Source organism: Euprymna scolopes, chromosome 19 (genome assembly GCF_053919585.1).
Source record: "Euprymna scolopes isolate OS-2025 chromosome 19, ASM5391958v1, whole genome shotgun sequence".
NCBI classification, from domain to species: domain Eukaryota; kingdom Metazoa; phylum Mollusca; class Cephalopoda; order Sepiida; family Sepiolidae; genus Euprymna; species Euprymna scolopes.
In genome coordinates, this window is record NC_136500.1 from 59,487,587 (window position 1) to 59,610,388 (window position 122,802).

The 122,802-nt window shown below is 32.8% G+C and overlaps 18 protein-coding genes and 7 pseudogenes across 23 annotated transcripts; 13 read left to right on the top strand and 12 right to left on the bottom strand.

Annotated features, from left to right (window-relative positions):
• Nucleotides 1-25,761: 25,761 nt before the first annotated feature.
• On the top strand, nt 25,762-26,312 carry LOC145240142 (histone H2B, gonadal pseudogene; annotated as a pseudogene).
• A 3,542-nt stretch (nt 26,313-29,854) lies between these two features.
• On the bottom strand, nt 29,855-30,740 carry LOC145240143 (histone H2A-like). The gene has a single exon (XM_080103748.1). It carries the CDS (start codon nt 30,266-30,268, stop codon nt 29,891-29,893), a length of 378 nt encoding a protein of 125 aa, XP_079959874.1. The 5' UTR covers nt 30,269-30,740; the 3' UTR covers nt 29,855-29,890.
• On the top strand, nt 30,506-30,967 carry LOC145240144 (histone H2B, gonadal pseudogene; annotated as a pseudogene). Its single transcript, XR_013862490.1, has one exon. The product of XR_013862490.1 is annotated as a histone H2B, gonadal pseudogene (transcript).
• Nucleotides 30,968-36,142: 5,175 nt separating this feature from the next.
• On the bottom strand, nt 36,143-36,454 carry LOC145240225 (histone H4). The gene has a single exon (XM_080103807.1). The coding sequence runs from the start codon at nt 36,452-36,454 to the stop codon at nt 36,143-36,145; it is 312 nt and encodes a 103-aa protein (XP_079959933.1).
• Nucleotides 36,455-36,649: 195 nt separating this feature from the next.
• LOC145240145 (histone H3) lies at nt 36,650-37,226 on the top strand. Its single transcript, XM_080103749.1, has one exon. The coding sequence runs from the start codon at nt 36,763-36,765 to the stop codon at nt 37,171-37,173; it is 411 nt and encodes a 136-aa protein (XP_079959875.1). The 5' UTR covers nt 36,650-36,762; the 3' UTR covers nt 37,174-37,226.
• Nucleotides 37,227-44,792: 7,566 nt separating this feature from the next.
• On the bottom strand, nt 44,793-46,283 carry LOC145240147 (histone H2A-like). The gene has a single exon (XM_080103750.1). The coding sequence runs from the start codon at nt 45,809-45,811 to the stop codon at nt 45,434-45,436; it is 378 nt and encodes a 125-aa protein (XP_079959876.1). The 5' UTR covers nt 45,812-46,283; the 3' UTR covers nt 44,793-45,433.
• On the top strand, nt 46,049-46,510 carry LOC145240148 (histone H2B, gonadal pseudogene; annotated as a pseudogene). The gene has a single exon (XR_013862491.1). The product of XR_013862491.1 is annotated as a histone H2B, gonadal pseudogene (transcript).
• A 5,175-nt stretch (nt 46,511-51,685) lies between these two features.
• LOC145240226 (histone H4) lies at nt 51,686-51,997 on the bottom strand. Its single transcript, XM_080103808.1, has one exon. It carries the CDS (start codon nt 51,995-51,997, stop codon nt 51,686-51,688), a length of 312 nt encoding a protein of 103 aa, XP_079959934.1.
• Nucleotides 51,998-52,305: 308 nt separating this feature from the next.
• Nucleotides 52,306-52,716, top strand: LOC145240227 (histone H3). Its single transcript, XM_080103809.1, has one exon. It carries the CDS (start codon nt 52,306-52,308, stop codon nt 52,714-52,716), a length of 411 nt encoding a protein of 136 aa, XP_079959935.1.
• A 7,696-nt stretch (nt 52,717-60,412) lies between these two features.
• Nucleotides 60,413-61,608, bottom strand: LOC145240149 (histone H2A-like). The gene has a single exon (XM_080103751.1). It carries the CDS (start codon nt 61,352-61,354, stop codon nt 60,977-60,979), a length of 378 nt encoding a protein of 125 aa, XP_079959877.1. The 5' UTR covers nt 61,355-61,608; the 3' UTR covers nt 60,413-60,976.
• A 47-nt stretch (nt 61,609-61,655) lies between these two features.
• LOC145240228 (histone H2B, gonadal pseudogene) lies at nt 61,656-62,223 on the top strand (annotated as a pseudogene).
• Nucleotides 62,224-67,565: 5,342 nt separating this feature from the next.
• LOC145240229 (histone H4) lies at nt 67,566-67,877 on the bottom strand. Its single transcript, XM_080103810.1, has one exon. The coding sequence runs from the start codon at nt 67,875-67,877 to the stop codon at nt 67,566-67,568; it is 312 nt and encodes a 103-aa protein (XP_079959936.1).
• A 308-nt stretch (nt 67,878-68,185) lies between these two features.
• Nucleotides 68,186-68,596, top strand: LOC145240230 (histone H3). The gene has a single exon (XM_080103811.1). The coding sequence runs from the start codon at nt 68,186-68,188 to the stop codon at nt 68,594-68,596; it is 411 nt and encodes a 136-aa protein (XP_079959937.1).
• An 8,259-nt stretch (nt 68,597-76,855) lies between these two features.
• Nucleotides 76,856-77,233, bottom strand: LOC145240231 (histone H2A-like). The gene has a single exon (XM_080103812.1). The coding sequence runs from the start codon at nt 77,231-77,233 to the stop codon at nt 76,856-76,858; it is 378 nt and encodes a 125-aa protein (XP_079959938.1).
• Nucleotides 77,234-77,470: 237 nt separating this feature from the next.
• On the top strand, nt 77,471-77,932 carry LOC145240150 (histone H2B, gonadal pseudogene; annotated as a pseudogene). The gene has a single exon (XR_013862492.1). The product of XR_013862492.1 is annotated as a histone H2B, gonadal pseudogene (transcript).
• A 5,175-nt stretch (nt 77,933-83,107) lies between these two features.
• LOC145240232 (histone H4) lies at nt 83,108-83,419 on the bottom strand. Its single transcript, XM_080103813.1, has one exon. The coding sequence runs from the start codon at nt 83,417-83,419 to the stop codon at nt 83,108-83,110; it is 312 nt and encodes a 103-aa protein (XP_079959939.1).
• A 308-nt stretch (nt 83,420-83,727) lies between these two features.
• On the top strand, nt 83,728-84,138 carry LOC145240233 (histone H3). The gene has a single exon (XM_080103814.1). It carries the CDS (start codon nt 83,728-83,730, stop codon nt 84,136-84,138), a length of 411 nt encoding a protein of 136 aa, XP_079959940.1.
• Nucleotides 84,139-92,430: 8,292 nt separating this feature from the next.
• LOC145240234 (histone H2A-like) lies at nt 92,431-92,808 on the bottom strand. Its single transcript, XM_080103815.1, has one exon. It carries the CDS (start codon nt 92,806-92,808, stop codon nt 92,431-92,433), a length of 378 nt encoding a protein of 125 aa, XP_079959941.1.
• Nucleotides 92,809-93,045: 237 nt separating this feature from the next.
• On the top strand, nt 93,046-93,507 carry LOC145240151 (histone H2B, gonadal pseudogene; annotated as a pseudogene). The gene has a single exon (XR_013862493.1). The product of XR_013862493.1 is annotated as a histone H2B, gonadal pseudogene (transcript).
• A 5,166-nt stretch (nt 93,508-98,673) lies between these two features.
• Nucleotides 98,674-98,985, bottom strand: LOC145240235 (histone H4). Its single transcript, XM_080103816.1, has one exon. It carries the CDS (start codon nt 98,983-98,985, stop codon nt 98,674-98,676), a length of 312 nt encoding a protein of 103 aa, XP_079959942.1.
• Nucleotides 98,986-99,293: 308 nt separating this feature from the next.
• On the top strand, nt 99,294-99,704 carry LOC145240236 (histone H3). The gene has a single exon (XM_080103817.1). It carries the CDS (start codon nt 99,294-99,296, stop codon nt 99,702-99,704), a length of 411 nt encoding a protein of 136 aa, XP_079959943.1.
• An 8,260-nt stretch (nt 99,705-107,964) lies between these two features.
• On the bottom strand, nt 107,965-108,342 carry LOC145240237 (histone H2A-like). The gene has a single exon (XM_080103818.1). It carries the CDS (start codon nt 108,340-108,342, stop codon nt 107,965-107,967), a length of 378 nt encoding a protein of 125 aa, XP_079959944.1.
• A 237-nt stretch (nt 108,343-108,579) lies between these two features.
• On the top strand, nt 108,580-109,041 carry LOC145240152 (histone H2B, gonadal pseudogene; annotated as a pseudogene). Its single transcript, XR_013862494.1, has one exon. The product of XR_013862494.1 is annotated as a histone H2B, gonadal pseudogene (transcript).
• A 5,534-nt stretch (nt 109,042-114,575) lies between these two features.
• LOC145240238 (histone H4) lies at nt 114,576-114,887 on the bottom strand. Its single transcript, XM_080103819.1, has one exon. It carries the CDS (start codon nt 114,885-114,887, stop codon nt 114,576-114,578), a length of 312 nt encoding a protein of 103 aa, XP_079959945.1.
• Nucleotides 114,888-115,192: 305 nt separating this feature from the next.
• Nucleotides 115,193-115,603, top strand: LOC145240239 (histone H3). The gene has a single exon (XM_080103820.1). The coding sequence runs from the start codon at nt 115,193-115,195 to the stop codon at nt 115,601-115,603; it is 411 nt and encodes a 136-aa protein (XP_079959946.1).
• Nucleotides 115,604-122,802: the final 7,199 nt, after the last annotated feature.

A 122,802-nucleotide genomic window follows, 5' to 3' on the forward strand; every position in this document is an offset into this window, starting at 1 on the left:
TAAGGGTCACAAGATGATTTTTTTTTTATTTTATTTAAATTAGCAAATTATTAAAACTATTGTTTCTATTCATTTAGTTTGTAGATAAGATCAAGCGTCGACGAGTTTTGTGTTCCATCCTTGTCCTGTTGTATTGATGGTATCATAAAAGGGGTACCGTTGTATGATCGTCTAAATGTTGATGTCTATTTGTGATACATTCATATGTAATTGTTCATATGCAGTTGTGTGTGTGTGTGTGTGTGTGTGGTATTTTGAACATACCTTAACTTCATCATAGCTTTAACGCGTTTCCATAAGCACATGACTCCTACGAGATAAAAGATTTCCCTTATAACATTACGAGAGCGTTTTCCTATGTTGGTCCGGCCGAACTACGAATCCGGGGAAAAATCCCACGAAAAAACAAAACAAAAAAAATTCCACGACCATCCTGAAAACTAGAATAAATACCGACTGAACCCTTGACTCTTCCAAAACCTAAGAACTAGTTGACCCCTTACTCATAACCCAGTAGTGTGTCTTATTTTTTTATTTTTTTTTTTTGTATTTCTTACTTCGGTACACTGCTTAAATCTTCTTATTTCTTTCTTTTTCCCATCATCATCATCATCATCATCATCATCATCATTATTATTATTATTATTATTATTATCATTATCATTATCATCATCATCATCATCATCATCATCATCATTATTGGCTCACATGGAGCTTTCGCACAAGTCAAGAAACGATCTGATTGAAAACCTGTGGTGTTCTCTGGAAGCTGAGTGACAACAAGTCCCCCCAGACGTGCAGCTCTCTCCACCTTCGATAACATTTGCAAATGAATTTGCATCATCGCAACAGCCTCTTACCATTGATTTCTCAATGGCAGTGGCCATTGAATTATACTGGAATTTAAGTGGCACTCAGCCTCCCCAAGGTCCCAGTACTCTTTGCGCTTGTCCAGCCGAGGTCTGGCTAGTGCTCGCTCCTCGGCCTTTCAGTCTTTCTTGACCCTTCTCAGCTCTTTGGTATCACTTTTTTATTGGGAAGAACGGTGATAAAACAATGGGGGGATGAATGATGGGGGTGTAGAACTTGTAGATATGCAGCTTCGGTGTTCTTCATTCCTTGTAACGCTTATGCGTTATATTGTCTTCTTGTATTATTCTCCGCATTCAAGAGTTTTCCTTAATATTTCAGTCGTATTCATTATCGTTAGTCATTGTACTTTTGCAGTTATTCCTCTGATTCCAATTTCTGATATTCTTTTTTCAAAGTTTTTCGGAATTGTTCCTAGTGCTCCTACTATTATCGGTACTATTTTGATTTTCTTCATCATCCAAATCCCTTTTAACTCTCTGGCTAGCTCTGTGTATTTGCTTCGTTTCTCCTTTTCTTTCATACTCACCCTGTGGTCAGCTGAGACAGCAAAGTCTACGATTTGACAGGATTTTTCTTGTTAATTATTACGACATCTGGTCTTCTTGATTGGATGGGTGTGTCTATATTTTAATGTGATTATTCACATGTGGGTGATTCAAGATTATTTTTTGTAATGCGATTCTTAATTATTTAAAAAACTTTTACACTAAGACCTATGTTTGGATGCTGTAATTTTCTTTAAATACATTGCTGTAGTTTTCTTAGTTTTATAGCAAAATTTAACGATGTGTTGTAAATCATTTTATTTTTCTTGTACAAATATTTAGACATGACTTGATTTTCAAATTTTAAGTTCACTACATATTTATTTCGTATAAAGAAACAATATTTTAGAACGTAATGTCGCAATAATTAAACAAAAAAATACGGCCAGGGATTTGTTCTCAGGCGGTCTCCACTACACTATCGTGTCCGGCATTAGTTCTTTTGGGTTTTCTTTGAGGAAGCATCTCTCTTGCTTCCTTAGTCTGCTTGCCCCCCCTTTCTTGGGACCACTAACTGTCTCTTTTTTGGATTTTTTGCAGGTTTTAGGGTTCTCTTCTCGGACTGTCTTAAGCAGCTGGCCGAGCTAAGTAGAGTGTGGTTGTGGGTCAAACCCAAAGGAATCACCCTCTCGCTCAAATCGGCGGGTCTAGCTCTGGAAAGAGGATGAGGAAGAGGACAGTAGCTGGTCCAGGCTCCAGCGCAGCAATACCTAGCCTGGGGTCCGGTTCTCAGAGGGGGCCTTCACGGTCAAATCTGTGCGCTGGACCAGGGTCCACAACTGTTCCACCCTCTCCCTGCGGTCCGGGCTCTGCTACTCCGCCTAGCCCGGGTTCTGCCGCCCGTGTCCCTTAAGGCCAGCACGAGGGCTGCCCCCCGCACTCTAGAAGCAGAGTTTAGAGCATTAGGCTACTCTGATAATTTCGATGTTGCCGTCCCCAGCAGCAGAAGGACTAGGCCAGCTGGGAGAGGTGATCCGGCTTGGTGGGAGAGACCCAGGGCTTCAACTGTCAGCCTCCCGACCCACAGGAGGAGCGTACTCCCAGGGCCGGGATTAAAACATTCAGGTTCGCTCGAATTCTCGCATTTGAGAACCACCAACTTGGATCAGACAATCAAGAATGCGGTGCCTGACGACCAGGAGCAGGCTGTTAACAATATCATCAGCCTCGACCTAGACCTGTCGCAAACCCTAAAGAGGGATATGGAGCTGAGCAGCAGCGGCAGCAGCAACAACAACTATGACAGTTGCGATGATGATAGTAGGAGCAGGAAATCAGCCCAGGCGGGAGTTAGACGATCGCGCTCCAAGAGGAGGAAGGCGGGGGCCGCTCACCCTGAACGCGAGAGTGGGGCAGTTGGTGCCACTGTGATGTCACCAGCCGAGAAGCCTTCTGATTGGCCGGCGCTTCCGGGCACCCAGGAATCCCTGGATAACATGATTCCTCCCGGACAACGAATGCCACCACCGTCTATTAGGACACCCCCAAACACGCCGGCAACCCTCTAAACCAAAAGAGAAGCCCTGCAAGAACAACGTAAGCAGGCTCCCTCAGGGTCATCACGTGGCGCCTCCACCAAGAGAACGGAGCCGCAATCTCTGAACAAGAAAAAGAATCTGTAGTCGTCGTCCTTGAAAAGGGAGAATCCGGTCTCCTCATCAGATTCTGAAGGGGAGCAAGTAGTCAGCAACAGCCCGGCAGTCATTGTGGAATGCCGAAAACCTGAAGAAGGCCAAGGATGCTGGGTCCCGTTCTCCATCCCCTATGCATCTAGAGAAGACTGTCTCTATGGTTCAGCCCCCCACCCCCGAATCCCAGACCCCCTCTGCTGAACCGAAATCTCAACCCCTATTCGATACACCCCAGCTGGCGCCTGTTCTTTGTCAAGGGAGAGGCCAGCAACACCAATTAGCCGCAGAGCGGTGTTGGCCTCTCCTGTAAGAAAGAAAAGACCAGGAAGCTCCCCTTCACACAGTGGACGGCCTATCAACTGCGGATCCTACTCATTTCAATAACGCTCCTCTACTAATGACCTTTGTGCGTCACACGAGGGTGGGACACACCAGGGCCATGTGGAACATGATAGAGGCTGCAAAAACAGCAATCAAAGACACAAAGTTGGTGGAGGAGGGGCACGACTCCCTCAAACAGTCGGCGAATAGGTGTGAGGGGAGGGTTCCACTATATGTCCACCCTTTGTTCTATAGGGCCATAAAGTTAACTTTCCCGCTGGACGTCGGGGGAATTGTGCGAGACGGACGAGTCACGTCCGAGTTGCTTTCGGGTAACCTCGTCCAATCCTGCGGCATCCTGACTGCAAAAGACTTCAAGCCGGTGGTTGACACTGAATAGGCATAATGGCTACGTATTTGAGCCTCGCTAGTTTGAACGTGAGGGGTATGAGGTGCTGAAGCAAAGCCGCTAGGGTACTGAGGGATCTCATGTCCATGAATATAGATATGGCAGCGCTGCAGGAAACTCACTTTATTTCAGTAGACGATCATCAGGTGCTGGAGGGGCATTACAATGTCTTTTCAGCATTCGTTGACCACCTTAGTAGGGGGGTTACCTTGCTAGTTAGATGCACTATTTCTGCAGCAGTTAGTGTTGTACACGCGGATGCTGATGGCAGACTGGTCATGGCCGATGTTGCCGTTGAAAATAGATCGTTTCGAGTCGTCACGGTTTTTGCGCCTAATACCACATGAGAGCGGGTTTCCTTTTTTCGGCAGTTGGAGGTGTTTGTTTCTTGGGGATTAAGAACGGTTAGTCCTAGTGGGTGATGGGAATGCTATCCTTGATCCCAGGGTAGATAAGGTGGGCGGGACTAGCGGGACGGATGGGTGTGACACCAGCCTCTCTGATCCAATGGCTTCATGCGATCTGGTCGACAGGTTTCGGGTGGATCATCCAGGGCAGGAGATGTGGACGTGGCTCTCTAATAGGCCCTCTGGCCCGAGTACCTACTTGGATCGGTTGCTAGTAAGAAGAGGCACCCTCGATTATACTACCTGTCCCATGTTCCACTGATTAGGTCACTCCGATCACAAACTACTTGTGGTTCAGATTAACTTAGATAGGAAGCACAAACTGGCCGGGTACTGGAAGTTGAATACCTCGTTATTGAAGATGGCCGACTGCCAGGAAAAGCTGGTTGAACATATCAAGAAGTGGCTAGTGGGGGCGGTAACTGGGAATAAGTGGTGGGTTAGTGCCAAAGCTAGCATTAGAAACTTCTCTGTCAAGTACAGCCAACGCCTCGCTCTAAATAAGGCCAAGGCAGAGAAGCGTCTAAAAGATAGGTTGGCCCGTGCGATGGCGGGGGGGGGGCACCCTAGAGATAGACCTAGTTAAGGGGGACCTGAACCTCCCGGCTAGCGAGCGGTATCAGAGCCAGATAACTAGGGCTAGGCTATGTAAGATCTCCAACAAGGTCGTGAATATAGACGCTTCTGAGCGTAGAGCTTCACTCAGGCGCAAATCAATTAACTACATCAGAGAAATCCAGAGCCCGGAAGGGCGCTCATTAGTGTCGTCTTGGGAAATTTGCGAGTGGTTTCGTGTTCACTTCGAGGATCGCTTCGCACAGCTCTCCAGGCTCCGCATCCAGGAGTTTGACAACTATTTAGCTGGCTCGCCCCGCCTGGAGGCAGCCCGAGCGGCTAGTTGTGATGGTCGGGTTGCAGAGTGTGAGGTAATTTCTGCGTTGAAGCAGGTTGGCTACAACAAATCACCTGGACTCCATGGTCTGCCCTATGAATTGTACTTGAGGCTGCCGCACATATTCGTTCCCATTCTGATGAACGTTTTTAACGACTGGTTTGACACGAGATCCATCCCGAGTCAGGTTACCAAGGGAGTGGTCATGCTTCTTCAGAAGAAGGAGGAGTGTGTCGGGTAGCTAGATGAATATAGACCCATCATGCTCTTAAATGCAGATGTCAAAATTTTGGCCAGAGTTCTTGCGAATCGTTTGCAAGTCGTTATCACCGACTTGGTTGAACCGGATCAAAATTACGCTGTGAAGGGGAGATCAATTCAAAACAATCTGCAGTTGATCCGCACGATCATAGAAAACTTAGAAGACGACACTGAAGCCACGCTGATCAATTTGGATCAGCCCAAGGCGTTCAACAGGGTGGACCATCGCTTCTTGGGATCTGTATTGGAGGCTGGCGGTTTTGGGCCTGACTTCCGCTGATGGATCACCATTCTGTATGCTCGGCCAACGTCAGTCGTGCAGGTAAACGAGGTGCGGTCGGCGCCATTCGCTACTTCCTGGTCGGTGCGCCAGGGGTACCCGTTGTCTCCCCTGTTATATGTCCTCACGTTAGAACCTTTCTTGCGCAAGCTGAGGACTGGGGAGACTGGACTGGCCCTACGTGGTATTGAATTGCCTGGCGGTGCGCGGACTGGGGTATCCGCGTTTGCCAATGATGTCACTGTGTGTGTGTCGAGCCATTGTGACATTGTCGTGGTGATTAAGGCACTCAAGTCACAGAAGCAGTTGTCAATCTTAGCAAGTCCGTCAACTTGAGGTTGGCTGCCTGGCAGGGCTCTTTAGCACTGCCAGGCTCTTTTGGCTGGACTGACAGCCCGGTTCGCATACTTGGAGTTTGATTCGGACCGGCCCTCCAGCTCGACAAAAACTGGTCGGAGGTACAGGCAAAGGTCGGAGCGTCAGTGAGGACTTGGCTTCGGAGGGGGTTGTCCCTCAAAGGTAGAGAGGAGGTATGTACTACATACATCTTTCCGCTCATCCTTTACAAGCTGGCTGTACTTCCCCTGCCTGCGGTTCGTCTTGCGGCTTTGACCTGATTGCTCTTTTTCCTTTTGTCCGTAGACAGGTCTGTACTCAACGTCCAATTGATGGGGGCTTGGGGATGCCAGATTTGATGAGCCACAAACGTGTTGAGAGGCTGGCGTTCCTGAGTAGAACTCTGGCAGAAGAATCTGCGTGGGGGCTCTGTTGTCAGTAGAGCTTTTCCCGACCTCATCCCCGATCACTCAGTCGAAAGTAGACGCAAGACGAGAAAGCAGCTGCGGTTCTACAATGAATGCTGAGAGGCGCTCAGTGTTGCCAGGGTCCAGTGACCTCGCCCAGCCTATAATTATCCTCGGTGCGAGGAGGATCACAAATTATCCTCGGTGTGAGGAGGATCACAAGGAAACTGTGGAACATGCTTTTTTCGAGTGCTCAAAGCTATGAGAATACTGGGCGTATGTCAGCGAGGTCACGGCTCGCATTGTTCCCGACCAGGGGACGTGCCTGGATCTAGCAGCCGTTGTCTACAATGCAGATCTGCTGTGGCCTAGGGAAAAACGAATGGTGTTCCTAGCAATCTAAGGCGTAGCTAGACTAGTTGTGTGAACATCACGCATAGAGATAGGGCGAGGGGGGATCCAATCTCTCATTACTATCTGATTTCGCATTTTAAACATCAACTTAAAATCAAAATCAGATGTGATAGGAGGCTATCCTGCTCGGTATTCAGTCGTAGGTTGATACACACGGCTAGTTTGTGCGCGTTCACGCGAAACAGGCTCGAGTACGTGTTCCCTGCCTAGGCATGGCACACGCCGACTATAAGAACAAAAAGAGAAAAAATCCCATCATGGTGGATCAGTCCCTTAGCTAGTTGGTATGAATGAATCTCAGGGCCCCATTATTCATTTTTCAGGTGTTAGAATACCTCCAAGAAGCCCGCACCCAATAATTTATTTTTGACCCTGTCCATCCCCACGGTACACATCTTGGAGGTCACCGAACATCCCCGCAAACCCCACCCATTTGTTTTATCCGTAGACTGCCCACTCCCACTTAGGAAATGTCTCACTTGTTTTCGGTAGTGAATCGGAAAACAGGAAGCATTTCGGAATTAGATTAGGAAGGTAGGGTTCCTGCTAACACATCATCATTAGCATTTTATTTGGTTTCTTTATTTTGTATTACTGTTATTTTTCTTTTAATCATTTCATACACACCACAACTTCATATATCATGCACATCATCCAATTTTTGTATATAAAAAAAAATCCCTAATATATATATATATGTTAACATCTATATTTTTATAAAGTAATAGGGTTCGTGTGTTTCTGTCTGTGTGTACAGCTCTCCATCATCAACGAAATATAAAGGCGGTAAGAGGGTAGATCTCTCCTGGTAGAGAAACATTAGAACCCATTTTAGGATGTTTCTGTTATAGGAGACATAAGAATCTTTGCCTAATTTCTTTATATACTATTCTACAAACCACCCCCATATCGAATGACTTATGCTCATTTGCATATCACATTATATTAAATCTCTTTAACTAATTACCTCGACCTTATTACATATTGGAAATATTCTAATCATTTCAACTGTACTATTTACAAAATCTATTTAACATTTAATTATTTAATATATTTTCATTTAATTTTATATTCGATTTATTTCACTTTACGTATATTATCAAAACAATTCATTGGTGAGGAAAGCTTTATGTTTTGGGATTGTATTGAAAATGTAATGGAAATTTCAATTTCGTTCCGTTTTAATCTTTTATATTTTACTTGCCAATATAATTGAAAGAATACAATTCAACTATCGTAATTTTATATAAATAAACAAAAACAAATATTTTAAAATAAAACTTTATTAAAAAAGAAATAATTTTATTTTTAAATGAAAAAAATCAATTTAGTAAAATAATTGGGTAATCTCCAAAAATACCGTTAGGGCTTACAACATGGCCGCCAGAAGAGTCAACAAAAAACTGCGAATAAAATATATAAAACTCGTAATTTCTGTTTTTAAAGTGGGTTGTCAATTTTCTTTATGAAATATACTTCCAAAATAAACTATTACAGTCGTTTAAAACATAATAGAAGTATTATTTTTTATTTTTTAAAAACAATGTTTACAAAATGTCTACGAACATTTATTTTTTAAAAACAATGTTTACAAAATGTCTACGAACGTTCGTAGACATTTTGTAAACATTGTTTTTAAAAAATAAAAAATAATACTTCTATTATGTTTTAAACGACTGTAATAGTTTATTTTGGAAGTATATTTCATAAAGAAAATTGACAACCCACTTTAAAAACAGAAATTACGAGTTTTATATATTTTATTCGCAGTTTTTTGTTGACTCTTCTGGCGGCCATGTTGTAAGCCCTAACGGTATTTTTGGAGATTACCAATAATTGTATTAAACATCCCAACCTCCCCATGTTAAGTATGGCTTTCTAAATAAACACCCCCAGCCTTGTCAGCAAACCTGTAAACCTATAAAAGTTAACATTTCGAATGTGAACAGTGATTTTTCAATTTTGTTAGCGCTTGCCGCAATTAAAGACAATTAAAACGGAACTAACTTTATTTCCATTCTATTTTTTAAACAACCCCCAAAACATAACGCTCTCTTCCAGTTATAGCCAATTTTTTTTTTAATTAAATAAAACAGGTCAAAATAAACAGATAAGCGCATTTTCTTTTACATTTTTCTTACAACCAACGTTGTCATTTAACCAACTGCAGGATACCGTTACTTTTGTGGAGTTGTTTTGAAAATGGCACGGAGATTATAATTTCGTTCCAATATAATCTTTCTGGTCGAGCCTATTTCGAAAGCCTGTCTTATCATAGATTTGAACTACAAATAATTTATTACATTTTGATTATTACTATCTTAAGACTTAAAGCTTATATTTATTTCATTTTTCTATTTATATATTGAATTAGTTATTTCCAGTCTTATTTAAACTTAGTGCTTTCTTTAAACCGGATGAACCTTTTATAAAAATGAGTTTAACGTAAAGAACACGAACAAGGTTTTATTCAACTGAATTTCTTCCAGTTTACTAACAAAATATATAAATTTAAAAGAGATATAAATAATAAAATAAAAAGGTTATGTCATTTAAAAGAAATACACGTACTCACAAAAGCAGAATTTTTTTTACACATTTTTTTCTTTAAAACCATAACAATGAGACTAACAATTACCTAGATCTTAGTAATTATTTGTTTTAATAGAACTGTTTTAATTGTACTGTTTACATATATTAGTTAACCTAAGTTGGTATTACATTTATTTTACATTTACTTTTTTTTTTTTAATTATTACTTTTAGACTGTGACGTTTACACCCGGAAGTAATGAGTCACAAGTAGGTCGCTTTTATTCATTTTTGCTACAATATAATTGGTCAAGATCAAAGTGTAGCATCTGTTCTTCAGATGCTGCACTTCCATTTCTTGTTCTCTTTCGGTGGAGGAGAAATCCTTCACGACTGAGACAATTTTTATTTTTGTACCTTTTCTCCACGTTAAAAAACGACCCTGGTGTCTAACTCTGTCCCGTGGGGAGGCATAGTAAATAGGTACAATATAATTGTTTATAATTGTACTATTCAGAAATATTATTTATAGTTCGTCCATTTCAGTTAGTATACATTTCCTTTACGCTTAATTAATTTACAATCATTAATATCGTTAAACAATTCCGTTTAAAACCGAAATTATGCCACCCAAACGAAGTAGAACAAGTAGAAACGAAAGTGAGGAAGAAATAATGGAAAGATTGGAAGCTAATAGACTAAGAGTTGCTGCAATTCGCTCCAATGAAAACAATTCAGATAGAGAAAGACGTCTAGAACTTAACAGGATACGTCAAAGAGAAAGGAGAGCAAGACTGTCAGATTTGGAAAGAGAAACCCAACGTGAAGCTGACAGAACTAGACATGCTGTAAGGCGGTTAAATTCATCACAAGATGAAATTCAAGAAAGGCAAAGATATGCACTGGAAAGAGAAGCAATATTACGATCGAATGAATTATATGAGGTAAGTAGACGTACACAAGGTCAGTTGAGAGTGGCTCAACGACATCAGAATGAATCGGAAACCCAACGAAGCTTTCGCCTATACCAAGGGCAACAACGAGAGGCTGCATGGAGAGAGAGTATGACTTTGCCCCAGCAATTGACAGAAAACGAGGCAGCTAGACAACGAATGACTGCTTTGAGACACCATGAAATAGAACACTGCAATAGAAAAGGATTGCTCTACAACAAAAATGACTCTCTCACTACAGCTGATATAGGAAAAATGGACAAAGTATGTCAACATTGCTCAACTGTAAAATTTAAAGGAGAAACACCTGGTTGTTGTTGTTCTTCTGGCAAAGTTGTGCTTGATAGCTTTCCACCACTGCCTCAGTTGCTTCAAGATTTGCTCTCCGGCAATGGTCCCATCTCTAAAGATTTTCTGCAAAATCTACGCAGTTATAACAATTGTTTTGCAATGACATCATTTGGTCACAAAATTGCGTCAGTACATGGGTGGAATCCTTCTTTTAGAATTCGAGGCCAGGTTTGCCACCAGATTGGGAGTCTTTTACCACCTGAAGATGAAACAGCAAAGTTTATTCAAGTCTACTTCTTGGATAGTCTGGAAGAGGAACTACATAATCGGGGACGTGACAGTAGACTCAATAGAGACATTCTCCAAAGTCTGACTGAATTTTTACATGAGAACAACAGCTTCATTTGTCAGCTGAAAACAACAAAGGAGAGGATTGAAGAAGAACACTTGGTAGAACATAAAGTTGTCATAAAGGAAGACCGAAGGCCGCAAGAAGAGCATCCACGGCGATTCAATGCTCCAACAACAACGTATGAGATTGGAATATTAATGGAGAATGAACCAACAGCTAACCGGGATATTGTCTTGCGTTTTAGAAATGATACATTAAAACAGATCTCCGAACTACATCCCCTCTACGATACTTTAATGTACCCGTTAATGTACCCCTATGGTTCTCCATCTTACAACATCTACATGAAGGCATCCAATGGGCAAAAAGTTACCCAACAGCAATTTTATTCGTACCATTTAATGACTCGGCCTGGAAACTATTTTCTCTGGTACCGAAGGCTATTTCAACAATGGCTGGTGGATGTGTACTGCAAGATTGAAACAGAACGTTTACAGTTCCTGAGGCGTGAGCAACAGACCCTGAGAGCTGACAATTATAGCAACTTGAGAGATTCAATTCTTAGGGAGGATGGGAATCCAGAACAGTTTGGTCAACGAGTTGTACTTCCGGCAACTTATACAGGAGGCCCTCGATACATGTTTGAGCGTCAAAGTGATGCCATGGCATATGTTCGGCGAATGGGCCGAGCCAACCTCTTCATCACGTTCACAACAAATCCAAAGTGGACAGAAATTACAGAAAATTGTCTTCAAGGGCAAGACCCTCAGGATCGTCCAGATATTGTTGCCAGGGTTTTCAGGCAGAAGCTAAAAAAGTTACTTGAATTTATTAAAAAGGGAGGATTTGGCAGGTTGAGGGCTTTCCTGTACAGTATTGAATATCAAAAAAGAGGACTGCCGCATGCACACATCCTCACCTGGCAGGCCCCAGAGGACAAACTTCTACCAGAAAAAATGGATCTCTGCATATCTGCAGAGATCCCTGACAAAGAGGAAGATCCTGATCTTCATGCTAAAGTGATGGCACATATGGTGCATGGACCTTGTGGACCATTTAATCCAAATTGTCCATGTATGATTGACAACAAATGTTCCAAAAAATACCCAAAAGAATTTCTTCAGTGTACCGAGCAAGGCCAAGACTCTTACCCCAAGTACAGGCGAAGAAAACCAGAAGATGGAGGCCAGACTGGTACAATAAGGATGAAGAGAAATGGTCGGTATGTTAATCAAGAAATAACAAACCAGTGGATTGTTCCGTACAACAAGGTCCTCCTTCAGCAGTTCAACGCTCACATTAACGTAGAAATTTGCAGCTCGATCCAAAGCATCAAATATGTCCTCAAATACGTGAATAAAGGATGTGATCAAGCAGTGTTTGAACTACAAAGAACTGATGGAGCAGCTAACCAACAAGGCCAAGTACAAAGTCACATTGTGGATGAGATCCAGCAGTTCCAGAATGCAAGGTATGTCGGCAGTTCAGAGGCGGCCTGGAGGATATTGGAACATCCCATCCATGAACATTTCCCCCCAATTGTACAACTTTCTGTTCATCTTGAAAATGGGCAGCGTGTCATGTTCTCAGCTGATACTGCTCTGGAACAAGCCCAAGGTCCGCCGCCTGCCACAACTTTGACAGCATTTTTTCAACTCTGCCATGAGGATGACTTTGCAAGGGGTCTCAAATACGTAGAAGTCCCTGAGTTTTACACTTGGAACAAATCGACAAAGAAATGGATGAGAAGAATGCGTGGGGTACAAGTTGAAGGTCCTGAAAATGATGATGTATGGAAGGCACCATGCATTGGGAGAATCTACACGATTAGTCCAAAAGCAGGGGAGTGTTATTTCTTACGCCTGTTGCTCAATGAGGTTGCTGGTCCAACTTCATTTCAAGATTTGCGAGCATACAATGGTCAGGTGTTTGAAACATACAGAGCAGCGTGCCTTGCTCGAGGCCTTCTAGAAAATGACCATCACTTGCATCAAGCAGTAGGAGAGGCAAGTGCCACTCAATCACCTTCAAATTTGCGAAGCCTATTTGTGATAATTTTAACAGCCTGTGAGCCAAGAAATCCTCTTGAGATCTGGATGGCTTTTCGTGATGTAATATCTGAAGACATTCTTCACAGATACAGGCAAGAAGTTAACAATCCAGAAGCAGATTTTAATGAGGACATCTACAATAAAACTCTTTGTCTAATTGAAGAAAAAGTTCTCCTTATGTGCGGTCAACCATTGGCAAGCTATGGATTACCTGCACCAACGCAAGGGAGAGATGAAAGACTCGCGAGAGAGTATCAACGTGAAGTTACTTATAATCTTGACGAACATTCCCTACAAGCAGAAAATATGCAAGAAAAACTGACCGATTCTCAAAGAGAAGTTTACAATTCATTCATGGCAATGTTGGAAGCACAAGGTGAAATGAACAAAAACATGATGTTTCTTGATGCTCCAGGTGGTACGGGCAAGACTTTTGTAATCAATTTGATCCTTGCAAAGATTAGATCCATGAGAAAGATTGTGCTTGCAACAGCATCCAGTGGCATTGCTGCTACTCTACTACAAGGTGGCCGCACTCTTCACAGCACTTTTAAAGTACCCTTGGATACTCATCGAATGGATCAGCCAGTTTGCAAAATTACTGGTAACTCAGCCTTGGCAAATGTAATTAGAGACACCTCTGCAATCATTGTAGACGAAGCCCCAATGACGCACAAGAGTGCTTATGAAGCAATTGACCGAACACTGCAAGACATCACAGGAAACAAGAATCCCATGGGTGGCATTCCAACCTTATTTTGCGGTGATTTCCGTCAAATCCTCGCAGTGGTTAAAAATGGCACAAGGGCTAACATTGTCAATGCAAGTTTGAAACAATCCTATCTCTGGAGGCACGTTATAGTGAAGAGACTGACTACTAATATGAGAGCCTATATCTCTGATAACACAGCTGCAGCAGACTTCTCAAAATTGCTTCTCCAAATCGGTAATGGTCAGTTTCCTATCACTTCTTCACCTGACACAATTAAGATTCCAACTGCGCTTGGTAAATGTGTCGGTAATCAGAAGCAACTGAAAGACAAAGTGTACCCAGACCTGCAAAACAATGGAAAATCACCGGATTGGCTTGCTGAGAGGGCTATTATTTCGCCATTAAACAGCAATGTGAATCATTTGAACAATTCAATAATGGATGAATTTCCAGGAGACACAAAGCAATACAAGTCAGTTGATTCGGCTACTAATGAATATGAAGCTGTTCACTACCCTGTGGAGTTTTTAAACTCTTTGGAGATATCTGGAATACCTCCACACATTTTAAATCTCAAAATTGGATCGCCAATCATGATTCTTCGATCCTTGGAACCGCCAAAAACAACAAACGGAACCAGATGTGTTATCACCAGATTGCATACCAATGTACTTGAGGCCACCATTTCCTGTGGTCCCTACAAAGGCGAAACCGTTCTACTGCCAAGGATCCCCTTAGTTCCATCGGACTCAGAACTTCCATTTAAATTCCGGAGACTCCAATTTCCTGTGAAGGTGTGTTTTGCAATGAGCATAAACAAAAGTCAAGGTCAGACATTTAACACCATTGGCGTAGACTTGACATCAGACTGCTTCAGTCACGGTATGTTCTACGTCTCCATCAGCCGGACAGGAAGTTCAGAAAAACTCTACATTCTGGCTCCAAATCAAAGCAGCAGAAATGTAGTTTACCCTGAGGCTCTTCAGTGAAAAGTTCGAGAAATGGATATGAGGAAAAACTGACATGATCTGATTGTGGTAAGTTTTTAGTATTGAATGTGTGAGATAAAATTTAAGCAAGAGTTGAAAATTACTTCAATGAAAAATTTACTATGTAACATCAAGTAACCTTCCTTTTTGATGAAAATGTTTTGTGAAGTTTCTGATTGAATTTCAGTCACTACAAGAGGTAGTTAAAATGTTAATCACCTTATGCAATCGTTGCTCTTACAACATCAACTTACTGGAAAGGTGCCCACAGATTTTGGTACCCGAGTGCGCAACAAAGCTCCGTGCGAAGCACGGGTATCTTTGCTAGTATATATATATTAGCATTGTAAATATTGTAAATATATCATTTTCATCTCATCTGGGTAGATTTCAAATAGCTTAGGTTTATAGAGTGAATGCGGTATTGTAGTGATTGCAACTAGTTTTAGGGAATAGACCAGTGGACGACTCCCGACACCCCTTCCCCCCACCTATTCCTTTCGGGCTTCATGCCTAATCATTAAATTGAGCATTTTTTGTTATATTACACCTGCCTGGCACTTGTTGTATGTCTAAGAAATGTACACACAATTTTTATGATGAATAAACAACTCCTCGTTAAATGCAAAATATTTCGGTAAAAAAACAAAAAAAAAAAACTAGCTAGAAGAGTAACTCATCTCGCATTTGATAACATTTATTGATATTTTTTACGACCTGCCCTAGCGTAGTATAAACAGCCCCAACCTCCACATGTTATGAACGGCTTTCGGAATAAACACCCCCAACCTCACGTTTAAAGAACGGCTTTCGAGATGAGGGGTGTTTATTTCGAAAGCCGTTCTTAACATAAGGTTGGGGGTGTTTATACTACGCTTGGGTAGGTTCTAAAAAATATCGATTTTCTTTTACTTTATTTTATTTATTTATTCATTTTTGTTATATTGGCTTTTTTGACCAATTCGTATGTTATAAATAGTCGGAAAATTGGAAGACAAAAAAAAGAAAAAGATTTATGCAATAAATCTTTTTACGCCCCCCACCAAGAAATAAATTAAAAAAAAACACTCGATAGTATTTATTTTTAAAAAATTATTTTTATTCAAATTACATTAAATGAACGATTCTCCTTCAATAGCCGAAACACGTGTTTCGTTTCATATGCCCGACGTTTCATATTTTGCAATTTTGATTTTCCAAGTTATTTTGGCCATTATTTTTTTCGCACGCTATTAGTCAAAATAGTATATTTTCTTCATTTGAAGGCTACAAAAATTATTTTCATCATGATAAATTATTTTTGTTAATTAAAGTTTAATCATAAATATAGGGAAGTAGATATTATTTCCAATCATCTATTTTGCTTTAGATATGCTATATATATATCTATCTCTCTCTCTATCTATCTATCTATCTATCTATCTATCTATCTATCAGGTGTTTCGAAGCTTATAACTACTTGAAAAATGTTATTCAAAACCTGATTTTTTTTCAATTAAAGGAGCAAAGACCAAATTTAAAAAAGTAACAGGCTTAATGGCAAATTATGCAATCTTTGTTTTTAAAATCGGTTTTCTTTAAAAAAGATTATAAAAAATCAACGAAATTTACTTACTTCGATTATAAAAAATATACATAATTCCAAAAAATCACTTACCTATAAAAAATACTATTCAATGAGTACTTCAATTTTTCATTGTTAAAAATTTATCCATATTTATATTTTATATTCCATGTCCTTTTTAAATAAATTACTTTTTAAAGCAAGTATTCAAAAGAACGCGCGATCAAATGTTTTTCACAGTTGAAATAAAAGGAGATAAATATCTGCTTTTTTCGTGTTGAATCTTCGGTCGCACTAAGCGTCACAATTAATCTCTCTTTCTATTGCGTGCTGTAAGCCAAAATTAGTATTTGGGGGCCACCGTCACTGAAAACTGAACACATTCACTTAATAGTTTTGTAGGGGACTAAAAATTAGAGGACACTGGGGAGGAGTAATTTGTCCCTGCTCTAAGCTGGTTGGTTTTTCCCTTTAGTCAAGGGCAGACGTGTGGCCTTTCCCTCTCAAGAAGAGGAGAACCTTCATTCCATCACGAGGTGAGCTCTGAGAACTTTTTCCACCAGTCGGTGAGTCTTATCGAACTGTCGCTATTGTATTGTGTTTTGTTGTTGTTTAAATGTTTGTCAGTGTATTATAAATGTGTAAACGTGATTGGGCAATTGTGTTTATCCATATATTTTTTGTTTGGTTAAAACTAACAAATTGGTGACTCCGAGAAAATATATATGTACACGCACATACATAAGTTCTGTTAAAAAAAAAAGTAAAATAATATTGTTATGAACAATAAGAAAAAGTTAAGATGTAAATTTTATTTCTAGAATTCTAATTATTATTCCCTAAATAAAAATTCGTAGGGTAGCGTAATTAAGATAGCAACACGATTTTTCTTCTATTTTTTACATATTTTTGTCGATAGAATAAGGATGGAACTAGGGTTTTGTTTTAATCGTGCACAACAAATGCAACAAGTTTTTTTTTCGAAACTAAATTATCCCTTATAGGAAAATTTCGTTCCTGAAACGGCTGTCGGTATTCCTGTCAAATTCGGCGCCTGATACAGGATTGGCTGATATGGGCGAGTATGTTGCGTTCGGTCTCTGTGCCCCCTTACCCTCCATGTTGTATTACTACTATTCATTTCTTTCCATGCCCTGTTGCTAGACTGTTGTAGTTTCCAGTGCGGTAAAATAAATAAATAAATAAATAAATATATATATTTTTTAAATGGTGACAACTTGTAAAATTAATGCCTCGTTAGTTCGCGACGACCCTGCTTTGTTTTTTGCTCAACTCGATTTATTTTTCAAAGAAAAATCGATTGACAACCAGGCAGAGAAATTCTGTTACGTCGCATCCGTTTTACCTCAGGATACAATTACTGAGGTAAGAGAGTTAATAATCTCTCCACCTACAGAAAAGCCGTACGATGTACTGAAGGATAAAGTCACGACTGCTGTGACTGTTTCTACACATAAGTGTATTTCGCAGTTGTTGGAACAAGAGACCCTGGGAGATAGCAAGCCGTCCCAATTTCTAAAACGGTTACAAAAATTAGATGAAGGTGCGATGGATAAAAGCATCATTAAGCATATTTTCCTCCAACGGATCCCGACGGAGTATAAGGTGGCTATCACTGCTCAGGACGAGTCCACGCCGGTGGAACAACTCGTCGTCATAGCAGATCACATTGCAGACATATTATCCACACAATCGTCTGCAGTATCCAGCGTGAAGACCTCTGGAAGAGACGAGCTTCTGGAAAAATTAATGGAGGGCCAAAAACGGTTGGAAGCCCGTATGGACAGAATGGCGGAAGACATCTTCAGATTATCATTAAAACAGGAGCAGGGACATGGCAGCAGAGGAGGTCGCAGCCAGTCCCGGGAACGCAAGCAAGAAGCTATTTGTTGGAAGCACAAGAGATTTGGCGAAAATGCCAACTCTTGTATTCCACCTTGCAACTATAAGAGGCAGGGAAAAGCCTAAACCGACAGACGAGAGCGGCATCAACTGTCGGTGCATCCTGCTCTGGCCGCCTACTTTATGTTGTTTAGTAAAAATACAGGCATCTCATTTTTAGTGGACAGTGGGGCACAAGTTTCCCTTATCTCAGCAACATCAGTGGACAAAAGGTCTCCTCCCTGTAAATTTACACTGCGAGCTGTAAACGGTTCGATAATACGGACTTATGGGGAGAGGTGCATGGACCTTAACTTGGGTTTACGCAGATAGTTTATCCACATTTTCATAGTGGCTGACGTAAGCAGTGCTATACTGGGTACTGACTTTCTGCAAGCATTTGACCTGGTAGTAGATATGTCAGGCCAGTGTCTCCGAGATCCAAGCACACAACTTGCAGCATGTGGGGTGGTGGGGACTGACACACCATTAGGTCCACAGATAGCACATGCAGACCAGGACGAAGCCTTCCTGAGTCTGTTGAAGGAATATCCTTCAATATCGGTCCCCTCCTTTCACAAGGAAGTGTTACCACACACTGTAACTCATTACATTGAAACAAAAGGCCCACCTGTCCATTGTAAAGCCAGACGTTTAACACCTGAAAAAATAAAGGCTGCAAAAGCAGAATTTCAGCAGATGATGCAGCTTGGCATAGTTCGTCCTTCAAATAGCGAATGGGCCTCGTCTCTTCATCTTATTAGTAAGGGTCCAAATGCATGGCGGGCATGTGGGGACTACCGAGGTTTAAATGCCGCTATGAAACCGGATAGGTACCCACTACCACATATCCAAGCTATAACAGCAGTGTACCTCATGTTGCCCAAGTACTTTTGCCATTGACAGGTATGCTGACAAATGTGAAGAACTGCAACATTACACTATCGGAGGAAGCAATAGCAGCATTCAACAAAGTAATGGCCATGTTAGAAGACACCGCAAAGCTGTCCCATATTCAACCCGATAGTGAACTTTGCCTGGCAATAGATGCATCTGCAACTGGAACTGGAGCGGTCCTGCAGCAAAAATGTAATGGGAACTGGCGACCTATTTCTTTCTTCTCCAGGAAATTGACTGACGCAGAAACACGCTATAGCACATTTTCCAGAGAGTTGTTGGCCTCGTTTTCCGCAATAAGACATTATCGGCAGCTCATAGAGGGACAACCATTCTACTTGGTGACTGATCACAAGCCTCTATTAGGCGCTCTGCACTCCTCCTCAGACAAATACTCTCCCCGAGAGGTTCGTCAGTTGGACTATATCCTACAGTTTACGTCGGATGTTAGACACGTGAAGGGAGCTGACAATATACCAGCAGATACACTGTCACGAGGAATAAACTCCTTCACATTGGGACCTTCCGTCGAAGCCAACACCTTAGCTATGGAGCAAGAAAAAGACGAGCACCTGCAGAAGCTTCTGCAGAATAATGGAACATCACTGCAGCTGGTGAAAATGGCACACCCCAACAGCCCTAGAAAAATAGTGTTTGATATCAGCACTAACAAACTGTGCCCATATGTTCTAGCATCCTTAAGGAAAGACATATTCAATGCGGTACACGGGTTATCACACCCAGGGGCCAATGCGTCGATACATTTGATGACAGACAGGTATGTCTGGCCGAGGATGAAAGCAGACGTGCGAGAATGGACAAAGGAGGGCGTGCAGTGTCAAAAGGCCAAGGTTGGTCGACATACACGTGCGTCACTAGGCACATTTCCAGTACCTGATGAGAGGTTCAAGCACATACACCTCGACATCACCGGTCCATTTCCGACATGTGAAGGCCAATGCTATCTTTTGACATGTGTCGACAGATTTTCAAGGTGGTTTGAAGCCTTACCAATGCCGGATATGACAGCATACACAACAGCCAGAACTTTCCTCGCTGGATGGGTAGCAAGATTCGGTGTTCCGGAAAATGTGACAACTGACAGAGGTAGACAGTTCGAGTCCGAACTGTTTCATAAACTCTCAGGACTTTTGGGCACCAGAAGTATACACACGACAGCATACCATCCACAAGCAAACGGAGCAGTTGAACGTCTACATTGCAGCCTAAAGGCCTCTTTATGCGCAGTGTTTACCAGCAATACAAAGTGGTTAGAACACCTTCCTCTAATTTTGCTGGGATTGTGCACAGCAGTGAAGAAGGATATGAATTGCTTAGCAGCAGAAGCGCTGTATGGTATCACACTACGCCTGCCAGCACAATACTTTTCTGATACACCAAATAAAGTTTGGGACCCTGCATCATTTGTTGACAGACTGACAAGAACCATGGCCAAAATGGCATATTCTCCATCAGGAATAAACAAGTGCGCTAACACATATGTGCCAAAGGCACTAGAGACATGCACACATGTGTTTGTTCGCGATACAGCTAGGTCGCATACCCAGCAACAACCGTACCGCGGACCTTTTAAAGTCAACAAGAAAAACAAGAAGTATTTCAGCGTCCTCATTAAGGACGAAGAACAAAATATCTCAATTGACAGGTTGAAACCCGCAACACTCGAGGATGCATATTTAGAAGTTGATCCCTCACAAAGGATGCCAGTTGAAGTGACATTAGAAAAACGCCCTTATAAAAAAACACTTTCGGGCAGACAGATAAAATGGCCTGCACATTTAAGAGACTTCGTCTCTACATAAAAAAAAGAACAATCCTCTCACAACATTCAATTAAAAGTACTCTGTATTTGGGGGGGGGGTTGTAGGGGACTAAAAATTAGAGGACACTGGGGAGGAGTAATCTGTCCCTGCTCTAAGCTGGTTGGTTTTTCCCTTTGGTCAAGGGCAGACGTGTGGCCTTTTCCTCTCAAGAAGAGGAGAACCTTCGTTCCACCACGAGGTTAGCTCTGAGAACTTTTTCCACCAGTTGGTGAGTCTTATCGAACTGTCACTATTGTATTGTGTTTTGTTGTTGTTTAAATGTTTGTCAGTGTATAATAAATGTGTAAACGAAATTGGGCAATTGTGTTTATTCATATATTTTTTGTTTAGTTAAAACTAACAGTTTTTATCGTTTAAAAACAAACTCATTCTGCCGATTTTTTATTCTCTTAATGAAATACATGAGTTTTTAAATAATATATTTTATTCCTACTTTATTGAGTGAATTATTTTTTTAATATCTAAAAAAAGAAAACATTGAATGAAATAGGAAAAATTCAGTAAACACTGTTTGATTTTTTAAAGAAAACATTAAATGAAATAGAAAAAATTGTCGTCAGCATCCGATATTTACTTGACTATGTAAGCATCACATGAGCTTTCACTTAAAAAAAAATCAACGTAGGTTAAAAAAAGGTTTTACACTTTGGACTTTACGTTTAAATTTCCAAAAAAAACACTTCTTTTTTTGTTGTTTTAAATTAGATTATTTTATTTATTGATCTTTTATCTTCAATTTGTGATATATAAAACTTTGGTGCGTAAATTAATTATTTACTTTTTAATAGACATTTCAAAATGGGCGGGGGGTTAAAAAAATATTTCTGTCTAAAATGTTATATTCGATTTATTGAAAGGAGCATAAAATTTCACATTGACCCTGAAAATATCGTAAAAATTTAACCATTAGAAAAATTTTGATAGATTTTTAAATTTTAAAAATTGAAAAAAAAAAAAAGTAACTCATAAAATGCAATTGATTTCATTACGTAAAAAACATGGCTGCATAAATGCGCGCAGGCACTTTGTAAACCGTGTTTTTTTTTTTTAAATAAAAAATAATATTTCTATTATTTTTTAAACAACTTTAATAGTTTATTTTGGAAGAATATTCCATAAAGAAAATAAACAACCCACTTTTAAAAGAGAAATGACGAGTTTTTTTTTAATATTTTATTCGCAGTTTTGTGTTAGGGGTGTCAAAAATTCCACAAAAATTCTGATACATCTATCTATCTATCTAGTTTGCTAAATCTCCTTCTATCACAGAACCCGTGGAAATTCCATGGAATGAGGAATATATTTAATCAACAAATATGTTTTGATAAAGCTGACATTTTTTTGAATAGCGCAAAAAATGTCGTTAATTAGCCAGAAAAAACAAATAACATGCAACAAATATGAGTTTATTAACATTTCTTTGAAAATAGTGTTCCTTGTATTTTAAATATAGAACTGACCCAAATGGAATAAGTTAATAAGTACTAATAAATACTCAGAAACTAATATTGTGCTACACAATTCAATACAGATAATAACATCACACTGTAAGAGACAATCTTTAGTTTACTCCTTCAGTTTAGATCAAGTGGCCCAAGTCCAAATCTACATAATTATATTATTTATAGTTATTTATTTATTAGCAAATCATGATAATAAAATGAACATGTGTTCGTTTTGTTTTTTTTGAATTTCTGAAAAGAGATTCCAAATAAAATAACTTTTACGGGCACTTTAAAATATGGTGTGACGAGTTTGTTAGAAGTCAATGTCGCTTAATATATTAAATATGTATTAAAAATCATATATAATTATGGAATAAAAAAAAATTACTAGCGGCTTGTTGGCCACTTGCATACCACAAGCGATGTATGCGCGAGTTTCATCGTGCGACAATTACAGATTCATGAAGTCATTTGTGAACGGTGTGACATACGTTATAAGTATGAGATATTATTTAGTTAAGTTAGAATCAGACGGTGAAAAATAAATATTATATTGAGATATAAAGTCTGTAGCGAAAAGAGATGCGATTCGATGAATATCTTTATTTCCCTTGATCGTTTAGGTGCCCACTGCTCTTCAGTTTCCAAATAAAGCAAGAATTTTCAAAAATGCATGTTCACATTTTTCAACCAGTAAAAATAATTCGTGTTTTAAATACCACAGGTATGAACACATCATTTTTCACACATCCCGTTTTTAAGTATCCTCATGCCAGGTTGTTCTGACAAACCCCTGTACAGAGAGACTTTAAACACTCGAGGATAGTGTCTAGTAGGCATTTAAGTTCTCTCCACATTGAACGAATTACTTTCTTACCAGATATATGTCGTTGAATATGATTTTGAATTATTGAAATAAAGAGCTTTCAGTTAATGACAATTTATTTCTGAGCTCGCGTCAGTGGTGAGACTTTTTACTTTAACTGAAGTAACAAATATTAATTGCAAATTATAGGATGATGTTGGCTTGTTGACACTTGATCAAATATGCAAAATTACAACTGAAATGTGGAGAATGATGATTTTAATGTCACGCGATCTCATGTAAACATGATTACAGGTAAACTTCGATAACTAATTTAACTAAGTTATCTCCCTTGCATTAACTTAGACAGTAGTAGCCTAAAAAGATTTGCTGTCGCCTGATCTCTATTGTAAAATTAAAAAAAAAATGAACAAAAGAGTGTTTTAGAGATAACTTCACATGTATATATCAAAGTTCAAATAAAAGCATTACAAATGTTTATAGATTGATTCATTCGTTTGGCAGAATAAGGAAAAAGAATCAACAGATCAAATACACACAACATATCTATCTTATTAAATGAAATGGATTTGTATATTTATATGTTGATTGACCTATTGAATATCATCGCGGCCTGTGAATCGGCGATATAGATATGTCCTGATCGTTTACTCACTAGCACTGTTGGTAAAGGCATTAACCAGCAACATCGGACATTTTTTTTTTTTTTTACTATAGACAACAAAACGGAAGTTTTCAAAAAACAAGTATATTACAAAAAAATGTTAACATGACAGCAGTTGGTGGGTTTCTACCAGTATTCTATTTGAATTCACTTCTGTTTTTGTTGTCTAAAATTAAAAAAGGTTTACATTGTTTCAAATTATAAAATGTTCTATTTATATTGTTTATAAATATAAAAAGAAATCTGTATATATTATTTAAAATAAACAATTGTTTTTATTATTTAAAGAAAAAGATCTGTTTCTGCTTATTTAAAACTGTCACCTTCTGTAATACCGATATTACTGTTTACATGGTAACTACAGCCGTTTTTATGATAGAGAGGTTAAGATTATCTTTCCACCTAAACTCCAGTCTTGCCGGAGAATAACTTATCTTACCTTTGGTGCTTCTTATATAATTGTTACTTTTACTACTTGTTCGTTTTGTTATTTCAAGTAAAAAAAAAAAAAAAAAAAAAAAAAAAAAAAAATGGAGCGGTTGTATTACTATACACATAGATTCGATAAAGTGGTCAAAAATCAAATATATACCAAATAAATGTTATCAAACGCAAGATAAGTTATTCTTCTACCTATTTGGAAAGGTGGTACTGGTCGCGATTAGAGTTCCCTGCCGAACACCCTAAAAAAAAACACTGACCTCTCCATACGCAGGAGCAAAGGACATGTTTTAGTTGCCATAGTAACTAAACGATCATGAATTTTTATCGACTTTGTTTTACTGTTTATGAATATTGAAATAAAAGGCATTACTACACATTTATCAATAATATCTCACTTTTAATTACTTTTATCGACCTTACGGTGTTAAAGAGGGTGTGAGACGCCATCTTGAATTTTCCAATACATCGGTAAACACTGTATGTTTTTCGGGGTTTGTATTACTGTACACATAGATTCCAAAAAGTTGTCAAAAAAACAAATAAATGTTATCAAAGGCAAGAGAAGTTACTTTTCTACCAAACTGGATATATTTTTCGTGTTTTTATTAAATGTAACAAGTTTATTCAGCTCGAAAACGATACAGTGTTTACGGAAAATTCAAGATGGCGTCTCACACCCTCTTTAACACCGTAAGTTTGGAAAAAGGTGTTATAAATAAAAAACCATACAAAATACTATTAAAAACACGCCGAATATATGTCAACCTATGTCACGGTAACATATATTGAGCGAGTTTTTAACAGTATTTTATCCGGTTTTTTTATTTATAACATCTTTTCCCACATTTACCGTGTTAAAGAGAGAATAAGACGCCATCTTGAATGTTCCAATACATCGGTAAACACTATGCTTTTTGAGCTTAATAAACATGTTACATTGAATAAAAACACGAAAAATATATCCAGTCTGGTAGAAAAGTAACTTATCTTGCCTTTGATAACATTTATTTGTTATATATTTGTTTTTTGACAACTTTTTCGAATCTGTGTACAGTAATACAAACCCGATTTATCGTTTTAAAATTTAAAATGTTGCCTATTTCTTCAATATAATTTTATTTTGAATTTTAAAAAACGAAAATGTATTAATCCCGTTTTCCAAAATCGGTAAAAAATCATTTTAAAAAATCACCATTTAGTTTACAGCAAAATCAATGATTTAGTTTACGTGTTGAAAAGACACACACATACGTTTTTTTTTTGTTTTTGATTTTTTTTTTTTTACACATAAGTTTTGTTTAGGTGTTGAAAGAGTCGGTGCCCGCCATTAGGATTAACGGGATTAACGGTCGTGCGACCGAGCACCTGCTGATATCTTAGCGCTCTTTTCGTATTTCAAATTTTCTTTTGTGTTAATTTTTAAACAACCAATGAAAATGTAGCAAATACAACGCTCGCTGGGAGCCGGTTTTACTAATATATAAAGCATTCGAGCGAGTGGTTCCCTTCAGTATTGAACATTACAATGCCTCCTAAACCCGAAGTTAGCTCTAAAGGCGCTAAGAAAGCCGGTAAGGCTAAACCTGCCCGTGATGGCAAGAAAAGGAAAAAGAAGAGGAAGGAAAGTTATTCCATCTACATTTACAAAGTAATGAAACAAGTTCATCCTGACACTGGAATTTCTAGCAAAGCCATGTCTATTATGAACAGTTTTGTTAACGATCTTTTTGAGAGAATCGCTAATGAAGCCAGTCGTCTGTCCCATTACAGCAAGAAAAGAACACTTAGCAGCCGTGAGGTCCAGACCGCTGTCCGTCTCCTTCTCCCTGGTGAGTTGGCTAAACATGCTGTCTCTGAGGGAACCAAAGCTGTCACCAAATACACCAGCGCCAAGTAAAAAGCGTTTTCTCCCAAAGAAAACAAAATCCCAAAACGGCCCTTTTCAGGGCCACTCATTTTTTCACGAATGTTTCTTCACTTTCTATATTTTAATGCACTTACTCACACTAGATTTCATAAATATTTCCATCTCTTTTTATGGCGTAGTTCTTTATAATATATATTTGTAGAAGATTAGGAAAATACAGTGTTATATTGTATTTGCAATTTTTATTTGAACTTGTAAATTGGTTTAAGTCAATCTTAATACAAATGTTAGCATTTCTTTTAATGTCTTTATTTTGATTTATAATTTCATCCCTCTTTCTTATTCGTTATCCGTACAATCACATTAAAAAGCCATTCGCATACTAATGTGCATTTAAATATTACCTGGAATATTTTTGTTTTGTTTTTTAACGGGCATTCATTTAACGTCTAAAAGAAAAAAAATTGAATGCTTTTAAATAATAAAAAGATTGATTTCGTAATTAACGCAATGCAAGTGACCAATTTAGTTATTAGATGATAAATTGTACAAATTCTAAATGAATCGTTTCTTCTAATGTGCGAATATCTTTGAATTTTCTCTATTGTCTATCCGAACGTCAAATCTTAATTTCGGAGTTCAGTTCTTGCATATCAAATAGAATCGAAACCGCATTTAAAATCGACAGAAAAACTTAGTTTTTGTCCAAATAAATCGATTACAATTTTTAACTCGTCGAGATTTCAAACATTCGCTGCAAGTTTTTCTTTTGTTCTCCTGAATCTAGACAGTTTTTCGAACCGAGTGTGTTATCTTGTCTTTAATAACATTTATGGGTTTGTAATACTGTACACACAGATTTGAAAAAGTTGTCAAAAAACAAATAAATGTTATCAAAGGCAAGATAAGTTACTTTTCTACCAAACTGGATATATTTTTCATGTTTTTATTCAATGTAACATGTTTATTAAGCTCGAAAAGCATACAGTGTTTACCGATGTATTGGAAAATTCAAGATGGCATCTGACTTCCTCTTTAACACGTTAAGTTTGGGAAAAGGTGTTATAAATAAAAAACTGGATAAAATACTGTTAAAAAACTCGCTCAATATATGTTACCGTGACATAAGTTGACATATATTCGGCGGGTTTTTAATAGTATTTTGTCTAGTTTTTTATTAATAACAACTTTTCCCAAACTTACGGTGTTAAAGAGGGAGTGAGGCGCCATCTTGAATTTTTCAATACATCGGTAAACACTGTATGTTTTTCGAGCTGAATAAACATGTTACATTGAATAAAAACACGAAAAAATATATCCAGTTTGGTAGAAAAGTAACTTATCTTACCTTTAATAACATTTATTTATTATATATTTGTTTTTTTTGACAACTTTTTCGAATCTATGTACAGTAATACAAATCCACATTTATTTGTTGTTTGAAGTTTTGACCATTTTTTTTTTCGTACAATGTGTATTGTAAAACAAATCCCCATTCTTTTATTTCTTATTTTGAAGTTTTTGTCGATTCTTCAAAGACATCGCGGCTGTTTTTTTTTGTTTTTTTTTCTTATTCATTGGTAGCGTTTAATATTGCTTATCTTTTGAATCGAATAAACATGTTACATTAAATAAAAATAGTAAAATATTTTCTTATTAACTAAGGCAGAAAACTAACTTATATACATTTGCTATCATTTATTTGTTATATATTTGCTTTCTGACAACTTGTTTTTTATAGTTTGCAGCGGACGTCGTGTCGCCTATACTTCTGCATTTTTTTTTATCCTACTTTACACACGTTGCCGCTGACTTTCAAATTCGGGTTTATTTTCTATGAAATTTAATTTCATTGAGACAGAGACAATCGGGAAAATCATTTCAAGGCATTACCCAAAATAGTTAGTGCCCGCCATTTAGTGTAGCAAAATATAAGGATATGTAGTAATTCTTTTTTTTTTAATAGGAATTACATAAAAGATAAGTAAAAATAGATATTAGATAAAATACTAAAGAATAACATGAATTATTTACAAATGTTATTTACTTTACAGATTAATACAGAATTTTGGGATGTGTGTAAAAAATGGTTGTTATGAAATGTATTTAATCAACAATAGTAACAAAACTTGACTGCAAATTGTAGGACGATGTTGAGCTGTTTCCACTTGATCAAATATGCAACATAAATAATTACAAACAACTGAAATATGGAGAATGATGATTTTAATGTCACACGATCTCAAAAAATGATACAGATAATGTAACATGTGAAGTTCAAGAACTCTGAATTAATTTAACTAAGTTATCTCCCTTGTATTAAAATTGAGACAGTAAAAGTTTCATGAATACTTCCTCTCGCTTGATCTCTAATTTTAAAGTAGTTTTGAAATTGTTCTTAAATCACATGTACCATTTTAGATAAAAATGCCTTTTTTCCAGGAATTCAAATCATTTGTATTAGGATAAATTATTTTATGACCAAATATATGTCGTTGAAAATGTTATTTAATTATTGAAATAAACAACTTTCAGTCAATGACAATTTATTTCAGAGCTCTAGTCAGTGGGGAGAGTTTGTACTCAAACTGAAGTAACAATAATTGACTGCAAATTATAGGATGATGTTGGCTTGTTGCCACTTGATCATACATGCAAAATAATGACAACTAAAATGTGGAGAATGATGATTTTAATGTCACTTGATTTCAAGTAAAAATGATTACATGGAAGTCCTATCTCCCTTGTATTAATTATTCAACCTGAGACAGTAGTAACCTAAAGCAAAACTTGCTGTCGCATGACCTCTCATGAGAACTAAATAAAGAAATGTTATCAAAACAAAGATAAGTTACTTTTCTAACTAAGTAGAGTTTTTATTTAATGTAACATGTTTATTCAGCTCGTAAAACATAGTGTTTATTGATATATTGGAAAATTGAAACTGGCGCCAGACTCTCTCTTTGGCCCGGTAAGTTTGGGAAAAAGACCTAAAAATAACAAAATACTGTTATAAACTCACCAAAACTGTCACGTTAAGATATACCGAGCAAGTTTCTAACAGTATTGTGTAGATTTTATTTTTAACTCTTTTTCCCAAACTTATCGTGTCAAAGAGAGAGTCGGGCGCCAATTTTTAATTTTTCAATACATCGGTAAACACTATGCTTTTCGAGCTGAATAAACATGTTACAAAATATATCCAGTTTGGTAGACAAGTAACTTATCATGACTTTTATAACATTTATTTGTTATATATTTGTATTTTGACAACTTTTTGAATCTATGTGTATAGTAATACAAACCCCAATTGGTTTATCATTCAACTTCTGGATATATTTCAAGTTAAAAAGAAATCGAAATGACTATTTATAATATTATAAATACCATTTATAACTATATTATAAATATGATGTCGATTGGTGTTTTCACGTTTGCCATTGGAAACAGTTAATGCAAGCGAGTTATGGAGAAACACAACAAAAAATCTCTTTAGATAGAATAAGCGAAATCAAAACAAGATGGCGACAAACTTTCACCGCATGTTGTATGACAAGACATTTCAATTTAATTCAAACGAAATTCAAATGATGAGGCTAAATTTTATATTTAATATACTGAAGGTGCGTAAAATAATAAATGCAAAAAAAAAAAAAATTATAAAGAATCACAACGGTCAGAAATAAAAAATCGCATTAATTAAGATTGACGAAAAACATTTCGGGAAAATGTTGGTGGCCCTGAAAAGGGCCGTTTGTGTTGTGTCAAGGAAATAAGAGAATTTACTTGGCAGCTTTCTGGGTCTTCTTGGGAAGAAGTACAGCTTGGATGTTGGGAAGGACACCGCCCTGGGCAATGGTCACTCCGGCCAAGAATTTGTTTAATTCTTCGTCATTACGGATGGCCAATTGCAAGTGACGGGGAATGATTCTGGATTTCTTGTTGTCTCTCGCAGCATTTCCAGCCAACTCGAGAACCTCAGCGGCCAAATATTCCATGACGGCAGCCAAATAGACGGGTGCACCTGCACCAATTCTCTCCGAATAGTTACCCTTGCGGAGGAGACGATGGATACGACCAACGGGGAATTGAAGTCCGGCACGGGATGAACGAGTCTTGCTCTTTCCCTTGGCTTTACCTCCTTTACCACGACCAGACATCTTTAGGTTTTGCTGTTCTTTCAAAAAAGCTCAAACGACTTTAATTTACAAAACGCACGCAACTTGCCTTAAATACGCGTAGATCGGCTCCGGCCAACTGCTGATTATTTTACCGCTCACACAACGGCGTTCTTTTGTCTGTTTTAAGTGCTTTCACAAGTTGTGTAGTTTTGTTGCTAGTTTCTGACCAATCAAATACGAGAGATTTGAGAGAGAAAATTTTGATTGTTGCTGGGAGCCGGCGTGTTTCGTATAAAAAGGAAAGGGAAGACGTTGCCTTTATCATTTCTAATTTGTCGAAATGGCTCCCCCCACTGAAGTTAGCAAGAAAGGCGCTAAGAAAGCCGGTAAGGCTAAACCTGCCCGTGATGGCAAGAAAAAGAGAAAGAAGAGGAAGGAAAGTTATTCCATCTACATTTACAAAGTAATGAAACAAGTTCATCCTGACACTGGAATTTCTAGCAAAGCCATGTCTATTATGAACAGTTTTGTTAACGATCTTTTTGAGAGAATCGCTAATGAAGCCAGCCGTCTGTCCCATTACAGCAAGAAAAGAACACTTAGCAGCCGTGAGGTCCAGACCGCTGTCCGTCTCCTTCTCCCTGGTGAGTTGGCTAAACATGCTGTCTCTGAGGGAACCAAAGCTGTCACCAAGTACACCAGCGCCAAGTAAAAAGCGTTTTCTTCAAAAGAAAAAAATTCCCAAAACGGCCCTTTTCAGGGCCAAACATTTTTTCACGAATGTTTCTTCACTTTCTATATTTTAATGCGATTATTCACTGTTTAGATTTCATAGATATCCCCATCTCTTTCTATGGCGTAAATATTACTTATTTCTATATAATGTATATTTGTAGAAGATTAGGGAAAGACAGTCTTAAATTATATTTGTAATTTTTATTTGTGAACTTGTAAATTTGTTTAAGTCAATCTTAATACAAATTTTTGCATTTCTTTCAATGTTTTTATTTAAATTTATATTTTTTTCCAGCTTTCTTATTCCTTATCCGTACAATCACATTATGATATGCATCTAAATATTACCTGAAATATTTTTGTTTTGTTTTTTAACGTGCATTCATTTAACGTCTGAAATTTTAAAAAATAAAGCTCTTAAATAATTTAAATAATAAAAAAAAAGCTATTACGTAATCAATACCAAGCAAGTAACCAACTTTAAAAGTTTTTAAAAGATAAATTATACAAATTCTAAATGAATTGTTTTTTCCGGTTTGTATTACTGTACACATAGATTCGAAAAAGTTGTCAGAAAACAAATATATAACAAATAAATGTTATCAAAGGAAGATAAGTTACTTTTCTGCCAAACTGTTTTTATTCAATGAAAACATATTTATTCAGCTCGAAAAACATACAGTCTTTACCGATGTATTCGAAAATTCAAGATGGCGTCTCGCACCCTCTTTAACACCGTAAGTATGGAAAAAGGTGTTATAAATAAAAAAAACTATGCAAAATACTATTAAAAACCCACCGAACCTATGTCACGGTAACATATATTGAGCGAGTTTTTAACAGTATTTTATCCGGTTTTTTATTTATAACATCTTTTTCCACACTTACCGTGTTAAAGAGAGAATAAGACGCCATCTTGAATGTTCCAATACATTGGTAAACACTGTATGGTTTTCGAGCTGAATAAACATGTTACATTGAATAAAAACACGAAAAATATATCCAGTTTGGTAGAAAAGTAACTTATCTTGCCTTTGATAACATTTATTTGTTATATATTTGTTTTTTGACAACTTTTTCGAATCTATGTGTACAGTAATACAAATCCATTTTTTCTAATGTGCGAATGTATTTTGATTGTCTTACCGAAGTTCAAATCTTAATTTCGGAGTTCAATTCTTGCATATCAAATATAATCGAAACAGACTTTAAAAAATTACACCCCTTGTAAAATCGACAGAAAAACTTAGTTTTTGTCCAAATAAATCGATTACAATTTTTAACTCATCGTCGAAATTTCAAACATTCGCTGCAAGTTTTTCTTGTGTTCACCTGAATCTAGACAGTTTTTCGAACCGCATAAACGTTTTAAAGTGAGTAAAGCCACAAAAACTTTATCAGATAGGTAGAAGAGTAACTTGTCTTTAATAACATTTATTTGTTATTTGAAAATTTTTCGTACCACGTGTATTGTAAAACAAATCCCCATTCTTTTATTTCTTATTTTGAAGTTTTTGTCGAGTCTTTAAAGAAATCGCGGCCATTTTTTCTTGTTCATCGGTAGCGTTCAATGTAGCTTGCTTTTCGAACAGAATAAACATTTTACAAAAACAATATTGAAATCTTATCCAGTTATAGAGAAAACGAACTTATCTTACATTTTCTAACATTTATTTGTTATATTTGTTTTCTGGCAACTTTTTTGTATCTGTGGATCGTAAAACAAATCCAAATGGGGTTACAATACTTGACTTAAAAAAAAAAAATGTTTTTGATAGTTTGTTGCGGACGTCATGTTGCCTATACTTCTGCATCATCCTATGTAATATTATATTACTAATATATACTTCATATATATATACATACGTACATGTGCTGTGTCATGCACACACAGGGGTCACAGAAAAATCATTTTATTTTTATTTCAATAGAATTTATTCATTTTAGTAGAAAGAAACGATATGTTAGAACGTAATGTCGCCGTAATTAAACTCTCCAAAATTACGAAAAATAATCGGTTAAAAAATAATTATCGATGAAAACAATTATTGAAAGAAAATTTACCTAATTGAGTTTTTAGTTATCTCCCGTCGATAAACCGGTTTAATTACAAAACAATGACTTCACTAATTATAATACTTACTATATTAAACAAAGGGACATAACTCTTGGGTCGTGTATAATAAACCGTCAAATTTTCTTTTAACGATCTTTAAAAATTGTCGGGTGCTTATTTATATTGAGATATATGCAAAATATTACAGTTCAAAATAGGAAAACGGTATACGAGGAAAACTTATCGGCAGGATTGCAGTTTACAGGGAAATCAAGGGACGCAACTCCTGCCAAACTAAAAAGGACGCAAACAGAATCACCGGGGGGCACCTGTTTCAATTTTTAAATTACGAATTTTAACCGAACCTACTACACGTGGAATAATATAACAAGTTTTAAGATTTCTTTTGAATAGTTCATTTCTTTCTAATTCCTTTGTTTTTTATTCGTTTTACTTCTAAATTATTTTCTTCTTTAATTTTTTGTTTTTACAATCTTTTATTATACTTTTATTCTTTACGTTTTTATTTTTTTTACCAAAATGAGAACTACTATCGTTGACCACGTTATGTCTACGACTGAAGTGGAAGAGCAGAAGTGGACCTATGAGCATTTGTATAATTTGCTGCCACCAAATAACGAGGTACAGTTACAAACAGCGGCCTCATTGGGACTCATACCGAATAGGAGTTTCTGCAGCTCGTGTGAGAGAGATCGAATTCTCTATAAAAACGGAGCCAAAGGGGATGGTTTTGCGTGGAAGTGTCCTGTCTGTAAGAAGGGTGGTTTGCCAAGGATGGGTTCCTTCTTACAGAGAAGTCATCTGACAATAAAGCAGATTTTAGTTATTTTGCTCAGTTGGAGCATGGAGATGCCGCAGATTAAAATTAAACAGGAAGCAAGTGTAAGTAACCATACAATCGTAGATTGGATGTCATTCATAAGAGAAGTCTGTGAACAGGACATGCTGGACCATCCCATCATGTTAGGTGGGAGAGACGAACATTCGACACCTAAAGAAGTGGAGGTGGATGAGTCATATTTTTTCCGACGAAAGTATAATAGGGGACGTGTGAGGAAGGGCGTTTGGCTTTTTGGCGCAGTGGAAAGAGGCTCGAATTTGTGCAATTTCGCAATAGTGGGAAATAGGGATCGAGATACCCTGTTTCCAATCATAAATTCATGGTGCCTGCCAGGAACAAGAATTATTTCTGACGGTTGGGCGGCTTACCAAGGACTTGATCGACTCGCTCAAGGAATTTATGAGCACGACACTGTCGTCCACGAAGACAACTTCGTTGATCCGTTGGACCCTTCAGTGCACACACAGACTATTGAAGGACTATGGTCACACGCCAAAAAACATATACGAAAGTTTGGGAATCGACAAAATATGTTCGGCTTGCATCTGATGGAATTTTTATGGCGAAAAAGAGAGAAGGGTGAATGTTTTCCATGAATCATCAGATGCATCCGCGAACAGTATTCGTTTTAAAAATTAACTGTTTAATAAAGTTCTATGTTCTTAAAATAATTCTATGTTCTTCAAATAATTCTTTCTTAAAATAATTCATAACTGTTTTTCGTTTTAAAAATTAACTGTTTAATAAAATTCTATGTTCTTCAAATAATTCTATGTTATTAAAATAATTCTTTCTTAAAATAATTTATAACTGTTTTATAAAGTTCTATGTTCTTCCTTTGTTAAAAAAATAACTTATTCAAACAGTTCATTTAAATTAACAAGAAAAAGAAAAATTGAAACAGGTGCCCCCCGGTGATTCTGTTTGCGTCCTTTTTAGTTTGGCAGGAGTTGCGTCCCTTGATTTCCCTGTAAACTGCAATCCTGCCAACTTATCTGTTGAAAATGTTAGTTTACATTAAAAAAAAAAAAAAATGACGGAAAAGTTTCTAGTCGAATTTTAGCAATAAAGATGTCCGTAAATTAGTTTTTCAACTGACATATTTCGCATCTTTCTCAATAAAGTACCGATTTTATTTGTAAAAGTATTTTCCAGAGTGAACAATTTCAAAATGTGCATAAATCTCAGATCCATATTGTCACATTGACATTTACTGAGTGCTTCTCTACCAGTGTTTTGTTAAATGTTGAGGACTGATTTAAAAAAGGGCATTTATTTAACAGAAACGAAAAAATAGTAAGAAACAAAAAACAAAATGTTACCAAAGGCAAGATAAATTTTTTCCTTACCTGAATAGGATTTTGATGTTTTAACTTATTTTAAAGTATCTTTATTTAAAACATAAGTATTGCCTTGTTGATAAGTTGGAGCGAAAACAAGATGGCTGCATCTAATGGGTGGATTTCTATCACTACTGTTTAATTTTTTTTTTTTTCCAAACATTCATTTACCAAATAAACTCAGTGTTTATTAAAATAATATTGCTACTCGGAATTATTATGAGTTGGGCAGTTATAATAGAGAACGTTTGGTTTTGTAAGTGTTTATTAAAATGAAATCTGTAGAATTCACTTGTCACGTGAACCAAACTCCCATCAATATAACCACCTAAATATACTTTTAGTTAAAAATGAATTTACTTAATTGAATTCCCACCCCATTAAAAGACACCAACGATGATCAAAAAACATTAATCGATTAGATATAAAGAAATATATGCAATTTTATTATCATCATTCCTTTGTATTTTTTTTCAATTGCAGTCATTATCTTTGAGAACTGACAAAATTCCCCCACTTTGTTTTGAATATTTCACAGATAATTTAACTTAAATTCTTGCCTAAAAACAAAGTTATTTAAAATTATAGGATTTTTTTTCTTTTTGAGTGATATACCATATTTGCTCAAATATTGGAAGTTAGTACATGGGATTAATACTTTTGTTATAATTGTAAAATTATTTTTAAGTCTGAGGTTTTTAAACAGAATAGCTAATTATTCATGTCCGCAATGAAAACAAAATAAGCGAATTATACAGAATAATGAAAAACGGATTTAAAAAAAAAAATCCATCAAATTAGACGTTATGAAAAGATAAACGCATAAAAGTTAGATTTGGAAAAATACTCTTCGGAAAATGTTGGTGGCCCTGAAAAGGGCCGTTTGGTTTGGTTCGTTTTGTCTTGGGTCAAATAATGGTTTAACCTCCGAATCCGTAAAGGGTTCTTCCTTGTCTCTTCAGAGCGTAGACGACATCCATGGCGGTGACAGTCTTCCTCTTGGCGTGCTCGGTGTACGTGACGGCATCACGGATGACATTTTCAAGGAAAACCTTCAGGACACCACGAGTTTCTTCGTAGATCAGACCAGATATACGTTTCACACCACCTCGACGGGCAAGACGACGGATAGCGGGTTTCGTGATACCCTGGATGTTATCACGAAGTACTTTACGATGACGCTTAGCGCCTCCTTTTCCTAAACCTTTTCCTCCCTTTCCGCGACCAGACATGTTGTTGTCAATTGAAGTAGTAGTATGAAAATACTAATGTACGGCGGACAACAAATCAAATTTACTATATATAGGTCTCCGCACAAAATCCGGCGGACCTAGTTGAAAGCACCCCACGTGATGCTTTATCACCAATGAGAATAAAGGGAAATATTTGAACATTTTGCGAGCACCGAACAAAGGAAAACTGAACGAGCACTTCAGAAAGTAGCAGCAGCAGCTGATAACAGCTCATATAAAAGCTGTAACGGTCGTCGGCTCGTGCGTAAAATTCATTTGGAAATCATTTGAATAATAAGTTCGTCGTAATGGCCCGTACTAAGCAGACCGCTCGTAAATCCACCGGAGGAAAAGCTCCTCGTAAACAGTTGGCTACCAAAGCGGCGCGTAAAAGTGCTCCAGCCACTGGTGGAGTGAAGAAACCCCATCGTTACAGGCCCGGTACTGTAGCTCTCCGTGAGATCAGACGTTATCAAAAATCCACTGAGCTTCTCATCAGGAAACTTCCCTTCCAACGTTTGGTTCGTGAAATCGCCCAAGACTTCAAGACCGATCTCCGTTTCCAGAGTTCTTCTGTGATGGCTCTTCAGGAGGCCAGTGAAGCTTACTTGGTTGGTCTTTTCGAAGACACCAACTTGTGTGCCATCCACGCCAAACGTGTCACCATCATGCCGAAGGACATCCAATTGGCTCGTCGTATCCGAGGCGAGAGAGCTTAAATTTATTATCTCTCTTCATATTCAAACGGCCCTTTTCAGGGCCACAAATTTATTATGAAAGTTTTTTCTTACTGTTGTAATTTAATGCGATTTTTATGTTTTATAAGTTTTCTATATTCTGTCATTGACTTTTTTTCAATGTGATTTTCCTCTTTAGGTGCGTTTATAAGTGAAACGACATTTTTCGACATCAATTGTTTTTAGGCAATTTATATCCGAAAAAGTTGTAAAAAAACAAAAAAACAAATAAATGTTATCAAAGGCAAATGGCGCCCAAGACAAAATAATATTAAAAATCCACCGAATAACATATATTGAGCGAGTTTCTAACAGTATTTTGTCTGCTTTTATAATTTTAACTCCCTTTCCCAGACATACCGTATCAATGAGAAAGTCGGGTGCCATTTTAATTTTCCAATACATCGGTAAACACTGTTTTTTTCGAGCTGAATTAACATATTACATTAAATAAAGACATCAAAAACATATCCAGTTAGGTAGAAAAGTAGCTTATCTTGCTTTGATAACATTTATTTGTTATATATTTGTTTTTTGACAACTTTTTCGAATCTGTGTACAGTAATACACACCATTATTTATTATTAAATTTATTGAATATTTCCTATGAGGTTTCACCGAGCATTAGATTGAATAGATTAGTAATAAACTGCAATTTAAAGTCATTATTATAAATACCTACAAAAAATGTTGATGTACAGTAAAACAAAACAACAGAACCATACCGTTAAAAGAATCTTATCAAAACTTTAAAAAGAACATATCACTCGAATGTCAGCTAGAGCATGAATTAATAACTCTCTAAATCCAAAGATAATCTGCATAAAATGACTCAAAGGGTTGATCTGCCGTACAATCCAACAAACGAACCTCATCATTTTTGTCCACTGAGATTCATTCGCAAATATTCTCTATTTATATACGTTATTACTATGTTTACTAAATTCAAATTTTATGTTTCTGTTCATTAGAAAACTATTATACTAATAAGAAAGATAAAGTATTTTAAAAATATTTTAATATAAACTGTGTAAAAAGAGTTTTCAAGCAAGAAAATAAAAATATTCCAATTATAGAAGAAATTGTAAATAAACTATTTAAAATATATTATCCCACCCAAAAAAAAGACATTTAAATAATAAAAAAAAAGTTTTATTTTATTATTTGTAATACAAACAAATATAAATTGCCAATTATCGTTTTTACAGTAAATTATTTTATGGCGAGATATATATCGTTGGAAATGTGTTTCTAATGTTATTTAATTATTAAAATAAAATCAACTTTCAATCAATAAAAATATTTAGAGTTCGACTCGAACACTTGTACTGAAGTAACAAAAATGTTGGCTTGTTGTTACTTGATCTAATATACAGGATAATTACGAACAACTGAAATGTGGAGAATGATGACTTGAATATCACTTTACCTTAAATAAAAATAAATGAATCTTTACTTGCAATAAAAGTTCGATAACTCCAAAATTATTTAACTAAGTTATTTCCCTTATATTTCCCAGATTATAAAACAGACAATATTATGACTATATTAGAGTTGTTGTGAAAAAAGAGTACGAAAGAATAATTTTGTGTGTATATTAAAGTTTTCTTTTCCGTTGAAATAAAATCTTTTTCATTTATAATTTATGAATAAAGTTAGTTGAAAGCTCGACAAATAAACAGAAATAAACATAAACGCATTAATTATAGACGAACTTATTGAATAAAAAGGATTTTAAAAAAATAATATTATCAAAGCTTCTTGCGCTAAAAAAAAATCTCTTCATTTTAGATTTCCGTATTCAATAAGAATTACATAAAAGATAAGTAAAAATAGATATTAGATAAAATACTACAGAATAACATGAATTATTTACAAATGTTATTTACTTTACAGATTGATATAGAATTTGGGGATGTGTAAAAAATGGTGCCCGAAAAACTCGTCCCGGGAAAACTTGTCTCCGGAAAGCCCGTGCCCGGAAAAATCCCCCCTTTTTGCTAGGTAAGAAAAATGATCCCTTATTGAATAAATATCGATTGAAAACACATTTTATTATCGTTATTGAAGGAGATATTGTTTCTAAAAGAGACTATGCACCCCCATAATATTTTTAAAAATTATTTTTAACTCTTGTTTAAAAAAAAAATAAGATACGAAAAACGAAACCAAATATTTATTTTAAAAAATACTCTAGTTTTAACACTTTTTGTGTCATTAAGAAACAAAAATAAAGAAAGAAAACACGTATTATCAAAGTAAGCAATTATTTTATTTAGAAGAATTAATTCAGTTAAATAATTCTTGTGTTATTACAAAATAACAAAAAAAGAAAACACGGTCTTATTTTGGTACGGCGTTGAAATAATAACGTTACTATTTCGAAAGCAATTCTTAACATGGGGAGGAGGGGGTATCGTTTGAAAGTCATTTCGGGGTCACTTGTGCAGTACTTAAAAATATACATATTTATATTCTTTTGTGGGTGGGGGAGGCTCGTTTTAAAACTACATCTACCTCAGTATTTTCTTTAATTTTCAGACATTTTTTTGTTAAAAATTATTTACTAAGTAATGTCGAGTGAGTGCGACATTACTTGTTATTTCTTTTTAACTAAATAAACTCTTTAAAATAAGTTTAAACACCAAAAACTTACAAAGCTAGGTAGAAAACGAAAACTAAAAAAAATCAATTAAATTTTTTTTAAAACAATAAACATGTAAAAATATTTTTAAAAATATTATGGGTTGTGCATTATTACCTAAAAATATACAAATTTCTTTTTTTTTTATTGGGGGGGGGTCTCGTTTTAACACCTTAATATTTTCTTTAATTTGCTATTTTTGAGCAATTATCCCCCTAAGACGTGATCCTCTTCTGTCGGGCATTATTGTTCATAAGTAACACCCGACATTACTTTTTTTTTAAACTAAATAAACTCTTTAAAATAAGTTGAAAGACCAAAAACTTTCAAAGCTAGGTAGAAAACGAAAACTTAGAAAAATTGATTTAATTTTTTTAAAACAACAATAAACAAGTAAAAATATTTTAAAAAAATATTATGGGATGTGTATTCTCTTTTAAAGACAATATCTTCTTCAAGAACGGTTATAAAATGTGTTTTAAATCTATGTTTATTCAATAAGGGACCAGTTTTCCTACTTAGCAAAAGGGGGCGAGTTTTCCGAAATTCGAAAAAAATGGTTGCTATGAAATGTATTTAATCAACAATTATGTTTTGATAAAATTGATATTTTTCTGGATAGTGCAAAAAATATTTTAGAATGAAAATCCAATAACATGCAGCAAATATGAGTTTATTAATATTTCTATGGAAATAGTGTCCATTATATTTAAAATAAAAAAGAACCCAAATGAGATAAATTAATAAGTACCAATAAATGCTCTGAAAGTAATATTGTGCTACATAGTTCAATAATAATAATGTAAGAGACAAACTTTAATTTACTTTGTCCTGCTTCATTTGAATGCTCCTTTACTATGTAAAATTTCATTCACTTTTTTTTGTGGAGGGAGGAATGGGTTAAAAACCATTCACTTCGAAATTACTACGCGTTCTTTTCTCACACCATTACAACAATAATCATATATTATTATAATAATATGTGAAAACGATGCTACATCAAACTGTGGCCAGTCATATATTCTTTTCCGAGTTGCCAGATGGTTTTTTTTATAAGCGAGAATTAATGAATTTGGCTTCTTTTTTTTTTTACATTTTAACCTCTAAAAGTTATTTGGCCTTTTCCATTAATTAAGAAAGGAACAAGCAGAATATTATATAAATAGGATTTTGAAGATTGAATCGTTTAGTCATTAAATCATTGGTTGAATAAAATCGTCATAAAACCATTATTTAAGCCATTAAGATTAATGTAATGTTTTAATCTCTATAAAATATATAAATACTTGAAATCTTGTAATATTTGCGAATTTGTCAAGTATTTCAAAAGCCAAAAAACGACCTATTTAACTGTTTAAATGCTTACAAGTCTTGTATTCCATCTTTGTCCATATTATTCCATTAGCTTTATTTACTTTGTATTTTAGATCAAGTGACAGCAATTAATTATATTATTTGTAGTTATTTATTATGCGTTAGCCAGTCGTGATAATAAAAAAGCGTTTTTTTTTGTTTTGTTTTTTTTTCTCAAAAGAATATTTATGCGAAATTAGTTTTTACCGGTACTTCAAAATGTAATCGTAACAATCTATTGTATAATTAATATTTCTGATGAAACTTAAGTAAAAAAAAAAAAAAAAAAAAAAAAAAAGACGATGTTATAAGTGATAAAACACATAATTCCATACTTTTAATCTACCACTAACCCTAAGTTCGGGTTTTAATAGAAAAATAAAATCTGGAAAGGATGCGTGTGACGGGTTTGTTAAAGTGAATTTCGCTTAAAATATTTAAAAGTCATATATAACTATGGAATTAAAAAAAAAAAAATACTAGCGGATAATTGTATACAAGTTTTTACTTCAGTCGATGTATGCGCGAGTTTCATCATGCGACAATTACAGATTCATGAAGTCATTTGTGAACGGTGTGACATACGTTATAAGTATGAGATATTATTTAGTTAAGTTAGAATCAAACGGTGAAAAATAAATGTTATATTGAGATATAAACAGTTTGTAGTGAAGAGAGATGCGATTCGATCGAACGCCTAACAGTGATTGGTTTGAATAGCGACCATCTTTATTTCATTATTAAAATATTATTGAAATAATCAGCTTTCAGTTAATCATTTATTTCACAACTCAGGACAGTGGGGAGACTTGTCACTTAAAATGGCGTAACAAAACTTGACTGCAAATTATAGGACGATATTGTGTTGTTTCCACTTGATCAAATATGCTGCATAAATAATTCCAAACAACTGAAATATGGAGAATGATGATTTTAATGTCACACGATCTCAAGTAAAAAATGATTACAGATAATGTAACATGTAAAGTTCAAGTTCAATAACTCTAAATTAATTTAACTAAGTTATCTCCCTTGTATTAAAATTAAAATTGAGACAGTAAAAGTTTAAAGAAGACTTCCCCTCGCTTGATCTCTTTTTCCAGAAATTCAAATCATTTTTATTAGAATAAATTATTTTATGACCAGTCGTTGAAAATGTTATTTAATTATTGAAATAAACAGCAATTTATTTCAGAGCTCTAGTCAGTGGGGAGATTTTGTACTCAAACTGAAGTAACAATAATTGACTGCAAATTATAGAATGATGTTTGCTTGTTGCCACTTGATCATAACATGCAAAATAATGACAACTAAAATGTGGAGAATGATGATTTTAATGTCACTTGATCTCAAGTAAAAATGATTACATGTGAAGTCCGATCTCCCTTGTATTAATTATTCAAACTGAGACAGTAGTAGCCTAAAAAAACTTGCTGTCACATGATCTCTCATGAGAAATAAATAAAAAAAGAGTATTTTTTAACAATAACTACAGGTGTATGTATCAAAGTTTAAATAAAATTATTTGAAAATGTTAACTTTACAGATTGATACGTTCGTTTGACAGAATTCGGGGAAAAACATCAATAGATCAAATAAACACCGCATATATATCCTATTTCATGAAATAGGTTTGTATGTGTATGTATATTTACGTATTGAGGTGTGTGATTGACCTATTGGATACCATCGTGGCCTTTGAATCGTCAATATAGACATGCCCTGATCGTTTACTGACTAACACTTGGTAAAAGTATGAACCAGCAATATCGGTCATTTTTTTACTAAAGACAACAAAAGGAAAACGTTTTCAAAAAACTAGATTACAAATAAATGTTAACGTGAAATTTATTGGGTGGGTTTCTATCAGTATTTTGTTGAATTCACTACTGAGCAATTATACAGACTTCAAAAGATATGACACTCTCGTTTCGGCCATTTTTCTTTTCTAGTTCTCCCGTAACATTGAACACTTTTTTTCCGAAATTTTTAATCGCTTCAAAATAAATTAAGCCACAATCAAAATAGGTAGAAGAATAACAAGGTTTTACTGTACACATAGATTCGATTAAAAAACAAATATATAACAAATAAATGTTATCAAAGGCAAGAAGTGGATAATTTTCTAGCGTGTTTATTTAATGTAACATGTTTATTCGGCTCGTAAAACATACAGTGGTTACCGATGTATTGGAAAATTAAAAATGGCGCTTGATTCTCTTTGACACGGTAAGTTTAGGAAAAAGAGTTGAAAATAAAATAATATACAAAATACTGTTATAAACCCACCAAAAATATGCCAGCCTATGTCACGTTAACACATATTGAGCGAGTTTCTAACCGTATTTTGTGTAGTTTTTTTTTTTAATTCCTTTTCCCAAACTTATCGTGTCAAAGAGAGAGAGAGTCGGGCGCCATTTGCAATTTTCTAATACATCGGTAAACACTATGTTTCTCGAGCTGAATAAACATGTTACATTAAATAAAAACATTAGAAAACTATCCACTTAGGTAGAAAAGTAACTTATCTCGCCTTTGATAACATTTATTTATGTATTTGTTTTTTGACAACTTTTTCGAATCTATGTGTACAGTAATACAAGCTCTAATAACTTATCTTGCCTTTGATAATATTTATTTGATTTATCATTGTTTTTTTTTTTGTTTTTTTTTACCACGTTTCCGTTTTGTTATTTCTAGTGAAAAAAAAATAAATAAAAATTGATTCCCGCTTCAAATATTTATAATATTGCTTAAAAACAGTGTGGTATTTATTTACGTAGTTTGTCTCAAAGAAAACTAAATTATTTGCAACGCTGTTATTTGTTCACGAACTTTTTTGCGATTAAACCACTTTAATCAATTGGTTGGTACTGGTCGCGATTTGAGTTCCCTGCCGAACACCATAAAAAACACTAACTTCTCCCTACGCATTAGCAAAGGACATGTTTTAGTTGCCATAGTAACTCAACGATCATGAATTTTTATCGACTTTTTATAAGTTTTACTGTTTATGAATATTGAAATAAAAGAAATTACTACACATTTATTAATAATATCTCACTTTTATCGACTTTTTTTTTTACTGTTTTACTGTTTATGTGTCACTTTTATCGACTTTTTCTTTTCTTTTTTAAATAGTATTTTCTTTTTAAATGACGACGTTTTTACTGTTTATGAATATTGAAAGAAAAATAATTACTAAACATTTATTAATAAAAAAATGGGTGCTAGTGCACTTATGATCCGCGCTGTATTTTAAATCGTATTTCTAAGTTTAATTAATGTTTTTTTTTTATTCAATTGTAAGGTTAAAGTAGAGAATAGGTACAAAACACCCTCCCCATGTTAAGAATGGCTTTTTAAATAATAAAAAAACATTAAACCTTAATTAAACTTAGAAAAACGATTTAAAATATAGCGCGGATCATAAGTGCACTAGCACCCATTTTTTTTTTTTTAGTAGTAATTATTTTTCTTTTAATATTCATAAACAGTAAAAACGTCGTCATTTAAAAAGAAAATGCTATTTAAAAAAGAAAAGAAAAAGTCGATAAAAGTGATTAAAAACAAAGGCGATAAAAGTGAGATATTATTAATAAATGTGTAGTAATTTCTTTTATTTCAATATTCATAAACAGTAAAACTTATAAAAAGTCGATAAAAATTCATGATCGTTTATTTACTATGGCAACTAACACATGTCCTTTGCTAATGCGTAGGGAGAAGTCAGTGTTTTTTATGGTGTCCGGCAGGGAACTCAAATCGCGACCAGTACCAATTGGTTTATCGTTCAACTTCTGGGACTATTTTAAGTTAAAAAGAAATCGAAATGAGTATTTATAATTATATTATAAATATGATGTTGATTAAAAGTCTGTAGTTTCACGTTTGCCACTGGGAGCAGTTAATGCAAGTAGGTTATGGAGAAACACAACAAAAAATCTCTTTAGACAGAATAAGCGAAATCAAAACAAGATGGCGACTGACTTTAACCGCGTCGTATGACAAGACATTTCAATTTACTTCAAACGAAATTCAAATGATGGGGCTAAATTTTATATTAAATCTACTGAAGGTGCGTAAAATAATAAATGCAAAAAAAAAAAATAATAATACTTCATAAATAATCGCAGAAGTCAGAAATAAAAAATCGCATTAAGTAAGATTGACGAAAAACATTTCGGGAAAATGTTGGTGGCCCTGAAAAGGGCCGTTTGTGTTGTGTCAAGGAAATAAGAGAATTTACTTGGCAGCTTTCTGGGTCTTCTTGGGAAGAAGTACAGCTTGGATGTTGGGAAGGACACCGCCCTGGGCAATGGTCACTCCGGCCAAGAATTTGTTTAATTCTTCGTCATTACGGATGGCCAATTGCAAGTGACGGGGAATGATTCTGGATTTCTTGTTGTCTCTCGCAGCATTTCCAGCCAACTCGAGAACCTCAGCGGCCAAATATTCCATGACGGCAGCCAAATAGACGGGTGCACCTGCACCAATTCTCTCCGAATAGTTACCCTTGCGGAGGAGACGATGGATACGACCAACGGGGAATTGAAGTCCGGCACGGGATGAACGAGTCTTGCTCTTTCCCTTGGCTTTACCTCCTTTACCACGACCAGACATCTTTAGGTTTTGCTGTTCTTTCAAAAAAGCTCAAACGACTTTAATTTACAAAACGCACGCAACTTGCCTTAAATACGCGTAGATCGGCTCCGGCCAACTGCTGATTATTTTACCGCTCACACAACGGCGTTCTTTTGTCTGTTTTAAGTGCTTTCACAAGTTGTGTAGTTTTGTTGCTAGTTTCTGACCAATCAAATACGAGAGATTTGAGAGAGAAAATTTTGATTGTTGCTGGGAGCCGGCGTGTTTCGTATAAAAAGGAAAGGGAAGACGTTGCCTTTATCATTTCTAATTTGTCGAAATGGCTCCCCCCACTGAAGTTAGCAAGAAAGGCGCTAAGAAAGCCGGTAAGGCTAAACCTGCCCGTGATGGCAAGAAAAAGAGAAAGAAGAGGAAGGAAAGTTATTCCATCTACATTTACAAAGTAATGAAACAAGTTCATCCTGACACTGGAATTTCTAGCAAAGCCATGTCTATTATGAACAGTTTTGTTAACGATCTTTTTGAGAGAATCGCTAATGAAGCCAGCCGTCTGTCCCATTACAGCAAGAAAAGAACACTTAGCAGCCGTGAGGTCCAGACCGCTGTCCGTCTCCTTCTCCCTGGTGAGTTGGCTAAACATGCTGTCTCTGAGGGAACCAAAGCTGTCACCAAGTACACCAGCGCCAAGTAAAAAGCGTTTTCTTCAAAAGAAAAAAATTCCCAAAACGGCCCTTTTCAGGGCCAAACATTTTTTCACGAATGTTTCTTCACTTTCTATATTTTAATGCGATTATTCACTGTTTAGATTTCATAGATATCCCCATCTCTTTCTATGGCGTAAATATTACTTATTTCTATATAATGTATATTTGTAGAAGATTAGGGAAAGACAGTCTTAAATTATATTTGTAATTTTTATTTGTGAACTTGTAAATTTGTTTAAGTCAATCTTAATACAAATTTTTGCATTTCTTTCAATGTTTTTATTTAAATTTATATTTTTTTCCAGCTTTCTTATTCCTTATCCGTACAATCACATTATGATATGCATCTAAATATTACCTGAAATATTTTTGTTTTGTTTTTTAACGTGCATTCATTTAACGTCTGAAATTTTAAAAAATAAAGCTCTTAAATAATTTAAATAATAAAAAAAAAGCTATTACGTAATCAATACCAAGCAAGTAACCAACTTTAAAAGTTTTTAAAAGATAAATTATACAAATTCTAAATGAATTGTTTTTTCCGGTTTGTATTACTGTACACATAGATTCGAAAAAGTTGTCAGAAAACAAATATATAACAAATAAATGTTATCAAAGGAAGATAAGTTACTTTTCTGCCAAACTGTTTTTATTCAATGAAAACATATTTATTCAGCTCGAAAAACATACAGTCTTTACCGATGTATTCGAAAATTCAAGATGGCGTCTCGCACCCTCTTTAACACCGTAAGTATGGAAAAAGGTGTTATAAATAAAAAAAACTATGCAAAATACTATTAAAAACCCACCGAACCTATGTCACGGTAACATATATTGAGCGAGTTTTTAACAGTATTTTATCCGGTTTTTTATTTATAACATCTTTTTCCACACTTACCGTGTTAAAGAGAGAATAAGACGCCATCTTGAATGTTCCAATACATTGGTAAACACTGTATGGTTTTCGAGCTGAATAAACATGTTACATTGAATAAAAACACGAAAAATATATCCAGTTTGGTAGAAAAGTAACTTATCTTGCCTTTGATAACATTTATTTGTTATATATTTGTTTTTTGACAACTTTTTCGAATCTATGTGTACAGTAATACAAATCCATTTTTTCTAATGTGCGAATGTATTTTGATTGTCTTACCGAAGTTCAAATCTTAATTTCGGAGTTCAATTCTTGCATATCAAATATAATCGAAACAGACTTTAAAAAATTACACCCCTTGTAAAATCGACAGAAAAACTTAGTTTTTGTCCAAATAAATCGATTACAATTTTTAACTCATCGTCGAAATTTCAAACATTCGCTGCAAGTTTTTCTTGTGTTCACCTGAATCTAGACAGTTTTTCGAACCGCATAAACGTTTTAAAGTGAGTAAAGCCACAAAAACTTTATCAGATAGGTAGAAGAGTAACTTGTCTTTAATAACATTTATTTGTTATTTGAAAATTTTTCGTACCACGTGTATTGTAAAACAAATCCCCATTCTTTTATTTCTTATTTTGAAGTTTTTGTCGAGTCTTCAAAGAAATCGCGGCCATTTTTTCTTGTTCATCGGTAGCGTTCAATGTAGCTTGCTTTTCGAACAGAATAAACATTTTACAAAAACAATATTGAAATCTTATCCAGTTATAGAGAAAACGAACTTATCTTACATTTTCTAACATTTATTTGTTATATTTGTTTTCTGGCAACTTTTTTGTATCTGTGGATCGTAAAACAAATCCAAATGGGGTTACAATACTTGACTTAAAAAAAAAAAATGTTTTTGATAGTTTGTTGCGGACGTCATGTTGCCTATACTTCTGCATCATCCTATGTAATATTATATTACTAATATATACTTCATATATATATACATACGTACATGTGCTGTGTCATGCACACACAGGGGTCACAGAAAAATCATTTTATTTTTATTTCAATAGAATTTATTCATTTTAGTAGAAAGAAACGATATGTTAGAACGTAATGTCGCCGTAATTAAACTCTCCAAAATTACGAAAAATAATCGGTTAAAAAATAATTATCGATGAAAACAATTATTGAAAGAAAATTTACCTAATTGAGTTTTTAGTTATCTCCCGTCGATAAACCGGTTTAATTACAAAACAATGACTTCACTAATTATAATACTTACTATATTAAACAAAGGGACATAACTCTTGGGTCGTGTATAATAAACCGTCAAATTTTCTTTTAACGATCTTTAAAAATTGTCGGGTGCTTATTTATATTGAGATATATGCAAAATATTACAGTTCAAAATAGGAAAACGGTATACGAGGAAAACTTATCGGCAGGATTGCAGTTTACAGGGAAATCAAGGGACGCAACTCCTGCCAAACTAAAAAGGACGCAAACAGAATCACCGGGGGGCACCTGTTTCAATTTTTAAATTACGAATTTTAACCGAACCTACTACACGTGGAATAATATAACAAGTTTTAAGATTTCTTTTGAATAGTTCATTTCTTTCTAATTCCTTTGTTTTTTATTCGTTTTACTTCTAAATTATTTTCTTCTTTAATTTTTTGTTTTTACAATCTTTTATTATACTTTTATTCTTTACGTTTTTATTTTTTTTACCAAAATGAGAACTACTATCGTTGACCACGTTATGTCTACGACTGAAGTGGAAGAGCAGAAGTGGACCTATGAGCATTTGTATAATTTGCTGCCACCAAATAACGAGGTACAGTTACAAACAGCGGCCTCATTGGGACTCATACCGAATAGGAGTTTCTGCAGCTCGTGTGAGAGAGATCGAATTCTCTATAAAAACGGAGCCAAAGGGGATGGTTTTGCGTGGAAGTGTCCTGTCTGTAAGAAGGGTGGTTTGCCAAGGATGGGTTCCTTCTTACAGAGAAGTCATCTGACAATAAAGCAGATTTTAGTTATTTTGCTCAGTTGGAGCATGGAGATGCCGCAGATTAAAATTAAACAGGAAGCAAGTGTAAGTAACCATACAATCGTAGATTGGATGTCATTCATAAGAGAAGTCTGTGAACAGGACATGCTGGACCATCCCATCATGTTAGGTGGGAGAGACGAACATTCGACACCTAAAGAAGTGGAGGTGGATGAGTCATATTTTTTCCGACGAAAGTATAATAGGGGACGTGTGAGGAAGGGCGTTTGGCTTTTTGGCGCAGTGGAAAGAGGCTCGAATTTGTGCAATTTCGCAATAGTGGGAAATAGGGATCGAGATACCCTGTTTCCAATCATAAATTCATGGTGCCTGCCAGGAACAAGAATTATTTCTGACGGTTGGGCGGCTTACCAAGGACTTGATCGACTCGCTCAAGGAATTTATGAGCACGACACTGTCGTCCACGAAGACAACTTCGTTGATCCGTTGGACCCTTCAGTGCACACACAGACTATTGAAGGACTATGGTCACACGCCAAAAAACATATACGAAAGTTTGGGAATCGACAAAATATGTTCGGCTTGCATCTGATGGAATTTTTATGGCGAAAAAGAGAGAAGGGTGAATGTTTTCCATGAATCATCAGATGCATCCGCGAACAGTATTCGTTTTAAAAATTAACTGTTTAATAAAGTTCTATGTTCTTAAAATAATTCTATGTTCTTCAAATAATTCTTTCTTAAAATAATTCATAACTGTTTTTCGTTTTAAAAATTAACTGTTTAATAAAATTCTATGTTCTTCAAATAATTCTATGTTATTAAAATAATTCTTTCTTAAAATAATTTATAACTGTTTTATAAAGTTCTATGTTCTTCCTTTGTTAAAAAAATAACTTATTCAAACAGTTCATTTAAATTAACAAGAAAAAGAAAAATTGAAACAGGTGCCCCCCGGTGATTCTGTTTGCGTCCTTTTTAGTTTGGCAGGAGTTGCGTCCCTTGATTTCCCTGTAAACTGCAATCCTGCCAACTTATCTGTTGAAAATGTTAGTTTACATTAAAAAAAAAAAAAAATGACGGAAAAGTTTCTAGTCGAATTTTAGCAATAAAGATGTCCGTAAATTAGTTTTTCAACTGACATATTTCGCATCTTTCTCAATAAAGTACCGATTTTATTTGTAAAAGTATTTTCCAGAGTGAACAATTTCAAAATGTGCATAAATCTCAGATCCATATTGTCACATTGACATTTACTGAGTGCTTCTCTACCAGTGTTTTGTTAAATGTTGAGGACTGATTTAAAAAAGGGCATTTATTTAACAGAAACGAAAAAATAGTAAGAAACAAAAAACAAAATGTTACCAAAGGCAAGATAAATTTTTTCCTTACCTGAATAGGATTTTGATGTTTTAACTTATTTTAAAGTATCTTTATTTAAAACATAAGTATTGCCTTGTTGATAAGTTGGAGCGAAAACAAGATGGCTGCATCTAATGGGTGGATTTCTATCACTACTGTTTAATTTTTTTTTTTTTCCAAACATTCATTTACCAAATAAACTCAGTGTTTATTAAAATAATATTGCTACTCGGAATTATTATGAGTTGGGCAGTTATAATAGAGAACGTTTGGTTTTGTAAGTGTTTATTAAAATGAAATCTGTAGAATTCACTTGTCACGTGAACCAAACTCCCATCAATATAACCACCTAAATATACTTTTAGTTAAAAATGAATTTACTTAATTGAATTCCCACCCCATTAAAAGACACCAACGATGATCAAAAAACATTAATCGATTAGATATAAAGAAATATATGCAATTTTATTATCATCATTCCTTTGTATTTTTTTTCAATTGCAGTCATTATCTTTGAGAACTGACAAAATTCCCCCACTTTGTTTTGAATATTTCACAGATAATTTAACTTAAATTCTTGCCTAAAAACAAAGTTATTTAAAATTATAGGATTTTTTTTCTTTTTGAGTGATATACCATATTTGCTCAAATATTGGAAGTTAGTACATGGGATTAATACTTTTGTTATAATTGTAAAATTATTTTTAAGTCTGAGGTTTTTAAACAGAATAGCTAATTATTCATGTCCGCAATGAAAACAAAATAAGCGAATTATACAGAATAATGAAAAACGGATTTAAAAAAAAAAATCCATCAAATTAGACGTTATGAAAAGATAAACGCATAAAAGTTAGATTTGGAAAAATACTCTTCGGAAAATGTTGGTGGCCCTGAAAAGGGCCGTTTGGTTTGGTTCGTTTTGTCTTGGGTCAAATAATGGTTTAACCTCCGAATCCGTAAAGGGTTCTTCCTTGTCTCTTCAGAGCGTAGACGACATCCATGGCGGTGACAGTCTTCCTCTTGGCGTGCTCGGTGTACGTGACGGCATCACGGATGACATTTTCAAGGAAAACCTTCAGGACACCACGAGTTTCTTCGTAGATCAGACCAGATATACGTTTCACACCACCTCGACGGGCAAGACGACGGATAGCGGGTTTCGTGATACCCTGGATGTTATCACGAAGTACTTTACGATGACGCTTAGCGCCTCCTTTTCCTAAACCTTTTCCTCCCTTTCCGCGACCAGACATGTTGTTGTCAATTGAAGTAGTAGTATGAAAATACTAATGTACGGCGGACAACAAATCAAATTTACTATATATAGGTCTCCGCACAAAATCCGGCGGACCTAGTTGAAAGCACCCCACGTGATGCTTTATCACCAATGAGAATAAAGGGAAATATTTGAACATTTTGCGAGCACCGAACAAAGGAAAACTGAACGAGCACTTCAGAAAGTAGCAGCAGCAGCTGATAACAGCTCATATAAAAGCTGTAACGGTCGTCGGCTCGTGCGTAAAATTCATTTGGAAATCATTTGAATAATAAGTTCGTCGTAATGGCCCGTACTAAGCAGACCGCTCGTAAATCCACCGGAGGAAAAGCTCCTCGTAAACAGTTGGCTACCAAAGCGGCGCGTAAAAGTGCTCCAGCCACTGGTGGAGTGAAGAAACCCCATCGTTACAGGCCCGGTACTGTAGCTCTCCGTGAGATCAGACGTTATCAAAAATCCACTGAGCTTCTCATCAGGAAACTTCCCTTCCAACGTTTGGTTCGTGAAATCGCCCAAGACTTCAAGACCGATCTCCGTTTCCAGAGTTCTTCTGTGATGGCTCTTCAGGAGGCCAGTGAAGCTTACTTGGTTGGTCTTTTCGAAGACACCAACTTGTGTGCCATCCACGCCAAACGTGTCACCATCATGCCGAAGGACATCCAATTGGCTCGTCGTATCCGAGGCGAGAGAGCTTAAATTTATTATCTCTCTTCATATTCAAACGGCCCTTTTCAGGGCCACAAATTTATTATGAAAGTTTTTTCTTACTGTTGTAATTTAATGCGATTTTTATGTTTTATAAGTTTTCTATATTCTGTCATTGACTTTTTTTCAATGTGATTTTCCTCTTTAGGTGCGTTTATAAGTGAAACGACATTTTTCGACATCAATTGTTTTTAGGCAATTTATATCCGAAAAAGTTGTAAAAAAACAAAAAAACAAATAAATGTTATCAAAGGCAAATGGCGCCCAAGACAAAATAATATTAAAAATCCACCGAATAACATATATTGAGCGAGTTTCTAACAGTATTTTGTCTGCTTTTATAATTTTAACTCCCTTTCCCAGACATACCGTATCAATGAGAAAGTCGGGTGCCATTTTAATTTTCCAATACATCGGTAAACACTGTTTTTTTCGAGCTGAATTAACATATTACATTAAATAAAGACATCAAAAACATATCCAGTTAGGTAGAAAAGTAGCTTATCTTGCTTTGATAACATTTATTTGTTATATATTTGTTTTTTGACAACTTTTTCGAATCTGTGTACAGTAATACACACCATTATTTATTATTAAATTTATTGAATATTTCCTATGAGGTTTCACCGAGCATTAGATTGAATAGATTAGTAATAAACTGCAATTTAAAGTCATTATTATAAATACCTACAAAAAATGTTGATGTACAGTAAAACAAAACAACAGAACCATACCGTTAAAAGAATCTTATCAAAACTTTAAAAAGAACATATCACTCGAATGTCAGCTAGAGCATGAATTAATAACTCTCTAAATCCAAAGATAATCTGCATAAAATGACTCAAAGGGTTGATCTGCCGTACAATCCAACAAACGAACCTCATCATTTTTGTCCACTGAGATTCATTCGCAAATATTCTCTATTTATATACGTTATTACTATGTTTACTAAATTCAAATTTTATGTTTCTGTTCATTAGAAAACTATTATACTAATAAGAAAGATAAAGTATTTTAAAAATATTTTAATATAAACTGTGTAAAAAGAGTTTTCAAGCAAGAAAATAAAAATATTCCAATTATAGAAGAAATTGTAAATAAACTATTTAAAATATATTATCCCACCCAAAAAAAAGACATTTAAATAATAAAAAAAAAGTTTTATTTTATTATTTGTAATACAAACAAATATAAATTGCCAATTATCGTTTTTACAGTAAATTATTTTATGGCGAGATATATATCGTTGGAAATGTGTTTCTAATGTTATTTAATTATTAAAATAAAATCAACTTTCAATCAATAAAAATATTTAGAGTTCGACTCGAACACTTGTACTGAAGTAACAAAAATGTTGGCTTGTTGTTACTTGATCTAATATACAGGATAATTACGAACAACTGAAATGTGGAGAATGATGACTTGAATATCACTTTACCTTAAATAAAAATAAATGAATCTTTACTTGCAATAAAAGTTCGATAACTCCAAAATTATTTAACTAAGTTATTTCCCTTATATTTCCCAGATTATAAAACAGACAATATTATGACTATATTAGAGTTGTTGTGAAAAAAGAGTACGAAAGAATAATTTTGTGTGTATATTAAAGTTTTCTTTTCCGTTGAAATAAAATCTTTTTCATTTATAATTTATGAATAAAGTTAGTTGAAAGCTCGACAAATAAACAGAAATAAACATAAACGCATTAATTATAGACGAACTTATTGAATAAAAAGGATTTTAAAAAAATAATATTATCAAAGCTTCTTGCGCTAAAAAAAAATCTCTTCATTTTAGATTTCCGTATTCAATAAGAATTACATAAAAGATAAGTAAAAATAGATATTAGATAAAATACTACAGAATAACATGAATTATTTACAAATGTTATTTACTTTACAGATTGATATAGAATTTGGGGATGTGTAAAAAATGGTGCCCGAAAAACTCGTCCCGGGAAAACTTGTCTCCGGAAAGCCCGTGCCCGGAAAAATCCCCCCTTTTTGCTAGGTAAGAAAAATGATCCCTTATTGAATAAATATCGATTGAAAACACATTTTATTATCGTTATTGAAGGAGATATTGTTTCTAAAAGAGACTATGCACCCCCATAATATTTTTAAAAATTATTTTTAACTCTTGTTTAAAAAAAAAATAAGATACGAAAAACGAAACCAAATATTTATTTTAAAAAATACTCTAGTTTTAACACTTTTTGTGTCATTAAGAAACAAAAATAAAGAAAGAAAACACGTATTATCAAAGTAAGCAATTATTTTATTTAGAAGAATTAATTCAGTTAAATAATTCTTGTGTTATTACAAAATAACAAAAAAAGAAAACACGGTCTTATTTTGGTACGGCGTTGAAATAATAACGTTACTATTTCGAAAGCAATTCTTAACATGGGGAGGAGGGGGTATCGTTTGAAAGTCATTTCGGGGTCACTTGTGCAGTACTTAAAAATATACATATTTATATTCTTTTGTGGGTGGGGGAGGCTCGTTTTAAAACTACATCTACCTCAGTATTTTCTTTAATTTTCAGACATTTTTTTGTTAAAAATTATTTACTAAGTAATGTCGAGTGAGTGCGACATTACTTGTTATTTTTTTTTAACTAAATAAACTCTTTAAAATAAGTTTAAACACCAAAAACTTACAAAGCTAGGTAGAAAACGAAAACTAAAAAAAATCAATTAAATTTTTTTTAAAACAATAAACATGTAAAAATATTTTTAAAAATATTATGGGTTGTGCATTATTACCTAAAAATATACAAATTTCTTTTTTTTTTATTGGGGGGGGGGTCTCGTTTTAACACCTTAATATTTTCTTTAATTTGCTATTTTTGAGCAATTATCCCCCTAAGACGTGATCCTCTTCTGTCGGGCATTATTGTTCATAAGTAACACCCGACATTACTTTTTTTTTAAACTAAATAAACTCTTTAAAATAAGTTGAAAGACCAAAAACTTTCAAAGCTAGGTAGAAAACGAAAACTTAGAAAAATTGATTTAATTTTTTTAAAACAACAATAAACAAGTAAAAATATTTTAAAAAAATATTATGGGATGTGTATTCTCTTTTAAAGACAATATCTTCTTCAAGAACGGTTATAAAATGTGTTTTAAATCTATGTTTATTCAATAAGGGACCAGTTTTCCTACTTAGCAAAAGGGGGCGAGTTTTCCGAAATTCGAAAAAAATGGTTGCTATGAAATGTATTTAATCAACAATTATGTTTTGATAAAATTGATATTTTTCTGGATAGTGCAAAAAATATTTTAGAATGAAAATCCAATAACATGCAGCAAATATGAGTTTATTAATATTTCTATGGAAATAGTGTCCATTATATTTAAAATAAAAAAGAACCCAAATGAGATAAATTAATAAGTACCAATAAATGCTCTGAAAGTAATATTGTGCTACATAGTTCAATAATAATAATGTAAGAGACAAACTTTAATTTACTTTGTCCTGCTTCATTTGAATGCTCCTTTACTATGTAAAATTTCATTCACTTTTTTTTGTGGAGGGAGGAATGGGTTAAAAACCATTCACTTCGAAATTACTACGCGTTCTTTTCTCACACCATTACAACAATAATCATATATTATTATAATAATATGTGAAAACGATGCTACATCAAACTGTGGCCAGTCATATATTCTTTTCCGAGTTGCCAGATGGTTTTTTTTATAAGCGAGAATTAATGAATTTGGCTTCTTTTTTTTTTTACATTTTAACCTCTAAAAGTTATTTGGCCTTTTCCATTAATTAAGAAAGGAACAAGCAGAATATTATATAAATAGGATTTTGAAGATTGAATCGTTTAGTCATTAAATCATTGGTTGAATAAAATCGTCATAAAACCATTATTTAAGCCATTAAGATTAATGTAATGTTTTAATCTCTATAAAATATATAAATACTTGAAATCTTGTAATATTTGCGAATTTGTCAAGTATTTCAAAAGCCAAAAAACGACCTATTTAACTGTTTAAATGCTTACAAGTCTTGTATTCCATCTTTGTCCATATTATTCCATTAGCTTTATTTACTTTGTATTTTAGATCAAGTGACAGCAATTAATTATATTATTTGTAGTTATTTATTATGCGTTAGCCAGTCGTGATAATAAAAAAGCGTTTTTTTTTGTTTTGTTTTTTTTTCTCAAAAGAATATTTATGCGAAATTAGTTTTTACCGGTACTTCAAAATGTAATCGTAACAATCTATTGTATAATTAATATTTCTGATGAAACTTTAGTAAAAAAAAAAAAAAAAAAAAAAAAAAAGACGATGTTATAAGTGATAAAACACATAATTCCATACTTTTAATCTACCACTAACCCTAAGTTCGGGTTTTAATAGAAAAATAAAATCTGGAAAGGATGCGTGTGACGGGTTTGTTAAAGTGAATTTCGCTTAAAATATTTAAAAGTCATATATAACTATGGAATTAAAAAAAAAAAAATACTAGCGGATAATTGTATACAAGTTTTTACTTCAGTCGATGTATGCGCGAGTTTCATCATGCGACAATTACAGATTCATGAAGTCATTTGTGAACGGTGTGACATACGTTATAAGTATGAGATATTATTTAGTTAAGTTAGAATCAAACGGTGAAAAATAAATGTTATATTGAGATATAAACAGTTTGTAGTGAAGAGAGATGCGATTCGATCGAACGCCTAACAGTGATTGGTTTGAATAGCGACCATCTTTATTTCATTATTAAAATATTATTGAAATAATCAGCTTTCAGTTAATCATTTATTTCACAACTCAGGACAGTGGGGAGACTTGTCACTTAAAATGGCGTAACAAAACTTGACTGCAAATTATAGGACGATATTGTGTTGTTTCCACTTGATCAAATATGCTGCATAAATAATTCCAAACAACTGAAATATGGAGAATGATGATTTTAATGTCACACGATCTCAAGTAAAAAATGATTACAGATAATGTAACATGTAAAGTTCAAGTTCAATAACTCTAAATTAATTTAACTAAGTTATCTCCCTTGTATTAAAATTAAAATTGAGACAGTAAAAGTTTAAAGAAGACTTCCCCTCGCTTGATCTCTTTTTCCAGAAATTCAAATCATTTTTATTAGAATAAATTATTTTATGACCAGTCGTTGAAAATGTTATTTAATTATTGAAATAAACAGCAATTTATTTCAGAGCTCTAGTCAGTGGGGAGATTTTGTACTCAAACTGAAGTAACAATAATTGACTGCAAATTATAGAATGATGTTTGCTTGTTGCCACTTGATCATAACATGCAAAATAATGACAACTAAAATGTGGAGAATGATGATTTTAATGTCACTTGATCTCAAGTAAAAATGATTACATGTGAAGTCCGATCTCCCTTGTATTAATTATTCAAACTGAGACAGTAGTAGCCTAAAAAAACTTGCTGTCACATGATCTCTCATGAGAAATAAATAAAAAAAGAGTATTTTTTAACAATAACTACAGGTGTATGTATCAAAGTTTAAATAAAATTATTTGAAAATGTTAACTTTACAGATTGATACGTTCGTTTGACAGAATTCGGGGAAAAACATCAATAGATCAAATAAACACCGCATATATATCCTATTTCATGAAATAGGTTTGTATGTGTATGTATATTTACGTATTGAGGTGTGTGATTGACCTATTGGATACCATCGTGGCCTTTGAATCGTCAATATAGACATGCCCTGATCGTTTACTGACTAACACTTGGTAAAAGTATGAACCAGCAATATCGGTCATTTTTTTACTAAAGACAACAAAAGGAAAACGTTTTCAAAAAACTAGATTACAAATAAATGTTAACGTGAAATTTATTGGGTGGGTTTCTATCAGTATTTTGTTGAATTCACTACTGAGCAATTATACAGACTTCAAAAGATATGACACTCTCGTTTCGGCCATTTTTCTTTTCTAGTTCTCCCGTAACATTGAACACTTTTTTTCCGAAATTTTTAATCGCTTCAAAATAAATTAAGCCACAATCAAAATAGGTAGAAGAATAACAAGGTTTTACTGTACACATAGATTCGATTAAAAAACAAATATATAACAAATAAATGTTATCAAAGGCAAGAAGTGGATAATTTTCTAGCGTGTTTATTTAATGTAACATGTTTATTCGGCTCGTAAAACATACAGTGGTTACCGATGTATTGGAAAATTAAAAATGGCGCTTGATTCTCTTTGACACGGTAAGTTTAGGAAAAAGAGTTGAAAATAAAATAATATACAAAATACTGTTATAAACCCACCAAAAATATGCCAGCCTATGTCACGTTAACACATATTGAGCGAGTTTCTAACCGTATTTTGTGTAGTTTTTTTTTTTAATTCCTTTTCCCAAACTTATCGTGTCAAAGAGAGAGAGAGTCGGGCGCCATTTGCAATTTTCTAATACATCGGTAAACACTATGTTTCTCGAGCTGAATAAACATGTTACATTAAATAAAAACATTAGAAAACTATCCACTTAGGTAGAAAAGTAACTTATCTCGCCTTTGATAACATTTATTTATGTATTTGTTTTTTGACAACTTTTTCGAATCTATGTGTACAGTAATACAAGCTCTAATAACTTATCTTGCCTTTGATAATATTTATTTGATTTATCATTGTTTTTTTTTTTGTTTTTTTTTACCACGTTTCCGTTTTGTTATTTCTAGTGAAAAAAAAATAAATAAAAATTGATTCCCGCTTCAAATATTTATAATATTGCTTAAAAACAGTGTGGTATTTATTTACGTAGTTTGTCTCAAAGAAAACTAAATTATTTGCAACGCTGTTATTTGTTCACGAACTTTTTTGCGATTAAACCACTTTAATCAATTGGTTGGTACTGGTCGCGATTTGAGTTCCCTGCCGAACACCATAAAAAACACTAACTTCTCCCTACGCATTAGCAAAGGACATGTTTTAGTTGCCATAGTAACTCAACGATCATGAATTTTTATCGACTTTTTATAAGTTTTACTGTTTATGAATATTGAAATAAAAGAAATTACTACACATTTATTAATAATATCTCACTTTTATCGACTTTTTTTTTTACTGTTTTACTGTTTATGTGTCACTTTTATCGACTTTTTCTTTTCTTTTTTAAATAGTATTTTCTTTTTAAATGACGACGTTTTTACTGTTTATGAATATTGAAAGAAAAATAATTACTAAACATTTATTAATAAAAAAATGGGTGCTAGTGCACTTATGATCCGCGCTGTATTTTAAATCGTATTTCTAAGTTTAATTAATGTTTTTTTTTATTCAATTGTAAGGTTAAAGTAGAGAATAGGTACAAAACACCCTCCCCATGTTAAGAATGGCTTTTTAAATAATAAAAAAACATTAAACCTTAATTAAACTTAGAAAAACGATTTAAAATATAGCGCGGATCATAAGTGCACTAGCACCCATTTTTTTTTTTTTAGTAGTAATTATTTTTCTTTTAATATTCATAAACAGTAAAAACGTCGTCATTTAAAAAGAAAATGCTATTTAAAAAAGAAAAGAAAAAGTCGATAAAAGTGATTAAAAACAAAGGCGATAAAAGTGAGATATTATTAATAAATGTGTAGTAATTTCTTTTATTTCAATATTCATAAACAGTAAAACTTATAAAAAGTCGATAAAAATTCATGACCGTTTATTTACTATGGCAACTAACACATGTCCTTTGCTAATGCGTAGGGAGAAGTCAGTGTTTTTTATGGTGTCCGGCAGGGAACTCAAATCGCGACCAGTACCAATTGGTTTATCGTTCAACTTCTGGGACTATTTTAAGTTAAAAAGAAATCGAAATGAGTATTTATAATTATATTATAAATATGATGTTGATTAAAAGTCTGTAGTTTCACGTTTGCCACTGGGAGCAGTTAATGCAAGTAGGTTATGGAGAAACACAACAAAAAATCTCTTTAGACAGAATAAGCGAAATCAAAACAAGATGGCGACTGACTTTAACCGCGTCGTATGACAAGACATTTCAATTTACTTCAAACGAAATTCAAATGATGGGGCTAAATTTTATATTAAATCTACTGAAGGTGCGTAAAATAATAAATGCAAAAAAAAAAAATAATAATACTTCATAAATAATCGCAGAAGTCAGAAATAAAAAATCGCATTAAGTAAGATTGACGAAAAACATTTCGGGAAAATGTTGGTGGCCCTGAAAAGGGCCGTTTGTGTTGTGTCAAGGAAATAAGAGAATTTACTTGGCAGCTTTCTGGGTCTTCTTGGGAAGAAGTACAGCTTGGATGTTGGGAAGGACACCGCCCTGGGCAATGGTCACTCCGGCCAAGAATTTGTTTAATTCTTCGTCATTACGGATGGCCAATTGCAAGTGACGGGGAATGATTCTGGATTTCTTGTTGTCTCTCGCAGCATTTCCAGCCAACTCGAGAACCTCAGCGGCCAAATATTCCATGACGGCAGCCAAATAGACGGGTGCACCTGCACCAATTCTCTCCGAATAGTTACCCTTGCGGAGGAGACGATGGATACGACCAACGGGGAATTGAAGTCCGGCACGGGATGAACGAGTCTTGCTCTTTCCCTTGGCTTTACCTCCTTTACCACGACCAGACATCTTTAGGTTTTGCTGTTCTTTCAAAAAAGCTCAAACGACTTTAATTTACAAAACGCACGCAACTTGCCTTAAATACGCGTAGATCGGCTCCGGCCAACTGCTGATTATTTTACCGCTCACACAACGGCGTTCTTTTGTCTGTTTTAAGTGCTTTCACAAGTTGTGTAGTTTTGTTGCTAGTTTCTGACCAATCAAATACGAGAGATTTGAGAGAGAAAATTTTGATTGTTGCTGGGAGCCGGCGTGTTTCGTATAAAAAGGAAAGGGAAGACGTTGCCTTTATCATTTCTAATTTGTCGAAATGGCTCCCCCCACTGAAGTTAGCAAGAAAGGCGCTAAGAAAGCTGGTAAGGCTAAACCTGCCCGTGATGGCAAGAAAAAGAGAAAGAAGAGGAAGGAAAGTTATTCCATCTACATTTACAAAGTAATGAAACAAGTTCATCCTGACACTGGAATTTCTAGCAAAGCCATGTCTATTATGAACAGTTTTGTTAACGATCTTTTTGAGAGAATCGCTAATGAAGCCAGCCGTCTGTCCCATTACAGCAAGAAAAGAACACTTAGCAGCCGTGAGGTCCAGACCGCTGTCCGTCTCCTTCTCCCTGGTGAGTTGGCTAAACATGCTGTCTCTGAGGGAACCAAAGCTGTCACCAAGTACACCAGCGCCAAGTAAAAAGCGTTTTCTTCAAAAGAAAAAAATTCCCAAAACGGCCCTTTTCAGGGCCAAACATTTTTTCACGAATGTTTCTTCACTTTCTATATTTTAATGCGATTATTCACTGTTTAGATTTCATAGATATCCCCATCTCTTTCTATGGCGTAAATATTACTTATTTCTATATAATGTATATTTGTAGAAGATTAGGGAAAGACAGTCTTAAATTATATTTGTAATTTTTATTTGTGAACTTGTAAATTTGTTTAAGTCAATCTTAATACAAATTTTTGCATTTCTTTCAATGTTTTTATTTAAATTTATATTTTTTTCCAGCTTTCTTATTCCTTATCCGTACAATCACATTATGATATGCATCTAAATATTACCTGAAATATTTTTGTTTTGTTTTTTAACGTGCATTCATTTAACGTCTGAAATTTTAAAAAATAAAGCTCTTAAATAATTTAAATAATAAAAAAAAAGCTATTACGTAATCAATACCAAGCAAGTAACCAACTTTAAAAGTTTTTAAAAGATAAATTATACAAATTCTAAATGAATTGTTTTTTCCGGTTTGTATTACTGTACACATAGATTCGAAAAAGTTGTCAGAAAACAAATATATAACAAATAAATGTTATCAAAGGAAGATAAGTTACTTTTCTGCCAAACTGTTTTTATTCAATGAAAACATATTTATTCAGCTCGAAAAACATACAGTCTTTACCGATGTATTCGAAAATTCAAGATGGCGTCTCGCACCCTCTTTAACACCGTAAGTATGGAAAAAGGTGTTATAAATAAAAAAAACTATGCAAAATACTATTAAAAACCCACCGAACCTATGTCACGGTAACATATATTGAGCGAGTTTTTAACAGTATTTTATCCGGTTTTTTATTTATAACATCTTTTTCCACACTTACCGTGTTAAAGAGAGAATAAGACGCCATCTTGAATGTTCCAATACATTGGTAAACACTGTATGGTTTTCGAGCTGAATAAACATGTTACATTGAATAAAAACACGAAAAATATATCCAGTTTGGTAGAAAAGTAACTTATCTTGCCTTTGATAACATTTATTTGTTATATATTTGTTTTTTGACAACTTTTTCGAATCTATGTGTACAGTAATACAAATCCATTTTTTCTAATGTGCGAATGTATTTTGATTGTCTTACCGAAGTTCAAATCTTAATTTCGGAGTTCAATTCTTGCATATCAAATATAATCGAAACAGACTTTAAAAAATTACACCCCTTGTAAAATCGACAGAAAAACTTAGTTTTTGTCCAAATAAATCGATTACAATTTTTAACTCATCGTCGAAATTTCAAACATTCGCTGCAAGTTTTTCTTGTGTTCACCTGACAGACAGTTTTTCGAACCGCATAAACGTTTTAAAGTGAGTAAAGCCACAAAAACTTTATCAGATAGGTAGAAGAGTAACTTGTCTTTAATAACATTTATTTGTTATTTGAAAATTTTTCGTACCACGTGTATTGTAAAACAAATCCCCATTCTTTTATTTCTTATTTTGAAGTTTTTGTCGAGTCTTCAAAGAAATCGCGGCCATTTTTTCTTGTTCATCGGTAGCGTTCAATGTAGCTTGCTTTTCGAACAGAATAAACATTTTACAAAAACAATATTGAAATCTTATCCAGTTATAGAGAAAACGAACTTATCTTACATTTTCTAACATTTATTTGTTATATTTGTTTTCTGGCAACTTTTTTGTATCTGTGGATCGTAAAACAAATCCAAATGGGGTTACAATACTTGACTTTAAAAAAAAAATGTTTTTGATAGTTTGTTGCGGACGTCATGTTGCCTATACTTCTGCATCATCCTATGTAATATTATATTACTAATATATACTTCATATATATATACATACGTACATGTGCTGTGTCATGCACACACAGGGGTCACAGAAAAATCATTTTATTTTTATTTCAATAGAATTTATTCATTTTACATTTTTTTTTTTTTTACCTTATTAATTTTGTTCGGGTTTATTTTCTATGAAATTTAAATGTATGCTGCGTATTTGTTTATTAGAATTTCATTTTTTCGATGTGAGAGAGAATATATATATATATATATATATATATATATATATATATATATATATATATATATATATATTCCGTTTTCGAGAATCAGGAAAATCATTTCAAGGCACAATTTCCCGTCATTTTTGTAGCAAAATGTAAGGATATGTAGTAATTCTTTTTTTGACTTTGCTTGCAAATATTTCGACACGAGTTTTTCATGGTTTGTTTTTAAAATTTGAAGTTTACTACATATTTATTTAGTAGAAAGAAACGATATGTTAGAACGTAATGTCGCCGTAATTAAACTCTCCAAAATTACGAAAAATAATCGGTTAAAAAATAATTATCGATGAAAACAATTATTGAAAGAAAATTTACCTAATTGAGTTTTTAGTTATCTCCCGTCGATAAACCGGTTTAATTACAAAACAATGACTTCACTAATTATAATACTTACTATATTAAACAAAGGGACATAACTCTTGGGTCGTGTATAATAAACCGTCAAATTTTCTTTTAACGATCTTTAAAAATTGTCGGGTGCTTATTTATATTGAGATATATGCAAAATATTACAGTTCAAAATAGGAAAACGGTATACGAGGAAAACTTATCGGCAGGATTGCAGTTTACAGGGAAATCAAGGGACGCAACTCCTGCCAAACTAAAAAGGACGCAAACAGAATCACCGGGGGGCACCTGTTTCAATTTTTAAATTACGAATTTTAACCGAACCTACTACACGTGGAATAATATAACAAGTTTTAAGATTTCTTTTGAATAGTTCATTTCTTTCTAATTCCTTTGTTTTTTATTCGTTTTACTTCTAAATTATTTTCTTCTTTAATTTTTTGTTTTTACAATCTTTTATTATACTTTTATTCTTTACGTTTTTATTTTTTTTACCAAAATGAGAACTACTATCGTTGACCACGTTATGTCTACGACTGAAGTGGAAGAGCAGAAGTGGACCTATGAGCATTTGTATAATTTGCTGCCACCAAATAACGAGGTACAGTTACAAACAGCGGCCTCATTGGGACTCATACCGAATAGGAGTTTCTGCAGCTCGTGTGAGAGAGATCGAATTCTCTATAAAAACGGAGCCAAAGGGGATGGTTTTGCGTGGAAGTGTCCTGTCTGTAAGAAGGGTTGTTTGCCAAGGATGGGTTCCTTCTTACAGAGAAGTCATCTGACAATAAAGCAGATTTTAGTTATTTTGCTCAGTTGGAGCATGGAGATGCCGCAGATTAAAATTAAACAGGAAGCAAGTGTAAGTAACCATACAATCGTAGATTGGATGTCATTCATAAGAGAAGTCTGTGAACAGGACATGCTGGACCATCCCATCATGTTAGGTGGGAGAGACGAACATTCGACACCTAAAGAAGTGGAGGTGGATGAGTCATATTTTTTCCGACGAAAGTATAATAGGGGACGTGTGAGGAAGGGCGTTTGGCTTTTTGGCGCAGTGGAAAGAGGCTCGAATTTGTGCAATTTCGCAATAGTGGGAAATAGGGATCGAGATACCCTGTTTCCAATCATAAATTCATGGTGCCTGCCAGGAACAAGAATTATTTCTGACGGTTGGGCGGCTTACCAAGGACTTGATCGACTCGCTCAAGGAATTTATGAGCACGACACTGTCGTCCACGAAGACAACTTCGTTGATCCGTTGGACCCTTCAGTGCACACACAGACTATTGAAGGACTATGGTCACACGCCAAAAAACATATACGAAAGTTTGGGAATCGACAAAATATGTTCGGCTTGCATCTGATGGAATTTTTATGGCGAAAAAGAGAGAAGGGTGAATGTTTTCCATGAATCATCAGATGCATCCGCGAACAGTATTCGTTTTAAAAATTAACTGTTTAATAAAGTTCTATGTTCTTAAAATAATTCTATGTTCTTCAAATAATTCTTTCTTAAAATAATTCATAACTGTTTTTCGTTTTAAAAATTAACTGTTTAATAAAATTCTATGTTCTTCAAATAATTCTATGTTATTAAAATAATTCTTTCTTAAAATAATTTATAACTGTTTTATAAAGTTCTATGTTCTTCCTTTGTTAAAAAAATAACTTATTCAAACAGTTCATTTAAATTAACAAGAAAAAGAAAAATTGAAACAGGTGCCCCCCGGTGATTCTGTTTGCGTCCTTTTTAGTTTGGCAGGAGTTGCGTCCCTTGATTTCCCTGTAAACTGCAATCCTGCCAACTTATCTGTTGAAAATGTTAGTTTACATTAAAAAAAAAAAAAAAATGACGGAAAAGTTTCTAGTCGAATTTTAGCAATAAAAATGTCCGTAAATTAGTTTTTCAACTGACATATTTCGCATCTTTCTCAATAAAGTACCGATTTTATTTGTAAAAGTATTTTCCAGAGTGAACAATTTCAAAATGTGCATAAATCTCAGATCCATATTGTCACATTGACATTTACTGAGTGCTTCTCTACCAGTGTTTTGTTAAATGTTGAGGACTGATTTAAAAAAGGGCATTTATTTAACAGAAACGAAAAAATAGTAAGAAACAAAAAACAAAATGTTACCAAAGGCAAGATAAATTTTTTCCTTACCTGAATAGGATTTTGATGTTTTAACTTATTTTAAAGTATCTTTATTTAAAACATAAGTATTGCCTTGTTGATAAGTTGGAGCGAAAACAAGATGGCTGCATCTAATGGGTGGATTTCTATCACTACTGTTTAATTTTTTTTTTTTTCCAAACATTCATTTACCAAATAAACTCAGTGTTTATTAAAATAATATTGCTACTCGGAATTATTATGAGTTGGGCAGTTATAATAGAGAACGTTTGGTTTTGTAAGTGTTTATTAAAATGAAATCTGTAGAATTCACTTGTCACGTGAACCAAACTCCCATCAATATAACCACCTAAATATACTTTTAGTTAAAAATGAATTTACTTAATTGAATTCCCACCCCATTAAAAGACACCAACGATGATCAAAAAACATTAATCGATTAGATATAAAGAAATATATGCAATTTTATTATCATCATTCCTTTGTATTTTTTTTCAATTGCAGTCATTATCTTTGAGAACTGACAAAATTCCCCCACTTTGTTTTGAATATTTCACAGATAATTTAACTTAAATTCTTGCCTAAAAACAAAGTTATTTAAAATTATAGGATTTTTTTTCTTTTTGAGTGATATACCATATTTGCTCAAATATTGGAAGTTAGTACATGGGATTAATACTTTTGTTATAATTGTAAAATTATTTTTAAGTCTGAGGTTTTTAAACAGAATAGCTAATTATTCATGTCCGCAATGAAAACAAAATAAGCGAATTATACAGAATAATGAAAAACGGATTTAAAAAAAAAAATCCATCAAATTAGACGTTATGAAAAGATAAACGCATAAAAGTTAGATTTGGAAAAATACTCTTCGGAAAATGTTGGTGGCCCTGAAAAGGGCCGTTTGGTTTGGTTCGTTTTGTCTTGGGTCAAATAATGGTTTAACCTCCGAATCCGTAAAGGGTTCTTCCTTGTCTCTTCAGAGCGTAGACGACATCCATGGCGGTGACAGTCTTCCTCTTGGCGTGCTCGGTGTACGTGACGGCATCACGGATGACATTTTCAAGGAAAACCTTCAGGACACCACGAGTTTCTTCGTAGATCAGACCAGATATACGTTTCACACCACCTCGACGGGCAAGACGACGGATAGCGGGTTTCGTGATACCCTGGATGTTATCACGAAGTACTTTACGATGACGCTTAGCGCCTCCTTTTCCTAAACCTTTTCCTCCCTTTCCGCGACCAGACATGTTGTTGTCAATTGAAGTAGTAGTATGAAAATACTAATGTACGGCGGACAACAAATCAAATTTACTATATATAGGTCTCCGCACAAAATCCGGCGGACCTAGTTGAAAGCACCCCACGTGATGCTTTATCACCAATGAGAATAAAGGGAAATATTTGAACATTTTGCGAGCACCGAACAAAGGAAAACTGAACGAGCACTTCAGAAAGTAGCAGCAGCAGCTGATAACAGCTCATATAAAAGCTGTAACGGTCGTCGGCTCGTGCGTAAAATTCATTTGGAAATCATTTGAATAATAAGTTCGTCGTAATGGCCCGTACTAAGCAGACCGCTCGTAAATCCACCGGAGGAAAAGCTCCTCGTAAACAGTTGGCTACCAAAGCGGCGCGTAAAAGTGCTCCAGCCACTGGTGGAGTGAAGAAACCCCATCGTTACAGGCCCGGTACTGTAGCTCTCCGTGAGATCAGACGTTATCAAAAATCCACTGAGCTTCTCATCAGGAAACTTCCCTTCCAACGTTTGGTTCGTGAAATCGCCCAAGACTTCAAGACCGATCTCCGTTTCCAGAGTTCTTCTGTGATGGCTCTTCAGGAGGCCAGTGAAGCTTACTTGGTTGGTCTTTTCGAAGACACCAACTTGTGTGCCATCCACGCCAAACGTGTCACCATCATGCCGAAGGACATCCAATTGGCTCGTCGTATCCGAGGCGAGAGAGCTTAAATTTATTATCTCTCTTCATATTCAAACGGCCCTTTTCAGGGCCACAAATTTATTATGAAAGTTTTTTCTTACTGTTGTAATTTAATGCGATTTTTATGTTTTATAAGTTTTCTATATTCTGTCATTGACTTTTTTTCAATGTGATTTTCCTCTTTAGGTGCGTTTATAAGTGAAACGACATTTTTCGACATCAATTGTTTTTAGGCAATTTATATCCGAAAAAGTTGTAAAAAAACAAAAAAACAAATAAATGTTATCAAAGGCAAATGGCGCCCAAGACAAAATAATATTAAAAATCCACCGAATAACATATATTGAGCGAGTTTCTAACAGTATTTTGTCTGCTTTTATAATTTTAACTCCCTTTCCCAGACATACCGTATCAATGAGAAAGTCGGGTGCCATTTTAATTTTCCAATACATCGGTAAACACTGTTTTTTTCGAGCTGAATTAACATATTACATTAAATAAAGACATCAAAAACATATCCAGTTAGGTAGAAAAGTAGCTTATCTTGCTTTGATAACATTTATTTGTTATATATTTGTTTTTTGACAACTTTTTCGAATCTGTGTACAGTAATACACACCATTATTTATTATTAAATTTATTGAATATTTCCTATGAGGTTTCACCGAGCATTAGATTGAATAGATTAGTAATAAACTGCAATTTAAAGTCATTATTATAAATACCTACAAAAAATGTTGATGTACAGTAAAACAAAACAACAGAACCATACCGTTAAAAGAATCTTATCAAAACTTTAAAAAGAACATATCACTCGAATGTCAGCTAGAGCATGAATTAATAACTCTCTAAATCCAAAGATAATCTGCATAAAATGACTCAAAGGGTTGATCTGCCGTACAATCCAACAAACGAACCTCATCATTTTTGTCCACTGAGATTCATTCGCAAATATTCTCTATTTATATACGTTATTACTATGTTTACTAAATTCAAATTTTATGTTTCTGTTCATTAGAAAACTATTATACTAATAAGAAAGATAAAGTATTTTAAAAATATTTTAATATAAACTGTGTAAAAAGAGTTTTCAAGCAAGAAAATAAAAATATTCCAATTATAGAAGAAATTGTAAATAAACTATTTAAAATATATTATCCCACCCAAAAAAAAAGACATTTAAATAATAAAAAAAAAGTTTTATTTTATTATTTGTAATACAAACAAATATAAATTGCCAATTATCGTTTTTACAGTAAATTATTTTATGGCGAGATATATATCGTTGGAAATGTGTTTCTAATGTTATTTAATTATTAAAATAAAATCAACTTTCAATCAATAAAAATATTTAGAGTTCGACTCGAACACTTGTACTGAAGTAACAAAAATGTTGGCTTGTTGTTACTTGATCTAATATACAGGATAATTACGAACAACTGAAATGTGGAGAATGATGACTTGAATATCACTTTACCTTAAATAAAAATAAATGAATCTTTACTTGCAATAAAAGTTCGATAACTCCAAAATTATTTAACTAAGTTATTTCCCTTATATTTCCCAGATTATAAAACAGACAATATTATGACTATATTAGAGTTGTGAAAAAAGAGTACGAAAGAATAATTTTGTGTGTATATTAAAGTTTTCTTTTCCGTTGAAATAAAATCTTTTTCATTTATAATTTATGAATAAAGTTAGTTGAAAGCTCGACAAATAAACAGAAATAAACATAAACGCATTAATTATAGACGAACTTATTGAATAAAAAGGATTTTAAAAAAATAATATTATCAAAGCTTCTTGCGCTAAAAAAAAATCTCTTCATTTTAGATTTCCGTATTCAATAAGAATTACATAAAAGATAAGTAAAAATAGATATTAGATAAAATACTACAGAATAACATGAATTATTTACAAATGTTATTTACTTTACAGATTGATATAGAATTTGGGGATGTGTAAAAAATGGTGCCCGAAAAACTCGTCCCGGGAAAACTTGTCTCCGGAAAGCCCGTGCCCGGAAAAATCCCCCCTTTTTGCTAGGTAAGAAAAATGATCCCTTATTGAATAAATATCGATTGAAAACACATTTTATTATCGTTATTGAAGGAGATATTGTTTCTAAAAGAGACTATGCACCCCCATAATATTTTTAAAAATTATTTTTAACTCTTGTTTAAAAAAAAAATAAGATACGAAAAACGAAACCAAATATTTATTTTAAAAAATACTCTAGTTTTAACACTTTTTGTGTCATTAAGAAACAAAAATAAAGAAAGAAAACACGTATTATCAAAGTAAGCAATTATTTTATTTAGAAGAATTAATTCAGTTAAATAATTCTTGTGTTATTACAAAATAACAAAAAAAGAAAACACGGTCTTATTTTGGTACGGCGTTGAAATAATAACGTTACTATTTCGAAAGCAATTCTTAACATGGGGAGGAGGGGGTATCGTTTGAAAGTCATTTCGGGGTCACTTGTGCAGTACTTAAAAATATACATATTTATATTCTTTTGTGGGTGGGGGAGGCTCGTTTTAAAACTACATCTACCTCAGTATTTTCTTTAATTTTCAGACATTTTTTTGTTAAAAATTATTTACTAAGTAATGTCGAGTGAGTGCGACATTACTTGTTATTTCTTTTTAACTAAATAAACTCTTTAAAATAAGTTTAAACACCAAAAACTTACAAAGCTAGGTAGAAAACGAAAACTAAAAAAAATCAATTAAATTTTTTTTAAAACAATAAACATGTAAAAATATTTTTAAAAATATTATGGGTTGTGCATTATTACCTAAAAATATACAAATTTCTTTTTTTTTTATTGGGGGGGGTCTCGTTTTAACACCTTAATATTTTCTTTAATTTGCTATTTTTGAGCAATTATCCCCCTAAGACGTGATCCTCTTCTGTCGGGCATTATTGTTCATAAGTAACACCCGACATTACTTTTTTTTTTAAACTAAATAAACTCTTTAAAATAAGTTGAAAGACCAAAAACTTTCAAAGCTAGGTAGAAAACGAAAACTTAGAAAAATTGATTTAATTTTTTTAAAACAACAATAAACAAGTAAAAATATTTTAAAAAAATATTATGGGATGTGTATTCTCTTTTAAAGACAATATCTTCTTCAAGAACGGTTATAAAATGTGTTTTAAATCTATGTTTATTCAATAAGGGACCAGTTTTCCTACTTAGCAAAAGGGGGCGAGTTTTCCGAAATTCGAAAAAAATGGTTGCTATGAAATGTATTTAATCAACAATTATGTTTTGATAAAATTGATATTTTTCTGGATAGTGCAAAAAATATTTTAGAATGAAAATCCAATAACATGCAGCAAATATGAGTTTATTAATATTTCTATGGAAATAGTGTCCATTATATTTAAAATAAAAAAGAACCCAAATGAGATAAATTAATAAGTACCAATAAATGCTCTGAAAGTAATATTGTGCTACATAGTTCAATAATAATAATGTAAGAGACAAACTTTAATTTACTTTGTCCTGCTTCATTTGAATGCTCCTTTACTATGTAAAATTTCATTCACTTTTTTTTGTGGAGGGAGGAATGGGTTAAAAACCATTCACTTCGAAATTACTACGCGTTCTTTTCTCACACCATTACAACAATAATCATATATTATTATAATAATATGTGAAAACGATGCTACATCAAACTGTGGCCAGTCATATATTCTTTTCCGAGTTGCCAGATGGTTTTTTTTATAAGCGAGAATTAATGAATTTGGCTTCTTTTTTTTTTTACATTTTAACCTCTAAAAGTTATTTGGCCTTTTCCATTAATTAAGAAAGGAACAAGCAGAATATTATATAAATAGGATTTTGAAGATTGAATCGTTTAGTCATTAAATCATTGGTTGAATAAAATCGTCATAAAACCATTATTTAAGCCATTAAGATTAATGTAATGTTTTAATCTCTATAAAATATATAAATACTTGAAATCTTGTAATATTTGCGAATTTGTCAAGTATTTCAAAAGCCAAAAAACGACCTATTTAACTGTTTAAATGCTTACAAGTCTTGTATTCCATCTTTGTCCATATTATTCCATTAGCTTTATTTACTTTGTATTTTAGATCAAGTGACAGCAATTAATTATATTATTTGTAGTTATTTATTATGCGTTAGCCAGTCGTGATAATAAAAAAGCGTTTTTTTTTGTTTTGTTTTTTTTTCTCAAAAGAATATTTATGCGAAATTAGTTTTTACCGGTACTTCAAAATGTAATCGTAACAATCTATTGTATAATTAATATTTCTGATGAAACTTTAGTAAAAAAAAAAAAAAAAAAAAAAAAAAAGACGATGTTATAAGTGATAAAACACATAATTCCATACTTTTAATCTACCACTAACCCTAAGTTCGGGTTTTAATAGAAAAATAAAATCTGGAAAGGATGCGTGTGACGGGTTTGTTAAAGTGAATTTCGCTTAAAATATTTAAAAGTCATATATAACTATGGAATTAAAAAAAAAAAATACTAGCGGATAATTGTATACAAGTTTTTACTTCAGTCGATGTATGCGCGAGTTTCATCATGCGACAATTACAGATTCATGAAGTCATTTGTGAACGGTGTGACATACGTTATAAGTATGAGATATTATTTAGTTAAGTTAGAATCAAACGGTGAAAAATAAATGTTATATTGAGATATAAACAGTTTGTAGTGAAGAGAGATGCGATTCGATCGAACGCCTAACAGTGATTGGTTTGAATAGCGACCATCTTTATTTCATTATTAAAATATTATTGAAATAATCAGCTTTCAGTTAATCATTTATTTCACAACTCAGGACAGTGGGGAGACTTGTCACTTAAAATGGCGTAACAAAACTTGACTGCAAATTATAGGACGATATTGTGTTGTTTCCACTTGATCAAATATGCTGCATAAATAATTCCAAACAACTGAAATATGGAGAATGATGATTTTAATGTCACACGATCTCAAGTAAAAAATGATTACAGATAATGTAACATGTAAAGTTCAAGTTCAATAACTCTAAATTAATTTAACTAAGTTATCTCCCTTGTATTAAAATTAAAATTGAGACAGTAAAAGTTTAAAGAAGACTTCCCCTCGCTTGATCTCTTTTTCCAGAAATTCAAATCATTTTTATTAGAATAAATTATTTTATGACCAGTCGTTGAAAATGTTATTTAATTATTGAAATAAACAGCAATTTATTTCAGAGCTCTAGTCAGTGGGGAGATTTTGTACTCAAACTGAAGTAACAATAATTGACTGCAAATTATAGAATGATGTTTGCTTGTTGCCACTTGATCATAACATGCAAAATAATGACAACTAAAATGTGGAGAATGATGATTTTAATGTCACTTGATCTCAAGTAAAAATGATTACATGTGAAGTCCGATCTCCCTTGTATTAATTATTCAAACTGAGACAGTAGTAGCCTAAAAAAACTTGCTGTCACATGATCTCTCATGAGAAATAAATAAAAAAAGAGTATTTTTTTAACAATAACTACAGGTGTATGTATCAAAGTTTAAATAAAATTATTTGAAAATGTTAACTTTACAGATTGATACGTTCGTTTGACAGAATTCGGGGAAAAACATCAATAGATCAAATAAACACCGCATATATATCCTATTTCATGAAATAGGTTTGTATGTGTATGTATATTTACGTATTGAGGTGTGTGATTGACCTATTGGATACCATCGTGGCCTTTGAATCGTCAATATAGACATGCCCTGATCGTTTACTGACTAACACTTGGTAAAAGTATGAACCAGCAATATCGGTCATTTTTTTACTAAAGACAACAAAAGGAAAACGTTTTCAAAAAACTAGATTACAAATAAATGTTAACGTGAAATTTATTGGGTGGGTTTCTATCAGTATTTTGTTGAATTCACTACTGAGCAATTATACAGACTTCAAAAGATATGACACTCTCGTTTCGGCCATTTTTCTTTTCTAGTTCTCCCGTAACATTGAACACTTTTTTTCCGAAATTTTTAATCGCTTCAAAATAAATTAAGCCACAATCAAAATAGGTAGAAGAATAACAAGGTTTTACTGTACACATAGATTCGATTAAAAAACAAATATATAACAAATAAATGTTATCAAAGGCAAGAAGTGGATAATTTTCTAGCGTGTTTATTTAATGTAACATGTTTATTCGGCTCGTAAAACATACAGTGGTTACCGATGTATTGGAAAATTAAAAATGGCGCTTGATTCTCTTTGACACGGTAAGTTTAGGAAAAAGAGTTGAAAATAAAATAATATACAAAATACTGTTATAAACCCACCAAAAATATGCCAGCCTATGTCACGTTAACACATATTGAGCGAGTTTCTAACCGTATTTTGTGTAGTTTTTTTTTTTAATTCCTTTTCCCAAACTTATCGTGTCAAAGAGAGAGAGAGTCGGGCGCCATTTGCAATTTTCTAATACATCGGTAAACACTATGTTTCTCGAGCTGAATAAACATGTTACATTAAATAAAAACATTAGAAAACTATCCACTTAGGTAGAAAAGTAACTTATCTCGCCTTTGATAACATTTATTTATGTATTTGTTTTTTGACAACTTTTTCGAATCTATGTGTACAGTAATACAAGCTCTAATAACTTATCTTGCCTTTGATAATATTTATTTGATTTATCATTGTTTTTTTTTTTTGTTTTTTTTTACCACGTTTCCGTTTTGTTATTTCTAGTGAAAAAAAAATAAATAAAAATTGATTCCCGCTTCAAATATTTATAATATTGCTTAAAAACAGTGTGGTATTTATTTACGTAGTTTGTCTCAAAGAAAACTAAATTATTTGCAACGCTGTTATTTGTTCACGAACTTTTTTGCGATTAAACCACTTTAATCAATTGGTTGGTACTGGTCGCGATTTGAGTTCCCTGCCGAACACCATAAAAAACACTAACTTCTCCCTACGCATTAGCAAAGGACATGTTTTAGTTGCCATAGTAACTCAACGATCATGAATTTTTATCGACTTTTTATAAGTTTTACTGTTTATGAATATTGAAATAAAAGAAATTACTACACATTTATTAATAATATCTCACTTTTATCGACTTTTTTTTTTACTGTTTTACTGTTTATGTGTCACTTTTATCGACTTTTTCTTTTCTTTTTTAAATAGTATTTTCTTTTTAAATGACGACGTTTTTACTGTTTATGAATATTGAAAGAAAAATAATTACTAAACATTTATTAATAAAAAAATGGGTGCTAGTGCACTTATGATCCGCGCTGTATTTTAAATCGTATTTCTAAGTTTAATTAATGTTTTTTTTTTATTCAATTGTAAGGTTAAAGTAGAGAATAGGTACAAAACACCCTCCCCATGTTAAGAATGGCTTTTTAAATAATAAAAAAACATTAAACCTTAATTAAACTTAGAAAAACGATTTAAAATATAGCGCGGATCATAAGTGCACTAGCACCCATTTTTTTTTTTTTAGTAGTAATTATTTTTCTTTTAATATTCATAAACAGTAAAAACGTCGTCATTTAAAAAGAAAATGCTATTTAAAAAAGAAAAGAAAAAGTCGATAAAAGTGATTAAAAACAAAGGCGATAAAAGTGAGATATTATTAATAAATGTGTAGTAATTTCTTTTATTTCAATATTCATAAACAGTAAAACTTATAAAAAGTCGATAAAAATTCATGATCGTTTATTTACTATGGCAACTAACACATGTCCTTTGCTAATGCGTAGGGAGAAGTCAGTGTTTTTTATGGTGTCCGGCAGGGAACTCAAATCGCGACCAGTACCAATTGGTTTATCGTTCAACTTCTGGGACTATTTTAAGTTAAAAAGAAATCGAAATGAGTATTTATAATTATATTATAAATATGATGTTGATTAAAAGTCTGTAGTTTCACGTTTGCCACTGGGAGCAGTTAATGCAAGTAGGTTATGGAGAAACACAACAAAAAATCTCTTTAGACAGAATAAGCGAAATCAAAACAAGATGGCGACTGACTTTAACCGCGTCGTATGACAAGACATTTCAATTTACTTCAAACGAAATTCAAATGATGGGGCTAAATTTTATATTAAATCTACTGAAGGTGCGTAAAATAATAAATGCAAAAAAAAAAAATAATAATACTTCATAAATAATCGCAGAAGTCAGAAATAAAAAATCGCATTAAGTAAGATTGACGAAAAACATTTCGGGAAAATGTTGGTGGCCCTGAAAAGGGCCGTTTGTGTTGTGTCAAGGAAATAAGAGAATTTACTTGGCAGCTTTCTGGGTCTTCTTGGGAAGAAGTACAGCTTGGATGTTGGGAAGGACACCGCCCTGGGCAATGGTCACTCCGGCCAAGAATTTGTTTAATTCTTCGTCATTACGGATGGCCAATTGCAAGTGACGGGGAATGATTCTGGATTTCTTGTTGTCTCTCGCAGCATTTCCAGCCAACTCGAGAACCTCAGCGGCCAAATATTCCATGACGGCAGCCAAATAGACGGGTGCACCTGCACCAATTCTCTCCGAATAGTTACCCTTGCGGAGGAGACGATGGATACGACCAACGGGGAATTGAAGTCCGGCACGGGATGAACGAGTCTTGCTCTTTCCCTTGGCTTTACCTCCTTTACCACGACCAGACATCTTTAGGTTTTGCTGTTCTTTCAAAAAAGCTCAAACGACTTTAATTTACAAAACGCACGCAACTTGCCTTAAATACGCGTAGATCGGCTCCGGCCAACTGCTGATTATTTTACCGCTCACACAACGGCGTTCTTTTGTCTGTTTTAAGTGCTTTCACAAGTTGTGTAGTTTTGTTGCTAGTTTCTGACCAATCAAATACGAGAGATTTGAGAGAGAAAATTTTGATTGTTGCTGGGAGCCGGCGTGTTTCGTATAAAAAGGAAAGGGAAGACGTTGCCTTTATCATTTCTAATTTGTCGAAATGGCTCCCCCCACTGAAGTTAGCAAGAAAGGCGCTAAGAAAGCCGGTAAGGCTAAACCTGCCCGTGATGGCAAGAAAAAGAGAAAGAAGAGGAAGGAAAGTTATTCCATCTACATTTACAAAGTAATGAAACAAGTTCATCCTGACACTGGAATTTCTAGCAAAGCCATGTCTATTATGAACAGTTTTGTTAACGATCTTTTTGAGAGAATCGCTAATGAAGCCAGCCGTCTGTCCCATTACAGCAAGAAAAGAACACTTAGCAGCCGTGAGGTCCAGACCGCTGTCCGTCTCCTTCTCCCTGGTGAGTTGGCTAAACATGCTGTCTCTGAGGGAACCAAAGCTGTCACCAAGTACACCAGCGCCAAGTAAAAAGCGTTTTCTTCAAAAGAAAAAAATTCCCAAAACGGCCCTTTTCAGGGCCAAACATTTTTTCACGAATGTTTCTTCACTTTCTATATTTTAATGCGATTATTCACTGTTTAGATTTCATAGATATCCCCATCTCTTTCTATGGCGTAAATATTACTTATTTCTATATAATGTATATTTGTAGAAGATTAGGGAAAGACAGTCTTAAATTATATTTGTAATTTTTATTTGTGAACTTGTAAATTTGTTTAAGTCAATCTTAATACAAATTTTTGCATTTCTTTCAATGTTTTTATTTAAATTTATATTTTTTTCCAGCTTTCTTATTCCTTATCCGTACAATCACATTATGATATGCATCTAAATATTACCTGAAATATTTTTGTTTTGTTTTTTAACGTGCATTCATTTAACGTCTGAAATTTTAAAAAATAAAGCTCTTAAATAATTTAAATAATAAAAAAAAAGCTATTACGTAATCAATACCAAGCAAGTAACCAACTTTAAAAGTTTTTAAAAGATAAATTATACAAATTCTAAATGAATTGTTTTTTCCGGTTTGTATTACTGTACACATAGATTCGAAAAAGTTGTCAGAAAACAAATATATAACAAATAAATGTTATCAAAGGAAGATAAGTTACTTTTCTGCCAAACTGTTTTTATTCAATGAAAACATATTTATTCAGCTCGAAAAACATACAGTCTTTACCGATGTATTCGAAAATTCAAGATGGCGTCTCGCACCCTCTTTAACACCGTAAGTATGGAAAAAGGTGTTATAAATAAAAAAAACTATGCAAAATACTATTAAAAACCCACCGAACCTATGTCACGGTAACATATATTGAGCGAGTTTTTAACAGTATTTTATCCGGTTTTTTATTTATAACATCTTTTTCCACACTTACCGTGTTAAAGAGAGAATAAGACGCCATCTTGAATGTTCCAATACATTGGTAAACACTGTATGGTTTTCGAGCTGAATAAACATGTTACATTGAATAAAAACACGAAAAATATATCCAGTTTGGTAGAAAAGTAACTTATCTTGCCTTTGATAACATTTATTTGTTATATATTTGTTTTTTGACAACTTTTTCGAATCTATGTGTACAGTAATACAAATCCATTTTTTCTAATGTGCGAATGTATTTTGATTGTCTTACCGAAGTTCAAATCTTAATTTCGGAGTTCAATTCTTGCATATCAAATATAATCGAAACAGACTTTAAAAAATTACACCCCTTGTAAAATCGACAGAAAAACTTAGTTTTTGTCCAAATAAATCGATTACAATTTTTAACTCATCGTCGAAATTTCAAACATTCGCTGCAAGTTTTTCTTGTGTTCACCTGAATCTAGACAGTTTTTCGAACCGCATAAACGTTTTAAAGTGAGTAAAGCCACAAAAACTTTATCAGATAGGTAGAAGAGTAACTTGTCTTTAATAACATTTATTTGTTATTTGAAAATTTTTCGTACCACGTGTATTGTAAAACAAATCCCCATTCTTTTATTTCTTATTTTGAAGTTTTTGTCGAGTCTTCAAAGAAATCGCGGCCATTTTTTCTTGTTCATCGGTAGCGTTCAATGTAGCTTGCTTTTCGAACAGAATAAACATTTTACAAAAACAATATTGAAATCTTATCCAGTTATAGAGAAAACGAACTTATCTTACATTTTCTAACATTTATTTGTTATATTTGTTTTCTGGCAACTTTTTTGTATCTGTGGATCGTAAAACAAATCCAAATGGGGTTACAATACTTGACTTAAAAAAAAAAAATGTTTTTGATAGTTTGTTGCGGACGTCATGTTGCCTATACTTCTGCATCATCCTATGTAATATTATATTACTAATATATACTTCATATATATATACATACGTACATGTGCTGTGTCATGCACACACAGGGGTCACAGAAAAATCATTTTATTTTTATTTCAATAGAATTTATTCATTTTAGTAGAAAGAAACGATATGTTAGAACGTAATGTCGCCGTAATTAAACTCTCCAAAATTACGAAAAATAATCGGTTAAAAAATAATTATCGATGAAAACAATTATTGAAAGAAAATTTACCTAATTGAGTTTTTAGTTATCTCCCGTCGATAAACCGGTTTAATTACAAAACAATGACTTCACTAATTATAATACTTACTATATTAAACAAAGGGACATAACTCTTGGGTCGTGTATAATAAACCGTCAAATTTTCTTTTAACGATCTTTAAAAATTGTCGGGTGCTTATTTATATTGAGATATATGCAAAATATTACAGTTCAAAATAGGAAAACGGTATACGAGGAAAACTTATCGGCAGGATTGCAGTTTACAGGGAAATCAAGGGACGCAACTCCTGCCAAACTAAAAAGGACGCAAACAGAATCACCGGGGGGCACCTGTTTCAATTTTTAAATTACGAATTTTAACCGAACCTACTACACGTGGAATAATATAACAAGTTTTAAGATTTCTTTTGAATAGTTCATTTCTTTCTAATTCCTTTGTTTTTTATTCGTTTTACTTCTAAATTATTTTCTTCTTTAATTTTTTGTTTTTACAATCTTTTATTATACTTTTATTCTTTACGTTTTTATTTTTTTTACCAAAATGAGAACTACTATCGTTGACCACGTTATGTCTACGACTGAAGTGGAAGAGCAGAAGTGGACCTATGAGCATTTGTATAATTTGCTGCCACCAAATAACGAGGTACAGTTACAAACAGCGGCCTCATTGGGACTCATACCGAATAGGAGTTTCTGCAGCTCGTGTGAGAGAGATCGAATTCTCTATAAAAACGGAGCCAAAGGGGATGGTTTTGCGTGGAAGTGTCCTGTCTGTAAGAAGGGTGGTTTGCCAAGGATGGGTTCCTTCTTACAGAGAAGTCATCTGACAATAAAGCAGATTTTAGTTATTTTGCTCAGTTGGAGCATGGAGATGCCGCAGATTAAAATTAAACAGGAAGCAAGTGTAAGTAACCATACAATCGTAGATTGGATGTCATTCATAAGAGAAGTCTGTGAACAGGACATGCTGGACCATCCCATCATGTTAGGTGGGAGAGACGAACATTCGACACCTAAAGAAGTGGAGGTGGATGAGTCATATTTTTTCCGACGAAAGTATAATAGGGGACGTGTGAGGAAGGGCGTTTGGCTTTTTGGCGCAGTGGAAAGAGGCTCGAATTTGTGCAATTTCGCAATAGTGGGAAATAGGGATCGAGATACCCTGTTTCCAATCATAAATTCATGGTGCCTGCCAGGAACAAGAATTATTTCTGACTGTTGGGCGGCTTACCAAGGACTTGATCGACTCGCTCAAGGAATTTATGAGCACGACACTGTCGTCCACGAAGACAACTTCGTTGATCCGTTGGACCCTTCAGTGCACACACAGACTATTGAAGGACTATGGTCACACGCCAAAAAACATATACGAAAGTTTGGGAATCGACAAAATATGTTCGGCTTGCATCTGATGGAATTTTTATGGCGAAAAAGAGAGAAGGGTGAATGTTTTCCATGAATCATCAGATGCATCCGCGAACAGTATTCGTTTTAAAAATTAACTGTTTAATAAAGTTCTATGTTCTTAAAATAATTCTATGTTCTTCAAATAATTCTTTCTTAAAATAATTCATAACTGTTTTTCGTTTTAAAAATTAACTGTTTAATAAAATTCTATGTTCTTCAAATAATTCTATGTTATTAAAATAATTCTTTCTTAAAATAATTTATAACTGTTTTATAAAGTTCTATGTTCTTCCTTTGTTAAAAAAATAACTTATTCAAACAGTTCATTTAAATTAACAAGAAAAAGAAAAATTGAAACAGGTGCCCCCCGGTGATTCTGTTTGCGTCCTTTTTAGTTTGGCAGGAGTTGCGTCCCTTGATTTCCCTGTAAACTGCAATCCTGCCAACTTATCTGTTGAAAATGTTAGTTTACATTAAAAAAAAAAAAAAATGACGGAAAAGTTTCTAGTCGAATTTTAGCAATAAAGATGTCCGTAAATTAGTTTTTCAACTGACATATTTCGCATCTTTCTCAATAAAGTACCGATTTTATTTGTAAAAGTATTTTCCAGAGTGAACAATTTCAAAATGTGCATAAATCTCAGATCCATATTGTCACATTGACATTTACTGAGTGCTTCTCTACCAGTGTTTTGTTAAATGTTGAGGACTGATTTAAAAAAGGGCATTTATTTAACAGAAACGAAAAAATAGTAAGAAACAAAAAACAAAATGTTACCAAAGGCAAGATAAATTTTTTCCTTACCTGAATAGGATTTTGATGTTTTAACTTATTTTAAAGTATCTTTATTTAAAACATAAGTATTGCCTTGTTGATAAGTTGGAGCGAAAACAAGATGGCTGCATCTAATGGGTGGATTTCTATCACTACTGTTTAATTTTTTTTTTTTTCCAAACATTCATTTACCAAATAAACTCAGTGTTTATTAAAATAATATTGCTACTCGGAATTATTATGAGTTGGGCAGTTATAATAGAGAACGTTTGGTTTTGTAAGTGTTTATTAAAATGAAATCTGTAGAATTCACTTGTCACGTGAACCAAACTCCCATCAATATAACCACCTAAATATACTTTTAGTTAAAAATGAATTTACTTAATTGAATTCCCACCCCATTAAAAGACACCAACGATGATCAAAAAACATTAATCGATTAGATATAAAGAAATATATGCAATTTTATTATCATCATTCCTTTGTATTTTTTTTCAATTGCAGTCATTATCTTTGAGAACTGACAAAATTCCCCCACTTTGTTTTGAATATTTCACAGATAATTTAACTTAAATTCTTGCCTAAAAACAAAGTTATTTAAAATTATAGGATTTTTTTTCTTTTTGAGTGATATACCATATTTGCTCAAATATTGGAAGTTAGTACATGGGATTAATACTTTTGTTATAATTGTAAAATTATTTTTAAGTCTGAGGTTTTTAAACAGAATAGCTAATTATTCATGTCCGCAATGAAAACAAAATAAGCGAATTATACAGAATAATGAAAAACGGATTTAAAAAAAAAAATCCATCAAATTAGACGTTATGAAAAGATAAACGCATAAAAGTTAGATTTGGAAAAATACTCTTCGGAAAATGTTGGTGGCCCTGAAAAGGGCCGTTTGGTTTGGTTCGTTTTGTCTTGGGTCAAATAATGGTTTAACCTCCGAATCCGTAAAGGGTTCTTCCTTGTCTCTTCAGAGCGTAGACGACATCCATGGCGGTGACAGTCTTCCTCTTGGCGTGCTCGGTGTACGTGACGGCATCACGGATGACATTTTCAAGGAAAACCTTCAGGACACCACGAGTTTCTTCGTAGATCAGACCAGATATACGTTTCACACCACCTCGACGGGCAAGACGACGGATAGCGGGTTTCGTGATACCCTGGATGTTATCACGAAGTACTTTACGATGACGCTTAGCGCCTCCTTTTCCTAAACCTTTTCCTCCCTTTCCGCGACCAGACATGTTGTTGTCAATTGAAGTAGTAGTATGAAAATACTAATGTACGGCGGACAACAAATCAAATTTACTATATATAGGTCTCCGCACAAAATCCGGCGGACCTAGTTGAAAGCACCCCACGTGATGCTTTATCACCAATGAGAATAAAGGGAAATATTTGAACATTTTGCGAGCACCGAACAAAGGAAAACTGAACGAGCACTTCAGAAAGTAGCAGCAGCAGCTGATAACAGCTCATATAAAAGCTGTAACGGTCGTCGGCTCGTGCGTAAAATTCATTTGGAAATCATTTGAATAATAAGTTCGTCGTAATGGCCCGTACTAAGCAGACCGCTCGTAAATCCACCGGAGGAAAAGCTCCTCGTAAACAGTTGGCTACCAAAGCGGCGCGTAAAAGTGCTCCAGCCACTGGTGGAGTGAAGAAACCCCATCGTTACAGGCCCGGTACTGTAGCTCTCCGTGAGATCAGACGTTATCAAAAATCCACTGAGCTTCTCATCAGGAAACTTCCCTTCCAACGTTTGGTTCGTGAAATCGCCCAAGACTTCAAGACCGATCTCCGTTTCCAGAGTTCTTCTGTGATGGCTCTTCAGGAGGCCAGTGAAGCTTACTTGGTTGGTCTTTTCGAAGACACCAACTTGTGTGCCATCCACGCCAAACGTGTCACCATCATGCCGAAGGACATCCAATTGGCTCGTCGTATCCGAGGCGAGAGAGCTTAAATTTATTATCTCTCTTCATATTCAAACGGCCCTTTTCAGGGCCACAAATTTATTATGAAAGTTTTTTCTTACTGTTGTAATTTAATGCGATTTTTATGTTTTATAAGTTTTCTATATTCTATCATTGACTTTTTTTCAATGTGATTTTCCTCTTTAGGTGCGTTTATAAGTGAAACGACATTTTTCGACATCAATTGTTTTTAGGCAATTTATATCCGAAAAAGTTGTAAAAAAACAAAAAAACAAATAAATGTTATCAAAGGCAAATGGCGCCCAAGACAAAATAATATTAAAAATCCACCGAATAACATATATTGAGCGAGTTTCTAACAGTATTTTGTCTGCTTTTATAATTTTAACTCCCTTTCCCAGACATACCGTATCAATGAGAAAGTCGGGTGCCATTTTAATTTTCCAATACATCGGTAAACACTGTTTTTTTCGAGCTGAATTAACATATTACATTAAATAAAGACATCAAAAACATATCCAGTTAGGTAGAAAAGTAGCTTATCTTGCTTTGATAACATTTATTTGTTATATATTTGTTTTTTGACAACTTTTTCGAATCTGTGTACAGTAATACACACCATTATTTATTATTAAATTTATTGAATATTTCCTATGAGGTTTCACCGAGCATTAGATTGAATAGATTAGTAATAAACTGCAATTTAAAGTCATTATTATAAATACCTACAAAAAATGTTGATGTACAGTAAAACAAAACAACAGAACCATACCGTTAAAAGAATCTTATCAAAACTTTAAAAAGAACATATCACTCGAATGTCAGCTAGAGCATGAATTAATAACTCTCTAAATCCAAAGATAATCTGCATAAAATGACTCAAAGGGTTGATCTGCCGTACAATCCAACAAACGAACCTCATCATTTTTGTCCACTGAGATTCATTCGCAAATATTCTCTATTTATATACGTTATTACTATGTTTACTAAATTCAAATTTTATGTTTCTGTTCATTAGAAAACTATTATACTAATAAGAAAGATAAAGTATTTTAAAAATATTTTAATATAAACTGTGTAAAAAGAGTTTTCAAGCAAGAAAATAAAAATATTCCAATTATAGAAGAAATTGTAAATAAACTATTTAAAATATATTATCCCACCCAAAAAAAAAGACATTTAAATAATAAAAAAAAAGTTTTATTTTATTATTTGTAATACAAACAAATATAAATTGCCAATTATCGTTTTTACAGTAAATTATTTTATGGCGAGATATATATCGTTGGAAATGTGTTTCTAATGTTATTTAATTATTAAAATAAAATCAACTTTCAATCAATAAAAATATTTAGAGTTCGACTCGAACACTTGTACTGAAGTAACAAAAATGTTGGCTTGTTGTTACTTGATCTAATATACAGGATAATTACGAACAACTGAAATGTGGAGAATGATGACTTGAATATCACTTTACCTTAAATAAAAATAAATGAATCTTTACTTGCAATAAAAGTTCGATAACTCCAAAATTATTTAACTAAGTTATTTCCCTTATATTTCCCAGATTATAAAACAGACAATATTATGACTATATTAGAGTTGTTGTGAAAAAAGAGTACGAAAGAATAATTTTGTGTGTATATTAAAGTTTTCTTTTCCGTTGAAATAAAATCTTTTTCATTTATAATTTATGAATAAAGTTAGTTGAAAGCTCGACAAATAAACAGAAATAAACATAAACGCATTAATTATAGACGAACTTATTGAATAAAAAGGATTTTAAAAAAATAATATTATCAAAGCTTCTTGCGCTAAAAAAAATCTCTTCATTTTAGATTTCCGTATTCAATAAGAATTACATAAAAGATAAGTAAAAATAGATATTAGATAAAATACTACAGAATAACATGAATTATTTACAAATGTTATTTACTTTACAGATTGATATAGAATTTGGGGATGTGTAAAAAATGGTGCCCGAAAAACTCGTCCCGGGAAAACTTGTCTCCGGAAAGCCCGTGCCCGGAAAAATCCCCCCTTTTTGCTAGGTAAGAAAAATGATCCCTTATTGAATAAATATCGATTGAAAACACATTTTATTATCGTTATTGAAGGAGATATTGTTTCTAAAAGAGACTATGCACCCCCATAATATTTTTAAAAATTATTTTTAACTCTTGTTTAAAAAAAAAATAAGATACGAAAAACGAAACCAAATATTTATTTTAAAAAATACTCTAGTTTTAACACTTTTTGTGTCATTAAGAAACAAAAATAAAGAAAGAAAACACGTATTATCAAAGTAAGCAATTATTTTATTTAGAAGAATTAATTCAGTTAAATAATTCTTGTGTTATTACAAAATAACAAAAAAAGAAAACACGGTCTTATTTTGGTACGGCGTTGAAATAATAACGTTACTATTTCGAAAGCAATTCTTAACATGGGGAGGAGGGGGTATCGTTTGAAAGTCATTTCGGGGTCACTTGTGCAGTACTTAAAAATATACATATTTATATTCTTTTGTGGGTGGGGGAGGCTCGTTTTAAAACTACATCTACCTCAGTATTTTCTTTAATTTTCAGACATTTTTTTGTTAAAAATTATTTACTAAGTAATGTCGAGTGAGTGCGACATTACTTGTTATTTCTTTTTAACTAAATAAACTCTTTAAAATAAGTTTAAACACCAAAAACTTACAAAGCTAGGTAGAAAACGAAAACTAAAAAAAATCAATTAAATTTTTTTTAAAACAATAAACATGTAAAAATATTTTTAAAAATATTATGGGTTGTGCATTATTACCTAAAAATATACAAATTTCTTTTTTTTTTATTGGGGGGGGTCTCGTTTTAACACCTTAATATTTTCTTTAATTTGCTATTTTTGAGCAATTATCCCCCTAAGACGTGATCCTCTTCTGTCGGGCATTATTGTTCATAAGTAACACCCGACATTACTTTTTTTTTAAACTAAATAAACTCTTTAAAATAAGTTGAAAGACCAAAAACTTTCAAAGCTAGGTAGAAAACGAAAACTTAGAAAAATTGATTTAATTTTTTTAAAACAACAATAAACAAGTAAAAATATTTTAAAAAAATATTATGGGATGTGTATTCTCTTTTAAAGACAATATCTTCTTCAAGAACGGTTATAAAATGTGTTTTAAATCTATGTTTATTCAATAAGGGACCAGTTTTCCTACTTAGCAAAAGGGGGCGAGTTTTCCGAAATTCGAAAAAAATGGTTGCTATGAAATGTATTTAATCAACAATTATGTTTTGATAAAATTGATATTTTTCTGGATAGTGCAAAAAATATTTTAGAATGAAAATCCAATAACATGCAGCAAATATGAGTTTATTAATATTTCTATGGAAATAGTGTCCATTATATTTAAAATAAAAAAGAACCCAAATGAGATAAATTAATAAGTACCAATAAATGCTCTGAAAGTAATATTGTGCTACATAGTTCAATAATAATAATGTAAGAGACAAACTTTAATTTACTTTGTCCTGCTTCATTTGAATGCTCCTTTACTATGTAAAATTTCATTCACTTTTTTTTGTGGAGGGAGGAATGGGTTAAAAACCATTCACTTCGAAATTACTACGCGTTCTTTTCTCACACCATTACAACAATAATCATATATTATTATAATAATATGTGAAAACGATGCTACATCAAACTGTGGCCAGTCATATATTCTTTTCCGAGTTGCCAGATGGTTTTTTTTATAAGCGAGAATTAATGAATTTGGCTTCTTTTTTTTTTTACATTTTAACCTCTAAAAGTTATTTGGCCTTTTCCATTAATTAAGAAAGGAACAAGCAGAATATTATATAAATAGGATTTTGAAGATTGAATCGTTTAGTCATTAAATCATTGGTTGAATAAAATCGTCATAAAACCATTATTTAAGCCATTAAGATTAATGTAATGTTTTAATCTCTATAAAATATATAAATACTTGAAATCTTGTAATATTTGCGAATTTGTCAAGTATTTCAAAAGCCAAAAAACGACCTATTTAACTGTTTAAATGCTTACAAGTCTTGTATTCCATCTTTGTCCATATTATTCCATTAGCTTTATTTACTTTGTATTTTAGATCAAGTGACAGCAATTAATTATATTATTTGTAGTTATTTATTATGCGTTAGCCAGTCGTGATAATAAAAAAGCGTTTTTTTTTGTTTTGTTTTTTTTTCTCAAAAGAATATTTATGCGAAATTAGTTTTTACCGGTACTTCAAAATGTAATCGTAACAATCTATTGTATAATTAATATTTCTGATGAAACTTTAGTAAAAAAAAAAAAAAAAAAAAAAAAAAAGACGATGTTATAAGTGATAAAACACATAATTCCATACTTTTAATCTACCACTAACCCTAAGTTCGGGTTTTAATAGAAAAATAAAATCTGGAAAGGATGCGTGTGACGGGTTTGTTAAAGTGAATTTCGCTTAAAATATTTAAAAGTCATATATAACTATGGAATTAAAAAAAAAAAATACTAGCGGATAATTGTATACAAGCTTTTACTTCAGTCGATGTATGCGCGAGTTTCATCATGCGACAATTACAGATTCATGAAGTCATTTGTGAACGGTGTGACATACGTTATAAGTATGAGATATTATTTAGTTAAGTTAGAATCAAACGGTGAAAAATAAATGTTATATTGAGATATAAACAGTTTGTAGTGAAGAGAGATGCGATTCGATCGAACGCCTAACAGTGATTGGTTTGAATAGCGACCATCTTTATTTCATTATTAAAATATTATTGAAATAATCAGCTTTCAGTTAATCATTTATTTCACAACTCAGGACAGTGGGGAGACTTGTCACTTAAAATGGCGTAACAAAACTTGACTGCAAATTATAGGACGATATTGTGTTGTTTCCACTTGATCAAATATGCTGCATAAATAATTCCAAACAACTGAAATATGGAGAATGATGATTTTAATGTCACACGATCTCAAGTAAAAAATGATTACAGATAATGTAACATGTAAAGTTCAAGTTCAATAACTCTAAATTAATTTAACTAAGTTATCTCCCTTGTATTAAAATTAAAATTGAGACAGTAAAAGTTTAAAGAAGACTTCCCCTCGCTTGATCTCTTTTTCCAGAAATTCAAATCATTTTTATTAGAATAAATTATTTTATGACCAGTCGTTGAAAATGTTATTTAATTATTGAAATAAACAGCAATTTATTTCAGAGCTCTAGTCAGTGGGGAGATTTTGTACTCAAACTGAAGTAACAATAATTGACTGCAAATTATAGAATGATGTTTGCTTGTTGCCACTTGATCATAACATGCAAAATAATGACAACTAAAATGTGGAGAATGATGATTTTAATGTCACTTGATCTCAAGTAAAAATGATTACATGTGAAGTCCGATCTCCCTTGTATTAATTATTCAAACTGAGACAGTAGTAGCCTAAAAAAACTTGCTGTCACATGATCTCTCATGAGAAATAAATAAAAAAAGAGTATTTTTTAACAATAACTACAGGTGTATGTATCAAAGTTTAAATAAAATTATTTGAAAATGTTAACTTTACAGATTGATACGTTCGTTTGACAGAATTCGGGGAAAAACATCAATAGATCAAATAAACACCGCATATATATCCTATTTCATGAAATAGGTTTGTATGTGTATGTATATTTACGTATTGAGGTGTGTGATTGACCTATTGGATACCATCGTGGCCTTTGAATCGTCAATATAGACATGCCCTGATCGTTTACTGACTAACACTTGGTAAAAGTATGAACCAGCAATATCGGTCATTTTTTTACTAAAGACAACAAAAGGAAAACGTTTTCAAAAAACTAGATTACAAATAAATGTTAACGTGAAATTTATTGGGTGGGTTTCTATCAGTATTTTGTTGAATTCACTACTGAGCAATTATACAGACTTCAAAAGATATGACACTCTCGTTTCGGCCATTTTTCTTTTCTAGTTCTCCCGTAACATTGAACACTTTTTTTCCGAAATTTTTAATCGCTTCAAAATAAATTAAGCCACAATCAAAATAGGTAGAAGAATAACAAGGTTTTACTGTACACATAGATTCGATTAAAAAACAAATATATAACAAATAAATGTTATCAAAGGCAAGAAGTGGATAATTTTCTAGCGTGTTTATTTAATGTAACATGTTTATTCGGCTCGTAAAACATACAGTGGTTACCGATGTATTGGAAAATTAAAAATGGCGCTTGATTCTCTTTGACACGGTAAGTTTAGGAAAAAGAGTTGAAAATAAAATAATATACAAAATACTGTTATAAACCCACCAAAAATATGCCAGCCTATGTCACGTTAACACATATTGAGCGAGTTTCTAACCGTATTTTGTGTAGTTTTTTTTTTTAATTCCTTTTCCCAAACTTATCGTGTCAAAGAGAGAGAGAGTCGGGCGCCATTTGCAATTTTCTAATACATCGGTAAACACTATGTTTCTCGAGCTGAATAAACATGTTACATTAAATAAAAACATTAGAAAACTATCCACTTAGGTAGAAAAGTAACTTATCTCGCCTTTGATAACATTTATTTATGTATTTGTTTTTTGACAACTTTTTCGAATCTATGTGTACAGTAATACAAGCTCTAATAACTTATCTTGCCTTTGATAATATTTATTTGATTTATCATTGTTTTTTTTTTTTGTTTTTTTTTACCACGTTTCCGTTTTGTTATTTCTAGTGAAAAAAAAATAAATAAAAATTGATTCCCGCTTCAAATATTTATAATATTGCTTAAAAACAGTGTGGTATTTATTTACGTAGTTTGTCTCAAAGAAAACTAAATTATTTGCAACGCTGTTATTTGTTCACGAACTTTTTTGCGATTAAACCACTTTAATCAATTGGTTGGTACTGGTCGCGATTTGAGTTCCCTGCCGAACACCATAAAAAACACTAACTTCTCCCTACGCATTAGCAAAGGACATGTTTTAGTTGCCATAGTAACTCAACGATCATGAATTTTTATCGACTTTTTATAAGTTTTACTGTTTATGAATATTGAAATAAAAGAAATTACTACACATTTATTAATAATATCTCACTTTTATCGACTTTTTTTTTTACTGTTTTACTGTTTATGTGTCACTTTTATCGACTTTTTCTTTTCTTTTTTAAATAGTATTTTCTTTTTAAATGACGACGTTTTTACTGTTTATGAATATTGAAAGAAAAATAATTACTAAACATTTATTAATAAAAAAATGGGTGCTAGTGCACTTATGATCCGCGCTGTATTTTAAATCGTATTTCTAAGTTTAATTAATGTTTTTTTTTATTCAATTGTAAGGTTAAAGTAGAGAATAGGTACAAAACACCCTCCCCATGTTAAGAATGGCTTTTTAAATAATAAAAAAACATTAAACCTTAATTAAACTTAGAAAAACGATTTAAAATATAGCGCGGATCATAAGTGCACTAGCACCCATTTTTTTTTTTTTTTGTAGTAATTATTTTTTATTTAATATTCATAAACAGTAAAAACGTCGTCATTTAAAAAGAAAATGCTATTTAAAAAAGAAAAGAAAAAGTCGATAAAAGTGACACATAACAGTAAAAAAAAAGTCGATAAAAGTGATTAAAAACAAAGGCGATAAAAGTGAGATATTATTAATAAATGTGTAGTAATTTCTTTTATTTCAATATTCATAAACAGTAAAACTTATAAAAAGTCGATAAAAATTCATGATCGTTTATTTACTATGGCAACTAACACATGTCCTTTGCTAATGCGTAGGGAGAAGTCAGTGTTTTTTATGGTGTCCGGCAGGGAACTCAAATCGCGACCAGTACCAATTGGTTTATCGTTCAACTTCTGGGACTATTTTAAGTTAAAAAGAAATCGAAATGAGTATTTATAATTATATTATAAATATGATGTTGATTAAAAGTCTGTAGTTTCACGTTTGCCACTGGGAGCAGTTAATGCAAGTAGGTTATGGAGAAACACAACAAAAAATCTCTTTAGACAGAATAAGCGAAATCAAAAGAAGATGGCGACTGACTTTAACCGCGTCGTATGACAAGACATTTCAATTTACTTCAAACGAAATTCAAATGATGGGGCTAAATTTTATATTAAATCTACTGAAGGTGCGTAAAATAATAAATGCAAAAAAAAAAATAATAATACTTCATAAATAATCGCAGAAGTCAGAAATAAAAAATCGCATTAAGTAAGATTGACGAAAAACATTTCGGGAAAATGTTGGTGGCCCTGAAAAGGGCCGTTTGTGTTGTGTCAAGGAAATAAGAGAATTTACTTGGCAGCTTTCTGGGTCTTCTTGGGAAGAAGTACAGCTTGGATGTTGGGAAGGACACCGCCCTGGGCAATGGTCACTCCGGCCAAGAATTTGTTTAATTCTTCGTCATTACGGATGGCCAATTGCAAGTGACGGGGAATGATTCTGGATTTCTTGTTGTCTCTCGCAGCATTTCCAGCCAACTCGAGAACCTCAGCGGCCAAATATTCCATGACGGCAGCCAAATAGACGGGTGCACCTGCACCAATTCTCTCCGAATAGTTACCCTTGCGGAGGAGACGATGGATACGACCAACGGGGAATTGAAGTCCGGCACGGGATGAACGAGTCTTGCTCTTTCCCTTGGCTTTACCTCCTTTACCACGACCAGACATCTTTAGGTTTTGCTGTTCTTTCAAAAAAGCTCAAACGACTTTAATTTACAAAACGCACGCAACTTGCCTTAAATACGCGTAGATCGGCTCCGGCCAACTGCTGATTATTTTACCGCTCACACAACGGCGTTCTTTTGTCTGTTTTAAGTGCTTTCACAAGTTGTGTAGTTTTGTTGCTAGTTTCTGACCAATCAAATACGAGAGATTTGAGAGAGAAAATTTTGATTGTTGCTGGGAGCCGGCGTGTTTCGTATAAAAAGGAAAGGGAAGACGTTGCCTTTATCATTTCTAATTTGTCGAAATGGCTCCCCCCACTGAAGTTAGCAAGAAAGGCGCTAAGAAAGCCGGTAAGGCTAAACCTGCCCGTGATGGCAAGAAAAAGAGAAAGAAGAGGAAGGAAAGTTATTCCATCTACATTTACAAAGTAATGAAACAAGTTCATCCTGACACTGGAATTTCTAGCAAAGCCATGTCTATTATGAACAGTTTTGTTAACGATCTTTTTGAGAGAATCGCTAATGAAGCCAGCCGTCTGTCCCATTACAGCAAGAAAAGAACACTTAGCAGCCGTGAGGTCCAGACCGCTGTCCGTCTCCTTCTCCCTGGTGAGTTGGCTAAACATGCTGTCTCTGAGGGAACCAAAGCTGTCACCAAGTACACCAGCGCCAAGTAAAAAGCGTTTTCTTCAAAAGAAAAAAATTCCCAAAACGGCCCTTTTCAGGGCCAAACATTTTTTCACGAATGTTTCTTCACTTTCTATATTTTAATGCGATTATTCACTGTTTAGATTTCATAGATATCCCCATCTCTTTCTATGGCGTAAATATTACTTATTTCTATATAATGTATATTTGTAGAAGATTAGGGAAAGACAGTCTTAAATTATATTTGTAATTTTTATTTGTGAACTTGTAAATTTGTTTAAGTCAATCTTAATACAAATTTTTGCATTTCTTTCAATGTTTTTATTTAAATTTATATTTTTTTCCAGCTTTCTTATTCCTTATCCGTACAATCACATTATGATATGCATCTAAATATTACCTGAAATATTTTTGTTTTGTTTTTTAACGTGCATTCATTTAACGTCTGAAATTTTAAAAAATAAAGCTCTTAAATAATTTAAATAATAAAAAAAAAGCTATTACGTAATCAATACCAAGCAAGTAACCAACTTTAAAAGTTTTTAAAAGATAAATTATACAAATTCTAAATGAATTGTTTTTTCCGGTTTGTATTACTGTACACATAGATTCGAAAAAGTTGTCAGAAAACAAATATATAACAAATAAATGTTATCAAAGGAAGATAAGTTACTTTTCTGCCAAACTGTTTTTATTCAATGAAAACATATTTATTCAGCTCGAAAAACATACAGTCTTTACCGATGTATTCGAAAATTCAAGATGGCGTCTCGCACCCTCTTTAACACCGTAAGTATGGAAAAAGGTGTTATAAATAAAAAAAACTATGCAAAATACTATTAAAAACCCACCGAACCTATGTCACGGTAACATATATTGAGCGAGTTTTTAACAGTATTTTATCCGGTTTTTTATTTATAACATCTTTTTCCACACTTACCGTGTTAAAGAGAGAATAAGACGCCATCTTGAATGTTCCAATACATTGGTAAACACTGTATGGTTTTCGAGCTGAATAAACATGTTACATTGAATAAAAACACGAAAAATATATCCAGTTTGGTAGAAAAGTAACTTATCTTGCCTTTGATAACATTTATTTGTTATATATTTGTTTTTTGACAACTTTTTCGAATCTATGTGTACAGTAATACAAATCCATTTTTTCTAATGTGCGAATGTATTTTGATTGTCTTACCGAAGTTCAAATCTTAATTTCGGAGTTCAATTCTTGCATATCAAATATAATCGAAACAGACTTTAAAAAATTACACCCCTTGTAAAATCGACAGAAAAACTTAGTTTTTGTCCAAATAAATCGATTACAATTTTTAACTCATCGTCGAAATTTCAAACATTCGCTGCAAGTTTTTCTTGTGTTCACCTGAATCTAGACAGTTTTTCGAACCGCATAAACGTTTTAAAGTGAGTAAAGCCACAAAAACTTTATCAGATAGGTAGAAGAGTAACTTGTCTTTAATAACATTTATTTGTTATTTGAAAATTTTTCGTACCACGTGTATTGTAAAACAAATCCCCATTCTTTTATTTCTTATTTTGAAGTTTTTGTCGAGTCTTCAAAGAAATCGCGGCCATTTTTTCTTGTTCATCGGTAGCGTTCAATGTAGCTTGCTTTTCGAACAGAATAAACATTTTACAAAAACAATATTGAAATCTTATCCAGTTATAGAGAAAACGAACTTATCTTACATTTTCTAACATTTATTTGTTATATTTGTTTTCTGGCAACTTTTTTGTATCTGTGGATCGTAAAACAAATCCAAATGGGGTTACAATACTTGACTTAAAAAAAAAAAATGTTTTTGATAGTTTGTTGCGGACGTCATGTTGCCTATACTTCTGCATCATCCTATGTAATATTATATTACTAATATATACTTCATATATATATACATACGTACATGTGCTGTGTCATGCACACACAGGGGTCACAGAAAAATCATTTTATTTTTATTTCAATAGAATTTATTCATTTTAGTAGAAAGAAACGATATGTTAGAACGTAATGTCGCCGTAATTAAACTCTCCAAAATTACGAAAAATAATCGGTTAAAAAATAATTATCGATGAAAACAATTATTGAAAGAAAATTTACCTAATTGAGTTTTTAGTTATCTCCCGTCGATAAACCGGTTTAATTACAAAACAATGACTTCACTAATTATAATACTTACTATATTAAACAAAGGGACATAACTCTTGGGTCGTGTATAATAAACCGTCAAATTTTCTTTTAACGATCTTTAAAAATTGTCGGGTGCTTATTTATATTGAGATATATGCAAAATATTACAGTTCAAAATAGGAAAACGGTATACGAGGAAAACTTATCGGCAGGATTGCAGTTTACAGGGAAATCAAGGGACGCAACTCCTGCCAAACTAAAAAGGACGCAAACAGAATCACCGGGGGGCACCTGTTTCAATTTTTAAATTACGAATTTTAACCGAACCTACTACACGTGGAATAATATAACAAGTTTTAAGATTTCTTTTGAATAGTTCATTTCTTTCTAATTCCTTTGTTTTTTATTCGTTTTACTTCTAAATTATTTTCTTCTTTAATTTTTTGTTTTTACAATCTTTTATTCTTTACGTTTTTATTTTTTTTACCAAAATGAGAACTACTATCGTTGACCACGTTATGTCTACGACTGAAGTGGAAGAGCAGAAGTGGACCTATGAGCATTTGTATAATTTGCTGCCACCAAATAACGAGGTACAGTTACAAACAGCGGCCTCATTGGGACTCATACCGAATAGGAGTTTCTGCAGCTCGTGTGAGAGAGATCGAATTCTCTATAAAAACGGAGCCAAAGGGGATGGTTTTGCGTGGAAGTGTCCTGTCTGTAAGAAGGGTGGTTTGCCAAGGATGGGTTCCTTCTTACAGAGAAGTCATCTGACAATAAAGCAGATTTTAGTTATTTTGCTCAGTTGGAGCATGGAGATGCCGCAGATTAAAATTAAACAGGAAGCAAGTGTAAGTAACCATACAATCGTAGATTGGATGTCATTCATAAGAGAAGTCTGTGAACAGGACATGCTGGACCATCCCATCATGTTAGGTGGGAGAGACGAACATTCGACACCTAAAGAAGTGGAGGTGGATGAGTCATATTTTTTCCGACGAAAGTATAATAGGGGACGTGTGAGGAAGGGCGTTTGGCTTTTTGGCGCAGTGGAAAGAGGCTCGAATTTGTGCAATTTCGCAATAGTGGGAAATAGGGATCGAGATACCCTGTTTCCAATCATAAATTCATGGTGCCTGCCAGGAACAAGAATTATTTCTGACGGTTGGGCGGCTTACCAAGGACTTGATCGACTCGCTCAAGGAATTTATGAGCACGACACTGTCGTCCACGAAGACAACTTCGTTGATCCGTTGGACCCTTCAGTGCACACACAGACTATTGAAGGACTATGGTCACACGCCAAAAAACATATACGAAAGTTTGGGAATCGACAAAATATGTTCGGCTTGCATCTGATGGAATTTTTATGGCGAAAAAGAGAGAAGGGTGAATGTTTTCCATGAATCATCAGATGCATCCGCGAACAGTATTCGTTTTAAAAATTAACTGTTTAATAAAGTTCTATGTTCTTAAAATAATTCTATGTTCTTCAAATAATTCTTTCTTAAAATAATTCATAACTGTTTTTCGTTTTAAAAATTAACTGTTTAATAAAATTCTATGTTCTTCAAATAATTCTATGTTATTAAAATAATTCTTTCTTAAAATAATTTATAACTGTTTTATAAAGTTCTATGTTCTTCCTTTGTTAAAAAAATAACTTATTCAAACAGTTCATTTAAATTAACAAGAAAAAGAAAAATTGAAACAGGTGCCCCCCGGTGATTCTGTTTGCGTCCTTTTTAGTTTGGCAGGAGTTGCGTCCCTTGATTTCCCTGTAAACTGCAATCCTGCCAACTTATCTGTTGAAAATGTTAGTTTACATTAAAAAAAAAAAAAAAAATGACGGAAAAGTTTCTAGACGAATTTTAGCAATAAAAATGTCCGTAAATTAGTTTTTCAACTGACATATTTCGCATCTTTCTCAATAAAGTACCGATTTTATTTGTAAAAGTATTTTCCAGAGTGAACAATTTCAAAATGTGCACAAATCTCAGATCCATATTGTCACATTGACATTTACTGAGTGCTTCTCTACCAGTGTTTTGTTAAATGTTGAGGACTGATTTAAAAAAGGGCATTTATTTAACAGAAACGAAAAAATAGTAAGAAACAAAAAACAAAATGTTACCAAAGGCAAGATAAATTTTTTCCTTACCTGAATAGGATTTTGATGTTTTAACTTATTTTAAAGTATCTTTATTTAAAACATAAGTATTGCCTTGTTGATAAGTTGGAGCGAAAACAAGATGGCTGCATCTAATGGGTGGATTTCTATCACTACTGTTTAATTTTTTTTTTTTTCCAAACATTCATTTACCAAATAAACTCAGTGTTTATTAAAATAATATTGCTACTCAGAATTATTATGAGTTGGGCAGTTATAATAGAGAACGTTTGGTTTTGTAAGTGTTTATTAAAATGAAATCTGTAGAATTCACTTGTCACGTGAACCAAACTCCCATCAATATAACCACCTAAATATACTTTTAGTTAAAAATGAATTTACTTAATTGAATTCCCACCCCATTAAAAGACACCAACGATGATCAAAAAACATTAATCTATTAGATATAAAGAAATATATGCAATTTTATTATCATCATTCCTTTGTATTTTTTTTCAATTGCAGTCATTATCTTTGAGAACTGACAAAATTCCCCCACTTTGTTTTGAATATTTCACAGATAATTTAACTTAAATTCTTGCCTAAAAACAAAGTTATTTAAAATTATAGGATTTTTTTTCTTTTTGAGTGATATACCATATTTGCTCAAATATTGGAAGTTAGTACATGGGATTAATACTTTTGTTATAATTGTAAAATTATTTTTAAGTCTGAGGTTTTTAAACAGAATAGCTAATTATTCATGTCCGCAATGAAAACAAAATAAGCGAATTATACAGAATAATGAAAAACGGATTTTAAAAAAAAAATCCATCAAATTAGACGTTATGAAAAGATAAACGCATAAAAGTTAGATTTGGAAAAATACTTTTCGGAAAATGTTGGTGGCCCTGAAAAGGGCCGTTTGGTTTGGTTCGTTTTGTCTTGGGTCAAATAATGGTTTAACCTCCGAATCCGTAAAGGGTTCTTCCTTGTCTCTTCAGAGCGTAGACGACATCCATGGCGGTGACAGTCTTCCTCTTGGCGTGCTCGGTGTACGTGACGGCATCACGGATGACATTTTCAAGGAAAACCTTCAGGACACCACGAGTTTCTTCGTAGATCAGACCAGAGATACGTTTCACACCACCTCGACGGGCAAGACGACGGATAGCGGGTTTCGTGATACCCTGGATGTTATCACGAAGTACTTTACGATGACGCTTAGCGCCTCCTTTTCCTAAACCTTTTCCTCCCTTTCCGCGACCAGACATGTTGTTGTCAATTGAAGTAGTAGTATGAAAATACTAATGTACGGCGGACAACAAATCAAATTTACTATATATAGGTCTCCGCACAAAATCCGGCGGACCTAGTTGAAAGCACCCCACGTGATGCTTTATCACCAATGAGAATAAAGGGAAATATTTGAACATTTTGCGAGCACCGAACAAAGGAAAACTGAACGAGCACTTCAGAAAGTAGCAGCAGCAGCTGATAACAGCTCATATAAAAGCTGTAACGGTCGTCGGCTCGTGCGTAAAATTCATTTGGAAATCATTTGAATAATAAGTTCGTCGTAATGGCCCGTACTAAGCAGACCGCTCGTAAATCCACCGGAGGAAAAGCTCCTCGTAAACAGTTGGCTACCAAAGCGGCGCGTAAAAGTGCTCCAGCCACTGGTGGAGTGAAGAAACCCCATCGTTACAGGCCCGGTACTGTAGCTCTCCGTGAGATCAGACGTTATCAAAAATCCACTGAGCTTCTCATCAGGAAACTTCCCTTCCAACGTTTGGTTCGTGAAATCGCCCAAGACTTCAAGACCGATCTCCGTTTCCAGAGTTCTTCTGTGATGGCTCTTCAGGAGGCCAGTGAAGCTTACTTGGTTGGTCTTTTCGAAGACACCAACTTGTGTGCCATCCACGCCAAACGTGTCACCATCATGCCGAAGGACATCCAATTGGCTCGTCGTATCCGAGGCGAGAGAGCTTAAATTTATTATCTCTCTTCATATTCAAACGGCCCTTTTCAGGGCCACAAATTTATTATGAAAGTTTTTTCTTACTGTTGTAATTTAATGCGATTTTTATGTTTTATAAGTTTTCTATATTCTGTCATTGACTTTTTTTCAATGTGATTTTCCTCTTTAGGTGCGTTTATAAGTGAAACGACATTTTTCGACATCAATTGTTTTTAGGCAATTTATATCCGAAAAAGTTGTAAAAAAACAAAAAAACAAATAAATGTTATCAAAGGCAAATGGCGCCCAAGACAAAATAATATTAAAAATCCACCGAATAACATATATTGAGCGAGTTTCTAACAGTATTTTGTCTGCTTTTATAATTTTAACTCCCTTTCCCAGACATACCGTATCAATGAGAAAGTCGGGTGCCATTTTAATTTTCCAATACATCGGTAAACACTGTTTTTTTCGAGCTGAATTAACATATTACATTAAATAAAGACATCAAAAACATATCCAGTTAGGTAGAAAAGTAGCTTATCTTGCTTTGATAACATTTATTTGTTATATATTTGTTTTTTGACAACTTTTTCGAATCTGTGTACAGTAATACACACCATTATTTATTATTAAATTTATTGAATATTTCCTATGAGGTTTCACCGAGCATTAGATTGAATAGATTAGTAATAAACTGCAATTTAAAGTCATTATTATAAATACCTACAAAAAATGTTGATGTACAGTAAAACAAAACAACAGAACCATACCGTTAAAAGAATCTTATCAAAACTTTAAAAAGAACATATCACTCGAATGTCAGCTAGAGCATGAATTAATAACTCTCTAAATCCAAAGATAATCTGCATAAAATGACTCAAAGGGTTGATCTGCCGTACAATCCAACAAACGAACCTCATCATTTTTGTCCACTGAGATTCATTCGCAAATATTCTCTATTTATATACGTTATTACTATGTTTACTAAATTCAAATTTTATGTTTCTGTTCATTAGAAAACTATTATACTAATAAGAAAGATAAAGTATTTTAAAAATATTTTAATATAAACTGTGTAAAAAGAGTTTTCAAGCAAGAAAATAAAAATATTCCAATTATAGAAGAAATTGTAAATAAACTATTTAAAATATATTATCCCACCCAAAAAAAAGACATTTAAATAATAAAAAAAAAGTTTTATTTTATTATTTGTAATACAAACAAATATAAATTGCCAATTATCGTTTTTACAGTAAATTATTTTATGGCGAGATATATATCGTTGGAAATGTGTTTCTAATGTTATTTAATTATTAAAATAAAATCAACTTTCAATCAATAAAAATATTTAGAGCGACTCGAACACTTGTACTGAAGTAACAAAAATGTTGGCTTGTTGTTACTTGATCTAATATACAGGATAATTACGAACAACTGAAATGTGGAGAATGATGACTTGAATATCACTTTACCTTAAATAAAAATAAATGAATCTTTACTTGCAATAAAAGTTCGATAACTCCAAAATTATTTAACTAAGTTATTTCCCTTATATTTCCCAGATTATAAAACAGACAATATTATGACTATATTAGAGTTGTTGTGAAAAAAGAGTACGAAAGAATAATTTTGTGTGTATATTAAAGTTTTCTTTTCCGTTGAAATAAAATCTTTTTCATTTATAATTTATGAATAAAGTTAGTTGAAAGCTCGACAAATAAACAGAAATAAACATAAACGCATTAATTATAGACGAACTTATTGAATAAAAAGGATTTTAAAAAAATAATATTATCAAAGCTTCTTGCGCTAAAAAAAAATCTCTTCATTTTAGATTTCCGTATTCAATAAGAATTACATAAAAGATAAGTAAAAATAGATATTAGATAAAATACTACAGAATAACATGAATTATTTACAAATGTTATTTACTTTACAGATTGATATAGAATTTGGGGATGTGTAAAAAATGGTGCCCGAAAAACTCGTCCCGGGAAAACTTGTCTCCGGAAAGCCCGTGCCCGGAAAAATCCCCCCTTTTTGCTAGGTAAGAAAAATGATCCCTTATTGAATAAATATCGATTGAAAACACATTTTATTATCGTTATTGAAGGAGATATTGTTTCTAAAAGAGACTATGCACCCCCATAATATTTTTAAAAATTATTTTTAACTCTTGTTTAAAAAAAAAATAAGATACGAAAAACGAAACCAAATATTTATTTTAAAAAATACTCTAGTTTTAACACTTTTTGTGTCATTAAGAAACAAAAATAAAGAAAGAAAACACGTATTATCAAAGTAAGCAATTATTTTATTTAGAAGAATTAATTCAGTTAAATAATTCTTGTGTTATTACAAAATAACAAAAAAAGAAAACACGGTCTTATTTTGGTACGGCGTTGAAATAATAACGTTACTATTTCGAAAGCAATTCTTAACATGGGGAGGAGGGGGTATCGTTTGAAAGTCATTTCGGGGTCACTTGTGCAGTACTTAAAAATATACATATTTATATTCTTTTGTGGGTGGGGGAGGCTCGTTTTAAAACTACATCTACCTCAGTATTTTCTTTAATTTTCAGACATTTTTTTGTTAAAAATTATTTACTAAGTAATGTCGAGTGAGTGCGACATTACTTGTTATTTCTTTTTAACTAAATAAACTCTTTAAAATAAGTTTAAACACCAAAAACTTACAAAGCTAGGTAGAAAACGAAAACTAAAAAAAATCAATTAAATTTTTTTTAAAACAATAAACATGTAAAAATATTTTTAAAAATATTATGGGTTGTGCATTATTACCTAAAAATATACAAATTTCTTTTTTTTTTATTGGGGGGGTCTCGTTTTAACACCTTAATATTTTCTTTAATTTGCTATTTTTGAGCAATTATCCCCCTAAGACGTGATCCTCTTCTGTCGGGCATTATTGTTCATAAGTAACACCCGACATTACTTTTTTTTTAAACTAAATAAACTCTTTAAAATAAGTTGAAAGACCAAAAACTTTCAAAGCTAGGTAGAAAACGAAAACTTAGAAAAATTGATTTAATTTTTTTAAAACAACAATAAACAAGTAAAAATATTTTAAAAAAATATTATGGGATGTGTATTCTCTTTTAAAGACAATATCTTCTTCAAGAACGGTTATAAAATGTGTTTTAAATCTATGTTTATTCAATAAGGGACCAGTTTTCCTACTTAGCAAAAGGGGGCGAGTTTTCCGAAATTCCAAAAAAAAATGGTTGCTATGAAATGTATTTAATCAACAATTATGTTTTGATAAAATTGATATTTTTCTGGATAGTGCAAAAAATATTTTAGAATGAAAATCCAATAACATGCAGCAAATATGAGTTTATTAATATTTCTATGGAAATAGTGTCCATTATATTTAAAATAAAAAAGAACCCAAATGAGATAAATTAATAAGTACCAATAAATGCTCTGAAAGTAATATTGTGCTACATAGTTCAATAATAATAATGTAAGAGACAAACTTTAATTTACTTTGTCCTGCTTCATTTGAATGCTCCTTTACTATGTAAAATTTCATTCACTTTTTTTTGTGGAGGGAGGAATGGGTTAAAAACCATTCACTTCGAAATTACTACGCGTTCTTTTCTCACACCATTACAACAATAATCATATATTATTATAATAATATGTGAAAACGATGCTACATCAAACTGTGGCCAGTCATATATTCTTTTCCGAGTTGCCAGATGGTTTTTTTTATAAGCGAGAATTAATGAATTTGGCTTCTTTTTTTTTTTACATTTTAACCTCTAAAAGTTATTTGGCCTTTTCCATTAATTAAGAAAGGAACAAGCAGAATATTATATAAATAGGATTTTGAAGATTGAATCGTTTAGTCATTAAATCATTGGTTGAATAAAATCGTCATAAAACCATTATTTAAGCCATTAAGATTAATGTAATGTTTTAATCTCTATAAAATATATAAATACTTGAAATCTTGTAATATTTGCGAATTTGTCAAGTATTTCAAAAGCCAAAAAACGACCTATTTAACTGTTTAAATGCTTACAAGTCTTGTATTCCATCTTTGTCCATATTATTCCATTAGCTTTATTTACTTTGTATTTTAGATCAAGTGACAGCAATTAATTATATTATTTGTAGTTATTTATTATGCGTTAGCCAGTCGTGATAATAAAAAAGCGTTTTTTTTTTGTTTTGTTTTTTTTTCTCAAAAGAATATTTATGCGAAATTAGTTTTTACCGGTACTTCAAAATGTAATCGTAACAATCTATTGTATAATTAATATTTCTGATGAAACTTTAGTAAAAAAAAAAAAAAAAAAAAAAAAAAGACGATGTTATAAGTGATAAAACACATAATTCCATACTTTTAATCTACCACTAACCCTAAGTTCGGGTTTTAATAGAAAAATAAAATCTGGAAAGGATGCGTGTGACGGGTTTGTTAAAGTGAATTTCGCTTAAAATATTTAAAAGTCATATATAACTATGGAATTAAAAAAAAAAAATACTAGCGGATAATTGTATACAAGTTTTTACTTCAGTCGATGTATGCGCGAGTTTCATCATGCGACAATTACAGATTCATGAAGTCATTTGTGAACGGTGTGACATACGTTATAAGTATGAGATATTATTTAGTTAAGTTAGAATCAAACGGTGAAAAATAAATGTTATATTGAGATATAAACAGTTTGTAGTGAAGAGAGATGCGATTCGATCGAACGCCTAACAGTGATTGGTTTGAATAGCGACCATCTTTATTTCATTATTAAAATATTATTGAAATAATCAGCTTTCAGTTAATCATTTATTTCACAACTCAGGACAGTGGGGAGACTTGTCACTTAAAATGGCGTAACAAAACTTGACTGCAAATTATAGGACGATATTGTGTTGTTTCCACTTGATCAAATATGCTGCATAAATAATTCCAAACAACTGAAATATGGAGAATGATGATTTTAATGTCACACGATCTCAAGTAAAAAATGATTACAGATAATGTAACATGTAAAGTTCAAGTTCAATAACTCTAAATTAATTTAACTAAGTTATCTCCCTTGTATTAAAATTAAATTTGAGACAGTAAAAGTTTAAAGAAGACTTCCCCTCGCTTGATCTCTTTTTCCAGAAATTCAAATCATTTTTATTAGAATAAATTATTTTATGACCAGTCGTTGAAAATGTTATTTAATTATTGAAATAAACAGCAATTTATTTCAGAGCTCTAGTCAGTGGGGAGATTTTGTACTCAAACTGAAGTAACAATAATTGACTGCAAATTATAGAATGATGTTTGCTTGTTGCCACTTGATCATAACATGCAAAATAATGACAACTAAAATGTGGAGAATGATGATTTTAATGTCACTTGATCTCAAGTAAAAATGATTACATGTGAAGTCCGATCTCCCTTGTATTAATTATTCAAACTGAGACAGTAGTAGCCTAAAAAAACTTGCTGTCACATGATCTCTCATGAGAAATAAATAAAAAAAGAGTATTTTTTAACAATAACTACAGGTGTATGTATCAAAGTTTAAATAAAATTATTTGAAAATGTTAACTTTACAGATTGATACGTTCGTTTGACAGAATTCGGGGAAAAACATCAATAGATCAAATAAACACCGCATATATATCCTATTTCATGAAATAGGTTTGTATGTGTATGTATATTTACGTATTGAGGTGTGTGATTGACCTATTGGATACCATCGTGGCCTTTGAATCGTCAATATAGACATGCCCTGATCGTTTACTGACTAACACTTGGTAAAAGTATGAACCAGCAATATCGGTCATTTTTTTACTAAAGACAACAAAAGGAAAACGTTTTCAAAAAACTAGATTACAAATAAATGTTAACGTGAAATTTATTGGGTGGGTTTCTATCAGTATTTTGTTGAATTCACTACTGAGCAATTATACAGACTTCAAAAGATATGACACTCTCGTTTCGGCCATTTTTCTTTTCTAGTTCTCCCGTAACATTGAACACTTTTTTTCCGAAATTTTTAATCGCTTCAAAATAAATTAAGCCACAATCAAAATAGGTAGAAGAATAACAAGGTTTTACTGTACACATAGATTCGATTAAAAAACAAATATATAACAAATAAATGTTATCAAAGGCAAGAAGTGGATAATTTTCTAGCGTGTTTATTTAATGTAACATGTTTATTCGGCTCGTAAAACATACAGTGGTTACCGATGTATTGGAAAATTAAAAATGGCGCTTGATTCTCTTTGACACGGTAAGTTTAGGAAAAAGAGTTGAAAATAAAATAATATACAAAATACTGTTATAAACCCACCAAAAATATGCCAGCCTATGTCACGTTAACACATATTGAGCGAGTTTCTAACCGTATTTTGTGTAGTTTTTTATTTTTAATTCCTTTTCCCAAACTTATCGTGTCAAAGAGAGAGAGAGTCGGGCGCCATTTGCAATTTTCTAATACATCGGTAAACACTATGTTTCTCGAGCTGAATAAACATGTTACATTAAATAAAAACATTAGAAAACTATCCACTTAGGTAGAAAAGTAACTTATCTCGCCTTTGATAACATTTATTTATGTATTTGTTTTTTGACAACTTTTTCGAATCTATGTGTACAGTAATACAAGCTCTAATAACTTATCTTGCCTTTGATAATATTGATTTGATTTATCATTGTTTTTTTTTTTTTGTTTTTTTTTACCACGTTTCCGTTTTGTTATTTCTAGTGAAAAAAAAAAAAATAAAAATTGATTCCCGCTTCAAATATTTATAATATTGCTTAAAAACAGTGTGGTATTTATTTACGTAGTTTGTCTCAAAGAAAACTAAATTATTTGCAACGCTGTTATTTGTTCACGAACTTTTTTGCGATTAAACCACTTTAATCAATTGGTTGGTACTGGTCGCGATTTGAGTTCCCTGCCGAACACCATAAAAAACACTAACTTCTCCCTACGCATTAGCAAAGGACATGTTTTAGTTGCCATAGTAACTCAACGATCATGAATTTTTATCGACTTTTTATAAGTTTTACTGTTTATGAATATTGAAATAAAAGAAATTACTACACATTTATTAATAATATCTCACTTTTATCGACTTTTTTTTTTACTGTTTTACTGTTTATGTGTCACTTTTATCGACTTTTTCTTTTCTTTTTTAAATAGTATTTTCTTTTTAAATGACGACGTTTTTACTGTTTATGAATATTGAAAGAAAAATAATTACTAAACATTTATTAATAAAAAAAATGGGTGCTAGTGCACTTATGATCCGCGCTGTATTTTAAATCGTATTTCTAAGTTTAATTAATGTTTTTTTTTTATTCAATTGTAAGGTTAAAGTAGAGAATAGGTACAAAACACCCTCCCCATGTTAAGAATGGCTTTTTAAATAATAAAAAAACATTAAACCTTAATTAAACTTAGAAAAACGATTTAAAATATAGCGCGGATCATAAGTGCACTAGCACCCATTTTTTTTTTTTTAGTAGTAATTATTTTTCTTTTAATATTCATAAACAGTAAAAACGTCGTCATTTAAAAAGAAAATGCTATTTAAAAAAGAAAAGAAAAAGTCGATAAAAGTGATTAAAAACAAAGGCGATAAAAGTGAGATATTATTAATAAATGTGTAGTAATTTCTTTTATTTCAATATTCATAAACAGTAAAACTTATAAAAAGTCGATAAAAATTCATGATCGTTTATTTACTATGGCAACTAACACATGTCCTTTGCTAATGCGTAGGGAGAAGTCAGTGTTTTTTATGGTGTCCGGCAGGGAACTCAAATCGCGACCAGTACCAATTGGTTTATCGTTCAACTTCTGGGACTATTTTAAGTTAAAAAGAAATCGAAATGAGTATTTATAATTATATTATAAATATGATGTTGATTAAAAGTCTGTAGTTTCACGTTTGCCACTGGGAGCAGTTAATGCAAGTAGGTTATGGAGAAACACAACAAAAAATCTCTTTAGACAGAATAAGCGAAATCAAAAGAAGATGGCGACTGACTTTAACCGCGTCGTATGACAAGACATTTCAATTTACTTCAAACGAAATTCAAATGATGGGGCTAAATTTTATATTAAATCTACTGAAGGTGCGTAAAATAATAAATGCAAAAAAAAAAATAATAATACTTCATAAATAATCGCAGAAGTCAGAAATAAAAAATCGCATTAAGTAAGATTGACGAAAAACATTTCGGGAAAATGTTGGTGGCCCTGAAAAGGGCCGTTTGTGTTGTGTCAAGGAAATAAGAGAATTTACTTGGCAGCTTTCTGGGTCTTCTTGGGAAGAAGTACAGCTTGGATGTTGGGAAGGACACCGCCCTGGGCAATGGTCACTCCGGCCAAGAATTTGTTTAATTCTTCGTCATTACGGATGGCCAATTGCAAGTGACGGGGAATGATTCTGGATTTCTTGTTGTCTCTCGCAGCATTTCCAGCCAACTCGAGAACCTCAGCGGCCAAATATTCCATGACGGCAGCCAAATAGACGGGTGCACCTGCACCAATTCTCTCCGAATAGTTACCCTTGCGGAGGAGACGATGGATACGACCAACGGGGAATTGAAGTCCGGCACGGGATGAACGAGTCTTGCTCTTTCCCTTGGCTTTACCTCCTTTACCACGACCAGACATCTTTAGGTTTTGCTGTTCTTTCAAAAAAGCTCAAACGACTTTAATTTACAAAACGCACGCAACTTGCCTTAAATACGCGTAGATCGGCTCCGGCCAACTGCTGATTATTTTACCGCTCACACAACGGCGTTCTTTTGTCTGTTTTAAGTGCTTTCACAAGTTGTGTAGTTTTGTTGCTAGTTTCTGACCAATCAAATACGAGAGATTTGAGAGAGAAAATTTTGATTGTTGCTGGGAGCCGGCGTGTTTCGTATAAAAAGGAAAGGGAAGACGTTGCCTTTATCATTTCTAATTTGTCGAAATGGCTCCCCCCACTGAAGTTAGCAAGAAAGGCGCTAAGAAAGCCGGTAAGGCTAAACCTGCCCGTGATGGCAAGAAAAAGAGAAAGAAGAGGAAGGAAAGTTATTCCATCTACATTTACAAAGTAATGAAACAAGTTCATCCTGACACTGGAATTTCTAGCAAAGCCATGTCTATTATGAACAGTTTTGTTAACGATCTTTTTGAGAGAATCGCTAATGAAGCCAGCCGTCTGTCCCATTACAGCAAGAAAAGAACACTTAGCAGCCGTGAGGTCCAGACCGCTGTCCGTCTCCTTCTCCCTGGTGAGTTGGCTAAACATGCTGTCTCTGAGGGAACCAAAGCTGTCACCAAGTACACCAGCGCCAAGTAAAAAGCGTTTTCTTCAAAAGAAAAAAATTCCCAAAACGGCCCTTTTCAGGGCCAAACATTTTTTCACGAATGTTTCTTCACTTTCTATATTTTAATGCGATTATTCACTGTTTAGATTTCATAGATATCCCCATCTCTTTCTATGGCGTAAATATTACTTATTTCTATATAATGTATATTTGTAGAAGATTAGGGAAAGACAGTCTTAAATTATATTTGTAATTTTTATTTGTGAACTTGTAAATTTGTTTAAGTCAATCTTAATACAAATTTTTGCATTTCTTTCAATGTTTTTATTTAAATTTATATTTTTTTCCAGCTTTCTTATTCCTTATCCGTACAATCACATTATGATATGCATCTAAATATTACCTGAAATATTTTTGTTTTGTTTTTTAACGTGCATTCATTTAACGTCTGAAATTTTAAAAAATAAAGCTCTTAAATAATTTAAATAATAAAAAAAAAGCTATTACGTAATCAATACCAAGCAAGTAACCAACTTTAAAAGTTTTTAAAAGATAAATTATACAAATTCTAAATGAATTGTTTTTTCCGGTTTGTATTACTGTACACATAGATTCGAAAAAGTTGTCAGAAAACAAATATATAACAAATAAATGTTATCAAAGGAAGATAAGTTACTTTTCTGCCAAACTGTTTTTATTCAATGAAAACATATTTATTCAGCTCGAAAAACATACAGTCTTTACCGATGTATTCGAAAATTCAAGATGGCGTCTCGCACCCTCTTTAACACCGTAAGTATGGAAAAAGGTGTTATAAATAAAAAAAACTATGCAAAATACTATTAAAAACCCACCGAACCTATGTCACGGTAACATATATTGAGCGAGTTTTTAACAGTATTTTATCCGGTTTTTTATTTATAACATCTTTTTCCACACTTACCGTGTTAAAGAGAGAATAAGACGCCATCTTGAATGTTCCAATACATTGGTAAACACTGTATGGTTTTCGAGCTGAATAAACATGTTACATTGAATAAAAACACGAAAAATATATCCAGTTTGGTAGAAAAGTAACTTATCTTGCCTTTGATAACATTTATTTGTTATATATTTGTTTTTTGACAACTTTTTCGAATCTATGTGTACAGTAATACAAATCCATTTTTTCTAATGTGCGAATGTATTTTGATTGTCTTACCGAAGTTCAAATCTTAATTTCGGAGTTCAATTCTTGCATATCAAATATAATCGAAACAGACTTTAAAAAATTACACCCCTTGTAAAATCGACAGAAAAACTTAGTTTTTGTCCAAATAAATCGATTACAATTTTTAACTCATCGTCGAAATTTCAAACATTCGCTGCAAGTTTTTCTTGTGTTCACCTGAATCTAGACAGTTTTTCGAACCGCATAAACGTTTTAAAGTGAGTAAAGCCACAAAAACTTTATCAGATAGGTAGAAGAGTAACTTGTCTTTAATAACATTTATTTGTTATTTGAAAATTTTTCGTACCACGTGTATTGTAAAACAAATCCCCATTCTTTTATTTCTTATTTTGAAGTTTTTGTCGAGTCTTCAAAGAAATCGCGGCCATTTTTTCTTGTTCATCGGTAGCGTTCAATGTAGCTTGCTTTTCGAACAGAATAAACATTTTACAAAAACAATATTGAAATCTTATCCAGTTATAGAGAAAACGAACTTATCTTACATTTTCTAACATTTATTTGTTATATTTGTTTTCTGGCAACTTTTTTGTATCTGTGGATCGTAAAACAAATCCAAATGGGGTTACAATACTTGACTTTAAAAAAAAAATGTTTTTGATAGTTTGTTGCGGACGTCATGTTGCCTATACTTCTGCATCATCCTATGTAATATTATATTACTAATATATACTTCATATATATATACATACGTACATGTGCTGTGTCATGCACACACAGGGGTCACAGAAAAATCATTTTATTTTTATTTCAATAGAATTTATTCATTTTACATTTTTTTTTTTTTTTACCTTATTAATTTTGTTCGGGTTTATTTTCTATGAAATTTAAATGTATGCTGCGTATTTGTTTATTAGAATTTCATTTTTTCGATGTGAGAGAGAATATATATATATATATATATATATATATATATATATATATATATATATATATATATATATATATATATATATATATATATATATATATATTCCGTTTTCGAGAATCAGGAAAATCATTTCAAGGCACAATTTCCCGTCATTTTTGTAGCAAAATGTAAGGATATGTAGTAATTCTTTTTTTGACTTTGCTTGCAAATATTTCGACACGAGTTTTTCATGGTTTGTTTTTAAAATTTGAAGTTTACTACATATTTATTTAGTAGAAAGAAGCGATATGTTAGAACGTAATGTCGCCGTAATTAAACTCTCCAAAATTACGAAAAATAATCGGTTAAAAAATAATTATCGATGAAAACAATTATTGAAAGAAAATTTACCTAATTGAGTTTTTAGTTATCTCCCGTCGATAAACCGGTTTAATTACAAAACAATGACTTCACTAATTATAATACTTACTATATTAAACAAAGGGACATAACTCTTGGGTCGTGTATAATAAACCGTCAAATTTTCTTTTAACGATCTTTAAAAATTGTCGGGTGCTTATTTATATTGAGATATATGCAAAATATTACAGTTCAAAATAGGAAAACGGTATACGAGGAAAACTTATCGGCAGGATTGCAGTTTACAGGGAAATCAAGGGACGCAACTCCTGCCAAACTAAAAAGGACGCAAACAGAATCACCGGGGGGCACCTGTTTCAATTTTTAAATTACGAATTTTAACCGAACCTACTACACGTGGAATAATATAACAAGTTTTAAGATTTCTTTTGAATAGTTCATTTCTTTCTAATTCCTTTGTTTTTTATTCGTTTTACTTCTAAATTATTTTCTTCTTTAATTTTTTGTTTTTACAATCTTTTATTCTTTACGTTTTTATTTTTTTTACCAAAATGAGAACTACTATCGTTGACCACGTTATGTCTACGACTGAAGTGGAAGAGCAGAAGTGGACCTATGAGCATTTGTATAATTTGCTGCCACCAAATAACGAGGTACAGTTACAAACAGCGGCCTCATTGGGACTCATACCGAATAGGAGTTTCTGCAGCTCGTGTGAGAGAGATCGAATTCTCTATAAAAACGGAGCCAAAGGGGATGGTTTTGCGTGGAAGTGTCCTGTCTGTAAGAAGGGTGGTTTGCCAAGGATGGGTTCCTTCTTACAGAGAAGTCATCTGACAATAAAGCAGATTTTAGTTATTTTGCTCAGTTGGAGCATGGAGATGCCGCAGATTAAAATTAAACAGGAAGCAAGTGTAAGTAACCATACAATCGTAGATTGGATGTCATTCATAAGAGAAGTCTGTGAACAGGACATGCTGGACCATCCCATCATGTTAGGTGGGAGAGACGAACATTCGACACCTAAAGAAGTGGAGGTGGATGAGTCATATTTTTTCCGACGAAAGTATAATAGGGGACGTGTGAGGAAGGGCGTTTGGCTTTTTGGCGCAGTGGAAAGAGGCTCGAATTTGTGCAATTTCGCAATAGTGGGAAATAGGGATCGAGATACCCTGTTTCCAATCATAAATTCATGGTGCCTGCCAGGAACAAGAATTATTTCTGACGGTTGGGCGGCTTACCAAGGACTTGATCGACTCGCTCAAGGAATTTATGAGCACGACACTGTCGTCCACGAAGACAACTTCGTTGATCCGTTGGACCCTTCAGTGCACACACAGACTATTGAAGGACTATGGTCACACGCCAAAAAACATATACGAAAGTTTGGGAATCGACAAAATATGTTCGGCTTGCATCTGATGGAATTTTTATGGCGAAAAAGAGAGAAGGGTGAATGTTTTCCATGAATCATCAGATGCATCCGCGAACAGTATTCGTTTTAAAAATTAACTGTTTAATAAAGTTCTATGTTCTTAAAATAATTCTATGTTCTTCAAATAATTCTTTCTTAAAATAATTCATAACTGTTTTTCGTTTTAAAAATTAACTGTTTAATAAAATTCTATGTTCTTCAAATAATTCTATGTTATTAAAATAATTCTTTCTTAAAATAATTTATAACTGTTTTATAAAGTTCTATGTTCTTCCTTTGTTAAAAAAATAACTTATTCAAACAGTTCATTTAAATTAACAAGAAAAAGAAAAATTGAAACAGGTGCCCCCCGGTGATTCTGTTTGCGTCCTTTTTAGTTTGGCAGGAGTTGCGTCCCTTGATTTCCCTGTAAACTGCAATCCTGCCAACTTATCTGTTGAAAATGTTAGTTTACATTAAAAAAAAAAAAAAAATGACGGAAAAGTTTCTAGACGAATTTTAGCAATAAAAATGTCCGTAAATTAGTTTTTCAACTGACATATTTCGCATCTTTCTCAATAAAGTACCGATTTTATTTGTAAAAGTATTTTCCAGAGTGAACAATTTCAAAATGTGCACAAATCTCAGATCCATATTGTCACATTGACATTTACTGAGTGCTTCTCTACCAGTGTTTTGTTAAATGTTGAGGACTGATTTAAAAAAGGGCATTTATTTAACAGAAACGAAAAAATAGTAAGAAACAAAAAACAAAATGTTACCAAAGGCAAGATAAATTTTTTCCTTACCTGAATAGGATTTTGATGTTTTAACTTATTTTAAAGTATCTTTATTTAAAACATAAGTATTGCCTTGTTGATAAGTTGGAGCGAAAACAAGATGGCTGCATCTAATGGGTGGATTTCTATCACTACTGTTTAATTTTTTTTTTTTCCAAACATTCATTTACCAAATAAACTCAGTGTTTATTAAAATAATATTGCTACTCAGAATTATTATGAGTTGGGCAGTTATAATAGAGAACGTTTGGTTTTGTAAGTGTTTATTAAAATGAAATCTGTAGAATTCACTTGTCACGTGAACCAAACTCCCATCAATATAACCACCTAAATATACTTTTAGTTAAAAATGAATTTACTTAATTGAATTCCCACCCCATTAAAAGACACCAACGATGATCAAAAAACATTAATCTATTAGATATAAAGAAATATATGCAATTTTATTATCATCATTCCTTTGTATTTTTTTTCAATTGCAGTCATTATCTTTGAGAACTGACAAAATTCCCCCACTTTGTTTTGAATATTTCACAGATAATTTAACTTAAATTCTTGCCTAAAAACAAAGTTATTTAAAATTATAGGATTTTTTTTCTTTTTGAGTGATATACCATATTTGCTCAAATATTGGAAGTTAGTACATGGGATTAATACTTTTGTTATAATTGTAAAATTATTTTTAAGTCTGAGGTTTTTAAACAGAATAGCTAATTATTCATGTCCGCAATGAAAACAAAATAAGCGAATTATACAGAATAATGAAAAACGGATTTAAAAAAAAAAATCCATCAAATTAGACGTTATGAAAAGATAAACGCATAAAAGTTAGATTTGGAAAAATACTTTTCGGAAAATGTTGGTGGCCCTGAAAAGGGCCGTTTGGTTTGGTTCGTTTTGTCTTGGGTCAAATAATGGTTTAACCTCCGAATCCGTAAAGGGTTCTTCCTTGTCTCTTCAGAGCGTAGACGACATCCATGGCGGTGACAGTCTTCCTCTTGGCGTGCTCGGTGTACGTGACGGCATCACGGATGACATTTTCAAGGAAAACCTTCAGGACACCACGAGTTTCTTCGTAGATCAGACCAGAGATACGTTTCACACCACCTCGACGGGCAAGACGACGGATAGCGGGTTTCGTGATACCCTGGATGTTATCACGAAGTACTTTACGATGACGCTTAGCGCCTCCTTTTCCTAAACCTTTTCCTCCCTTTCCGCGACCAGACATGTTGTTGTCAATTGAAGTAGTAGTATGAAAATACTAATGTACGGCGGACAACAAATCAAATTTACTATATATAGGTCTCCGCACAAAATTCGGCGGACCTAGTTGAAAGCACCCCACGTGATGCTTTATCACCAATGAGAATAAAGGGAAATATTTGAACATTTTGCGAGCACCGAACAAAGGAAAACTGAACGAGCACGTCAGAAAGTAGCAGCAGCTGATAACAGCTCATATAAAAGCTGTAACGGTCGTCGGCTCGTGCGTAAAATTCATTTGGAAATCATTTGAATAATAAGTTCGTCGTAATGGCCCGTACTAAGCAGACCGCTCGTAAATCCACCGGAGGAAAAGCTCCTCGTAAACAGTTGGCTACCAAAGCGGCGCGTAAAAGTGCTCCAGCCACTGGTGGAGTGAAGAAACCCCATCGTTACAGGCCCGGTACTGTAGCTCTCCGTGAGATCAGACGTTATCAAAAATCCACTGAGCTTCTCATCAGGAAACTTCCCTTCCAACGTTTGGTTCGTGAAATCGCCCAAGACTTCAAGACCGATCTCCGTTTCCAGAGTTCTTCTGTGATGGCTCTTCAGGAGGCCAGTGAAGCTTACTTGGTTGGTCTTTTCGAAGACACCAACTTGTGTGCCATCCACGCCAAACGTGTCACCATCATGCCGAAGGACATCCAATTGGCTCGTCGTATCCGAGGCGAGAGAGCTTAAATTTATTATCTCTCTTCATATTCAAACGGCCCTTTTCAGGGCCACAAATTTATTATGAAAGTTTTTTCTTACTGTTGTAATTTAATGCGATTTTTATGTTTTATAAGTTTTCTATATTCTGTCATTGACTTTTTTTCAATGTGATTTTCCTCTTTAGGTGCGTTTATAAGTGAAACGACATTTTTCGACATCAATTGTTTTTAGGCAATTTATATCCGAAAAAGTTGTAAAAAAACAAAAAAACAAATAAATGTTATCAAAGGCAAATGGCGCCCAAGACAAAATAATATTAAAAATCCACCGAATAACATATATTGAGCGAGTTTCTAACAGTATTTTGTCTGCTTTTATAATTTTAACTCCCTTTCCCAGACATACCGTATCAATGAGAAAGTCGGGTGCCATTTTAATTTTCCAATACATCGGTAAACACTGTTTTTTTCGAGCTGAATTAACATATTACATTAAATAAAGACATCAAAAACATATCCAGTTAGGTAGAAAAGTAGCTTATCTTGCTTTGATAACATTTATTTGTTATATATTTGTTTTTTGACAACTTTTTCGAATCTGTGTACAGTAATACACACCATTATTTATTATTAAATTTATTGAATATTTCCTATGAGGTTTCACCGAGCATTAGATTGAATAGATTAGTAATAAACTGCAATTTAAAGTCATTATTATAAATACCTACAAAAAATGTTGATGTACAGTAAAACAAAACAACAGAACCATACCGTTAAAAGAATCTTATCAAAACTTTAAAAAGAACATATCACTCGAATGTCAGCTAGAGCATGAATTAATAACTCTCTAAATCCAAAGATAATCTGCATAAAATGACTCAAAGGGTTGATCTGCCGTACAATCCAACAAACGAACCTCATCATTTTTGTCCACTGAGATTCATTCGCAAATATTCTCTATTTATATACGTTATTACTATGTTTACTAAATTCAAATTTTATGTTTCTGTTCATTAGAAAACTATTATACTAATAAGAAAGATAAAGTATTTTAAAAATATTTTAATATAAACTGTGTAAAAAGAGTTTTCAAGCAAGAAAATAAAAATATTCCAATTATAGAAGAAATTGTAAATAAACTATTTAAAATATATTATCCCACCCAAAAAAAAGACATTTAAATAATAAAAAAAAAGTTTTATTTTATTATTTGTAATACAAACAAATATAAATTGCCAATTATCGTTTTTACAGTAAATTATTTTATGGCGAGATATATATCGTTGGAAATGTGTTTCTAATGTTATTTAATTATTAAAATAAAATCAACTTTCAATCAATAAAAATATTTAGAGTTCGACTCGAACACTTGTACTGAAGTAACAAAAATGTTGGCTTGTTGTTACTTGATCTAATATACAGGATAATTACGAACAACTGAAATGTGGAGAATGATGACTTGAATATCACTTTACCTTAAATAAAAATAAATGAATCTTTACTTGCAATAAAAGTTCGATAACTCCAAAATTATTTAACTAAGTTATTTCCCTTATATTTCCCAGATTATAAAACAGACAATATTATGACTATATTAGAGTTGTTGTGAAAAAAGAGTACGAAAGAATAATTTTGTGTGTATATTAAAGTTTTCTTTTCCGTTGAAATAAAATCTTTTTCATTTATAATTTATGAATAAAGTTAGTTGAAAGCTCGACAAATAAACAGAAATAAACATAAACGCATTAATTATAGACGAACTTATTGAATAAAAAGGATTTTAAAAAAATAATATTATCAAAGCTTCTTGCGCTAAAAAAAAATCTCTTCATTTTAGATTTCCGTATTCAATAAGAATTACATAAAAGATAAGTAAAAATAGATATTAGATAAAATACTACAGAATAACATGAATTATTTACAAATGTTATTTACTTTACAGATTGATATAGAATTTGGGGATGTGTAAAAAATGGTGCCCGAAAAACTCGTCCCGGGAAAACTTGTCTCCGGAAAGCCCGTGCCCGGAAAAATCCCCCCTTTTTGCTAGGTAAGAAAAATGATCCCTTATTGAATAAATATCGATTGAAAACACATTTTATTATCGTTATTGAAGGAGATATTGTTTCTAAAAGAGACTATGCACCCCCATAATATTTTTAAAAATTATTTTTAACTCTTGTTTAAAAAAAAAATAAGATACGAAAAACGAAACCAAATATTTATTTTAAAAAATACTCTAGTTTTAACACTTTTTGTGTCATTAAGAAACAAAAATAAAGAAAGAAAACACGTATTATCAAAGTAAGCAATTATTTTATTTAGAAGAATTAATTCAGTTAAATAATTCTTGTGTTATTACAAAATAACAAAAAAAAGAAAACACGGTCTTATTTTGGTACGGCGTTGAAATAATAACGTTACTATTTCGAAAGCAATTCTTAACATGGGGAGGAGGGGGTATCGTTTGAAAGTCATTTCGGGGTCACTTGTGCAGTACTTAAAAATATACATATTTATATTCTTTTGTGGGTGGGGGAGGCTCGTTTTAAAACTACATCTACCTCAGTATTTTCTTTAATTTTCAGACATTTTTTTGTTAAAAATTATTTACTAAGTAATGTCGAGTGAGTGCGACATTACTTGTTATTTCTTTTTAACTAAATAAACTCTTTAAAATAAGTTTAAACACCAAAAACTTACAAAGCTAGGTAGAAAACGAAAACTAAAAAAAATCAATTAAATTTTTTTTAAAACAATAAACATGTAAAAATATTTTTAAAAATATTATGGGTTGTGCATTATTACCTAAAAATATACAAATTTCTTTTTTTTTTATTGGGGGGGTCTCGTTTTAACACCTTAATATTTTTTTTAATTTGCTATTTTTGAGCAATTATCCCCCTAAGACGTGATCCTCTTCTGTCGGGCATTATTGTTCATAAGTAACACCCGACATTACTTTTTTTTTAAACTAAATAAACTCTTTAAAATAAGTTGAAAGACCAAAAACTTTCAAAGCTAGGTAGAAAACGAAAACTTAGAAAAATTGATTTAATTTTTTTAAAACAACAATAAACAAGTAAAAATATTTTAAAAAAATATTATGGGATGTGTATTCTCTTTTAAAGACAATATCTTCTTCAAGAACGGTTATAAAATGTGTTTTAAATCTATGTTTATTCAATAAGGGACCAGTTTTCCTACTTAGCAAAAGGGGGCGAGTTTTCCGAAATTCCAAAAAAAAATGGTTGCTATGAAATGTATTTAATCAACAATTATGTTTTGATAAAATTGATATTTTTCTGGATAGTGCAAAAAATATTTTAGAATGAAAATCCAATAACATGCAGCAAATATGAGTTTATTAATATTTCTATGGAAATAGTGTCCATTATATTTAAAATAAAAAAGAACCCAAATGAGATAAATTAATAAGTACCAATAAATGCTCTGAAAGTAATATTGTGCTACATAGTTCAATAATAATAATGTAAGAGACAAACTTTAATTTACTTTGTCCTGCTTCATTTGAATGCTCCTTTACTATGTAAAATTTCATTCACTTTTTTTTGTGGAGGGAGGAATGGGTTAAAAACCATTCACTTCGAAATTACTACGCGTTCTTTTCTCACACCATTACAACAATAATCATATATTATTATAATAATATGTGAAAACGATGCTACATCAAACTGTGGCCAGTCATATATTCTTTTCCGAGTTGCCAGATGGTTTTTTTTATAAGCGAGAATTAATGAATTTGGCTTCTTTTTTTTTTTACATTTTAACCTCTAAAAGTTATTTGGCCTTTTCCATTAATTAAGAAAGGAACAAGCAGAATATTATATAAATAGGATTTTGAAGATTGAATCGTTTAGTCATTAAATCATTGGTTGAATAAAATCGTCATAAAACCATTATTTAAGCCATTAAGATTAATGTAATGTTTTAATCTCTATAAAATATATAAATACTTGAAATCTTGTAATATTTGCGAATTTGTCAAGTATTTCAAAAGCCAAAAAACGACCTATTTAACTGTTTAAATGCTTACAAGTCTTGTATTCCATCTTTGTCCATATTATTCCATTAGCTTTATTTACTTTGTATTTTAGATCAAGTGACAGCAATTAATTATATTATTTGTAGTTATTTATTATGCGTTAGCCAGTCGTGATAATAAAAAAGCGTTTTTTTTTTGTTTTGTTTTTTTTTCTCAAAAGAATATTTATGCGAAATTAGTTTTTACCGGTACTTCAAAATGTAATCGTAACAATCTATTGTATAATTAATATTTCTGATGAAACTTTAGTAAAAAAAAAAAAAAAAAAAAAAAAAAGACGATGTTATAAGTGATAAAACACATAATTCCATACTTTTAATCTACCACTAACCCTAAGTTCGGGTTTTAATAGAAAAATAAAATCTGGAAAGGATGCGTGTGACGGGTTTGTTAAAGTGAATTTCGCTTAAAATATTTAAAAGTCATATATAACTATGGAATTAAAAAAAAAAAATACTAGCGGATAATTGTATACAAGTTTTTACTTCAGTCGATGTATGCGCGAGTTTCATCATGCGACAATTACAGATTCATGAAGTCATTTGTGAACGGTGTGACATACGTTATAAGTATGAGATATTATTTAGTTAAGTTAGAATCAAACGGTGAAAAATAAATGTTATATTGAGATATAAACAGTTTGTAGTGAAGAGAGATGCGATTCGATCGAACGCCTAACAGTGATTGGTTTGAATAGCGACCATCTTTATTTCATTATTAAAATATTATTGAAATAATCAGCTTTCAGTTAATCATTTATTTCACAACTCAGGACAGTGGGGAGACTTGTCACTTAAAATGGCGTAACAAAACTTGACTGCAAATTATAGGACGATATTGTGTTGTTTCCACTTGATCAAATATGCTGCATAAATAATTCCAAACAACTGAAATATGGAGAATGATGATTTTAATGTCACACGATCTCAAGTAAAAAATGATTACAGATAATGTAACATGTAAAGTTCAAGTTCAATAACTCTAAATTAATTTAACTAAGTTATCTCCCTTGTATTAAAATTAAAATTGAGACAGTAAAAGTTTAAAGAAGACTTCCCCTCGCTTGATCTCTTTTTCCAGAAATTCAAATCATTTTTATTAGAATAAATTATTTTATGACCAGTCGTTGAAAATGTTATTTAATTATTGAAATAAACAGCAATTTATTTCAGAGCTCTAGTCAGTGGGGAGATTTTGTACTCAAACTGAAGTAACAATAATTGACTGCAAATTATAGAATGATGTTTGCTTGTTGCCACTTGATCATAACATGCAAAATAATGACAACTAAAATGTGGAGAATGATGATTTTAATGTCACTTGATCTCAAGTAAAAATGATTACATGTGAAGTCCGATCTCCCTTGTATTAATTATTCAAACTGAGACAGTAGTAGCCTAAAAAAACTTGCTGTCACATGATCTCTCATGAGAAATAAATAAAAAAAGAGTATTTTTTAACAATAACTACAGGTGTATGTATCAAAGTTTAAATAAAATTATTTGAAAATGTTAACTTTACAGATTGATACGTTCGTTTGACAGAATTCGGGGAAAAACATCAATAGATCAAATAAACACCGCATATATATCCTATTTCATGAAATAGGTTTGTATGTGTATGTATATTTACGTATTGAGGTGTGTGATTGACCTATTGGATACCATCGTGGCCTTTGAATCGTCAATATAGACATGCCCTGATCGTTTACTGACTAACACTTGGTAAAAGTATGAACCAGCAATATCGGTCATTTTTTTACTAAAGACAACAAAAGGAAAACGTTTTCAAAAAACTAGATTACAAATAAATGTTAACGTGAAATTTATTGGGTGGGTTTCTATCAGTATTTTGTTGAATTCACTACTGAGCAATTATACAGACTTCAAAAGATATGACACTCTCGTTTCGGCCATTTTTCTTTTCTAGTTCTCCCGTAACATTGAACACTTTTTTTCCGAAATTTTTAATCGCTTCAAAATAAATTAAGCCACAATCAAAATAGGTAGAAGAATAACAAGGTTTTACTGTACACATAGATTCGATTAAAAAACAAATATATAACAAATAAATGTTATCAAAGGCAAGAAGTGGATAATTTTCTAGCGTGTTTATTTAATGTAACATGTTTATTCGGCTCGTAAAACATACAGTGGTTACCGATGTATTGGAAAATTAAAAATGGCGCTTGATTCTCTTTGACACGGTAAGTTTAGGAAAAAGAGTTGAAAATAAAATAATATACAAAATACTGTTATAAACCCACCAAAAATATGCCAGCCTATGTCACGTTAACACATATTGAGCGAGTTTCTAACCGTATTTTGTGTAGTTTTTTATTTTTAATTCCTTTTCCCAAACTTATCGTGTCAAAGAGAGAGAGAGTCGGGCGCCATTTGCAATTTTCTAATACATCGGTAAACACTATGTTTCTCGAGCTGAATAAACATGTTACATTAAATAAAAACATTAGAAAACTATCCACTTAGGTAGAAAAGTAACTTATCTCGCCTTTGATAACATTTATTTATGTATTTGTTTTTTGACAACTTTTTCGAATCTATGTGTACAGTAATACAAGCTCTAATAACTTATCTTGCCTTTGATAATATTGATTTGATTTATCATTGTTTTTTTTTTTTGTTTTTTTTTACCACGTTTCCGTTTTGTTATTTCTAGTGAAAAAAAAAAAAATAAAAATTGATTCCCGCTTCAAATATTTATAATATTGCTTAAAAACAGTGTGGTATTTATTTACGTAGTTTGTCTCAAAGAAAACTAAATTATTTGCAACGCTGTTATTTGTTCACGAACTTTTTTGCGATTAAACCACTTTAATCAATTGGTTGGTACTGGTCGCGATTTGAGTTCCCTGCCGAACACCATAAAAAACACTAACTTCTCCCTACGCATTAGCAAAGGACATGTTTTAGTTGCCATAGTAACTCAACGATCATGAATTTTTATCGACTTTTTATAAGTTTTACTGTTTATGAATATTGAAATAAAAGAAATTACTACACATTTATTAATAATATCTCACTTTTATCGACTTTTTTTTTACTGTTTTACTGTTTATGTGTCACTTTTATCGACTTTTTCTTTTCTTTTTTAAATAGTATTTTCTTTTTAAATGACGACGTTTTTACTGTTTATGAATA

What these genes read in the sequence shown, in the direction of transcription:
- LOC145240143 (XM_080103748.1), bottom strand. Translation starts at nt 30,268, where the DNA reads ATGTCTGGTCGTGGTAAAGGAGGTAAAGCCAAGGGAAAGAGCAAGACT.
- LOC145240225 (XM_080103807.1), bottom strand. Translation starts at nt 36,454, where the DNA reads ATGTCTGGTCGCGGAAAGGGAGGAAAAGGTTTAGGAAAAGGAGGCGCT.
- LOC145240145 (XM_080103749.1), top strand. Translation starts at nt 36,763, where the DNA reads ATGGCCCGTACTAAGCAGACCGCTCGTAAATCCACCGGAGGAAAAGCT.
- LOC145240147 (XM_080103750.1), bottom strand. Translation starts at nt 45,811, where the DNA reads ATGTCTGGTCGTGGTAAAGGAGGTAAAGCCAAGGGAAAGAGCAAGACT.
- LOC145240226 (XM_080103808.1), bottom strand. Translation starts at nt 51,997, where the DNA reads ATGTCTGGTCGCGGAAAGGGAGGAAAAGGTTTAGGAAAAGGAGGCGCT.
- LOC145240227 (XM_080103809.1), top strand. Translation starts at nt 52,306, where the DNA reads ATGGCCCGTACTAAGCAGACCGCTCGTAAATCCACCGGAGGAAAAGCT.
- LOC145240149 (XM_080103751.1), bottom strand. Translation starts at nt 61,354, where the DNA reads ATGTCTGGTCGTGGTAAAGGAGGTAAAGCCAAGGGAAAGAGCAAGACT.
- LOC145240229 (XM_080103810.1), bottom strand. Translation starts at nt 67,877, where the DNA reads ATGTCTGGTCGCGGAAAGGGAGGAAAAGGTTTAGGAAAAGGAGGCGCT.
- LOC145240230 (XM_080103811.1), top strand. Translation starts at nt 68,186, where the DNA reads ATGGCCCGTACTAAGCAGACCGCTCGTAAATCCACCGGAGGAAAAGCT.
- LOC145240231 (XM_080103812.1), bottom strand. Translation starts at nt 77,233, where the DNA reads ATGTCTGGTCGTGGTAAAGGAGGTAAAGCCAAGGGAAAGAGCAAGACT.
- LOC145240232 (XM_080103813.1), bottom strand. Translation starts at nt 83,419, where the DNA reads ATGTCTGGTCGCGGAAAGGGAGGAAAAGGTTTAGGAAAAGGAGGCGCT.
- LOC145240233 (XM_080103814.1), top strand. Translation starts at nt 83,728, where the DNA reads ATGGCCCGTACTAAGCAGACCGCTCGTAAATCCACCGGAGGAAAAGCT.
- LOC145240234 (XM_080103815.1), bottom strand. Translation starts at nt 92,808, where the DNA reads ATGTCTGGTCGTGGTAAAGGAGGTAAAGCCAAGGGAAAGAGCAAGACT.
- LOC145240235 (XM_080103816.1), bottom strand. Translation starts at nt 98,985, where the DNA reads ATGTCTGGTCGCGGAAAGGGAGGAAAAGGTTTAGGAAAAGGAGGCGCT.
- LOC145240236 (XM_080103817.1), top strand. Translation starts at nt 99,294, where the DNA reads ATGGCCCGTACTAAGCAGACCGCTCGTAAATCCACCGGAGGAAAAGCT.
- LOC145240237 (XM_080103818.1), bottom strand. Translation starts at nt 108,342, where the DNA reads ATGTCTGGTCGTGGTAAAGGAGGTAAAGCCAAGGGAAAGAGCAAGACT.
- LOC145240238 (XM_080103819.1), bottom strand. Translation starts at nt 114,887, where the DNA reads ATGTCTGGTCGCGGAAAGGGAGGAAAAGGTTTAGGAAAAGGAGGCGCT.
- LOC145240239 (XM_080103820.1), top strand. Translation starts at nt 115,193, where the DNA reads ATGGCCCGTACTAAGCAGACCGCTCGTAAATCCACCGGAGGAAAAGCT.